This window comes from Puma concolor, chromosome E2, assembly GCF_028749965.1.
Source record: "Puma concolor isolate L17-30 chromosome E2, mPumCon1.1.hap2, whole genome shotgun sequence".
In the NCBI taxonomy this organism is placed as follows: Eukaryota; Metazoa; Chordata; class Mammalia; order Carnivora; family Felidae; genus Puma; species Puma concolor.
This window is the reverse complement of record NC_141681.1, coordinates 55,369,523-55,484,485: the sequence shown is the minus strand read 5'-3', so window position 1 is coordinate 55,484,485 and position 114,963 is coordinate 55,369,523. Positions and strand designations below refer to the sequence as shown.

General features: G+C 55.8%; 5 protein-coding genes and 1 long non-coding RNA gene across 10 annotated transcripts in view; 4 read left to right on the top strand and 2 right to left on the bottom strand.

Annotated features, from left to right (window-relative positions):
- Positions 1–11,101: 11,101 nt before the first annotated feature.
- On the top strand, positions 11,102–12,423 carry LOC147573764 (uncharacterized). Its single transcript, XR_015244585.1, has 2 exons — positions 11,102–11,411; positions 12,277–12,423. It is a non-coding gene; the product is annotated as an uncharacterized LOC147573764 (long non-coding RNA).
- Positions 12,424–16,448: 4,025 nt separating this feature from the next.
- CLEC11A (C-type lectin domain containing 11A) lies at positions 16,449–18,856 on the bottom strand. Its single transcript, XM_086690548.1, has 4 exons — positions 18,494–18,856; positions 18,075–18,264; positions 17,572–17,763; positions 16,449–17,134 (listed from the first exon to the last, which is right to left on the bottom strand). Exons 1-4 carry the CDS (start codon positions 18,638–18,640, stop codon positions 16,689–16,691), a joined length of 975 nt encoding a protein of 324 aa, XP_086546674.1. The 5' UTR covers positions 18,641–18,856; the 3' UTR covers positions 16,449–16,688.
- A 3,806-nt stretch (positions 18,857–22,662) lies between these two features.
- On the top strand, positions 22,663–67,342 carry SHANK1 (SH3 and multiple ankyrin repeat domains 1). The gene is given in 26 exon segments (XM_086690546.1): positions 22,663–22,750; positions 25,326–25,623; positions 25,827–26,030; positions 26,542–26,613; positions 27,707–27,815; positions 27,907–28,058; positions 29,924–30,091; positions 30,517–30,633; positions 34,596–34,673; positions 34,903–34,969; positions 35,206–35,536; positions 36,448–36,641; positions 39,911–40,024; positions 40,205–40,280; positions 40,718–40,747; positions 48,506–48,588; positions 48,799–48,923; positions 49,498–49,633; positions 49,909–49,989; positions 50,539–50,562; positions 50,770–50,838; positions 51,269–51,387; positions 58,526–58,622; positions 60,530–62,679; positions 62,681–63,669; positions 65,591–67,342. Coding segments are annotated over 25 exon segments (6,555 nt in total). The 5' UTR covers positions 22,663–22,750; positions 25,326–25,368; the 3' UTR covers positions 66,306–67,342.
- A 1,697-nt stretch (positions 67,343–69,039) lies between these two features.
- CE2H19orf81 (chromosome E2 C19orf81 homolog) lies at positions 69,040–77,476 on the bottom strand. The gene is made up of 5 exons (XM_086690545.1): positions 77,286–77,476; positions 72,136–72,208; positions 71,909–72,029; positions 70,250–70,389; positions 69,040–69,401 (listed from the first exon to the last, which is right to left on the bottom strand). Exons 1-5 carry the CDS (start codon positions 77,368–77,370, stop codon positions 69,206–69,208), a joined length of 615 nt encoding a protein of 204 aa, XP_086546671.1. The 5' UTR covers positions 77,371–77,476; the 3' UTR covers positions 69,040–69,205.
- A 6,788-nt stretch (positions 77,477–84,264) lies between these two features.
- Positions 84,265–100,727, top strand: SYT3 (synaptotagmin 3). Of its 5 annotated transcripts, none has more exons than XM_086690543.1 (11): positions 84,265–84,421; positions 85,197–85,327; positions 86,815–86,985; positions 90,301–90,826; positions 93,292–93,679; positions 93,915–94,133; positions 96,216–96,336; positions 96,866–97,037; positions 97,147–97,279; positions 99,929–99,997; positions 100,209–100,727. In XM_086690543.1, exons 3-10 carry the CDS (start codon positions 86,835–86,837, stop codon positions 99,992–99,994), a joined length of 1,776 nt encoding a protein of 591 aa, XP_086546669.1. In that variant the 5' UTR covers positions 84,265–84,421; positions 85,197–85,327; positions 86,815–86,834; the 3' UTR covers positions 99,995–99,997; positions 100,209–100,727. The 5 variants fall into 5 exon arrangements, with proteins under 5 accessions (XP_086546669.1, XP_086546670.1, XP_086546668.1 ...); XM_086690544.1 differs by lacking the exon at positions 84,265–84,421 and adding an exon at positions 84,530–84,554; XM_086690542.1 differs by lacking the exon at positions 84,265–84,421 and adding an exon at positions 84,623–85,023.
- A 7,476-nt stretch (positions 100,728–108,203) lies between these two features.
- The window catches only part of LOC147573759 (leucine-rich repeat-containing protein 4B), a 62,063-nt gene continuing 55,303 nt past the window's right edge, over positions 108,204–114,963 (top strand). Inside the window, exon 1 of the mRNA XM_086690539.1 lies at positions 108,204–108,640. The gene's annotated coding sequence lies outside the window, so the exon portion shown is untranslated. The remainder of the gene's footprint in view (positions 108,641–114,963) is intronic.

The following is a 114,963-nucleotide window of genomic DNA, read 5'->3' as shown; positions in this document are numbered from 1 at the left end:
CTCTCTCTCTCTCAAAAATAAATAAACTTAAAAAAAAAAAAAAAAAGAATAGAACCTATGACTTTGCAGTCACAGAAGGAGGGCTTCTGGCGCCGGGAAGGGAGAGGTGTCGTGTGGTGTCAGGGGGTGAGGAGTCTCATGACAGCTATTTCCCGACATTTGATGACAGTCTGTCTGTCTCCCACGGCTGAGAACATCTCAAACCAGGCCAGATTGAGGGTGCCGCCTCCCCTCTCTCCGTGCCGAGAGAAACAGAGGTAGTGATTAAGAGCGAGTAATTGCCTCCCTCCTGCCTGGGAGGTAAATATCCTTCTGCAGGATCTTTTCCTTCAGGACCGTCTTCCCCTAGGCTGCGGGCTCCGTGGGGGCAGAGGCCCTGTTCTGGTTCAGGCACAAGGATCCAGAGGGTGGCAGAGATTTGTACCGTGGGCTCAGTCAGCACTTGAAGGGACAGAGTAGGCTCTGAATAATGTGGGACGTTGGCCCCTCCCCCTGGGATCTCGGCCCCTCCCCTCTGGGATGTTAGCTCCTCCCCCTGGGATGTCAACCCCTCCTCCTGAGATGTCAGCCCCTCCTCCTGGGATGTCAGCCCCTCCCCCAGAATGTCAACCCCTCCCCTGGATGTTAGCCCCTCCCTCAGAATGCCGCCCCCTCCCCCGGAAAGTCAGCACCTCCCCCTGCGATGTCAATCCCTCCTCCTGGGATGTCAACCCCTCCCCCAGAATGTCAACCCCTCCCCTGGATGTTAGCTCCTCCCTCAGAATGCTGCCCCCCTCCCCCGGAAAGTCAACACCTCCCCCTAGGATGTCAGCCCCTCCCCCAGAATGTCAACCCCTCCCCCTGGGAATGTCAGCCTCTCCCCTGGGGTGTCAGTTCCCCCTTCTGGGACTTCAGTTCCTGCCTCCGGAAGGTTCACCCCTCCCTCTCAAATGTCAGCCCCTCTCCCTTGAATGTCGGTCTCTCCAAAATAGGGATCTTTGTCTCGGTCACCGCTCTATCTCCAGTGCCTAGAACCGTGCTGTTCAGCTCACAGGCATTCGATAATCACGACTGAATGGATTAGTGGGGTTAGTCTTTCCAAGTGCTGACTACCACTTACTCGCTGTGTGACCTTTGGTGACTGATTTTACCTCTCTGAGCCCCCAGCTTCCTCCTCTGTGCAATGGGCATAATCTTAAAACCACCCTGGTCGGGTCGAGATGCCGATTTCTGGAGTCCACGTGTTTATAAAGCTCCGGACAGGACCTGGGGCACAGGACACGATCAAAGCCTGTGAACTGCCCCTTTGATGAATGAAGGTGTGAATCGCCTTCTTGGGTTCTCATAGAAATCTTATCAAAGAGGGATTTTCAGTCCCCAACATCTGAGGCTCAGGCCACCCTCCACAACCTTCTCTTGAGAAGGTTGCCCAAGGAAATGCTGATTCCTTCCTTTGGCCTGGCCAAGAAACTGCACCCCCTGTGGGTCTCAAACCCACCTTACCAACCTTGCGGGCTTTCCCAAACCAACCAAAGACCACCATCCCCCAGGGGCCAGCCCTCAAGCGCTCTTAAAACCACAGAGACTCCTGAAAGGCTATTTAACCACATTCATTAGAAAATCAATACAAATTTAAAACTTCATTGGAATCCCACTGTTCTCCAGGAGGGGGTGCGTGGAAGGTAGTGGTTATGCTGGTGAGGCACCGTGTGGCACTCTCCAGCCCTGCCAGTCCCCTAAGAGGAATAAAGACAAGGAGAAAAACCTTTCTTTCTTTTTTTCCTTTTTTTTTTAAGAAATCTCTACACCCAGTGTGTGGCTCAAACTCACAACCCTGTGATCAAGAGTTGAACGCTCTACCGACTGAGCCAGCCAGGCGTCCCTTGAAGTGCGCAAAGGATGAAAATATCAACCAAGAATCTTTCATTTTTTTTAATTTTTTTTTTTTTTTTTTTTTTTGAGAGAGAGACGAGACAGAATGCAAGTAGGTTAGGGGCAGAGAGAGAGAGACAACAGAATGGAAGCAGGCTCCAGGCTCCGAGTGGTCAGCACAGAGCCGGACGTGGGACTCGAACCCACCGACCGCGAGATCATGACCAGAGCTGAAGTCAGACGCTCAACCGACTGAGCCCCCAGGCGCCCCACCACCAAGAATCTTCTACCTAGCAAAGTAATCTTTCATTTTTTATTTATTTATTTATTTATTTATTTATTTATTTATTTTTCAATTTTTATTTTTTTTGGGACAGAGAGAGACAGAGCTTGAACGGGGGAGGGGCAGAGAGAGAGGGAGACACAGAATCGGAAACAGGCTCTAGGCTCTGAGCCATCAGCCCAGAGCCTGACGCGGGGCTCGAACTCACGGACCGCGAGATCGTGACCTGGCTGAAGTCGGACGCTTAACCGACTGCACCACCCAGGCGCCCCCAAAGTAATCTTTCAAAAGTGAAGGCAGGGCCGCCTGGTGACTCAGTTGCTTGAACGTCTGACTTCAGCTCAGGTCCTGCTCTCACAATTTGTGAGTTCAAGCCCTGTGTCCATCGTGATGATATCAGCCTGGAGCCCACTTGGGATCCTCTGTTCCCCCTCTCTCTCTGCCCCTCCCCCGCTCACACTTTCTCTCTCAAAAATAAACGTTTTGGGCCCCTGGGTGGCTCAGTCGGTTGAGCGTCCAGCTTCGGCTCAGGTCATGATCTCACAGTTTGTGAGTTCCAGCCCCACGTCGGGCTCTGTGCTGACAGCTCAGAGCCTGGAGCCTGCTTCTGATTCTGCATCTCCCTCCCTCTCTACCCTTTCCCGCTTGCTCTCTCTCTCTCTCTCTCAAGAATAAATAAAAAATATTAATTAAAAAATAAAATAAAATAAACATTTTTAAAAAAGCGAAGACAACGTAAAGACATTCCTGGATAAACAAAAACTGAGAGAATTTGTTGCCGGCAGATCTGCCTTGGAGGAAATACTAAAGGAAATTCTTTGAGCTCAAAGCAAAGTAATTGCAGATGAGAATGCAAATCCACAGGAAAAACTAGTTATGGTAATTATGTCATTTTCTTTTATTTCATTTTCTGAAGATTTTATTTTTAAGTAATCTCTACACCCAAAGTGGGGCTTGAACTCACAACCCAGAGATTGTTAGTCACACGCTCCACCAACTGAGCCAGCCAGGAGCCCCGGTAATTATGTACTTTTAATTTTTTTTTTTAATTTTTAAAATTTTAAAATGTTTATTTTTGAGAGAGAGACACACAGACAGACAGACAGACAGACAGAATGCAAGCGGGAGAGGGGCAGAGGGAGAGGGAGACACAGAATCCGAAGCAGGCTCCAGGCTCTGAGCTGTCAGCACAGAGCCCCATGTGGGGCTCAAACTCACGGACCGCGAGATCATGACCTGAGCTGAAGTCGGATGCTTAACTGACTGAGCCACCCAGGCTCCCCTTAGAAGACAGTATTCAGGCATCATTTTTCTCCATTATTCTCTTAACTGATTTTAAAATCGATTGTAGAAAATGGTATGTATATATTATTGGCCTATAACACATAGAGATGTAATGTATTTGTGGGTTTTTTTTATTTTTTTTTTAACTTTTATTTATTTTTGAGACAGAGAGAGACAGAGCATGAACTGGGGAGGAGCAGAGAGAGAGGGAGACACAGAATCTGAAACAGGCTCCAGGCTCTGAGCTGTCAGCACAGAGCCCCATGTGGGGCTCAAACTCACGGACCGCGAGATCATGACCTGAGCTGAAGTCGGATGCTTAACTGACTGAGCCACCCAGGCTCCCCTTAGAAGACAGTATTCAGGCATCATTTTTCTCCATTATTCTCTTAACTGATTTTAAAATCGATTGTAGAAAATGGTATGTATATATTATTGGCCTATAACACATAGAGATGTAATGTATTTGTGGTTTTTTTTTATTTTTTTTTTAACTTTTATTTATTTTTGAGACAGAGAGAGACAGAGCATGAACTGGGGAGAAGCAGAGAGAGAGGGAGACACAGAATCTGAAACAGGCTCCAGGCTCTGAGCTGTCAGCACAGAGCCCGATGCGGGGCTCGAACTCACTGACCGTGAGATCATGACCTGAGCGGAAGTCGGACGCCTAACCGACCAAGCCACCCAGGGGCCCCCGAGATGTAATGTATTTGTAATATACTTGTCATTAACAGCACAAAGGAGGTGGGTGGGAGGAAAGTTCTGTTGAGCGAAGGAAATGACTATGGATGGTAACGTAATAATAATTATTGTCGGGTTTGTAATATTAATATGTATGACTATAATACGACAGAAAGAGAGAAAAGGGAATAGAGCTCTAGAGGAGTAGTGATTCTCTATCTTATTGGAATGAAGTTCGTATAAATTGGAACCTGATTCTGATCAATTAAAATGTATATGGTAAGCCCCAAAGCAACAACCAAAGAAATAATGGAATATGTAAAGAACTCTTACAACTCAATATCAAAAACACAAAGAACCCAATTTTTAAATGGGCAAGAGATCCGAATAGACATTGCCCAAAGGAGATATACAAAAGGCCAAAAAGCACATGAAAATATTGACATCATTGGTCATCAGAGACACGCAAATCAAAATCACATCCACTAGGATGGTTAAAGTTAAAAAGTCAGAGAACACCAAGTGCTGGTGAGGATGTGGAGAAATTGGAACCCTCACACACCGCTGGTGGGAATGTGAAATGGTGCAGCCGCTGTGGGAAACAGTCTGGTAGCTGCTCAGAAAGTTAGATAGACACAGGGTTGCCGTGTGATCCAGCAAATCCCCTTCCTGGGTATATGTATCCAAGAGGCATGAATACAAATGTCCACAGAAAGATGTGTCAACTTATTCACGGCAGCATTATGATAAACAAAATGTGACATATCCATGTAAACGAAATGTTATTCAGCCATAGAGGGAATGAGGTGCTAATCCACGGTACGACCTCCATGAAATTTGAGAACGTCACAGTAAGTCAAAGGAGCCAGTCACAAAAGATCACACATTTACATGCTTCCATTTGTCCAAAATATCCCTAACAGGAAAATCTACAAAGTCCAAAAATAGATTGTTGGTTTCTTGTTTTTTCTTTTTTTTTTTTTAATGTTTACTTATTTTTGAGAGAGAGAGAGAGAGCAGGGGAGGGGCAGAGAGAGAGCGAGACAGAGAATTCAAAGTGGGCTCTGTGCTGGGACACCTGGGTAGCTGAGGGGCACCTGGGTGGCTCAGTTGGTTGGGCGTCCGGCTTCGGCTTGGGTCATGATCTCACGGTTCCTGGGTTCAAGCCCCGTATCGGGCTCTGTGCTGACAGCTCAGAGCCTGGAGCCTGCTTCGGATTCTGTGTCTTCTTTTCTCTCTGCCCCTCTCCCTTCTGCTCACACTCTGTCTCTGTCCCTCTCACAAAAATAAATAAACATAAATTAAAAAAAAAAAAAGAAGTGGGCTCTGTGCTGACCGCAGAGAGCCTGATGCAGGGCTCAAATTCATGAACCATGAGATCATGACCCAAGCCAAAGTCAGACCCTCAACCGACTGAGCCACCCAAGGGCCCCATAGGTTTGTGGTTTCTTAAGGCTGGGAGTGGATGGAGAAATAGGGAGGTAATGGCTAAAATATACAGGGCTTTTTGTTTTTGTTTTGATTGTTTTTGATTGTTTTAAGATGGCCAAAATGCTTTAACATTGACCGTGGTGATGGTTGCACATGTCCGAATGTACCAAGAACCACTGAATTATACACTTAAGCTGTATGAATTGTATGGTATGTGAATCTCAATAAAACTGTTAAAATAACCCAAGTAGAAATTTGCTTACACCTGTCTTACATCCATCAATTCTTTGTGAAGCATTAACATCTGTATAATATTCAATCATTTAACCAAGAGCATAGAGTGTCTTTACTTTTATTCAATCATCTTTTGGGTCCCTTATTAGGGACCCTTATTATTCTCCACGGAACCTCAATTTTTTTTTTTTATTCGTTAGTTCCTAGATGATTTCTAAATAGTTTGGAGAGATGGTGAATAGTATTTTTAATTACATTTTACATTTGTTTATTTTTGGTGTAAGGAAATGGAATTGATTTTTGTAAGCTAAACTTGGGGTGTGTGTGTGTGTGTGTGTGTGTGTGTGTGTGTGTGTTTTAAGTAATCTCCACACCCATTGTGGGGCTCAAGCTCACAACTCTGAGGTCAGGAGTCACGTGCCCCACTGACTGAGCCAGCCAGGCGCCCTCTGTAGGTTAATCTTGTAACTCGGGACTTTGCTAATATTTCTTACTTGTTCTAATAGTTTTTTAAGTAAACCATTAATCAGGATTTATATACAGTGCTATGTTAAGCAATAGCCATGATGAAGATATTCTGATGTTATTCTTGTTCTTAAAAGGAAGGCATCCAAAATTTTTATGGTGTGTGCTGGAAGCTTTATAAAGTTAAGAACATATCCTTCTCCCCACCTCCTAGTTTACTAAGTTTAATTTTTAACCCTAAATAGATGTAAACCCTTATAAAATTATTTTTCCACGTTGACTGAAATCATTACATTCTCCTCCCTGGTCTGTTAGGGAATCACAGTGAAATGATTTTTTAAATTTTTTTAAGTTTATTTATTTTTGAGAGAGAGAGAATCTGAAGCAGGCTCCAGGCTCTGAGCTGTCAGCGCAGAGCCTGATGCAGGGCTTGAACCCACAAACCGTGAGATCATGACCTGAGCCAAAGTCAGACACTTAACCGACTGAGCTGCCCAGGCGCCCCTGAAATAATTGTTTTCTTTTTAATTTTGAACCACCCTTGCTAGTTAATGAGACACATCCCACCTGATCATGATGAATTATGATACAGTGTTGGATTTAGTAGACTATTAAGCGATGCCGAATTTTTGCACCCACATTCACAAGTGAAATGGACTTATAATTTTCTTTTCTTGTACAGTTTCCTTAACTGGTTTTGGAATCAGCATTGCATTAGCTTCCAAAAATGAACTAGTCAGATTCTACATGATTTCTATTTTCCAGAATTATGTGTATAGGATAAGGATTAAGCATTTCTTGAATGTTTGATATCAGCCGCCTAGAAGACCATCTGTGTCTGTGGGGATTTTTTTTTTGAGAGAGAGAGAGAGAGAGAGAATGGAAATCTTTGACTATAAGTTCATATATTTCATTACTTATTGGTTTACTGAGTTCTTGATATTTGGGTAACTTTTGGCACTTTACATTTTTTTACTAATTTAATGATTTAATCTAAGTTGTTTATTATTATTATTTAATGTTTATTTTTGAGAGAGACAGCAAGAACGTGCAAGTCGGGAGGAGCAGAAAGAGAGGGATCTGAAGTGGCCCCGAAGTGACAGCAGAGAGCCTGATGTGGGGCTCAGACTGGCAAAGTGGGAGATCATGACTTGACCTGAAGTCAGACAATTAACTGACTAAACCTCCCAGGTGCCCCTTTATTATTATTATTATTATTTTATTTTATTTTTTTTTTAATTTTTTTTTCAACGTTTTTATTTATTTTTGGGACAGAGAGAGACAGAGCATGAATGGGGGAGGGTCAGAGAGAGAGGGAGACACAGAATCGGAAACAGGCTCCAGGCTCTGAGCCATCAGCCCAGAGCCTGACGCGGGGCTCGAACTCACGGACCGCGAGATCGTGACCTGGCTGAAGTCGGACGCTTAACCGACTGCGCCACCCAGGCGCCCCTATTATTATTATTTTTTTGAGAGAAAGAGAGAAAGAGTGTGGAAGGGGCGGGGGGGGGGTGGTGAGAGAGGGAGAGACAGAGAGACAGAGAGAGATAGAGAATCTTAAGCAGGCTCCACACTCAGCTCAGAGACCGATGCAGGGCTCGGTACCATGATCCTGGGATCATGACCTGAAGTGAAATCGGGAGTCAGATGCTTAACCGACTGAGCCACCCAGGCGCCCCATTTTCACTTCTTTATTTATTTTAGTATTTATTTTTTTAAAATGTTAGCCCATAGTTAGTCATAGTACTATTAATTACTTTTTTTAAGCTTATTTATTTCTATGTAAACTCTATCCCCAAAGTGGGTTTCAAACTCATGACCCTGAGATCAAGAGTCACACACTCTTCTGACAGCCAAACAGGCACCCCTAATTACCTCTTGTATTTCAGTCCTGGATATAATTACTTGCACTCACAATTTGTATTTTATTTGTAGCCTATGTCTTTTTTTCTTTCCTTTTTCAGTTTTGCCAAACGTCAATCGATCTTAGTAACTTTTTCAAAAATTAAAATAACTTCTTGTCACTCATCATCAGGGAAATACAAATCAGAACCACAATGAGATACCACCTCATACCTGTCAGAATGGCTCACATGAACAACTCAGGCAACAACAGATCTTGGCGAGGATGCGGAGAAAGAGGACCTCTTTGGCACTGCTGGTAAGAATGCAAGCTGGTGCAGCCACTCTGGAAAACAGTATGGTGGTTCCTCGTAAAATTAAAAATAGAACTACCCTACGACCCAGCAATTGCACTACTAGGCATTTATCCAAGGGATACATACAGGTGTGCTGTTTCGAAGGGACGCATGCACCCCCATGTTTATAGCAGCTCTATCAACAACAGCCAAAGTATGGAAAGAGCCCAAATGTCCATCGATGGATGAATGGATAAAGAAGATGTGGTATATAAATACCATGAAATATTACTTGGCAATCAAAAAGAATGAAATCTTGCCATTTGCAACTACATGGATGGAACTGGAGAGTATTATGCTAAGCGAAATTAGTCAGTCAGAAGACAACTATCCTATGACTTCACTCATAGGAGGACTTTAAGAGACAAAACAGATGAACATAAGGGAAGGGAAGCAAAAATACTATAAAAACAGGGAGGGGGACAAAACATAAAAGACTCATAAATATGAAGAACAAACAGAGGGTTACTGGAGGGGTTGTGGGAGGGGGATGGGCTAAATGGGTAAGGGGCATTAAGGAACCTACTCCTGAAATCATTGTTGTACTATATGCTAACTAACTTGGATGTCAATTAAAAAAAATAAATTAAATAAAATAACTTCTTGTTTTGTTAGACTTTCCTTCCCCCTTTCATTCCATTGATTTCTGCCCCTCCCCCTTTAATTGTTTCTTTTGCTCTCGCTTCTGTGGATTTGCTTTATGGCATATTTTCCCACAGTTTGCATTAAATTGCTTGCTCATTGTAGAAAAAATTATTTCGCGGGTCAAGTTTTTTATCAAATGCTTTTTTCTCCATCTGTAGAAATCATCACCTGGTTTGCCTCCATTAATCGGTTAATGTGGAGAATTAATAAATGTTTCTAATGTTAAGTAACCCTGCATATCTGGCATAAATACATCAAGTGTCATTGTTTTTATATATTGATTATATCCTATGGTGATATTCTACATAGGATTTTTTGATTAATGAGAGAAATAAATGGCGATTTCCCTTCTTTATGCTGTTCTTGACTATTTTTTGTGTTCACATTCTTCAGTGTTACCTCATAAAATGAGGGAGCATGACTTCTTTTTCTAATTTCTGGGTGGGTTTATACAAAATTGTAATGATCCGTTCCTTGAACTGTTATAAATGTTATACAAAGCTATGGTTACTGAGACAGGATGGTCTTTTTTTTAAGTTTATTTGTTTTTTGTCGTAATCTCTACACCTGAGATGGGCCTCGAACTCTCAACCCCAAGATCAAGAGTCCCATGCTCCTCTGAGGGAACCAATCAAGTGCCCCAAGACAGGATGGGCTTGATGCAAGCTTAAACAAATTAATCAATGGGCAGAACAGAGAACCCTATAAAAGACCCCGAAATTCTAAAATATAATGGGGCAGGGACCACAGAGAATCGGGAAAGGGTAACTATTCAACAAATGCTGTTGAAATCATTGGTTATCCTTAGGGGGAAACACTGAAATTGGATCTCTACATCACACCTCACAAAACTCAACTTCAGATGAATTGGAGACTTTAATGTGGGAGAGAAAATGTTAAGAACGCAAGAGAATGTCCTTCACCTCTGGGGGCAGGGAAGGATTTCTTAAGTGACTCCCCAAAAGTACTGTATGATACCATGATGGTGAAGATATGTCCTTATACATTTGTCCAAACCCATAGAATGTACAATACCAAGAGTGAACCTTAAGGAAAACTTTGAGGGGTAATGATGTGTCAATGTAGGTTCATCAATTATAGCAAATATACTACTTAGTGGGGGTGGTGATGATGGAGGAGACTACGGTGGGGGCGGGGAGGGGCATATGGGAAATCTCTGTACCTTCCTCTCAACTTCCTGTCAACCTAAAATTGCTCTTAGAAAAAGAAAGACTTTTTTAAAAAATGTTTATTTATTTTGAGAGAAAGAAGCATAAGTGGGGGGGAGGGGCAGAGAAAGACAGAGAGACAGAGACAGACAGAATCCCAAGTAGGTTCCAGGCTGTCAGGCCAGGGCTCAAGGTGGGGCTTGAGCTCAAGAGCCATGAGATGGTGACCTGAACTGAAGTCGGCCACCTAACTGACTGAGTCACCCAGGAATCCCTAATTTATTTTATTTTAGAGAGAGAGGGAGAGAAAGTGGGGGAGACGGGCAAAGGGAGAGGGAGAGAGAGAATCCTAAGCAGGCTCCATGCTCAGCTCGGAGCCTGACTCCGGGCTCGATCCTACCAACATGAGATCATGACCTGAGCAGAAATCAAGAGTCAGATGCTCAACTGACTGAGCCATCCAGGCCACCCCCCCCCACCCCCACCAAAAGATTTTTTTTTTTTAACGTTTATTTATTTTTGAGACAGAGAGAGACAGAGCATGAACGGGGGAGTGTCAGAAAGAGAGGGAGACACAGAATCTCAAACAGGCTCCAGGCTCTGAGCAGTCAGCACAGAACCCGACGTGGGGCTCGAACTCATGGACCGCGAGATCGTGACCTGAGCCGAAGTCGGATGCCCAACCGACTGAGCCACCCAGGCGCCCCCAAAAGATTATTTTTAAGGCAGAGCTGGTGTTCCACTTCCTGCCTCCTCTATCTTCCAAAACCACCCCAGTTAAGGCTTCCTGCCCGGAAGGCTGCCAGGAGCTATCACTGCTCAGGGTCAGACCCCCAGGTCCAGTTGTGTTTGGAATCGGTGTTAACAGACAAGGAGAAGGCAAGGTTACTTGCCTCCTGCAGGAATTTCCAAAACCCGAGCTCACACAGCCAACTGGCCTGGCTCAGACAATCCCCTATGCTTTGAAAAGAAGCACTGCTGCATTTTAGGAAGAGGTGGTAGCTTGGGGCTGGAAGAGAGAAGAGGTTGTTCAAAGGAATGAAAGAAGACATGGGGCTACCACAGAAAAGCCTGTAGAAGCCAGGAGGCAGTCGTGTTCCAAGTGAACCACTGAGGCCAGAAACATGACTTAGAAGAAGTCATTCTAGGGCGTCTGGATGGCTCAGTCCGGTAAGCATCCGAATTCAGCTCAGGTCATGATCTCACGTTTTGTGAATTCGAGCCCTGCATGGGGCTCTGTGCTGATGGCTCAGAGCCTGGAGCTTGCTTGGATTCTGTGTCTCCCCTTCTCTCTCTGCCCCTCCCCCACTCACACTCTGTCTCCCTCTCTCTCTGCCCCTCCCCCGCTTGTGCTCTGTGTCTCTATCTCTCAAAAAAAAATAAACATTTAAAAACTGAAAAAAAAAATCTAGGGGCACCTTGTTGGTTCAGTCGGATAAGCGTCTAACTCTTGGTTTCAGCCCAGGTCATGGTCTCATGGTTTTCATGAGCTTGAGCCCTGCAATGGGCTTTCTGCTGACAGCTCAGAGCCTGGAGCATATTTTGGATTCTGGGTCTCCCTCTCTCTCTGCCCCTCCCTCCTCAAGCTCTGTCTCTCTCTCTCTCTCTCTCTCTCTCTCTCTCTCTCTCTCATTCTCTCAAAAATAAATAAACATTACAAAAAATAATAATAATAATAATAAAATAAGTTATTCTATGCTCTGCATGCTTTCTGCAATGGACCCTAAAATGGACACACCTCACCTCATATATTCTGGTGGAGAATGTATAACCTGCATATTTTTTTAAGATTTTTTCCTTTAATTTTAAGTAATCTCTACACCGAATGTGGGGCTCACACTCACAACCCCAAGATCAAGAGTTGCACAGTCCACTGACTGAGCCAGCCAGGCACCCCAGACCTGAATCTAATCATCATAAGGGAACATCAGGCAAACTCAAGCGAGGAACTTCTGTTTAAAAAAAAAAAAAAAAAAAAAAAAGGCGGGGGTTGTTTTTCCAAAATGTCAATATCATAAATATGGAAATGTTCCAGATTCAAGGATACGTGACAACAAAATGCAGTACCTGACCCCAGACTGGATCCTGAACCATAAGGGGAAAGTGCTATGAAAGTCAGCATTTGGACCAACTGATGAGATGGAAATATCACAAGGAGATTAGATTAAAAGTATTAAGCAAATGTTACATCTCTTGAGGTTGATTACTGTGGATAAGAGAGCATCTCTAAGGACATACACATCAAAGTAATCAGGGGTAAAGGGCAACGATGCATGTAACTAACACTTAAATGCTTCAGAACAAAAACTAGTGAGGACTGTAGAACTCTGTCCACCATCTATCTGTACACACAGATAAGGCCAGCTGCAAAGTTAACAGGAAGCATTTCTCCCAGAGATATGCTGCAGCTGTAAAGTGTCCTAACCACCCCCTTTGTGAGCGACTCTGCTGTCTTACTCCCTGAGAAAGTTTGTTCTTTAAAATCATAGGCTTTTAGTAACTTTGCTGTTTGAAAGTATATCCGGAAGGATTGGGGCGACTGGGTGACTCAGTCGGTTAATCATCTGATCTCAGGTCAGGTCATGATCTCATAGTTCGTGAGTTTGAGGCCCATGTCAGGCTTTGCTGACAGCTCAGAGCCTGGAGCCTGCTTCAGATGCTGTGTCTCCCTCTCTCTCTGCTCCTCCCCCTCCCCGCCCCCGTCTCTCAAAATTAAATAAACATTTAAAAAAATTAGAAAGTATATCCAGAAAGATGAAACTTATCTTATTCTTCCTGGAAGATCTAAGTCACTTTGACAGAGACAAGAAGCCCCAATTTCCAGCCCTGATGTAGAGCTTTATATAGAGTTTCTGGACATAGCATGCCACGTATATAACTTTGTAGTTTCCAAGGAAACAAGATCCTTAGTCCACTTTGCAGTCCATAACTGTTGACTCATTTATACACATCCCTGCTTTGCTCTGAAGCAAACACAGTTCCACTTAAATTTCACCCGAATTCTTCTCTTCCCCCGGATCCAATAAGTTGATCAGAGCTTCTCCTGTGGGATGTGGCCTTCCCTGCAATAGGTCAGTAAACCTGACTTTGATTTGTTCCTGGTAATTGGGTTAGGATGGGTGGGTGATGAATGCATGGATGGATACATAGATAAATACTGATAAAGCCAAAGCAATGGAGGAAACTGTTAACAGTAGAGAAATCTGGGTAAATACTATTTGTATTTGTGCAGGTTATCTGTAAGCTAGAGAGTATTTCCTAATAAAAAGGGTGGGTTTTTTTTTTTTTTCCTGTTTTCGGAGAAACTAAATTAGTATGGACCAGTATTTAGCAATTTTTTTCCAGGCCAAGGAAGCATTTTTATATTGTATTTTATATTGTAATTCAGTAGTACATAGTCAAGACACTCAAATTTTGAGAAATATTTCTTACCATTTTCTATGCATTCTGATACTTTCTATGCACTTATGTTTTAAAAAAATGCTTCTTATCAATTTCCAATTATCCGTGGAGATTCAGCGGTATTTTTAAAAACTCTTGGACCGATCTGAGCACTGGTTACGGTCTAAGCCTCAGTGAATGTCAGACTGTGGCTTCGGGTTTTTCTTCCTTTTGATGTGGGACTACATTTCCCAAAACACCTTGGGGCGAGGCCCGGAGGGTGGGGAGAAGTGGGTGTCGGCTCTGATCCAAGACTGCCAAGCTCTGACCTTCTTGCGAAGGGCGTGGTCGTCCTGCTTTCTGGGAAACAGAAGCGAGCCTCACGTGGGAGGAAGGGGCGGGGCTTTCGAGAGGACTGGCATGGGGTTGCCGGTGGCTGCTGGGAAACGTGGTTCTGAGGAGAAGGTAGAGGGCCTGCCGCTCGGCCTCCTGGGATTTGTAGTCTTAGCAAACCGGTGATCGACCCGCTTCTTCTTCCACCGGTTGGGTCATCCCAGGCCGTGAACCCTTCCTCCGCCACTTCCCCGGAATCTCTTCACGCATCGATCCCAGGCAGCTGCTGAGGCCTTCTCTGGTCCGCGGCTCTGAGCTCTCAAACCGCAGGTGCTCCGCAGAGAGCCAGGGACGGGGCACTGGCAAACTCTGGCCCCTTGGCAGGCCTGAGAGGGCTTCTCTGCCGAGGTGGGCGGGGGAGGGCAAGGTTCCCATAAACAGACCTGAGTCAGGAATCAGCCCAGAATGCAGCGTACAGGCGAGCTGATCTGATGCTTAAACAGTCCTTGCAAAATGCCCTCCACCTTTGACCTCTGTGTGGGCACCCAAGACTACGTCCCTGGGCTTAGTATGACAGCGACGAGACAGTGGCACAGAGAGTAATGCACGGTGTGATGAGGAAAGCCCCAGACTCTGTGGGAACCCAGGGGAGGCTCCTGACCTGGCCTGGGGAAGGCCGGGAAGAGAAGCGGAGATTGGATTCGTCTCAGGGTCCCCAACATGGCTCCACAGGGACATTTCCCTTCCTGCAAAGGGCTTCCCTGTGCCAGGGGATGCTGGGGGCACAGAGTTGGTCACACCCAGCTCTGACCAGCAAGACTCCCGGTCTGGCTGATCAGGGCTTGGGTCAGAAGAGAACTCAGCGGTTATGGAACATCACAAGGGGCACCTAACCCTGGGGGAAGGGGGAAGCAGGTTGTTCAGGGTGATACATTAGCCAGTTCTTCAAAGAACCTGTACATATGCAAAAACAGTGTCCAGAGAGAGGATGCAGAGGTGAAGGTGAGGTTCAAATTGCCATGTGAGTCAGATCTGATGTTGCAAGGACGCCTTCGTGTTCAGCACTATTTTAGGAGGTAGATATTATTACCCCCCAAGTACAGATGGGGACACCGAGGCACAGCGAGGTTGTGTCTCCCTTTAGTTGCCTGGTAGGTAAGTACCCAAATAGGATTAGAACCTGAGGTGTATGGTTCCAGAATCCAGACAGGTAACCATTGATCTGTCCACCCATCTGTTATGAGGTCTGTAATAGTGGCCCCCTTCCAGGCAACAGCAGATACCCATCAATGTCTGCCTAATGTGCCCTCTGGTTGCCTAGAAGACATCCTGCCACCCCTCCCCGACCCCAGTAAACAAGTTCACCAGGGTAAGAATCCTGAGCAACGTTTTTGGTCCTCTGATGGAAGCCTTCCTGACCAGGGCCTCCTTCCCCCAAGCTTGCTACCACCCTCCATTCTGTTACTCCTACAGGGGCTGTGGGGCTGAGAAATGACCGGGGTGGCTCATTCCTCCCACTGGTGGATCCAATGGTGACATTTTAGGCTGGTGGTACCACGGCTGAAGGAGAGGGAAGGGCAGAAGGACAAACAGTGTCACAGTTCAGTTCCTGGGCTCCATGATGATGTCGGGGTCAGGACCATGTTGCCAGTGTTGGGGGAAAGACACTGGGGGGCTCCAAAACAAGGGCTCTGCCTTCAAAGAGTGCTGTCCTCAATGCCAATGCCCAAGCTGGCCCACTCCCGAGTGTTCTGACTCCGGGAACAAAGGTATGAAAAGGGGGGGGGGGGGGGCAAAGGAAGCACGTGACGCACATTCAACCATTTTTCAAATGCTCACTTTCCTGGGCTCACCTGAACCTCCCAAGGGCGAATACAAGGTAGAGATGATTGTACCCATGTTCAGTGGGTGAGGAAACTGAGGCTCAGAGAGAAGAGACTGGCTTATGGCCACACAGGCAGGGAGTAGGCAAGGAAACATTGGGAGGGAGCCTCAGTTTCCAGGCTGCATAGGTTCCTAAGTTTGCCTCTAAACACTTGCCCCTGGGGCTGGGGGAAGGGGCAGGGAGTGGGGCAGGGCCTGACAGTACAGGATGCTAAGGAACCTTCCATCTGGTGGAACAAGTTTGAGATACTCTATTGAAACAAAATTAAATGGGCTCTTTCCTGCAGGACTCATCAGAACCTTTAGCTCCTTTGTATTTCCCAGCTCTCTTTGACCAAGGCCAAGGCCAAGGCCTGGGCAATGATTGACAGGCCCTGTTGTCCCAAAGGCTGTGAGTGGGACCCGATGGGGGTGGAGGCATCAGCTGCGTGTGCAGGAGCGGATGATGTGCGCACATATGTACATGTGTTCTCCATCATTCTGGTTCTGGGGATCAAACAATACCTGTAAAGGCAGAACGGGACGGGCATCCAAAGGCCAGGGTCGTGCCCTGCCCAGCTTGCCCCTTGACGAGCTAAAGACCAAAAGTGCCTCCACTGCCCGCTCAAGTCAGATTCCACACGTTTTTATTGGCGCCGGACTCAGCCTGGTGCCCGCCGCTCCCAAAAAAAGACACAGGAAAGTCAGGGCTCTCGGCCCCGCGGAAGGCCCCCCGGGATCGCCCAGCCAGGGGGAACACGCTTCCATCCACCGGCAGGGAGAGAGGGAGGGAAGGGCGTTTTATAAGGATGAACGGCCCAGCCAAAGGGCGAGTGGTGGGATGGACCGGAGAGGCGAGGACCGGCCCCGCTAGAAGGGGTACTCGCAGACGTAGTAGAGGCGGCGTTCGCAGTCGTGGTCCCACCAGGAGCCGTCATCCGAGGCCTGCGCCACGCAGTTCTCGAGCGTGCCGCCGTTGGGCTGGTTGGGGCTGAGCGGGTGCGGTGCGGTGCTGGGCCCGGCGCCGGGCTCCGGACTGGGCGCGCGGTGCCAGGCGAAGAAGGACACGCGCTGGCCGTTCTCGAAGAGGTAGAGTCCCTCGGCGCGCCGGTCGTGCACGCCCAGCCACACCGGCCAGTTGTAGGGAGCAAGCGTCGCGCGCAAGTAGCGGGTGAGCGCTTCCATCTGCTGGCGATCTGCCGGCTGTGCCAGGCTCCCGCCCCGCGCCGCGCAGCGCGCCTGCGCCGCCGCCTGCGCCTCGAAGTCGCGCGAGAGCAGGAAGCACTTGTGGCCGAGGCGCAGCCCCTTTAGGCAGCCTGAGGGGGGAACGGGGCGGGGTCAGGGGCTCCGGAGGCGGGGAGAAGGCGGGGTTAGAGCCTCGGGGGCCGGGCCGGGAGGAGGCGGGGTCAGAACCGCCGGGAGTAAGGAGGCGGAGAGTTAGGACGGCTGGGGGTGGGGCCAGACTTTTGGAATCTGTCTGTAGGGGGCGTGGCGCGGCCCGAGACGGGTACGCTTCACCGCGCGGTAAGGAGCGTACCTCCCCCTCTGCGCGCCAGCTCTCCGCATTCGCTCTCCCCGCTACTCTAAGGTCCGCAGAAGCCAACAAGTGACCTCCAAGTCTCTAGGAACCCGCTCGCCCCGGATACCTTAGGTCCTCACGTCTCCTCAGACGTTTCCGGGCCCCCTCCTCCCACCAGTCCTCCACTTGACCCGCATCGTCCCACTTTCCCCGCCCCGCACGGTGCGGACTCACCCTCTAAGCGGCCATGCTCGCGCTCCGCGCGGCTCTGCGCCTCCTGCAGGGCTTGCACGGCGTCGCGGGTGTCGCCCGCCGCCTCCCGCAGCTGCCGCAGCCCCCTAGTCAACTCGACCATGCGGGTGTCCAACGCGTGCAGACGGACGTGCAGCTGGTGCAGGCCTGCGTCCAGGCCGGCCAGGCGGCCCACTGCGGACAGACAGGGCACACGCTGGACGGGGCCCGAAGGGCGGAGCTGAGGGACCAAAGGACCAGGGGGAACTAGGGCTTCAGGGGACGGAGTTGGGGTAGGGGGTACTCGGGATTCCTGGAATGTAGGGGCCGGTGGGCCTGGGCTCTTGGGAGGCAAGGCTGGACACCCGGAGCTCCCAGGGACGTGGGGGGACGGGCACCGGCGGGGTGGTGGGCAATTGAAAGGTGCCGGGCCTTGAAAGGACCGTTCATTTTTGAGAAAATGACCACGGAGGCCTGGGGGCAGGATGGAGCTAATGATTACTCACGGATATATGTGACGGTGTCCTCAGGGGTGGGAGAGGGGCTAGGGCCTGTGGTGGGGTTTGTCGTTGTTTCCTCCTCCTCCTCCTCCCCCTGACCGTCCTCCTCGGTGCCCCAGGTCCCTTTGCCTTCTGGGGTTCCCTCAGGATTTTCGTCCCCCCTCCCAGCGGGCAGCCCCAGGGCCTCCTGCAAATGCTGAGGCAGGGGAGGGATGGTTAGGAGCCCAGCTCTATTCTCACTGCCCACACACTCCAGCCACCCCTTTGCAGCAGTAAGCTGGCTCTCTGCCCCTGAGTCCCTTGTCTGAACCCATCATCCCCATCCTTTGAGCCTGCCCCATCTCTCTCCCTGGCCCATTTCCCTAACCCTGGAATACACTCCCTCCCACACCCACAGTTCCCCGGCAGAGTCCTAAGCAACTCACCTTCAGCATCAGGGCCTCCCTCTCCCGCTCCTCCTCCTGGGCGCCTCCCCAGCCCCCCTCCCACTCCCTGTCTGCTCCCCGAGCCCCATGGCTGATGCCCAGGAGCTGAGGGACCACCAGGGCCCCGAGCAGCCAGGCTGCCTGCATCAGGCTGGGCTCCACAGCACCCAAGGCCGCAAAGGGTTGTCTCTGGGGAGGGGGGATGTCTCTTGGGACTGGAGTGTGTGCAGATCACTAGTCCCTGGTCCCTCTCCCAGCTCTTGTCTCTGTCAGCCCGCCCGTCTGTTCTTCTGTCCGTTGGTCTCTGCTCCTCTGTGTGTGTCTCTCCCCGCCTCTCTTGGCTCCCCCGAGGCCCTGCCTCTGTGGCCGGAAACCTCCAACGTTCCAAAGCCTGGATCCCGCCTTGGGTCTCTCCACATACCCCCCTCTTCCCACTTTCCAGAGCTCACTTCCGCCCTGCTCTTTCCTTCCACCATGGCCAAAAGCTCAGATGGCCAGAAGAGAATAGAGCCGGCTCTCCAAGGGATCCTGGGGACACAGCCTCTGCCGAGGGACCCCCTCAGGGGGTTGTTGGGGCTTGGCCCTGCTCCCCACTCCTCCCCCTGGCCACTCCTCGGGAGCAAGGAGACTGCAGGGTCTCCATAAGGTTTTTATTACTCTGTGGCCACCATTGCCCACACACTCTGCCAGAGGAGGCTTTCCCACAGTTCTCAGGCTCTAGGGCGCCTCCTGCCCTCAGATCTCCCATTCTGGCCAGGAGCCCTTGCCCCAACCTGAAAATGAGCGTGTGTGCCTGTCTGCGGGGACACAGGTGAAGAGCGTGCATGTATGTAGGCTGTGTATGCAACTCTAGTGGGTGGGGCTTTGGGATTCAGTTTGCTGTACTTTCCCGGAAGCGTCCTGCAGGCCAGGCCCCGGGGTGGGGCGATGCTGGGGACTCCAGCTGCTCCCAGACGTGCAGACCTTCCCACAAGGTGGGGGGTTGGGGCAGAAGGGAGGTGGAAGGGTGGGGGTGGGGGTGGTGAAGGAAGCTTTCTCCAGGAGGTGGAGTAGACAGACGCAGGCTGGGCGCTGGAGCTCTGAGCATTCGGCCCAGGGCCTCTTCTCCCGCCTGGACCACTGCAGTGGCCTCCTCCTGACTCTCCACCTCCCTTCTCCCGAGCCCCTCCAATCCACGCCGCTTGCCGCAGCCAGAGCCATGCTTCCAAACCGTAAATCAGATCACGTCACTCCCCACTCCCCTGCTCCCCCAGCTTCCCATCATATGCAGGAGGGAAGCCAAACCCGGCAAGAGCCTGGCCTGCCCAGCCTTGTGTGTGTGTGTGGGGGGGGGGGTTGCTGGGAAGGATGGGCCCTTTACACCTCTGTAAGCTCATCACCCCCACTCCCCCTGGGCCCCCTAGGGGATCCAGCCACACTGGCCTCTTCACTATCTCCTGAATGCCAAGCTCCTTCCTCCCTCAGAGCTTTTACACTGGCCTTTTCCTTCTAGACGCTCTCATGTTCTCTCCCAGCTCCTTCTCCCTGCTGAGGTCTCAGCTCATCTGAGGCCTTCCCCGACTATCCTATCTCAAGGAGCTGCACTTCCACAAATTAACGCCCCATTTTTTATCTTCTTGGTATAATCAAGACCGGCTCCTGTTGTTTGTTTTCTTGTCTGTTGACTGTCTCCTGCCAACAAAGGCAGTGTAGGTACGTATTCATTGCTGTATCCCTGGAGCTAGCACATAGTAGGTGCTCAATCAGTCTGCTTAGCAAGGACGGAAAAAGCCATTCCTGGCAGGGTAGCAGGTTAGCCAGAAGACTGAAGGCTTGACCACTGTGTTTTGGGGGCACCCCGGGTTCCCTGAGGCAGGTGCACGGGGGCACTGAGGGGTGATAGCCAGCCAGGGTGGTGATGAGGGCAGTGGGAGAGAAGCTGGAGAGGCACGGGAAACAGGAGGCCATGCCGTGCCCACTCTGTGCCAGACCTGTGAGTCATTCAGGGCTTTCCCAGCCTGGGCCTGGCTTGTTGTGCCAGCGAGAATGTGGGGCTCACCAGCCAGGGATGGCAGGGCCCGCTCTTCAAGGGAGGAGACTGAGGCTCCGAGAAGGGATGGGGCAACCTGCTGGAGGTCACCAGCATGGCAGCTGCTAGCCAAGGCTTCTGGCTCTACGCAAGGGCCGGGCATCTGCCCTCAGCTGCTGGGAGCCCCAGGAGGGGCCTGGGAAATCCAAGAAATCCAAGAAAGCAGAGGGCAGTGTGACATCGGGCAGGCTGCTCACCACCTCAGAGCCTGGGCCTCTCGGGTGCCCATTAGGGGCCTGGGGAGCCCTCACTAGCAGCTAAAGGCCTCGAGAGATAATGCACAAGCCAGGAAAGGCCTTGTAAACCGTAGAGGGGTACACAGCCTCTCTCGCTGCTGCTGCCAACATGGACAGCTGTTCTCTCCCTGGGCCCAGATGCTCACCACCTGGGCTGGTGGGTATGCATCCAGAGCGGGGCCTCCTGGGGCTGGGCTGGCTCCTACCCTGGTACCCTGGAGCCCACAGCTGGAGATGCATCCAGAGGCTTCTTAGAACCACCCTCTGCAGGTGTCTGAGCCCCAGCTGGCAGCCCTGGCGGAGCTGGAAGAAGGGTGGGAGCCTGGGCTTTGGGGACACTCTCACCCTAAGGGACCTGCCCTGTGTCTGTGGTATGTCCCAGGCACCAGAGACCTGAGCTGCAAGGAGACTTTGGGCATGTCTGTGTATAATGAAGACGAATACACAACCGTGGCGTGCCTAGTGGTGAACAACAGTGGCATAAAGACCGAACCAGCCTACCTGTCCCCCCTGATCCTTGCTGCCACCTCTTTGTAGCTGGGTGACCTTGGGCGCCAAGCGACTTTGCCTCTCTGTGCCCCAGTTTCCCCCTCTGAGAACGGGGATGGTCAAAGTGCATAGCCCATAGGATTGGTGTGAGAAGTTGATGAGTAAATCCAGAGCAGAGACTGGCACACAGGAAGTGCTCAAGAAACGTCAGCAATAACTATGGAGGGGAGGCAGGGCACGGTGTTGTGCATCCAAATGGGTGTGTGCACACCTGTGTGATGAATTCGGAGGTGGGTGAGTGTGGTGGAGCCGCAGGCACACGTGGTTGTGCGTCTCCGTTTCTGGGTTTCGTGTGAGCTGGAGATCTGAGCATGCACACCTGGGTGCGTGCCCTTGTTGGGGGAGGGGTGGGTAAATGCTGTGCGGCATGTATGCTCTGGCATGCGCGTGTGACATGTACGTGTTGTAGTGCGGTGTGTTTGTGGTGATGTACCCACAGGGAGGTTAGGTCATGCACGTCCTGGACAGTGTGTGCATGGGTAACGTCTGCACGTGCAGGGCCAGCTAGTGACTCTATGCACCTGTGCCTTGGGGGAAGATGTTTGTGCGTGTGTGTGTGTGTGTGTGTGTGTGTGTGTGTGTGTGTGTGTGTGTTTGGAGGGACAGGACGGGAATCTATAGCTCTCACCATCCAATTTGGAGGAGCAGAGTCTAGCAACAAATATTTATCGCGCCCTACTGTGTGTAGAGGGGGTGGGAGACGCTCTGGGAAGGGGCGGTCCTGGGGTGTGTGTGTGGAGCGAACCCTTAGGGGGGCGGGGCCGCAAGGTCCGGGTAGGGGGGCAAGCAGGGGTAGAGCCGGCTTGGGCTAGCTGGTGGCTACGGGGAGTGGTGGGGGAGGGCAGGGGGAGGGGGTGGAGCCGGCGAGGGGGGGGATGGGCGAGGTTTGGGGGCGCGGGGAGGGGCGATGTCTCCTCCACCGGCTCCGGAGGGAGGGGAGAGGGCGGAGGGAGGGGAGGGAAGGAGAGAGGGAGGGAGGGAGAGAGAGAGACAGGGTGAGGGAGAGACGGTGAGAGCGAGAGAGCGAGAAGGGAGGCAGAGGAGGCGCGGAGCGGGCGGCGGCGGCGGCGGCCTGAGGAAGAGGAGGAGGAAGAACAGGCGGAGACGCGGCGCCCGGAGCCGGCCGGACCGAGCCGGGGGCGGGCTAGCTCCGAGGGGCGCGGCGGCCGCGGCAGAAGGGGGGGCGCTCTGCGGATGGCCAGGCCCGGCCCGCGGGGGGGGTGAGGTCCTCGGCCCCCCCGCCCTCCCCCCCGGCCCCCGCCCGCCCCCTCCCCGGCCCGCTCGCCCTCCGGGGCGGTGGGGCATGGCCTGAGGGTCCCCCGTCTCCGGGGGGGTGGGGGGTGGGGGGGAGGGGGGAGGGGCCGCGGGCGCCGCCGACCGGGACTCAGCAGCCCCGCCAGGCAGGTAAGGGGGTCGAGAACCCGGGGTTTTGGGGGGAGCTGCGGGGCCGGGGCCGGGGCCGCGGGAGGGGGCGGGGGCGCCCCGGACGTCCTTGGCCGGGCGCCGGGCTCCGGGCCCGGGTGTGCGGTGAGGGGTGGGGGTAAGGTGGGGAGCGTTGCCCCGGGCGACGCCAAATTGGGTTACGCCCAGGTCCCCGGTGCCCCGTCCCAGATAGCAGACTTAGGAGGATGCGCCCCCCAGCCCCCGCCAGCAGACACCCCCCCCCCCACCCCAGCCCAAACCCGCTTCCCCGCGCTCCCAGGCCAAGGGCTCGGTCGCGGTACCCACCTCCTGGCCCTGCCCGGCCACTCCCCCGCCTCGCCCACCCCGGCCTACCGGGGCCCCTAGACCCCTTCCGTAGACCCACCGCGCGAGGCCCCTCCCCCAGGTCACCCTGGTCCCCCGCCCCTCCGTCGAGGGTCTGGGCCTTGGCCTCCTCCGCCCCCTTCGACCCCCTCTAGCTCGGGCTTCACCTTCTAGGCTCCTCCGATCCCTTCCCACCCCCTTCCAAGCTCCCCCCTCATCCCCACCCGTCTCCGCTCCCTTCTCCACCGGCCGGCGCGCCCCCTCGGCTCCCGCCTCCGAGTCCCGCTCCCGGGTGCCCCCGCCCCCTCTCCCCGGCCCAGGGCTCTCCCCCACCAGTTTCTCGGCCCCAGCCCCGGCTCCTCTCCCCGCCTTTCCCCGCCTCTCTCCGCCTCCATTCATTCTCCCGGGCCCCGCTCTCGGCCACGCCAGCCGCCCCCTGTCCCCCCGCACCCTCCAGGGCACCCCCTCTCTCCCCTTCTCCACCACCCCCCCCCCCCCCCCCGCCGATTCCTCAGCCCGTCTCAGTACCAGCTGCGTGCCAGCTATTCTTAGCCGCGGAGCGTTTGATTCATGCCGCCCCGGCGGAGTGTGCCCGCTCCCTCCCTCGGGCCTGAGGGGGAGGGGCCGGAGCCGGTCTGGGGGGTTGGGGGCAGCCGCACGGCGGGGGGAGCCGCCGGGGCCAGCTTTGCTTTCATCCCACTGGCCACCCCATTAGTGCCCGGTTGAAGCCGGGGTCAGCCAGGGTCAGCCGAGGGGGAGTGGCATTGGGCTCCAGGCCCGGAGGTGGGAGGTGGAGTCCGGCGGGTAGGAGGCCTGGCAGGGAGGGGGTGCTCCGCAAGGCCAAGGTGGGGCAGTTCCGCTGGGTACCTGGAGAGGGAGGGGGCTTCGCAGCCGGGCCACTCATGGGGGAGGGGTCGGCCGGCTGGTGGTTAGGCTGCTCGCTCACCCACAGCTCTTGGAACTGTCCTCCCCGAACACTCATTTTGTCTTCCCGCCCCCAACCCCCCCAGCCCATCCCCACTCCCCCAAAGTCAGCAGTACCCTCCACTGCTTCCCATCTCCATGGCAACGGTGCAGGAGCTGGGCCTGGTGTGGGGGGGAGGGACCAGACCAGACATTCTGGTTTCCGGTGCTGGGGTGGGAGACAGGGAGATGAGGGAGGCGGACCCCATTTGGGACCCAGGCTTCTAAGGCCACCTCGGGAGAGAACAGTGGGGATCTGGAGATGACCTCCCACCCCAGTCCCCCAGCCCGGCACCCCACTTCTTAGCCTCCCTCCCAGCCTCCCCCCCCCCCACCCCCAGTCTCCCTCAGAGTGGATCCACCTGTACCGGGCAATGTCCAGCCACCTGTCCTGTAGTGCCAGTCCTCAAATGTGCCCACAGGTTATCCGCAGCCACCCTAAGCTGACCCAGGCCACCGCACTACGGTCTCCAGACAGCCCTCCCAGGCCAGTCTCCCCACCCACCCACCCCCGTCTCGAGATGCCCCCAACAACCTGCCTAGGCCACCCCTCGTGGCTCCCTTGGGGGCACGCCACGAATGATACTCTGCCCCATGACACCCCCATCTTAGCACCCCTGCTCCCCTGGGACACCGATTCCCAGCAGTCCCCTGCACACGCTGTCAGCCACACTTCGGTGAAGTCACCGGTTCCACCCGCTGCCGGGCACCACTCCCGAGCAACACGCGGCTCCCACTTCGGCCGCCCCAGGCTCTCGGCACCTCCGTCCCCCCATTACTACATCTCAGCCTCTCCCCAGCCCCCTCCGCCAGCTGGCCAGGAGGAGGAGGAGGAGGACGGCGGGAGGGCCTCGGGTGAGGGGCCAGGCTGGGGCCAGGAGGGTAGGATGCCGGTGGGTCGTCCACCTGTCTGTCCTCAGCTAATTTTAGCTGCATTTTCCGTGGCCTGCCAAAGTGGGCCAGTAGCTCCCGCGGTGATTCTGCGGTTTCTGGGACACTGCCATGCTGGGTCAGCGGCAAAGTGGGGCGCAGGAGGGGTGGGGGGCTGCGAGCAGGGCCAAGGGCAGGGAAGGAGACGTGCTGGAAGCATGGCAGCGATGGGCTTGTGTGTGAGCAGAGGCAGCTGGAGTATCTGGGGGTGTGTCCAGCCTCCTTCCTGCCGACCTGGGGCATGTGGGGCGGCTGCCCTAGACCACTTGTCCGTGAGGGTGCCTGTGGCCTCCGAGGGGTCCCGGGTCCCTCATCTGACAGCCACCCTTGGCCCCGGCAGCCGCCTGTGATGCTGCTGTCCCCTGTCGCCCCGTGGCCCCACGATGACCCACAGCCCCGCGTCAAGCGAGGACGAGGAACGCCACAGTGCCAGCGAGTGTCCCGAGGGGGGCTCAGAGTCCGACAGCTCCCCAGACGGGCCCAGCAGAGGCCCCCGGGGGACCCGGGGCCAGGGCAGCGGGGCACCTGGTAGTCTGGCCTCCACCCGAGGCCTCCAGGGCCGCTCCATGTCTGTCCCGGACGACGCCCACTTCAGCATGATGGTCTTCAGGATTGGCATCCCGGACCTGCACCAGACAGTGAGTGACTGACTGCCTGCCGGCCAGCGGGGGACAGGGCCCCAAGCCCACACGACGAGGCTGCTGGTGCTGGGTGTCCTCCCACTTGGGCCCCATCTCCAGGTCCCCGACATGCTTCCCCCAGCTGCCCCTCCTGTCCCCAGAATCACCCCCAGGCCCTTTCCAAGCCACCTCAGGCTCTTCCCTGTCACCTCCTCAACCAGAAATGTCTCCGCTTCAACCCTGATGCCACCATCTGGACAGCCAAGCAACAGGTGCTCTGCGCCCTGAGCGAGAGCCTGCAGGATGTGCTCAACTACGGTCTGTTCCAGCCGGCCACCTCCGGCCGCGATGCCAACTTTCTGGAGGAGGAGCGGCTGCTTCGAGAGTACCCCCAGTCTTTTGAGAAGGGGGTGCCCTACCTGGAGGTGAGGCCCACAGCCTTCCCAGCCTGGCCGCAGGGGAGAGAAGGCATGCCCCATTTTTCTCCCGGTCAGGCCCTGGCAAGGGAAAACCCAGTGGGCTCTTCCAGATCCCTTTAAGCATTAGAGTCAGAGAGGCCTGAGTTCAAATGACGATCCGTTCTGCCTCTGACCAACAGAGTGGCCTTGGGCAAGTCACTTCCCTGCCCCAGACTCCTCCTCGCCTTTCAAAGTGGGAAAGGATTCACAGTTACAGTAGGTGTTCTAGAACATTCTGTGTGGGGTCCAGACTCCCTACTCCTTCACGTTAGGGGTTGCGGTCCACATACTCCACAGCAGCCCCGCACTCCTCTGCCTGCCCAGCCAAGGCTCCAGGGCCTTTTCCACCTTGACCCTGAGCTGACCACCTCCCCCTCCATCCCCCCCCTGCCCCCGGCTCAGAAGGAGCCCAGCCTCCTCCCCAGGCCCCTGATTCTGAGTCTCTGTGTCTCTCCCCGCCATACACCCCTGGCCACAGTTCCGATACAAGACCCGGGTTTACAAACAGACCAACCTGGATGAGAAGCAGCTGGCCAAATTGCACACGAAGGTGAGAGAACCCTACCCCGCAGCAGCCCCCCCACAGAGACCTGGAGCCTTTCCCACTGTCTCTCTCACCTCTGTCCAACGGCCCTCCAACACTCCCTGATCCCCTTCTGTTCCTCTGCCAGGGTCCCCCAGTAACTTGAGATGCTGTGTGGCGTTGGGGACGGCCCCAGATGCCAACCGTGTTCTCTCCACCCTGGGGGCTCAACTCCCCTCTCTGGCCTGCATTCCCCCGCCCAGGCCCCTGGCTCCCGCTTTCTTCATCCTTAGATGCTCCCTCCTCGTCTTCTGGGTCCCCCGTATCCACACAGGGCACCTGCCTGCCCCCCACCCTCTGGCCTGAACTCTGACACCCAGTGTCCCTCTGCCTCAGTGCTGTTTCATACGCAGCCCGTGGCCCCCCCAATTCCGTAGCCTAAACCTCTCCCAGATCCGGGGATGTCCCCCGCCCCCAGCCACATCTGGCTATCTTGCCCTCCAGGACTCTGACCATATGTCCCCGGTGCCTCCCCCCGGTCCCCTAAGAACTGGGAGGAAGCGGGGCGGGGGGAGCTGCTTTAGTCCGAGGTGAAGTGAAGGATTCTTGACGCTTGGGAAAAAAGCCTCCCTGTCCCCTCCTCCCCCCCACCCCTCCCCCACCATGCATTTGTCTCTGTCGCCCCCCCAAATATTCCATCCCTCCAGACCTGCGCCATCCACTCCCGGAGCCACCGGCCATACACGGCTCCCGAACACACACGGTGTCGCAGGCCCAAACTGAGCCTCGCTGCGAGTGTGAAATGCACACCGGATTTCGAAGACTCAGTTCCCCCCCAAAAACGTAAAACGTCTCGTTAAAACACTGCCTATGGATTACCTGTCGATACGGTACTATTGCGGATATGTTAGGTTAAAGAGATACGTCGTCAAAACGAATTTCCGTGCGACCAATGGTGCCCCTTGCTTCTTTTTTTTTTTTTTAAAGGCGGCTACTAGAGAGTTTTCAGTGCCACACGCGGCTCGCTGTGTATTTCCACTGGACAGCGCTGCTCAAGACCCCAGCTTTTCTCCCCTTGCTCCCTGACTGGCCTGTCTTCTCTCTCTTGTCCATGGCTCAGACGGGGTTGAAGAAGTTCCTGGAATACGTGCAGCTCGGGACGTCCGACAAGGTGGCAAGGCTGCTGGACAAGGGGCTGGACCCCAATTATCATGACTCGGATTCGGGAGGTAAGGAGGAGAACCAGGGGCTTTGGAAGAGGTGGGGAGCCGAGAAACGAGCCATAAGGGCTGCGCGTGACTGGCCTTTTCTGCCCCTCAGAGACCCCCCTGACGCTGGCAGCCCAGACCGAAGGCTCCGTAGAGGTGATTCGAACCCTGTGCCTGGGAGGGGCCCACATCGACTTCCGGGCCCGGGATGGCATGACCGCGCTGCACAAGGCCGCGTGTGCCCGTCACTGCCTGGCTCTCACGGTGAGGTGCCAGACCCCGGGGAGCCGCCCCCAGACTCGGTGTCTCCCCCAGTACGCTGAAGCCAGTGAGCTAATTGCCCCAGACCCGCCCCCTCCTCCCCTTCATCTGCCTTGACCCCACGAAGCCACCTGACCTCCCCTTTGCTTCTCATCCCGCCTCCTGGATGTCCCCTGCCGCGTCCCCGTCCCCGTGGGGATGCCACTTCTGCTCTTTCCTCAGACTCCTCTCCCTTTTCCGTTTGTTCTTTCTCGAACCTCAGGTCTTTAGGTTTGTTAAAAATAATCTCTCTTCGTGTCTCAAATACAAAGCCCCTTTCCATAGACTGACAAACACACAGTCCCCCCCCCCACCCCCGCCTGTTGTCACTCCTCCAGTGGAACCCGAGACCCTCTGGTGACCCCCGGGGATGCCCACCCTACAGCTGATTGTCACACGGACCTTTCCCCTGGAAGGGCCCCAGTAGATCATGATACCTTTACTCTCCCGACACCCAGACCTTCTTGTACCCTCTGATCCAGCTCACCACCAGCCCTGCCTCAGTCTCCCCGAAGTGTAGACCCTCCTGTGTTCCTTAAAATACAGAGTGAGCTCCAGACACAGACCCCTCAACACACACCCTGCAAACACAGCCTCTCGCCCTGTTCAGTAACTAAAATGCACTTTCCCAGACGCACCGTATACCTGCAAGATACATACATGGAGGGGACTTACATGGTCTTATTTTAAACTCCTCTCCCTCTCTCCTCCCCCACCCCACCGCCACCCGATGGCACGTGATTCCCTCTTCATACACAGGTCAGGATAGACCGCCCCCCGCAAAGACACATCGCTGTTGAGAAACACCCTAACTCACAGATGCTCCAGTTTAATGGACCCTCCCTTCCCTTTTCCAGCTCTTTCTGGAAGCCCCTAAATGCGGACACCAGCCACAAAGATCTGGCTTTATGCCCCTGGAACTGACAAACCCTCTATATGTACCCCCAGTGCACTCCCTTCCCCCCAAGACAGCTCCTGCTCTCACCCCGCACCCCCGGCCTCCAGACCCGTGCTGTCCAACCCAGTAGCCACTAGCCACGCGGGGGCCGTTCGGATTTCAATTAACTACAACGAGTTAGGGCGAACGTGTCTGTTCCCCGGGCGCCGTAGCACGCTCGAGCGCTCGGGAGCCCACAAGGGGCCGTAGATTGCTTCCGTCACCGCAGAGGTTCTGGTGGACAGCGAGGCTGTGGGCTGTCTTCACAGGGCTGCTGCCAACACCTCCCTCTAAAGATGCTCAGCTCCACCGGCCGCTGTGCCCGGAGCTGTTACTCGAGTGAGACACCCCCCCCCCCCACCCCGCCGCTGCCGCCCCAGCATGGCTGGCGCGGCTCACCTTGGTCCCAGCTAACCCTTTATCCCGGGTCTCCCTCTGCGTCCCACTCTCGGGGATCCTGATCCTAACAACACCTCCTGCTTAGCCAGGGGTCCTCCTGCATCCAGATTCTGTTCTCTCAGGTGGCCCTCCAACCATCCGGCTGCTGTGATGCACTGAGGCACCAGACTCCTTCAGTGGCTCATCCAAAGCCAGCCTCGGCAGGGGGGGGTGGGGGGCGGGGGGTGGAGGGGCGGGGGTGGGGGGGAAGGTTGGGCAGGACGTCAGAGTGGGAAGGTCCTCTGGAGGCATCTTCCCAGCCCCTTCATTGTTCCCTTCGTGGGAGAGGCCCTGAGAGGGGAAGGGCCAGGCTCAAGGTCAGACAAGGGCATTCATGCAGACTCCCAAACCACCTTGGCCAGTGTGGGTCACCCGCGACTCCCTGCCCGACTGGCCCTTCAGAACAAACCAGTACTGCCAGTGTGACCGTTTTCTGTCTGGTCTCTCTCTTCAGGCACTCCTGGACCTTGGGGGCTCCCCCAACTACAAGGACCGCCGAGGCCTGACCCCTCTGTTCCATACGGCTATGGTGGGGGGCGACCCCCGCTGCTGCGAGCTGCTCCTGTACAACAGGGCCCAGCTGGGCATAGCTGATGAGAACGGCTGGCAGGAGATTCACCAGGTGCTCCAGACTCGGCCAGGAGGGGTTCGCGGTGTGTGCATGGGGGGCACCTGGGCCCTGATCGGGTCTGGTGCAAAGGGGATCCAGATGCTGGGGATCTAGGTGCTGGGGTCCTCATAGAGTATGGGGGTGGGAGTATGGGCCCCAAAGAGAAAAAGGTGAGGGAGTCAGCACCAGGGCTCTAAGAGGGCATGGGCTCAGGATTGGACATCTCCATCTCTGGCATGGGTGGGCGGTGGTCTCTTGAACCTCTCAAGGAGCCTATCCAGACGCCTGGGTCTTGGAATGACTCGTGAAGCTGATGGCCCGGGTCCCTGGGCGGAAACAGAGGAGGAAAGGACAGGGGTTTCCTGGACTCAGGATCTAGACAGAGGCCATGGTTGGGAGAGTCTGATCCGGCCTCCTGGGTTTCCTGTCCTCCCCAGGCCTGCCAGCGAGGCCACTCTCAGCACCTGGAACACCTGCTCTTCTATGGGGCTGAGCCGGGAGCCCAGAATGCCTCGGGGAACACGGCCTTGCACATCTGCGCCCTCTACAATAAGGTCTGCTCTGGCAGAGCCCGCCCAGGCCCTCCTCCTGACTCTAGCCTCCCTGCCCTCTGTCCCTTCACTATTTCATTAATTCATCCATCCATCCACCCATCCATTCATCCATTCATTCACTCATCCATTCATTCACTCATCCATTCATTCATTCGCTCAGCAGATACTTGCTGAGCACCTTCCCCATGTCAGGCCCAGAGTGGGATGCTGAGGACCAAGCAGTGAGTGAGACAGACGTTCCTGTCACAATCCAGAGTGTTCAGAGGGAGGTCCCAGGGAATGCAGGTCCCCGGGGGAGGCCAGATCTGGGCTCGGCCTTGGGCCTGGGGTGGAGGTGGCTCTCTGGAAAATGTGCCACCTGTGCTAAGAGAAGTGGGAGTGAGCCAAGTAGGAAGGCGAGAAAGGGTATTCTCGGCGGTGGGCACAGGTGGAGAGGAGAGAGCATCAGGAGGCACCTACTGTGTGCAGTGCGTGCGGGGGCCACCGCAGGGGACAGAGGAAGGGCCAGACCACAGCCCTGAGGGGGACGAGAGCATGTTGCGGGTTGTAGCAATTCGGGGCCGGGTGGACAGTCCCCACCTCAGGAGCCACGAGTGGAGGTGAGCAGTAAAGGGCCGGGAGGGGCCTCGTGTACCTGCCCCCTTGCGGCTGTGACCCCCGCCCTCGGTGATCCTGGGTCAGCCCCCTCAGTCTTTCCACCTGTTGTAGGGGCTTCCTGCCCTCGGAGGGTTGCCTCGGGGACTTGGGAAGACGGGGCTTGGCGCACAGGTGCTGGTCTGTCAAGCCCTTCTTCCCCTCCTCCAGGAAGCCTTCCAAGACAGCGCCAGCCCCTTCTGCCGCATCAGAACTTGCAGTGCCGGGGACGTGGCAGGTAGCCACGTGCCGCCTTGTGGCAGCAAGCAGTCTGCGCTGCCGGGAGAGAACTCAGTGTTTGTCAAACCCGACCAATGCGGTGCTGTCACTGCCCCTCCCTGGTGGTTCCGTCTCTCCTGCTCCCTGACACCGGCCTTGAGCCCAGATTCCCTGACGGCACGGCTTATGTGCATGTCCCGTGGGCAGACCGGGGTCCCCCTGATAAGCGCCGTGCCCTCTCCAAGGCTCCGTCCTCTCCCTGAAATGGGGGTAGGGCGGCTGATTGAAGGCGATGAGACATCATGGACGTTAAGCGCTCGTCCCCAGAAGGCAACGTCATTGTCATTACCACTCTCAGTCAGGATCCAGTCAGGAGACACAAACCGTACCATTCATTTGAACGGGGAAGATGCAGTGTAAAGAATTATAGGGTGGGAACAATTACCCTCAGGGGGTCGGATGAGCCAGTTAATTTTCCCTCCTTGAGGTTTCCCTCCCTGTGAAATGGGTCGGTAACACCTACCGTACAAAGGATCACGTGGGTGAATGTTGTGCTCGCTCTCGGCAAGATGCCTAATGAATCGGTGCTTGACAGAGTTCTTCGTCTGCTTTTCTCCCTTGTCTTCCCTCTCAGACTTTAAGTTTCGCCAGGGCCAGAGCCGGGTCTGACAGATTTCCTCCCTCCCTCCTCCTCCGGCCTCCTGACATGCCCGTCCCTCCCCCTCCCCCCCCCCCCCCCCCCCCCCCCCCCCCCCCCCCGTCCCCTGGTGGTGAAGGTCAGGTCCATGTTTAGGCTGGAAGCTCCTCAAGGGTGGGGGCTAAGTCTGATCAGTCACTGTGTCCCAAGGCCCCGGGACATAGTAGGGACTTTGTTGGATGAGTGAGTGAGTGAATGAATGAATTGCGAACCGGCCACCTTGAGTCTGCCCCAAGACAGCACCCTGCCCCCCTCAGAATATTCAACAGGTGTCGGCTCTGAGATAGACTGAATGACTCAGTGAATGAACGAATGGCTTGAACAAAGGAATTTGGAATGACTCGGCTCCCTTCATCCTCATACGTCCCGTGCACGTCTCTTGAGTCCCTACTGTGCGTCCGGACGTGGGATGAATCAGACACGGCATGGCTCCCGGGCCGGGGCGGATCGGGGGATTTCGCGTGTGGCAAAGAGGCAGATGTGTAAAGGAGGAAGGGCAATACTGTAAGTATTGCAGGGGACAGAGGGACTGTAAGATAAGTGCCAGGACACCAGTAAATCGAGGTCGTCGAGGAGCAGGGTGGATTGCTGGTTGGGCTGCTGGACGTGCTGTGGCCCCGTGCTAGGCAAGGGGGCAGTGGAGGCGGACAGACACGCGAAAACACATGTCAGTGGCGGAAATTAACAGTCTAGTTGGGACCGGCATGTCCACACTTGGACACACACACACACACACACACACACACACACACAGAAAACTACCTGAGCTAACTTTGCTGGTTGAGTTGCATCTGGGGGAGCTGGAGAGAGGAGTCGAGCTGGGGGCCAGGTTGGGTTCGGTCAGGCCGAGACAGAGGGTGAAGGACTTTAGCCATCGTTGAGTGAACAGCTCCAGCGGGCCGGGCACTAATCCAGCTGGTGGGTGCCACGGACAAAATCATGCACCTATAGAACTTACCATATGGTGGGGGAGAGATGCTAAGGAGACAGGTAAAAGAGAAACGTAATTTCAAGGAGACCGTGTTAGGAAGAAAATGAGCTAATACTGGCGTATAGTGGGCATCGCATAAGTAAAAATGAATAAATCAAAATAAAACAGGGAATGTGATCGGCAGCTATTTTTTGACGCGGGAGCCGGAGAAGCCCTCTCGGAAGAGGTGGCATTTGAGCAAAAACCTGAATGAAGCGAGAAAGTGAGCCATGTGGAAATCTAAGGGCAGAGAATGCCAAGCAGTGAGAGCGGCAGGTGCCAAGGCCCTGGGGCAGGAGCATGCCTGTCAGAGGAAGAAGGAGGCCAGTGTGACTGCAGCATAGGGAGCGAAGAAAGGTGGCAGAAGACGAAGTTGGTGAGGCTGGGGGTGCCAGGGCAGGCAGATCGGGTGGAGGGGGAGCCTCGAGGCCATGGCCAGGGCACTGGGTCTGATCGAAGCGTGACAGGGTGTGATATGGTCGCATCAGTAGGGAATTGGTCTGTATGTGGATGGCATTCCTACCCCCCACTGCCCGGCCCCGGCCCCCGTTGTCCCCTTTCTTCTGAGTCCAGCAGAGTGTGTGAGAAGAGCAGAGACTCCAGAGTCAAACCTTCGTTCAGATCCAACCACTGATGGGCAACCGCCGTGTGACCTTTTGATGCCTTAGTTTCCTCGTCTGTAAAATGGGGAAGTGCTGAGCACCTGGCGCGCAGCACAGTAAGCCCTCCGTGAGGTTTAGACTGGTGGCTCTCAACTGGAACAGCCCGGTCCCCCAGGGGTCACTGAGCAGTGTGTGCAGCCTTCCGTGGTTTTCACAGCCGGAGAGGAGAGTGCTACTGTCATCTAGCGACAGAGCCCAGAGATGCCGCTAGACGTCCTACGATGCACAGGACAGCCGCCACTACGAAGATTCTTTTTTTGGCCCTAAATGTCAGTAGCGCTGAGGTCCAGAAACCCGGCTTTAGATTAGCGCCACCCGGGAGAAAACAACACGGGTCGTGTGTGCGTGTGTGTGTGTGTGTGTGTGTGTGTGATTTTAAGTATCCCAGGAGTTGCATTAAAAAAAGGAAGGAAGACAACAGGTAACGTGGATTTTTGTAGCCTATTTTACTCGGCCCATGGTGTCCAAAATATTGCCGTGTCAACTTGGAATCAATAGAAGAAGTATTAGAGACATTTGGATTTTTTTTCCCGTGCTATGTTCTTGCAGCGTGGGTTGTATTTTACAGACGCAGCTCATCTCAGTTTGGACGGGACACATTTAAAGGGCTCTTGAGCCACCGGTAGTAAGTGACTGCTGTCCCGGGCAAGGCAGGTTTAGATCAGGCTGTTCCTGAAGTTCTTAGCACAGTGCCTGCGTCTGCTCCTGGTGACTTTAATGGTTTTCTTTCTTTTTTTCCCCCCCCCTCCACCCCGTGCCACCGGCCGGCCGTCGCCCACAGGAGACCTGTGCTAGGATCCTCCTGTATCGAGGAGCTAACAAGGATGTGAAGAATAACAATGGACAGACCCCCTTCCAGGTCTGGAGCTGTCAGGGCTGGTGGGGGGCACAGAGGAGACAGGGGGTGAGGAAGGCAGGCAGGTAGGAGTGCTGGCTGAGAGGCTGGCGGTCTGGGAGAGGACGGAGGGCGCAGTTGCGGGGGTCCAGGTTTGAGAGGGGCAGGGGCGGGGGGCCGTGTGTGTGTGCAGCTGGCCGGGGACCTCACAGTGCTTCCCGCCCTCTGCCTGGGCCACCCCACCTCCCTCCAGGTGGCTGTGATCGCTGGCAATTTTGAACTGGGGGAGCTGATCCGAAACCATCGAGAACAGGATGTGGGTGAGCGAGAGGGAGGTGGGGCTGAGGGGAGAACCTAGCGTACTTGGGGGTGCATGGGGGGACTGGGGGGTCAGCGGACTGTGAGCGTCTGAGTAGTAGCGGGAGGGGCGATTCCAGACCTCCAGTCTTACATCTTTCTCCCTTCATGCCTCTCCCCCATCATCCCTTGCCTGCACACCCCCTCCGCCTGCCTGTCTCCCCTGCCCCTTCTGTCCCCTGCCACTGTGCCCTCTCAGTGCCCTTCCAGGAGTCCCCCAAGTACGCAGCCCGGCGACGGGGACCCCCAGGCGCAGGGCTGACGGTGCCCCCGGCACTGCTTCGGGCCAACAGTGATACCAGCATGGCCCTGCCTGACTGGATGGTGTTTGCCGCCCCGGGGACCTCGTCCTCTGGGGCCCCCGGCCCTACCTCAGGGCCCCAGGGCCAGTCGCAGCCCTCGGCCCCCAGCACCAAGCTCAGCAGTGGGACCCTCCGAAGTGCCAGCAGCCCCCGGGGCGCCCGGGCCCGCTCCCCATCCCGCGGGAGGCACCCTGAAGAGGCCAAGAGGCAGCCCCGTGGACGGCCCAGGTAGGGGAAGGCTCAGCCCTGGTCCCACTGACCCCAACCCAACCGGATCCCATCCTCGGAGCCACACTCCCCCCACCCAGGCTGGCCCCCCCAACCACCCAAGTCCCCGGTCCCGCCCTCAGGCCTCCAAATCCCTCTCCAGACCCCTGAGGAAGAGAGGGGGAGGAAGCCACAATCTTGCACCTGTCCCCAAATGGAACAGTTTAGCCAAGCACCTGCTCAATGCCAGGGGCTGAGGGGAGGGAACCCAATAGAATGTTGGTTCCAGCCCCTGAAGACAGACAGACAGACAGACAGACAGACAGGGCAAGGTGAGAAGAAGCCACACAGGGTGGGGGTGGGCAAGGGGCTTGGGGGAAGGTGTCTGAGCTTGGAGATGGGCCAGAGGAGGGGAGGGGGGGGGGCAGAGGAGCCACTCGGGGTAGAGGGGAGGACGGCAGGGGACTTTCCGGGGTAAAGAGGCCAGGCTGGCTGGAGGAGGGTGACAAGGGGGATGTGGCCGGCCAGTGTGTCCCAAGGACACAGGGAGAGCGAAAAATCATGGCGGGCTGCGCACGGCGGGCAGAGAGTTGGACCCGCACCAGGAGGAAGCTGGGAGTCGCTGAAGGCTCGTGAGCGAGCTGAGGGATGACACATTCAGAGCCCCGCTTCAGGAAGCTGAATCAGGCACGGCGTGCAGGACCGTGGGAGGGGCAGAGCCGGAAGCCAGGAGGAGGCAGAGGAGGGGCCCAGGGGGCAGCAGTGGGCAGGCAGAGGGAGCCCCCAAATGCCCTCTTCCCCCAAGGATGCCAGAGCTGGGAAACCCACGCCCCCACTCTATGCTCCATCCTCCACCCCCATGGACCCCTGTTCTCCCAGAGGCTCCCCCTCCCTCCACTCTCCCCTGCCTCTCACACCCTCTGTGTATGCAGCTCCAGCGGGACGCCCAGGGAAGGGCCGGCAGGGGGCTCAGGGGGCCCTGGGGGCCCTGGGGGCTCCCTGGGCAGCCGCGGGAGGCGCAGGAAGCTCTACTCGGCGGTACCCGGACGCTCCTTCATGGCCGTGAAGTCATACCAGGCCCAAGCGGAGGGGGAGATCTCCCTGAGCAAGGGCGAGAAGATCAAAGGTAACAGGGCAGGGCCGGGCCAGGCTGGGAGGCGGGGGGCGGCAGGTGAGCTAACCCCTCGAGGACGGGAAGGCCGAGCACGAACAGTTCTCCAGGGCCTAGAATTTCCAATGCTCTGGAGACCTCAGAGAGCCCCTAGACACCCTTTACACTCTGGAGGAGCCTGATGGGTAGCTGCGGCGATCCTGTCCCTCGGGAGGAGGTGTCGAGGCAAAAGAGTGGAAACTAGCATTTGGGGGACACTGACGCCACGCCAGGCCCTGTGGGAGTGCTCCCCTCGCAGGAGCAGCCTTTTGGAAGCGTGTCAGGAGCCCATCTTCTAGTTGAAGGGACAGAGCCTCACACAGGGGCAGCGACTTGCCCCGGGGTCTGAGCCCACGGTCTTCCCTGCCACCCGGTGTGAAGCGTGGAGGCCAAGCCACCTTGGCCGCACCTCCTGCCCCCATCAGGTGCTCTCATCCGAGAACCAGGGTGGGACCCGCTTCAAGGGGCTCTAATGAGACAGGTGTTCGAAGCCCGGCCCGTGCGGGGGGCCGGTGCTCCCTGAGCAGCGGCTGCTGTGACTGGGGTTTGCCTCTCTTTGGTTTTCCTGTCTTCTTCTGGAAAATGGTGCCAGCAGCCCTCACATGCAGACTTCGCAGGGCTGTTGACGTGTGTTCTTGGATAGAATGAAGCTTGGAAACAGGAAGCAAGCAGACGCGGCGGTTAATGCAAGGCGGGGGAGCGATCCTTTGCCGGCTCCAGGCTACAGGGGAACTGAGTAGTGTAGCGGGTGGAGGGCCAAGCTGCCTGAGTTCAAATCTTGGCTCCACCGCCACTTTCCAGCTGGGCGCCCTCAGACAAGTGCCTGCTCTGGGCCTCAGTTTCTTCATCCGTGCAAGGGGACCCTGGGGAGGATTTTAAAAAGTCAGTTCCCTTAAGGCACCCAGGACACTGATGCGCACATAGTCGGCACCAGTTGTCATTATGCTAAGTGGGTCCCCACTGCAGGAGCTTAGAGAGGAGAGAGAGAGACAGACAGACAGACAGACAGACCCCGGCTGCCCATGAAAGCTGGGGCGGGACGGGTCCTCCCATGGGAGACAGGGTTTGAGTGGGGACTCGAAAGGTGTGCAGGGATCGGAGCATCAGGTCGATTGTGTATCAGTATCTGTTTTGCAGCGTCTCTTGCCTTGCCTGAAGGCAAGGTCACATGTCACTGAGCTTTGGGTTGCCAGGGCCCAGTTGGATGACCCGGCACACAGGAGGCCTCAGTGCACATGCGCTGAGTGAGTGAGTGAGTGCATGAATGGATGGCCAGATGCAGGGGCTAACTGTGGGGGCAGTGCCTCCAGAAGCAGGTGCCTGGAAGTGTGTGTGTGTGTGTGTGTGTGTGTGTGTGTGTGCGCGCGCGCGCATACTCATGCGCAGAGGGTCAGGTCTGTGCTTTGAGACAGAGTTTGAAAGAAGAAAGGGAAGCTAAGGTCAGAGGGGAGACACCTTCCATGCCTTCTCTGCGCTGTATCTTCCGCGTTTCTTTCTGAAATTCGAGCCCAGTACTTCTGGTTTTGTATCCTTCCACTTCCTGAAGACACTGAATTGCTTCACAGCGGGCCAAACCCACAGTGCCCCAGTGCCCCTGAGCTCCTCCACAGCCCGATGAGGTAGCAGGCTCCCTTGGCCCTCAGTGCCTTAGCCCGGCCTGCAAGCCCCTCCCCCGCCCCCATCCGGTCTCTTTCCTCCACCCACAGGGCACCAGAGACTTCATTGTTCTCTCCATTCCTCGAATGCCCAAGCCCCTTTCCACACCAGGCTCTTTGCACACACCCGTTCCTTCTGCCGGAAAACCCCTCCTTCCTCTCTTCGCTTCTTCTCCTCCTAGGATCCTTCCGGTCTCAGTCTGCATCGCATGTCCCCTGGGACATCATCCTGGCACCTCTTTGCCCTTTGCACCTCGACTTTATGTACCCCCATGTGGCCTTTCTTCGGAAACCCTGGCCTTTTCCCCTAAGGTGCTGACCTTAATTTTCAATCACGCAGTCACTTACGGGGCTACGCCTCTAACAGCTGCCAGCAGGGAACATCCATGAAGGCAAGAATCACATTTGTTGTGTCCATGAGCCCTCTACCCGGCGTCTAGCCTGGGGCCTGACTCACGACCAGCACCAAATAAAATATTTGTTCAGTGACCGAACAATTGATTCCACAACCACCCAGCCGGTCACTGGAGAGCTAGCCAAGAACCCAGACCCCTCGTCACCCCATCTCCCGCTCGCTTCCATGACCTTGAGTGTCTCCTCGATTTGGTTTCCCCAGATCCCCCCCCCCCCCCCGCCCCGAGGGTGGCAGCGTTTAAGCCGGGGGAAAGCATCAGATGGCCCCAGCCCAAATCCTAGCGTGGCTTACGCCATCTCTGGGCAGGGGGCTCTTCTGCGTTCGTGTCTGTAAAATGGGAAGTCAGTTGTTGCCTCCCCAGGTCGGTGCAAGGAGTGAGTGAGGGAAGTGTGTGAAGGGACGGAGTGGAGACAGAGCAAGTGACCTGGGCCCCCCGAGCCTCAGATTCCCCATCGGTAAAATGGGGATAGTAAAAGTGTCCCTTCTTAGGGCTCTGGCCACGAGTGAGAATTCGATAACCATTAGCTGTCCCTGATGCCCAGCTTTGCATGTCAGCACCCGGCACGGCCACACCAGACGCCGAGCAGGTAGTCAGGACACGTGTTCTATGGCTAAGAGATGAGGCCGGCAGGAAAGGGCTGTCAGGTACAGGTGGCGGAGAGAAAGAGGGGATTCCGATCTCTCCTCCCTTCCGGAGCCAGGGGAAGGGAAGAGAGGCAGAGGGAAGGGTCTGGGAGCAAATGACAGAGGTTTGAGTGGCAAGGAGACTGCGGCCGGTGGCAGAGGGCACTGATAAGAATGTCAAAGGGTTTAGGGAGTCTAGGAGGGTTTAGGAAAATTACAGAACAATCAAGCTGTCCCTGGCTACCAGGGGAGATGAGGGCTCTTTGTGAATGTGTCCATAACCCGTGAGGACCGTGTCACCAGACCCAGCCCTTTTTCCAGTGCATCCTCATGTCCCCATTGGATTCAGAAGCTAGAAAGCAGGAGCGATATGGTTTGGTTCCCCCCCGCCAACTCCCTCATCCCTTCCTTGGACATTTTTTAAGGATGCTCTTGGGCCAGGCCCTGTGCTAGGTGCCGGGCACTGTGGAAAGACTGCGCATCGAGTACGTTGGGGGTGGGGGGCAACATGGAAACGTGGAAATGTTTCTGTGTCCCTGCTCCCCATCCAGTGCTTAGCATCGGGGAAGGAGGCTTCTGGGAAGGCCAGGTCAAAGGTCGCGTTGGCTGGTTCCCCTCTGACTGCCTGGAAGAGGTGGCAAACCGCTCCCAGGAGGGAAAGCAAGGTAATGAGGACTTGCCAGTTGTCCCCAATGCATCCTAGGGTTCTCATGTCCCTTCCTTTCCCCCTCCTGATGGGGGTGGGGCACTGGGAGGTAGATGGGACAGCTTGGGCCAGGACCCCCCGGGGGTGGGCTCATGGTTTCCAGAGCGAGGGTCCAAGGTCGTCCCTTGTCCCCCTGCAGAAAGCCGCAGTGACAAGGCAAAGAGACTCTTCCGGCATTATACCGTGGGCTCCTACGACAGCTTTGATGCCCCAAGGTAAATGTCCTACACCCTCGGGTGCCCCTCACCCCAAGCTCCCTTCATATTCCACCTTTAAATATTTCCACCACCTCTAAGCCTCCTTCCTGCTCCCTCTAAAGTTTGATCCAGAGGTGGGAGAAGGCAGAGGTAGCTTCAGACCACAAGCCCAGTCCCACACCATCCTGGGCAGCCACTGAGACTGCCCAGTTTTGGGGTAGCCTGAGACCAGTGGGGTGGACAGCTGAGGATGGGGAAGCTCGTGTGTGTGGCTGGCTGGAGGCCTTTGTCTCCTTCATGTGCCCCATCTTTATGTGCAGCACAGGTGTGTACATCCCATGCCTCGCACCGGCGTGGGGAGGGGGGCGGGCAGAGCTGGGCCAGGAGGGGTGGGGGTGGAGAGACGGGCACACTGACACCTTTCCCCTCCCTGGCTGCTGGCTGACTTGCTTCAGAAGCTTGATGGATGGGATTGGCCCAGGGAGGTGAGAGGGGAGGGGAAGGGGGGGGGCACGGGGTCAGGAATGGGAAGAAAGGGGTGCCTGGGGACGTATGGACTTGTGTGTGCACGACCAGAGCTGGTTTCCCTGTGCGTGAACATCTTACACAGGCGAGCGTCCTTGTACGGATTCTCCGAGTGTGTTCTTGCCCATGTGTCTCTGTAGGTGCGCATGACACGTGTCTGTGTGCATGGGTGGCTCGAGAGACCCCTAGACGTATAGCCCTGTGTATATACATGCCCATGACGGTGAGAGGATCTGTCCCAGTCTGTGTAGATGGGTGCTTTGTGGCTTTCATTTACGGGCACACGATTGAGGCTAATCGTGCGGCTGCCTCTGCACATCTGTGTTTCCCTGAATCTGTGTGTCTGAGAACGAGGGCAAGTGTTTCCGGGGATGTCGGTGTGTCTGCTTACCTTGTATGGACAGGTGGGTTTCTGCACACGTCTCTGTCTCCTTCTCTGCATGTCACTGTGCGTGCGTGTCAGCCCATAAAATCGTGTGCATGCATTTGCATCTGTCCGATTGATCTGGAATTGAGGACCTGGGGCATTGGGGGAGGGGAGGGCAGAAGAGGGGAGGATTCCAGGCCTTGGGCTTCCAGAAGGGCAAGACTGTGGGGGAGGGATGGTCATAATTGGGTGTCTGAAAGATGACACCCTCCCCCACCACTCCCCCCATCCAGGGAAGGGTCTCCTTGTTTGTAGCATCCTTCCATTAAATGTGTCCAAACCTATGTGTCTGTGTTCTGGCCAGTGGGGATGGGCAGGGGGGGAAGGGGGGGACAAGATGGGGAGAGAGGGTGGGGCTGGGGTGCCACCCTGCGCCCGGAGTGTCTGAGGCGCTTGACCATTGTGTGTGTTCACCTGGCACGTCTCTGGCTCTGGGCACCGGGTGAGTATCGAGGTCCCCCCACCCCAAATCTCCCTATCAGCCTCTGCCTCCTGTCTCTGACAGTGTCTCTCTGGGTCTCTCCTTGGCCTTGGTCTGGGAGTCGCTTGCTCTACCAGCTGGATGGGGGGGGGGTGGCCCCTCTTACCCTCAGCTTCTTCCTTCTCCTTTCCCTAGCTCTGTCCTGTCAACTTCATTCCCTCCTCTTCTCCTCTCCTCCTTGTGCCCACCGGCATGTGCTGCTCTGTGTGGTGTGTCTGAGGCTCTTCCCCTTCGGCCTCCCCGCTGCTCTCCCTGACCCTGTCTGAGGTGGCCCTGCCTGTGTTGTGTGCCCTGCATCCCTGCTGGAACTGTAAGGTCCTGGCCTGTGCCACCCTCTCTCCTCTCCTTGGGAGTCTGCGGTCTCTCCTCTCTTGAGTGAGCTCTGGTGTGTGTATGTCCCTCTCCTGAGCTTCTTTGGGGGAGGGGTGTCTCTCACTGCTCTGGGGCCCAGTCTCAGTGTTTCTAGCCTTCCCTTCCTGGCCCTTCCACACTGTGTTGGGTGCATTATGCGTCGGTCTGCGATGGGGGGCGGGGGGGGGGGCTGTGCGTCCCCTCCTGGGGCCTCTCTCACCGTGGTATCCCTGCCTGGGAAGTGGGGCTCTGTTCGCGCGTCCCCGCACGCGGTTGCGAGGCATCTTGTATGGTGTTGTGCGTCTCTCTCTCCGCTCTCCCTCGCTCTGCACCTGCGCGGGAGGGCCCTGGAGGGGGGAGGGGGTTAAGGGGGGGGCCCAGACCGGAAGTGCCTCCCCCTTCTCCTCCCCCCCCCGCGCCTCGCCCCTCCCCCTTCTCCCGCCAAGGGGGCCCCCGCGTTCCCCTCCCGGCCCCCTCCCCCCCTGCCCGGCCCCCTCCGCCGCCCGGCGCAGGACGCCAAGGGGTTAAAGCCTCGCGCCCGGCGCCCGCCTCCGGAGCTGTCCGCGGTGCTGAAGCCGGCGCCGTCCGCGGTCCTCGCGCTCCCGCCGCGGCCCGACCCCGCGCCCCGCGCCCCCGCGCCCCCCGGCATGTGAGCCCCCGGCCCTGCCCTCCCTCCCGCGGGAGGGTGCGCGCCCCCTCCCCCTCCCCCCTCCCGGCGCGGGTCAGCATGAGGCGGGGCCTGGGGGCCCGGACACGGGGGTTCGGCCGAGCGGGGACGGGGACGCGGCGGCGGCGGCGGGGGCGGCCGGCACCGGGACCGGGACCGGGGCCGGGGCCGGGGCCGCGGCGGCGATGGCTTTGTCTGCGGTCGGCGGCGGCGGGGGTCTCGGGGGCGGCCCCGGTGGGGGCTCCCTGCCGCAGCCGCCCCCCGCGCTCTCCTCCAGCTGGCCGGCCCTGGGGCCCCGGCGGCGCAGCGTCTGGTACATCTACAGGTAACGGAGCGCGCCGCCCCTTTTCTCCGCGGCAGGCTGGGAGGCCCCGGCCCGGCCCGCTGTGACGACCCTCCCCCCCGCCGCTAATCCCCCAGCCTTGGGACTCCTCCCCGCCCCCCCCCCCCCAAGCTGCCCCTCTTCCAGCCCCTCTCCCCTCACCTTCTCTCAGTGATAAACCGTTCTGGACCCCTCTTCTCAATCCTTCTCCCATCCCCGTCCCTGGGCCTCTCTCCCCGAGCCCCCCCCACCACACACACGCATACATTCCTCAGCCCCCTTCCAGGCCCTTCCAGGCCCCCTTGTCTCTTCCTCCACAGCCTTGCCCCCCGTCAGACCCTCCAAACGGACCCCACTCGGGGATTTCGAACCCACTACCTCTTCCTGCCCCCCTCACCGCCCCCATTCTGTGGAGCGCTCCCCCTCAGGCACCTACATTCCAGGCCCCTATTCCTCTGATCCCCATCTCCCCACACCCCTTTGCAGAGTTGGCAAGTCCCCCCATTCATACCCCTCTCTCCCATTCACAGCCATCCCCCCCATCACACACACATCCCACCCCCGGCCTCCCCTCCCCTCCCCTCCTCTTTTTCCGCTGCGTGTCACTGTGCGACTGTGCATGTGTCAGTGTGGCTGTGTCGATGTGCGTGCGTGTGTGACTGCCTGCAGCCGTGTGCGCACGCGTGTGTGTATGTGTGTGTGTGAGGGAGAAAGAGAGAGTGGGAGAGAGAGATGGAGAGATGGTGGGCTCCCAGCCCCCCACCACAGCTGTGTCCGTCTGTGTGTCCCTGTTTGACAGTGTCTGTCTCTGTGTGCAATTTGGAGCGATAGAGAGGCTGTCTGGGGACTGTGTGTGTGTGTGTGTGTGTGTGTGTGTGTGTGTGATGGAGTGGGCCTGTCCCAGGGACTGCGGCTGTGTTTCCCAATACCTCCCCTCTCATACCAGGCCTGTCCCCTCCCCCACAGGCCCCCCTTTTCTACACTCTCCATGTGTCTCTGTCCCCATGTGCCCCTCTCCCTGCCTCCAGGGGGTCTGTGCCTGTGTGGGGCAGGTGTGCTGAGTGAGCCCCGGCCGGGCTTCTGCACCGGGGAGCTGCATCTGCTTGTGTGTGCTACTTCTCAGCACGGGAAGGGGCTGCTTCCCCGCGCGGGGGGCCTCTGTGCAGGCCATGGAGAGACGCTTGGAGCCAAGGACATGGGGAGGGGCCCAGTACCCGAGGGGGTACCTTGTACGGCAGCAAGCTCTGGGCTGTGGGATCCTGGGTGTGTGAGAGGCACCTCTGGGGTGGGGGTGGGGGTGGGGGGAGTGGATGCCGCTGCGGTCTCTGTGTGTGGGATCCGGAGAACAAGAGCTGGCCGCTGGGCTCCAGAGGCCACTCTGGGGTGGCCGAGGGATGGCCTGGGGGGGGAGCATTGTGCGTGCTCCTGCAGGGCAGGTAGTCAGTCAGCAGTAGGAGCGCGGATGGGGCGTCGCGTGGGTAGCGAGTACCGGGGCAGGGGTGGGGGCAGGGGGTCTCCGTCGGAGGGTGGCCGAGGAGAATGGAACAGGGGAGAGTGGGGGACCCTGAAGTTGGGGGGAACAGGGGTGCTGGAGCAGAGAGGGTGCGTGGGGTGTGTGGGGAAACGGGGTGAAGAGGGAAAGGCAGGATCTGTGAGGAGGGCTTGGGGGTGGGGATCCAAGGCGGCACACGGAGAGCACGGAGAGGATGCAGGGAATATAAATGAAATGCAGCTGCAAGTACCACGAGGCGGAAGGGTGTGTGAGGAAGTGAGTTGAGGGTGCAGAAGTGGGAAGAGGCTTCCACGGATGAGAATGCGGGGGACTCGGGAGTATGGGAGGGACCTGGGGTGCTGTAGGGGACACGGTGGGGTTGCCTCCTGAGGCGTGAGAAGACCTGGGAAGGGCGAGGCCAAGGGAGGGGGAGGGAGGTCCCGGAGGTCTGCGGAGGACCCTTTGGGGAAGGGGCTGGTGGGTGTGCAGAGGCCAAGTCGGAGGTGGAGGGGTGGCCCCGTGGCGTGTGATGAGGGCTGACAGAAGCGAGAGCTAATGGGGAGGGGGGGGGGGGCTGGGACAACGTGGAGCTTTCAGATGGCGTGGAGGAGCAGGGGGCGAGGTGCAGAGGGGTGAAGGGGCACCCACAGGAGCCGAGGATGGGGGACATTGAGATGAGGGAAACTGTCGGGGCAACGGGACAGTTGGAAGGCTGGAGGAGGACGCGGTGGCATGGGGGAGACATCACGGTGGCCGGAGACTGGGTGAGAAAGTCACGGGAGTGGGGACAGAAAGGAGCACATACCGGATGGGGACGCTTGAGAGGCAGGGACAGAGGTGGCGTTGTGACGATCTGAGGGGGTTTGGACATCGCTGGGGTGTATGGGTTGCCTGTGAGGAATTCAGATCTTGGCTCTGACCCTTTTGCAGCTGGTGTGGTCTCGAGCATGTACTTCCCCGTGCCTCAGTTTCCTCGTTGATAAAATGGGAACAGTAACAGCCACCCCCGCCCAGGGGTGTTGTGAGGCAATGTGAATAAATAAATGTAAAATGCACCCAACGGCATCTGGCATTCAGCAATGGGTCACTGAATGTCACTCACTGCCGTGCTACTGGCATAGCCTGGGATACATTTCAGGCACTGAATGGGGGCGGGGTGGGGGGGAAGCTCATGGCCAATTTGGGGCCGATGTATGTGTGTGGAGGTATTTGAGTGCAGTCGAGCGGGGGATGTTATACCTGCATTTACCCAGGTGTTTCCTTCTGTGTTTTTGAAGATTACTCACCGCGTGACCTTAGGCAAGTTACTTGACCTTTCTGTGCCCCTCTTTCCTTGTCCATAAAGTGGAAATAGCACTTATGCCTGCCTCAGAGGCTGGCTGTGAGAGACACTTGAGTTATTTAGCTGTGAAGGGTTTCAGATACTGACTTGCACGTGGCCAGTGCTTCTTCCTGGGATATGATGGATATGGGAGTTTTATTGAATCACACTGGGGGCTGGGGGGTTGGAGGGAGGCTTATGTCTGGGGTGGGAGGATGACGTGGGGGTAAAAGAGGGATGCTGGGGGCCGGGGAGGGGAGAGGTGTGGGAGATGTAGGGGGTTGGTAGCGGGAACGGAAGGAGAAACGGCTGCCAGCGAGGGATGAAGGATGCACACTGGTGGCTGCTGGGGGCCTGGAGATCCGGAGCGGATATGGACGTAGCAAGGGCAGAAGGGCTCCGTGGAATTTGTCGGGCAGGGACGGCGGTGGGCGTCCCAGAGTGCACGGGCCGGAGCAAGGGAGCCCTGACCTCTGAACCAATTTCTGTGGGCCTTGGCCTCGACCCCTTCCTTCTGCCTCCCCTCTCTTCCCCTCTCCTCCCTCACTCCTCCGAAACCCCGTCCCTCCGCTCTTCCCGCACCCCTTCCACCCTGCTACAAGGGCGACCTATCCGTGGCTTGAAGAGAAGATCAAGAAGACCTGATAGGTAGGGTGTGGCGCGTTCGATGGACCGTGGTGAACTTGGAGCGAGAGCGGTTGCTAGGCGTGTCTGCGTGTGCACACGCCTGTGCAGAACGCGGTCTCTGTGGTCCAGATGTATGGACGTGACAGCGACCGTGGAGGTCGTGGGGTCATGAGAGCACACAGGGCTGCCGGTGTGGCGGGGGATGGTGCCGAAATACAGTAGGAGCACAGTGGGTATTATTGGCGTGTGCTGGGATGTGTTCAGGGGGCGGGTTATGGGAATATACTGAGATCCAAGTGAGGGGGAGTTATTATTGGAGCATACTGGGATGTGTGGGGGTGTTACCGAAACCTACTGGAGTATTCGTGGAGGGCTGTTTTGCCGAATCCGTGAGAGTCGCTGATTAAAGTGCGCGGGGAGCATGCTTATTGCTGGAGTGTGTTAGGGCTGATGGATTTTATTGGGATATACTGAGGGGTCTGCGTCTGTGCTGGACGGGTCTCAGACGTGACCACAGGCCGCCCGGGGTGCAGCGGGGCGTGCGTTCTGGCGGACCGAGGGTGTTCCTGGGGCTGCCGAGGGGAGTGGGGCTGGATCAGGGTGCTTGGGTATTTCCGCTGTATACTGGGGTTCCTGGAACGGAATGGATATGTCATCTTGAGGCACGCAGTGGTGATGCCAAGGCTTTGGGGCTGTTATCTGAGCGAGCCCAGGCAGGGGTTGAGATTCATGGAATATGTTTGGGTTTCATTGAGCTCTCCTGGGTATGTGACCATTACCTAAATGTGCTGACAGGCTTTGGTGGCGGTAGGGGACTGTCCGCGTATTCACGGGTCGTTTGCATTTGCATTTTACTGGAATCTATCCAGCGCGTGAAGGAGATGCACTTGAGGTATACCAGGGAACAGAGAAGTCACTGTTGTGCGCTAGAACTTTCTCCAGTGATAGAAATGTTCTGTATCTGCACTGTCCTGCATGGTAACCACTGGCCACATGTGGCTACTGGGCGCTTTGAAACGTGGCCAGTGAGACTGAGGAACTGAATTTCCCTATTTGATCTTTATCTATTTTTAAACTTGTTTAAGTGTTTTTTTTATTTATTTGGAGAGAGGGAGGGCGCGAGAGGGGGGTAGGGGCAGAGAGGGAGAGAGAATACCAGGCAGGCTCCACGGTCAGTGCGGAGCCTAACGCGGGGGCTCGATCTCACGGACCGTGAGATCGTGACCTGAGCCGAAATCAAGAGTCAGACGCTTAACCTCCTGAACCACCCAGGTCCCCTCTCAACTTAATTTTTAATGACTTTGCGTATAAATAGCCACATACATGTAGCAGCCACCATATTGCACCATGCTGAATAAGCGATGATACAACGTGCTTGGGTACCTGGGGAGGTGTTACTGTAGGATATATATAGTCAAGGAGTTGGGAGGGGTATCATGGACCTACGTGTCCTCTGGACCTAGTAACTCGACCAAAGGCATTGAAAGAATCCTACCCAGCGTGATTACTATGTGCCCGGCACTGTGCTTCTTAACTATTTTGGTACTGAACTCCCACAGCGACCTCGTCTGGTAGGGCCTTTTATTGCCTCACATCGTAGACAAGGAAACTGAGGCCCAAAAGGTTAAAGTCTTGGGCTCAAGGTCACCGACAGGAAGTGGCTAACAGGAGCTCAAAGCGGGCTGTCTGGTGATCTGGCGGCTTACCTCCCTGTCCCTCACGCTGTGCGGGCACACAGTGGGCTTGGTAGCTGCTTGCTGAATGGATGGGTGGATGGAGGCCTGGATGGATGAATGAGGAAAGGCTGAGTGGGAGAGCAAGCAGCCCGGGCTCTGAGGGGGAGGCCTGTCAGGGCTGCTGCAAGCAAACACTAGCGGAGTGGGTGAGGAAGATCCTCGGAGGGCGGGGGGGGTGGGGGATGAATGGTTCTGGAGCAGGGGCTCAGGTCACCGGGTTGCTGACGGAGCACAGACTCCGTGTCTCATAATCCCTTCTCCACCCCCACCCCCCCACCCCACCCCCCTTGCCAGCGATTACATCATTAAGGAGAAGACAGTCTTGCTGCAGAAGAAGGACAGTGAGGGGTTTGGGTTCGTGCTCCGGGGGGCCAAGGGTGAGTGCCGGCCGGGGAGGAGATGGGAGAAGGGCTCTCTGACCCAGGGGGATGGACAGGGGAAGGGACCCCAGCCCACCCACCACCCCACCCCAGGGTGCCGGTCCTTCAGCTACGATGAGGCCTCTGTGACTTGGGTCTGAGCCCCATCCCCTGCTCGGCCTCTCCACCCCCTCCCCTCCGACCCCGCCGGCTCCTCCCCATCTGCAGCGCAGACCCCCATCGAGGAGTTCACCCCCACCCCGGCCTTCCCGGCGCTGCAGTATCTGGAGTCCGTGGATGAGGGTGGCGTGGCATGGCGAGCTGGACTGCGGATGGGAGACTTCCTCATCGAGGTGAGTCCTGACCCCCGGCCCCAGGGGCCTTCCCAAGTGCCAGCCTCAGCACACCTTGCACAGATACTGCTTCCCCCTCCCCCCACGCCGGGAACCCTGGCGACGAATCCCCAGGCCCCTCCTGATTCACACCAGCATCTGGCTGCCCAAATGTAGACTCTTTTTGCACCAGGCCTCCCATCCCCCCAGCCTGCCCCCCAGCCAGCCTCCTCTTTCTCCAGGGGTTCCTTCTGAAGGCCTCCCTGAAGCATCTCAAAAGAAAACAGAGCTGTCCCCCGGTGCGCGCGCGTGCACACACACACACACACACACACACACACACACACACATTGCAAGGGGGGGACAAGGAGGGAGAGAGAGGTGAATCGGGTGAGCCCAGCCCCTTAACCCTGGGGCCAGGAAAATTAGGGCCTTGTAAGGGGAAGGGGTGGGGGGGGAGGGTCAAGGGGAGGGAGGAATGACCAACAGTGCTGTAAAGCGGGCAAAGCAGGAGGTCACTCAGCTGGGGACTCTGAAGCTGAAAGCATCCCTCGCCTCACCTACTCTGTGTGGTTTGGGGGCATCTGTGCCACAGGTGAACGGGCAGAATGTGGTGAAGGTCGGCCACCGACAGGTGGTGAACATGATCCGCCAAGGGGGCAACACGCTGATGGTCAAGGTGGTGATGGTCACCAGGCACCCGGACATGGATGAGGCTGTCCATAAGAAAGGTGCTTCTCCTCCTCATTTGCGTGGCCAGACCTGGGCACCCCACTGCCACCAGACTAAGGTCCTCAGAAGCCCTAATGGCTTAATGGTCCCCACCACTGGCCTTCCCTTCCCCAGGGCTGCTTGTTTGTGACCCTTCCGGGGAGAAACTGAGGTGGGGAGGGCTCAGCATGCCAGTGGCAGCTGTCTCTGGTAGCACTGTAGTGGTGGTGGTGGTAGGGGGTCACAGGCCTTCTGTCCATGGTACTGATGCCTCGCCCCCGCCATCACCTTCCAGCACCCCAGCAGGCAAAGCGGCTCCCGCCCCCAGCCATCTCTCTTCGTTCCAAGTCCATGACCTCAGAGCTGGAGGAGATGGGTGAGCCTGTGGGGCTGCTGGGGTCCAGGCGCTGGGGAGGGAGAGGGGCAGAAGGGGGGCTGAACCAGACCTTGAGTTTGTTAGTGTTGTTAGTGACCAGGGGTCCTCGTCCTCAACCTGTCCCCCAGTCCATGGGTCAGACTCTCTGTGGCCTGCGTGTGTGTCGCTGGGAAGGGGCGTCTGAGAGTCGACTTTCCTCTGTCCTCTTATATCTGTTTCTCTGTCGAGTCTCTCTCTGGGTCTGCACGTCCCTCCCTACGGGTCCCTATTTCCTTTCTGGCTTCTCTCCACCTGCCCCACCTCACGCCCACCCCCATTCTCTATCTCTTCCTCCACCAGCTTCCCCACCCTCCCCCGACAGAAAGGAAGGCCAGCCCCTCCCCAGACAGGGCCGAGTGGACCTGGGGGGTCCCGTTTCCCCTGACAGGGGGCAGATCGGGCAGCTGACCACCCCTACCCTGAGGGAGGAGGGTGTTCCAGAGAGGGGGCCCCTCGCCTCCCCCTGAAGTCCTAACTCTTGGCTCCTCTACTGCCTCTCCCCCGGGCTAGTCTCCCCCTGGAAGAAGAAGAGTGGTGAGTGGGCACAGGACTGGCGGGGGGGCCCCCCCCCGTCCCCATCCCGCCGGCGGACTCGCCCCTCCCCGACCCGGGCCCTTCACTGCCCCACTCGCGCTTGCGCACGCCCGCTGGTCGCACCCGCTGGCCACGCCCGCTGGCCGAGCCCGCTCCGCCCCGTCCCTCGGGGCGCCCCTGGACTTCATCCGCACCCTTTGCCCACAGAGTACGAGCAGCAGCCTCCGCCGGTGCCCAGCATGGAGAAAAAGCGGACCGTGTATCAGATGGCTCTCAGTAAGATGGCCCACCCCGGGCTCCTTGGGCTGCCCAGGACCCCTGACCCCACGCCCCCTGGGGTGCAGGAGCCATTCCGACCCTCTTTCCGCCTGCGCACCCTTTGGCCACCTCCGAGCTGAGCCGATCACCTCACACCCCAACCCTGCCCCAGCCGTCAAGTATGAGCTCCCACCTCTGTCCGCAGCCTCTCCCTCAACTTCCTCTTGCCCCACCCCCACCCCTCCACCTTCCCTCCTAGGACGACTGTCCTGTTTGCTGCCCTCACCTCTTCCCACCGCTGGGCCCTGCCTTCTGGGCTGGAGACTGTGTCCATGGGGATGGGTGCCCTTTTCTGGTCCACACAAAACGTTGTCTGGGCTCCCGGCAGCTCCGTCTCTGGTGAGGCCAAAGCAAGCTTCATTGCACTGCCTCTTCCGCCTCCCCTTAGACAAACTGGATGAAATTTTGGCGGCAGCTCAGCAGACCATCAGCGCAAGCGAGAGTCCTGGACCTGGTGGCCTTGCGTCGCTGGGCAAACACCGGCCCAAAGGCTTCTTTGCCACCGAGGTAAGCTGCCTGCACTGGGGGATGGGAGCGTAGTGGTGAAGAGGCTGGGGGTGCACACGCCAACCTGGCACCTCTGTCCTGCTCCTTGCAAACCATTCCTGGCCCCACTGTGTTTACCGTCGATCCAGGAGGGGCACTGCGCTTCCTGGGTCCCCTCCTTTCTCCCCATTCTGGGGGCTTCCTTTCCTCCCTGCCCATCCTCTTCCTGATTCTCCTCCTAAATCTTGCTTCCTGTTCCCTCACCCCCTGCTCCTCACGCTCTCTCCTCCATCTCTGTCCCACTCCAAGAGTCTCAGGGAAGGCAAAACGATGTCCTGGATGGCAGTCCCTGGCAGAGGCCCAGCACACGATAATAGGTGCTCAACAAGTGGGGGTTATTCAAATATTAATTATTAGCTCTGTCTCCGCTCTGCTTTTCCCTGTGACAGAGTGTCGTGGGCGTTGATCATATTTTGGACACTACATTTCACATGGGTTATCTCATTCATTTGTAGGATCGGTTATTAGCTCATTTCCAGAGGGGAAACTGAGGCTCAGAGAGGGAGGCAGTATTTCAACTGGATCCATGACCCTGACTCTTCTGGAGGGACTGCTGGTCCCTCAGCTGGTGGGCTTGTCATTGGGCCGGCCCCTTCATGGGGCCACCAGCCCTGCTGGTGCCTCTTCCAACCCTCCAGACTCTCCTCCAAAGGTCACACACCACCCTTCCTCTCTCTTAGCGCTTCCTACTTTTCTGTGCTCAGGCCCTGCCCTCTGACCCTGACCTCTGAACCCCTCTTCCCATAGGCCGCACCCACCACTCGGTGGCCAACGGGCTATTTACTCTAAAACCAGATTCTCTGGCTTTTGGGGGACCATGGATCCCCCTTGGAAGGCTGGGATAGTCCTCAGAATAATGCTTATAAACATAAAATACATAAGGAAACAAAAGAAGCCAATTACACTGATACTACAGTTACCAAAATATTTTTTTTAAGTTCGTTTATTTATTTTGAGAGGCAGGAGAGGGGCAGAAGGAGGGACAGAGAGAGAGGATCCCAAGCAGGCTCCGCACTGTCCGCGCAGAGCCCAGCGCGGGGCTTGAACTCACGAACCGTGAGATCATGACCTGAGCCAAAACCAAGAGTTGGACGCTTAACCGACTGAGCCACCCGGGCGCCCCTCAAAATATTTTGAAAAGCAAAATTCGTGGGGCGCCCGGCTGGCTCAGTCAGTCGAGCGTGCAATTCTTGATCTCAGGGTCATGAGTTCAAGCCCCACGTTGGGCCTAGAGCTTACTTAAACACACACACACACACACGCACACGCACACACGCACACAGTAAAAGCAAAACTTGTGATACAGTAATATTGGTGCCTTTTTGTCAACACATTAGCCACCAAGACCTCGTGATGGATCTTAACTCCTCTAACGTAAAAGTCATGAGGAGCATAAACACTATTTCAAGAAATCTGCAACCATGTGATGGGATATGGAAATATCCATGATTTCTATTGGGGATACAGTCACGGGTCTGGCCAAGACCAGCTCCGTTTGTTGCCTCCATCCCTCCCCCGAAGGTCAGCACAGAAGAGGCACACAAGCAGTCAAGCCAGGCAGACCTGCCTTCCAATCCTGACCTCCTCTGACTTCCTGTGTTGCTTGGACCACACTACTCCATTTCTCTGCATCTCAGTTTCCCGCTCCGCACAGTGGGGCTAAAGCCAATCTTGCGGGTCTTTGTGAGGATTGAATGAGATCAGCTCCTAGCACAGCAGGCTCTCAATAGACGCTGAGCCCTCTTAGGCCATAAAATAAACTGGAGACCCCACAACGACTTACCAGTGAGCCTTGCACGTGCCCCCCAGAGATCCTACAACGGCATCTCAGGTGCAGAGTCTCCAAAATACAGAGAGGGCGAGTCCCGTTTTCGTTTATACGACAAACGCGTGGCGTATCCACCAAGTGCCAGCCAGCCAGCATGCCAGCCCCTCCCCGTGTGAACCGTGGTTGCGGCCAGACAAGATCCCAGCCCTCACAGAATTCACCATCTGAGCTCCAGAGACATCCCCCAGATGGGCCCAGACGTGGGCCAATAAGGTGGGGAGGGGGCGGTACTGAGGGACCTGCCGATGCCCACAGTGGGGGTGCAGACCCCAGGCAGGTCCACCGTAGGTCGGTCGAGGTGCCTCTTGGGCTGTCTCCTCCTAGGGTTCTGCTGTCCATCCATCTGTCCTCCCCTCTGTGAGGCTTTGGCTATCTCAGCTGCTCTGTCTCTTGCCTGGTCACTGACTCCAAGGGGTCATCCCACTACTGTCCCCCCCTTCTGCCCAGTCTCTGTCTGGGTGCCAGTTTCAGCCTCTGGACTCAGTTTTCCCCCTGATTGTTGTGACCGTACCCTTTTGGTCCCATTCTCTGACTCTTTGCCTCCTGGGGCCTGCCTGGCCCTCCCGGTCTCAGGGCCTCTCAGGACTGCCTCTCTTCCTGCTTTGTTGGGGCGCTCTCTCTTGCCATCGCTGTCTCATTTCCCCTCCTGCCCTCCCCCAACCCCCGGCTCTGAATCCCCATCTCCGTCTCTTTCTCCCCATCTGTCTGCCTTTGCCTGTCTCTGTCTCTCCGTCTGTCTCTCCCTCCGCTCTCTCCCCCGTCACCCCTTTCAGGGGCTGTCTCCCTGGCACTCGTTTCTCAGCCCATCTTCAGCCTCCAGCCTGGGCACGCACTCTGCCCTTGAGGCCCCAGACCCACCACCGGCCCACGAGGTGGCACAGGAGGAGGGCTGGACCTCTGGCGGAGCCGCTGGGGAGGAGTCTGCCCGCAGCCGGTGACGTCACGCGCACCCGGGCACTCTGATTGGCTGCCCCCGCTGCGCGGGAGGGGACGCTCCGCGTTCGTCGTTGGAGGTCAGCCTGTCCCACCTTGAGTCAGTGTGCCCCTCAGGCAGTCAGTCCAACCGCCTCCTCAGACCCTATTATGATTTCTCCATCAGTCTGGCGTCTCCTCTGCCACGCTGACCCGTTTTGTGTCAAGCTAACCCGTTATTTGATCCCTCCTCTTCCACTTAGAGGTGTCTTCTGTTCGCGGGCCAATCTGGCGCCTCTCCCTTCACTCTGCACTCTCTTCAGACAAAGGCACCCCTCCCCTGTCATTGTGAACCCCCTTTTGTCACTCTGCCCCCCACCCCTCCCGACTCCCATGCTTCCTGCCAGATGCTTCCCTCACCTTCCTTCCCACCTCCCCATTATCCCTGGCTCGCCCTCCCCAGCCTGGACTCTGTATTCAGTGTCCTGTCCAGAACTGCTTCTGCCCCCCGTGGTCCCTGCATCCTTTCTGTCTGGGTGCTCCCCACCCCCCCCCCACCCCCCACCATTTTGCACACATTTACTGAGCACCCGGTATACGCTGGACCCACTGCTCAGCCCTGGGGATGCGGGAGTAAGCCAATCCAGGCCACTTCTATTAGAGAATTTACATTTGGGGGCAGGGGGTGGATTTGGCAGAATTGGGGTCCGCTACGTGTAAGAGAAACCCCGGAACAGCGGGGGCTGACAAGGCAAGTCCCGTCTCTGTGATATTGACGGAGGCTGGAGTAGGGAGTCCCAGGGGCAGGCGCCATGGTCACGAAGACCCAGGATCCTTCCCATTTTCTGCTGCACCATCCTGGCTTTCTTGCCAACCGTGAGGTCACCTCACGGTCCAAGATGGCTGGCGGGCCAGCTGTGGCACCAGGTGGTGGCACCAGCCTTCCAGGCGGCAGGAACAAGGAAGAACGGAAAGGCAGAAAGGCAAAAGAGGGCGCATTGTTGCTTCTGGGGTCACCTCTGAAGAGACCTCCCCAAAGAAACACGCAACACTTCCACTCGTGCATCTGTGCAGGCCTCAGTTCCATGGCCACGCTCAGCTGCAAGGGAGTCTGGGAAATATAGTCTCAATAGGTGCTAAGGGAGATTTAAAAAAATTTTTTTAATGTTTTACTTACTTTTGAGAGAGAAAGAGCGCAAGTCGGGGTGGGGGGGGCGGTCAGGCAGAGAGAGAAGGGGAGAATCTGAAGCAGGCTTCAGGCGCTGAGCTGTCAGCACAGAGCCCGACGTGGGGCTTGAACCCACGCACTGTGCCAAAGTTGGACGCTTAACTGACTGAGCCACCCAGGCGCCCCTGGGGTTTTCTTATCAAGGAAGAAGAGTAGAATGGGAATTGGGTAGGCTCCTTGCCCTGGGAGACAGACAATAAACAAAAAAGCAAATAATTATAATAACTCTACACCGGGATAAGTGGGTACAGAGTAGTAAAAGGAATCCTCTCCAGGGACACATCTGAAACTAATAGATCCCGTCCATTATCGCCCTTCCACAACCTGGCCGACCTCTTCTCCCACCCCTCAACACCCCCGCTCACCCGGTCCATACATGTCGGCCTCCTGACTGTTCCTTGAGCACACCACACTCACTCCTACCTCAGGACATTTGCACTTCCTGTTCCGTCTGCCTGCAATACTCTTCCCCTGGCTGTATGCATGGCTCCCTTCCTCTGGGGTTTACTCAAATTACATCTTCACAGAAAGTCCTTCCTTGACTGCAGTACTTTATCTTATTTTTTTAAGTTTGTTTATTTTGAGAGAGAGAAAGAGAGAGAGAGGGGAAGGGGCAGAGAGAGAGGGAGAGAAAGAATCCCAAGCAGGCTCCGTGCTGTCAGCGCAAGCCCTGGGTTCATGCAGGGCTTGAACCCACGAACCACGAGATCATGACCTGATCTAAAATCAAGAGTTGGACGCTTAACCGAGGCACCCCTGCCCTATTTTAAATTACAGTCCCCCTCTCCTCCATGGCACACCTCCACCTGACCCACGTTATGTTACTAATTTATTTTGCCTGCCCTCCACGAAGGCAGGGACTTTTGTCGATTTTGTGTATGGCTGCATCTACAGCGTCTAGAACAGCCCCTGGCGTGGATCAGGTGCTCAATAAATACCTCTGGAATGAATGAATGAATGAATGAATGAATGAAACACAGAGGTAGATAGTTTCAATCCGGAGTGGTGAGCACAGTGAGAGTGTAGCTTAGGCGCACCCTATTAAAGTGTAGAGCTTTCTGTGTTGAAGGAACTGTCCTACCTCTGTGCTGTCCCATATGGCAGCCATCAGCCATGTGTGACGATGGATCTTTTGAAATGACCAGCATGAATGGAAGAAAGGACTGTTTAATTATAAGTTATTTTAATTAATTAAAATTTACATCCAAAAGGGCGGTGGCTACTGTATTGGGCAATGTAGGTTTAGAGGAAGGGAGAGGCCAGACCAGGGTGGGGACGAGGATGACAAGTTTCCCCAAGCAGAGCAGGGGGAAAGGATGTTTCAGGCAGAGGGAACAGCATATGCGGAGGCTCTGGGGTGAGAAACAGCACAGGAAATTCTGAGGTAGGGGGGAGTACTTAGAGGAAGGGGGCTGGAGGGAGTGCGATGGGAGGTGAGGGTAGGGACTTCATCCAAAAAGGGTTTCCTTTCTCTGCACTTCTGGTCTCAAAGCCAGAGAAGAGAGACATATGGGGTCACCCGGTGGAAGGAAGGGAGTCAGCGCTTGATGCTGGCTCATTGTCATTTAGTTACTCTTCATGTGACACAGGCTTGTAGAACATCAGGTCCTGTTTGGGGACTGGGGACCCAAAAGTGAACAAGACCAACAAAGTTGCTACCCTAACAGGCTGTGTTGGGACTTCCATGGGTCTTTGGCATTTTGGCCTTCACGAGCTCCTCCCCCTCCAACAAAAAGCCTTAAAATCTGTATTGTCTGGTTGTCTTGCTGCAAAGATGAATATTATCATCCAGGCTGGATTCTATTCATCCCCCCTCCAACCTCTGGTTTTAAAGGAAATTGAACTATTTTCCCTGAAGGTATCCTGGGCCCTGGATTCTGTACCTGTGGTGCCTTCTGGGAGCTGACATTCTAGGCAGGGAGACGGAAAGTAAGCAAGTACACAAATCCTTTCAGACGAGGATAAGCTCCAGAAGGACAACAGGACAGGGAGACGCAGTGGACGGGGACTGGGAGGGACGTTTGAGTGGAGAACGTGAAGATGGAAAGGAACGTGTGGCGATGAGGAGGAAACCGTGGCAGAGACAAAAACCCAGGACTTGCAAGGGTTCTAAAGCGGGGATGGGCTTTGGGCCATTGGAGGGGCAGGCCGGGTGGCCACGGTGGGACCGGAGTAACGAGGCAGGAGATGCAGGTGGGGCCAGAGTGTCCTGGGTACCTGGGTCTCCCACAGTCGAAGCCTGACATAGGGATTTCTGCACCTCCAGCATCCTAAGGGGAAAATCGCGAGGGAGTGAGGGAGGCAGGATGGGCTGTGGAGGTCAGCAAACCCGGTCCCCACTGGAGTCCCCTTCAGCCCGATTTCTACCAGAGCTTTGGAGCGTGCATGGCACGGGGAGTCAGGCCGGCCTTGGACCTCCGTGTCAGCCAGTCCTTGGCTGCAGGCCGCTCCCAGAGCTAGGGGGACGTGACTGCTTGGGCTCACCAGCTCCTCTGGAGGAGGGCCATATTTCAGAGCGAGGGGCAGCAGCTGAGAGCCCAGGCAGGTGACACAGCAGCTGGGGATGGTCACGGCACCTCAGCCAGGGGGATCTGGGTGCACACCAACAGTGTCTACCACAGATGACCCTGTAGACCAGAGTGGGGGATTCTGATCCCCTCCTAACTGATGGTGGGGGGGGGGTGCTGCTGTAGGACTTTAAGCAGGGCAATGACATGACCTGGATTTCTTTTTGAAAGATCCCTCTGCCTCTTGCATGGAAAGCAGAACAGAAAGAGGTGATGGGGACACGGGTGGCCGCAGGATGACAAAAGAAGCTACTGCGGCCCATGTAGGCAAGGAACGGTGGGGACTTGGACTTGGGGAGGGGCTGACAGCAGGAATGGAGAAAAGACCCAGATTGGTGATCTGGGTGGACTGAGAATCTGCTTTCTTTTCCTTTCTTTCTCCCCGCTGCCCAAACTCAGAAACCCTTCCCTTCGCCAGAATTCCCTTTTGCCTCCTCGACGCCTCTCACCCTTCCTGCAGAGGCTTGGAGAAGGTATGGGGGCTAGTGTGCGGTGAAGCCGTGAGACTTCACACCCAGACTCATCCTTCTCTGTTGTCTTTCCTCCCCGACGGCGACCCCGAAGTCAAGCTTCGATCCGCACCACCGCTCCCAGCCAAGTTATGAACGTCCTTCTTACCTGCCTCCAGGACCCGGGCTTATGCTCCGGCAAAAATCTATCGGTATGTCACCCAGAAGGGGGGGTATAATGGATGCCAGCGGCGGAGGGGGAGGCTGGGGAGGGTGACAGTTTACGGGAGAAATGAATGGGGCTTTGAAATGTTCTTTCCTACTTCCGTACGTGACCACGGTTCCGTTGAGTTGGGCAAAGAGCTCAGGCTTTGCTGTTTGGGCAAGTCTGCGTTTGGATCCTGGCTTTTGTCCCTCCTAGCTGTGTGACCTGGGGCAGGGAGCTTCACCTCTGTGGGCCTTGGGTTCTGCCTCTAGAAAATGGGCACCTTACTGTTCCCGCCTGGATGCAGTGGGTTGAAGCCCCCACCACAGACCCTGGTGCCTTCTCATATCTGACTTCATCCATCCATCCATCCATCCATCCACCCGTTCTACAAATATTTATTGGCCCCCTACCATATGTCCTAGACTGCTGGTGATACATGGCAGTGAACAAAACAGACCAAAAGGTCCTGTCCTCGTGGAGTTCTTCCAGCAGAGGAAGATATTGGCTTATAAGGCTAAGAAACAAGACAATGATATAGTATGTTCACAGTGTTAAGTTCTCTGGGGTGGGGGGGAGGGGAGGAACAGCAGAATAAGAGAAGTCAGGAGTTCTGGGGGGCAGGTTTGAGCCAAAGCATGGAAATGAAGGGCGCCTGGGTGGCTCGGTCGGTTGAGCATCCGACTTCGGCTCACATCATGATTTCACGGTTCGTGAGTTGGAGCCCCGCATCAGGCTCTGTGCTGACAGTGCGGAGCCTTCTTCGGGCCCTCGTTCCTCCTCTCTCTACCCCCCTCACTCTCTCCCTCGAAATTAAATAAACATTTAAAAAAATCTTTAAGACATGGAAATGAAGGGGAGAGCCACGTGGGTATAAGGCAGTAAGGCATTCCAGGTAGCGGGAACGGCCGGGACAAAGGTCCTGAGGTAGGATTGAGCCACCATTTGCTCCGATGGGGGAGACTATGGGGGTCAGAAGAGATCAGGGGTACAGTCCGGGGCCTGCTAAGTCTTAGATGCCAGCGGGACATCCGAGTAGATGTGGCATTTGGATATAGGAGCCTGGAGCTCAGGGGAGAGGACTGAGCCCCAGGACAGACACAGGCGTCTTCAGCAGAGACGGAGTTAATGATCCAGGACGCGGCTTGAGATGACCCCAGGGGAGAGAGAGTAGTCAGAGGTGAGGACACGGTCAAAGCCTGAGCCCTGGCAGTGATGAGTAGGCAAAAGTCTTTGCTCTCCCCATCCACTCTGAGGCCTTTTGCTAACTGGGTCTAGCTTTTCTCCTCTTTCCAGCGTCCACAGTCCACCCGTGCGAGTCTTGCGTTTGTGTCCCATCATGTACCTGATCTCGACTCCCTCTAAATCCACCCAGCACTGCTTACCTCTAAGGCGGCTCTGCCTCCTAAACGTTAGCCTCACCCTAAGTCGTTCCGCCTGTGAAATCACAGGTTTGATGTGCTAATGGCATTTCCTTTCTGCGTCTCCGTGAAAAGAAACCTACGGCGACGCGCGCGAACATGGTACCTCTCTCCCCCTCGCCTCCAGCCACTTTTGCTCACCCCCAGCCACCCCGGGCGCTTAACGTGCCTCCGTGCGAGTTAGAAAAAGGCGCCCCCTCCTGGCACGGGGCGGAAGTTCAGCTGAATTGCGCCCCACCCCGACCCCCTCGCTCCCTCTGCCGGTTGCTGTCGTGCGATGCGCAACCTGTGTGGTCGAGCGCATTTGTCGCACCTGGGGAAGCTCTGGACTAATCCTTGCGTGAGGGTCTCAGCGTAGGCTTGCTAAGGGTCGTCGTATTTATCGTCATTCTTCTTCTCCTTCTTGATGGTTTCGTTAATACTGCGACTACAGTTTTAGCAGCCCTGTGACCCCCCTCCCCCCCGCTCTCCTGGATCCCTTGTGTCTTCCCAGGGGCTGCAGAAGATGATAGACCCTACCTAGCACCCCCAGCCATGAAGTTCAGCCGCAGCCTGTCTGTGCCTGGCTCGGAGGACATCCCTCCGCCGCCCACCACGTCCCCACCGGAGCCCCCCTACAGCACACCTCCGGCCCCCTCCTCCTCGGGCCGCCTCACCCCATCCCCCAGAGGAGGGCCCTTCAACCCCAGTTCGGGTGGCCCCCTCCCCTCCTCTTCCCCTGCGTCCTTCGATGGGCCCTCCCCTCCCGACACGCGCGTAGGGGGCCGTGAGAAGAGCCTGTACCACAGCGGGCCCCTGCCCCCCGCCCACCACCACCCGCCCCACCACCACCACCATCACGCCCCGCCCCCCCAGCCTCACCACCACCACGCCCACCCCCCTCATCCCCCGGAGATGGAGACGGGCGGCTCTCCCGACGACCCCCCACCCCGACTGGCCCTGGGGCCGCAGCCCAGCCTGCGCGGCTGGCGGGGTGGCGGGCCCGGCCCCACCCCGGGGGCCCCGTCCCCGTCGCACCACGGCGGCGGGGGCGGGGGCATCGGCTCCTCCCAGGCCCCGGCCCTGCGCTACTTCCAGCTGCCCCCCCGGGCGGCCAGCGCGGCCATGTACGTGCCAGCCCGCTCGGGCCGCGGGCGCAAGGGGCCCCTGGTCAAGCAGACCAAGGTCGAAGGCGAGCCCCAGAAGGGCGGCGGCCTCCCGCCCGCCCCCTCGCCCACGTCCCCGGCGTCCCCGCAGCCGCCGCCCGCCGCGGCCGCGCCCTCAGAGAAGAACTCCATCCCCATCCCCACCATCATCATCAAGGCTCCGTCCACCAGTAGCAGCGGCCGAAGCAGCCAGGGCAGCAGCACCGAGGCGGAGCCCCCGACCCAGCCCGAGGCCGCGGGCGGCGGCGGCGGCGGGGGCGGGGGCGGGGGCGGCGGGGCCGGCGGGGGCTCCTCGGCGCCCAGCCCCGCCCCGGCCATGTCGCCGGTGCCGCCGTCGCCCTCGCCGGTGCCCACCCCCAGCTCGCCCAGCGGCCCGGCCACCCTCGACTTCACCAGCCAGTTCGGAGCGGCCCTGGTGGGCGCGGCGCGGAGGGAAGGCGGCTGGCAGAACGAAGCCCGCCGGCGGTCCACGCTCTTCCTCTCCACCGACGCGGGGGACGAGGACGGCGGCGACGGCGGGCTGGGCCCCGGGGCGCCCCCGGGCCCCCGGCTGCGCCACTCCAAATCCATCGACGAGGGCATGTTCTCCGCCGAGCCCTACCTCCGGCTGGAGTCCGCCGGCGCGGGGAGCGGCGTCGGGTACGGGGGCTACGGGGCCGGCGGCCGAGCCTACGCGGGCAGCGGGGGCAGCAGCGCCTTCACCAGCTTCCTGCCGCCCCGACCCCTGGTCCACCCGCTGACCGGCAAGGCCCTGGACCCGGCCTCCCCGCTCGGGCTGGCCCTGGCCGCCCGAGAGCGGGCGCTGAAGGAGTCCTCGGAGGGCGGCGGGCCCCCCCAGCCCCCTCCAAGGCCCCCATCGCCCCGCTACGAGGCGCCGCCGCCCACCCCGCACCACCACTCGCCCCACGCCCACCACGAGCCGGTGCTGCGTCTCTGGGGGGCCTCACCGCCGGACCCCGCCCGCCGGGAGCTGGGGTACCGGGCAGGGCTGGGCAGCCAGGAGAAGTCCCTTCCGGCCAGCCCTCCAGCGGCCCGACGCTCCTTGCTGCACCGCTTGCCCCCCACGGCTCCCGGGGTCGGGCCCCTCCTCCTGCAGCTGGGGCCCGAGCCCCCGGCCCCGCACCCCGGGGCGAGCAAGGCGTGGAGGTCGGGGGCCCCCGAGGAGCCGGAACGGCTGCCCCTCCACGTGCGGTTCCTCGAGAACTGCCAGCCCAGAGCCGGCGGCGGCGCGGGCGGAAGGGGGCCCCCCTCGGAGGACGGGCCGGGGGTTCCGCCTCCCAGCCCGCGCCGGTCCGTACCGCCCTCGCCCACCTCCCCGCGGGGCGGCGAAGAGAACGGGCTCCCCCTGCTGGTCCTGCCGCCCCCCGCTCCCTCGGTGGACGTGGAAGACGGCGAGTTCCTCTTTGTGGAACCGCTGCCCCCGCCTCTGGAGTTCTCCAACAGCTTCGAGAAGCCAGAGTCGCCGCTCACGCCCGGGCCTCCCCACCCGCTGCCGGACCCCCCCCACCCCAACCACCCCGTTGCCCCCCGTGCCGCCCCCCGCCGTGGCCGCCGCGCCCCCCACCCTGGACTCCACGGCGTCCAGCCTGACTTCCTATGACAGCGAGGTGGCCACACTGACCCAGGGGGCCCCCGTGGCTCCCGGGGACCCCCCTCCGCCAGGCCCGCCGGCCCCGGCCGCCCCGGCTCCCCCGGCCCCACAGCCTGGCCCCGACCCGCCGCCTGGCACGGATTCTGGTATCGAGGAGGTGGACAGTCGGAGCAGCAGTGACCACCCGCTGGAGACCATCAGCAGCGCGTCCACACTGAGCAGCCTGTCTGCCGAAGGCGGTGGCAGCGCCGGAGGCGGCGGCGGCGGCGGCGGGGCCGGTGTGGCCAGTGGGCCGGAGCTCCTGGACACGTATGTGGCCTACCTGGACGGCCAGGCCTTCGGGGGGAGTGGCGCTCCCGGGCCACCGTACCCCCCGCAGCTCATGACTCCTTCCAAGCTCCGGGGCCGGGCTCTGGGGACCAGCGGAGGCCTGCGGCCCGGCCCTAGTGGGGGACTCCGGGACCCTGTCACTCCCACCAGCCCCACAGTCTCCGTGACGGGGGCTGGAACGGATGGGCTGCTGGCCCTGAGCGGTTGCACAGGACCCTCATCGGCGGGTATGGCCGGGGGTCCGGTGGCTATAGAGCCAGAAGGCCCACCCGTGCCCTTGCCATCAGCCTCCTCTCTGCCTCGGAAGCTGCTGCCCTGGGAGGAGGGCCCGGGCCCACCACCACCACCCCTGCCCGGGCCCTTGGCCCAGCCTCAGGCCTCAGCCTTGGCCACAGTAAAAGCCAGCATCATCAGTGAACTCAGCTCCAAGCTTCAGCAATTTGGGGGCTCCTCGGCAGCTGGTGGCGCTCTGCCCTGGGCCCGGGGAGGCAGCGGGGGAAGCGGGGACAGCCACCACGGGGGAGCCAGCTACGTCCCCGAGAGGACCTCTTCCCTGCAGCGGCAGAGGTGAGCAGGGGGGCGGGGGGGGGGGGCTGCTGGTTGGTGACGGAGGCCAGAGGGGCCGATGCTGTGGGCAGCAGGGTCTCCCTTCCCCCTAGCTGTGTCCTTTGAGGGTCCCAGGTGGCAGAGAGAACACAGAAACCAGGCTGGCTTGCCGAAGTCTGTCCCCAGAGAAGCATGCTTTCACAGATACTTTATCTCAGGAGCTTTTGTGGTCTCTTCCCATCACCGTGGCAACCCACATCCCATGAGGAACAAAAAAAGTTACTGACAAAAGAGACCAGAGCACGACTTGCCGATGTCTCGTTTTCATGGTGGGTTGTCAGTTCTGACAGTCCCTGAAGTCTTCGAGTCCCTTGAACCCGGTGCGGCTCAAGATGAGATGCTTTTAGGGGGCCGCGTGTTTGGAGTGTGGTCCTGGAGCCGGGCTTCTTGGGCTTGGGTCTCAGCCCCCGACTCCCAACTGCGTGACCTTAGGCAAAGGCGTCCACCCCTCCGTAGAAGGGGGACGGGAGAGTACCCACCTAAAAGGGTTTTTGAGACGATTGCTTGTGGGCTGTGGTTAGAACACGAGAGGGGGGAGGGGAGGGGCCTCTCACCAGAGCCCAGCGAATAAAACCGGACAACCGCGGGATCGTGCGCAAGTTTCCCAAGGCAGCTAGCTTAGCTAGGATCACCACCGAGTTCGAGCTCGTTCGAACTAAGGAGCTCAGTTCGTCCCTGGGAGCTCCTAGTCTTAGGGAAAGTGGAGTCACATTCCTGAATCGGGCCCACGGAGGGAGTGACGAGAGGTCTCTTAATCCAACCCTTGCCCTTGTCCATCTGCAGAGCTCACTTGAACTCTGAGGGTCCGATCCCCTTTTGTCGATAGTTGAATGTGGTTTTACCAGGCCTTTGAGATCCCAGGGCAACCTGTTGATTCTTTTTAAGTATTCCGGGTAGAGGAGAGGACGCTGTATTTAGTCGACAGGTGCCTCACTGACTATCACCTGCTGGGTGATAGTGCTGGGTGCCCTTCTGGGTGACGGGGACCCCACAGTGGACAGGACAGGTGGAGCCTGGCCCTCAGGGAGCTTGTCCCTTGCCCCCCCCCCCCCAGGAGGCAGGGATGGGGGATGGTTAGAGAAGGCCTCTCAAATAACCAGCTAGAAGAACAGAAACTAGAGGACGGGAGGGAGCAGATCACATGGCCACCTGGGGGGAAGTGAGTTAGGCCAGTTCAAAGGCCCTGAGGCAGGACTGTCCCCGAAGGGAGCGAAAGGGATGAGGGGAACCTTTTTCTCCCCTTGTTTCTTCTCTCTTTCATCTCCCTCTCCTCATCTCTCCCCCCCTTTCTCTGTCCCCTGTCCCCTTCCATCTCTCTCCCCTGAACGCTCACCTTCTTTTTGTTCCCCTCTCACCGTCTCCCTGTCTTCCACTCTGCTGTGACTGGCCATACCCCCAAAAGGCAGTATAGAGTAGCGGTTAAGAGCTCAGACTTCGGTGCCATATAACCGGGCTCTGCCACTTCCTGGCTGTGTGTCCTTAGGCAAGTTGCTTAACCTCTCTGTGCTGTTGATAATAATAGTAACCTGCATCAGGGTTGTCCTGGGGAATAAACTGAGATGCGATCTGTAAAGCACTTGGAACAATGCCTGGCACACGTGAGCATCAGTGAGTGGTGGCGATTATTATTATTAGCACTTAATGTCTCTTTTTCTTTCATCTCTCTTGACTGTCACCCTCTCCCTGACCTCTCGTTCTTCTCTCCCTTCACTTCTGTCCTGCCATCTGTCTTGCCCCCGTCGCCCCTTCTATCTCTTCCCATCTCTCCGCCCTGGCTCCGGTGTCTCTTCTCTCCCCTGTGTCTTGACCCCTGCCTCTTTCTCACCCCGCCACTGCCCTCCAAACCCCCTGCCTCCGCCCCTGCCCCCTTGTCACATTCCAGACTCTCCGAAGACTCCCAGCCCTCGCTCCTCTCCAAACCCGTCAGCAGCCTGTTTCAGAACTGGCCCAAACCACCTCTGCCGCCACTCCCCACGGGAACTGGGGTCTCCCCTTCCGCCGCTGCAGCTCCGGGGGCCACGTCACCCTCAGCCTCCTCCTCCACGTCCACCCGCCACCTCCAGGGCGTGGAGTTCGAGATGCGGCCGCCTCTGCTCCGCCGGGCCCCCAGCCCCTCACTGCTGCCCGCCTCGGAGCACAAGGTCAGCCCTGCGCCCAGGCCCTCGTCCCTGCCCATCCTGCCTTCTGGACCCTTGTACCCGGGCCTCTTTGACATCCGTGGCTCCCCAACCGGAGGGGCAGGAGGCTCCGCTGACCCTTTCGCCCCCGTCTTTGTGCCACCACACCCCGGGATGTCCGGGGGGCTTGGTGGAGCCTTGTCAGGGGCCTCCCGCTCCCTCTCACCAACCCGCCTGCTTTCGCTGCCCCCGGACAAGCCCTTCGGCGCTAAACCTCTGGGGTTCTGGACCAAGTTCGACGTGGCTGATTGGCTCGAGTGGCTGGGCTTGGCTGAGCACCGAGCACAGTTCCTGGACCACGAGATCGATGGCTCCCATCTGCCCGCCTTGACCAAGGAGGATTACGTCGATCTGGGCGTGACCAGGGTGGGCCACCGCATGAACATCGACCGGGCTCTCAAATTTTTCCTGGAGAGGTGATGGCTGGCCTGGACGGACCAGCCCGTCCACAGAACCCTTGAGCCTACTGGCCTCTTGACCTCTGACCCCTGACCGTCATTATCTCCCCCTGGGCCAGGGACTCTGCTAGAACTGCGCCCTGCCCTGCCCTCGTCTCCCAAGGCCGGAGGTCACCGGGTGGCCAGATCCCCGGCCAGACATTTGCACCTCACAGGAGGGGGCAGCTGACACAAGACTGTGTGTGAAGCAGGGAGCAGGGGGGGGGGGGTGGTGATGGAGGAAATTGCAGAGGGGGATGGAGAAGGAGGGAAGGGTCGGTTCTGGGGAGGGGGAACAGACAGAGCCATAGGGGGTCAGCCCTGAGCCTGATTGGATGGGGTTTGTCCCCGGCCGCAGGGGAAGGGGGTGCCCTCAGATTCCACCACCTGCCGCTCCTCTAACAACCCTTCCCCCCCTCTCCAGGCCCCTGGGCTCTCCCCACCCTCCCCCCTCCCCAGCACACACACACAGCAGCCCCCCCACCCCGGCCTCTTGCACGCCCCTTTGCACGCCTGCTTGCCTCTCTCTTCTCCCCGGGCTACAATTTTGCACAAATTTGCCCTCTCGCTGTCTTGCACACTCCGCCTTCGCTTCCGGCTCGCGAGGCCCTCTCAGCGCTCAAACACCCACCCCCCCCCTTTCCCTAGCCCACATTGCATTTCTTCTCTTCTGCCACATTCCATACCTTTACTCTCTCAGACTCTTGTCCTTGGTGCCCTCCCGTGCACACCTCACTTCTGAAAATCTCTAAACCCTTGCTGCAGACACACTTGGGACACCCCTTCCCCCACCCCCTCCCACACTCTGTGCACGCATACTTATTCTCCGGAGCACACCTGCCTCTGTTCAGCTTTTGCACACTTGCTATCCCGCGCACTTTTCCTGACACGCTTCCATCCATTCTCTTTAAGCATTAGCCCCTTCTTGAACCCCCACATTTCTACTCGACCTGCCTGTCCCTGTTGCAGGGACACTCCCCTGCACCTCCCTGCCCCCCCCTTCTCACACCGTCATTTCTTGTCATTTCTTGCACATCTCGTACACCTGCCCCCCCCCCCCAGGAACTGCTTGTCTTTCAAATGCTCATTCCCTTCCCCCTCGCCAGGCAGCCCCCGCCCCCCGCCCCGTTCCCTTGCACCCTTCTTTTCCAGATCTCTGCCCTGCTTCATTCTCTTTTGTGCACTTTCTCCCACCCTCACTCTTGCACACAGCCTCTGCAGCGCTCTCACTGCTCTCGCGAAGCCGGGTCCTTCCTCTGACAATGTTCCTGCACGCCGTGGCTTTGCTGCACACTCGTTCTCGAATGTCTGCTTGTCCTCGCCGGCTCCTGGGTGACTTTTTCCATCTCCCCGGGGGAACCCTCCCACCTCTCTCCTTCTGCACACGTGTCTCCGTCCGCACACTCTGGGGCTGGCCTATCCCCGCTTTTCCGAGCATCCTTACTTCTTGTTCCTGTGGAGGAACAGCTCGTGCAGACCTTCCGACCCTGCTTATTTTCTTCCCTCTCCACACTCCTTTCTCCTTCCGGCCAGAGAAGACCCTAGGCAAGCCCCCTTGTTGCTCACTGTGGCCTCCATTCTTCCTCTTCTCCCTGCTCCAGTCTGTGACTTCTTGCACACCCTCTCTCGTCTCGCTCTTCCTAGTTCTTCCTGGACCATCTCTCCATCCATTTTGCACGAAGACACCCCCCCCCCCAACCTTTCCTTCTCTCAGAGAAACTCCCTCTCCCTCCAGCATGGCTGTTCCTTCCTGCACGCTCCCCCACCCCCCCTCCCTTTATTCCTGGGGCTTGGGAACTTTAAGCCACCCCTTCCCCTGAGAAGCCCCCTCTCCTACTGTGGGTAAAGGGGGGAGGGCATCGCCCTCAGGTCCCCCCCATGTTCAGCTGCCAAAGAAGGGAGCTCCCCCTCCTTTCCCCAAGCCCATTCCCCCTCTGCTGCCCCCTACCCCCCGGGGGGGGGGCGCTCCGTCCATGGGGGGAGGGTGCTTGCAGCCCTCTCCCCTCACCACGTCAGGGATCTGCGGGGAACCATGTGGGAGGGTCGTGGGAGGGGGGAGGGATGGCAAGGAGGGGGGCAGAGGTCGCGCTGGGCCCCTACCCGCCCCCTCCCCCTTGTCGGATGCCCCCCGTCCGCAGGGGGCCTGCGCGGCGCCCGTCTATCAAGGGCTTGTTCATTCTGGATGGGTGCCGCGGGGTTGGGGAGGGTGTAGGGGGTGGGGAGGGGGGAGGAGAGGTCGGGGTGGGGGGTGGGGAAGGGACTGGATGGGGCAGCGCGGGGTGGAGAGGATAAAGCAAAAAGAGGAACAATAATGAAAATACAAAATACAAAAAAAAAAAAAAACCCTAGAACACACACACACAACAACAACAAAAAAAAAAAAAAATCCAGAAAAAAAACCTGAAATAAAAGCCCGAGAATTGTCTTCCAAGGGGGGTGGGAGAAGAAAAAAGGAGGGGGGAGGATGAGGACGTCAGGTTCTCGCTGAGACAGGGATTGGCATGGGTTGAAAGCCCCCGGCGCCCACCCGGGTCTTCCCTCTCGCGAGCCTCTCAGTCCATCCCTCAAGGGATCGGGACCCAGGCGTCCGTTTGCAGGGACTGGGGGAAGATGAGGGAGGCGGGATTATATTACGGGGGTTCATCCCTACCCCCCCTCCCCCCCGTCACCTCCCTCGCCCTGACTCCCCACCAAGATTTTGCAGAGAGAAATGGCTTTTGTACCAGGTCATTCTTTATAATTAAACTCACAGTATCCACCCCCCTCGAGCCGGCCCCGCCTCCTTCCTGGGGAGGCGACGCCCCCTACCCTCGGGGGTTCCGGGCGGGTAGCCCGAGCCAGCTGGGCGGCGTGCAAGCGCAGCCGGGGCCCGCCCCCCGAGCGTTAGACTTCCGCGGTCGGCTCCGCCCCCAGGGCCTCGAGCATGCGCCGCCGGACCAGGGAGCGGCGCAGGTGCAGGCGGTAATCCGCCAGCAGCAGCTCGTCGTGGCGCACCAGCGGGTGCTCGAGCCCGCGGAGGCGGAGGCCGCAGCGCAGCAGACGCGAGCGAGTCTGGAAGTCCGCGACCGTGATGAGCCACCTGCGAGGGGTGGGGCCAAGAGGACAGGGACGGGGCGGAGACCGAAGGGAATCGCTGGTGGTCCCTGCCTGGTCCCCGTTCGTTGACCCACTCGGGCTCCTCATCCCGTCACTCTGTCCCGAAACCCCTCGGCAGCCCTGACCTCTCGCCGAGGTCCACCCGGGCTTCGACCCTCGCATGGGTCGTTCTAGCTCCCGCTCTTCTCTCAATCTAATTCTGTCCCCTGGTCGTCGTCTGTCGAGGCTCCCCGTCTTTTCGAACCGCCGCTCCAGGGCCCGCCCCTTTCTTTGTCCAGTCCCGCCCCCTCAGTGAGTCTCAGGCGCGTCCCCAGATTTAGGTTTCTCCCGGTCCCGCCCCCAACCCGACCCTCCAGGTCCCTTGCCCACCCGATCACTCGTGGCCTCACTCTTTCAATGTGCTCGGCCCAGGCTCCGCCCCCTCATAGCCGCCTTCCCAGGCTCCGACCCCACGCCTCGGTTTTATCCGTCCAGGTCACCACGTGGGTCCCTCGAAGTCCATTTCCTCACTCCAGATCCCACCTGCTCTCTGATCTCACCTGGCCCTGCCCCCCCCCCCCCCCCGCGCTCACTCTCGGCTCCGCCCCTTCCCGGTTCTCACACTCTGCCCCGTCGTCCCGCACTTTCACCACCAGCCGCACCCAAATCCGGTGCTTCCGGACTCAGTCCAGCTCTCCTTCCCTTCCGGGCCCCGAGTGGGACTCGGCGCCTTGGCTCTGGCTCCGCCCCTCCCTCCACCTCCCTAGGCCACACCCCTCACCTCCTCCAACCTGCTCCCAGCCGCCAGGCCCTTCCCGGTCGCTCCCAGCCTGGGATCCGCCACAAACTCACCTGTCCCGGCACCCCGCCGTCCCACAGATGACGTTCGTATTTTCAAAACGGATACTGGTCACGCGCCCGCTCTCCATGGCCCCGGGTAACTCGGCCTCCAGAGCCTCCAGCACCTCCAGATGGGTAAAGTCCTCCTGGGGCTGGAGGAGTCAGGAGAGAGCGCCTCAGCATGTGACACTCGTGGGCAGCAAGGTTCCGGAAGTCCCCACCTTAGACCCACCTGTAGAACCTGCCAGAATCCCCGGTGACATTTGAGGGGCAAGCTTCACACTCTATCTCGGGAGCCTATCGCTCTAGTCAGAGAACAGGTATCTCTCAGGTAGAAAAGCATCAACTGTCATTCTAGGTCCTTCTCCAAAAATATCAGTTCTCACCAGGCGGATTTGCCAGTAGTCAATGAGCAGTTGGCTTAAATAATTCGCCAATGTGGTCAACTTTACCAATCTACCAAAAACTTTTCCAGCAACCTGCGCTGGAGAGCAGACTTTTAGCGGCTCTTAAAGATCCCGCAAGGATTTAAGTTGTACACATTTCCGTTTATGTTCCTATCAGCATTTTAAGGAATGTCCGGTTGCAAAAAATAATAATAATAACAATAAGGGTCATAGGGGGCTTGACTTGTCATTCAGAAACATATTGATCACTAACCACATTTTTAGCGTGCGATTACCATCCGGAAGGTGATATCCCATCATCAGAACATAAAAAATTGCTGAAAAAATAGGCTGACATCATGACATCGGTCACCGCCAGGAAGGCAAGCTGTGCCATGTATGGGAGGAGGAGGCGGGGTCCCCTGTCCAAAGCCACAAAGAAGAGGAGGGATGGGCTCGGAATGAGCTCCTAGAACAAGACAACAATCTCTGTGTTGGGGTAAAGTCACACAGATCACCAGAGGGAGTGTGTCTGAGACCAGTGCCTGAAACACGGGAAGCGTCCCATTAAGGTCAGCTCTTCTCAGGTAACTTTTGAGCGAGAACCTAACAGAGACCTCTGCTGACTGATGGCAGCGATTGCCAAAGGACTTGTACCAGGAATGACCGGTTCACCGAATCTGCCCAAGACATGGGTTTCATCTTGAGTCTCTGCTGTATTTGCAAACTTAACAGAATTGCATAGGATCAATTAGCAGGTCACTGGCCTTCCTTTGTTTGTTTGTTTTTTAATTTAAATTTTTAATGTTTATTTTTGAGAGAGTGAGAGAGAGGCAGAGCGTGAGCAGGGGAGAAGCAGAGAGAGAGGGAGACACAGAATCTGAACAGGCTCCAGGCTCTGAGCTGTCAGCATAGAGCCCAACGCGGGGCTGGAACTCACAAACCGTGAGATCATGACCTGAGCAGAAGTCGGACACTTAACCAGCCGAGTCACCCAGGTGCCCCTAGGACACCTGCCTTTCAGTCTCAGCCCTTGTCTGCCCCTCGTTCTCCCGCTCTCTCTGCCCCTCCCAGGTCATCAGTGACAAATGTGACGTCTGACCCTTTGACAAATTCATAATCAATTTTTAGCGACCTGTCCTGTGCCGAGCCCACAGCTGGCCAGCCGCAGAGCCTAGATTGAAGCCCTGCCCCCCTCATTTCTGAGTCTGTTCCCTTTCTATCGTCCCACCCAAGCTGTGCAGAGACTGGGGGTCTGGGGTCCCAGGGGCAGGGGGCCACTCACTGAGGTCTCCATGCACAGACAGAGAGGCTGGGCAGCGGGTGGTGTGGGAAACCTCCGGAGGCATGGTAGCTCTCGGTCCAGCGCCTCGTATTCTGCAATGACCTGACGCAGGTACTGCTTCCTGGGGAGAGAGCGAGCGGGCAGGGACCTCGGCGGTCAGGGAGGGGGCTGTCATCGCCCCCCAGGGGGGGCTGAGATCAGAAGTCATGAGACCAGGGGCCACTCACGAGGATCTGACAGGCCTGCCCAGGCTCCGAGTCTGCGTCTCCTCTAGGGTCTCAACGTCCACAAGGAGGGCTCCTGGGGATGGAGACCGGGTGTCAGCCGCCCTGCGCACCCCTCAGACGTTATTCGGCTTCAGCGGCCTTCCCCGAGTACTGTCCGTACCATTCCCGAATGGCTCTTATGCCAGTTACCGAGCTATTTATTGACTCTCAGCTCCCAACGCCCCACTGCATCCACTCGGTCCGTGATCCCCGGGCGGGGACTCTCCTAACCCCTGCTCTGCTCCGACTGCTGGGTTCCCGTTAGGCTCTGCCTACAGGGGGCGCTAGAGAGGGGCTGCAAGGCAGGAGGAAGAGCGAGGGAGGGACTCGCCCGGTTTTGCTTCCCATTCCGCAGCACCCCCAACACCATTTGAACCCGGTGTGGTTTTCTCACCGTCTCAGAACCGGCCTCCTGAGGCCAACCAGACCGACAACAGCCGCCGATCGGCCCTTCTAGGCGACCCCTCCCTCGACTAACTGGTCTCTCTTGTGGCCAACCGCTAGTTGTCCCCCATAATCCGTTTTCCCCTTCCTCTGCAGTCTTCGGGTTTTCCCCCCGGCACACAGCCTCCCAACTAGAGACATCAGTTCCCAGCATCCCTTGCAGCCGCGTGTGGCCATGCGAGCGAGTTCTCGCCGACGGTGTTGGGGGAGGGAGGGGTGCAACTTTGGGCTCATGTGTTGGACTCGCTGCTCCTTCCCTCGGGACGGAAGCGTGACCGTAGCGACAAGCCAGCTTCCGCGAGGCTAGAGCAACAATGCGGCGGGAACCCGGGTCCCCGCGTCATCTCATGCGGCTGGGATGTCCCAGCAAGCCGGACCGCCCGATCCCCTGTCGCTCTCTCGTCTTAACGCCATTGCGTTTGGGGGTGTCTCTTTGTTGGGGCAGCCGAACAGAGAGCAAGTCGTGACGCTGATCACGCTCCTGCCGGCCATAAACAATTTCACGGAGCACCAACGTCAGCCGAGGCCTCTCTGTGACCAGGGCAGGCCGAGATAAAAATAAGGCCGCTCCGGAGCCTCGTCTCAACACGACAGAACATGAACACCGCCCGAACCACAAAAATGACCAAAGAGCCTCCGCTTGGTTTAGAGCTGATGCTGCTTCGTTCCCGCCCACGTTGTTAGCGCCGTTCATTCCTCCTGCGTCACAGACTTGCCTCCACTTCCCGCCAGCATCCCAAGCCTGCTCCCCCGAGGGCTCCCAAAGTCACCTAACCGAACAGCCCCTCCTAGGGCATTCCGTGTGTTAGGGACTCCCTCGGTACAAGCCAATAAACTCAGTGGTGTGCTGGTAAATGTTTAATTAATCTCTTTCTCGCTCTCAAATGTTTCATTAATGTCACGCTCCCTGTCTCTCTGTCTTTCTCACACACGCACAGATTGTAGCATTTGCCAGTTTTCACGCTGTCAATATACCCACCATGACCAATTTCATGCTCCCCACGGTTTTAACAACCAGCTTGCAAACCTTAACAATCGGCCCTTGCGAGCAGGGACAGGCTGTCTCCAGCACACGGCTATGTCACAGCTATGCTCCTGGAGGTCTTTGACTTCCGGGGTGTTGACATAGCTCAGCTTGTACCATTGGAAATCCCTTCTCTGGTCCCCATCCTCCACCTTCCCATCTGTTTGCGCAGGGCAGCTGGGACGATCTTTCCATCTCAGCGCCCCTCGCTCGCAAACCACCAGAGGCTTTCTCTCGCCATCAGAATAAAGTCCTCCCCGAGGCGGGGACTTGCGCCTCAGTGCGTGATCTGGGGAGCCGCACCTTGTTTGAGACACAGCATTGTGGGGTCCACCCCAGACCTATGGGATCAGAATCTGCATTTTAGCAAGATCCCCTTTGGGAAGCGCGGGCCCTGCATGCGGTAACCCCTGTTGACTTCTCCAAGCTATAGTGGCCTCCCCTACACCCCTCCAACACAGCGATCCCTACAGATCCATCCGTGGAATAACAATAATAGCTCTATGTTTACAGGCCTTTTTATTTATTTATTTTTAATTTTATGTATTTATTTTGAGAGACAGAGAGAGAGAGAGAGAGAGAGAGAGAGCAGGGGAAGGGCAGAGTGAGAGGGAGAGAAAGAGAATCCCAAGCAGGCTCTGCGCTGTCAGCGCAGAGCCTGATGCGGGGCTTGAACTCGTGAACCGTGAGATCATGACCGGAGCCACAACCAAGAGTCGGGCGCCTAACCAACTGAGCCAGCCAGGCGCCCCACATATGTTTACAATCCCTTTTAAAAAGCCAAGCACTCGGGGCACCTGGCTGGCTCGGTCGGGAGAGCATGGCGATTCTTGATCTTGGGGTTTTGAGTGCAAGCCCCACATTGGGCGTAGAGCTTACTTTAAAATAAAAAGCCAACCACCTTCAAAAGTGTTTTCCACTGCATCCTCACGACTACTTTCTGATGAAACGGAGGCGTAGAAAGATTACGTGACTTGCCCAAGGTCACGCAGCCGTAAGTGATAGAATCAGGATAAAAATCTAGGCGTCTGGATCCAGACTCTGTGTTCTCAGTCTCCCCAGTCTGCTGTCTGTCCTCCACTCTCGTCTAGACAATGTACTCTACCCTCCACAAGGTCCCAGTCTGGTGGGGGAAGCAGTCAGTGCAAAGGGCAATATGAGCTACGGTGGCGGTGTCACAAGGTGAAAGGGAAGCCCAGTCTAGGGGCAATCAGGGGAGGCTTCTCGGAGGAGGTAATGTCCACAGTAAGACCTGGGGATAAGGAGGAGCTTGCCAAATAAAGAAATGGCAGGAAAAAGATGTCTATGCAGAGGACCACCAGGGGCTAAGGTCTTTAAGCACAAGAGAATATGGCCATCCGCAGGAACTTCTCAGACTTCTCTTCAGCCCCAAGCTAAGAAGCACTTATTCATTTGTAGGTTATTATTTGTGAGATGGTGTATTTCATGTCCGCCCTCTTTGCATGAGAACAGGCTGGGTCATTTCATTCATTAGGCACCATAGGCAAAGCGCTTGGGACCCACGGGCTGGCTTGCTTTCTTTCTCTCTTTCATGTATTTATTTTGAGAGAGACAGAGAGTGTGAGCGGGGGAGGGGCAGAGAGCCAGAGAGAGAGAGAGAGAGACAGAGAGAGAGAGAGAGAGAGGGAGAATCCCAAGCAGGCTCTACGTGTCAGCACAGAGCTCTACGTGGGACTCCATCTCACAAATGATCTCATGATCTCTCATGAGATCATGACCTGAGCTGAAATCAAGAGTCAGGCGCTTCACTGACTGAGCCACCCAGGCGTCCCACCACCGGCTTTCTGTCGGCCGATGCCAACCTGATAAGTTAAAGAGTGTCACTCGTCCCAAAGTACCACCAAGAAAGCCACAAAGCTGACATGAACAAATATTGATCTACAAAACTGGCCAACTCGTCAACTCAGTTCCACTCAACTTTTCTGGAGCCAAACATAAATTATACTTGTCAGGCGGGTGCCTCAGTCCAGATTAGAGATGACGTGGGGCAGGGATCTCCAAAGGAAAAGAGGCCTTCAAAGACACTAAAAGAGACCTGAGGACAGAAACGCACCTGCTTTGCCATGAGGATGTCTGCGCACGTGGCACAGAGTAGGCTCTTGTAGCTGACACCCGGAAAAGACACCCACTTGGCCATTCCCATCCTTCTTCCCCCCGTTTGAGAAGTGTCCATCCCTCGTCCATGCAGCTCAGGGGAGGCTCCCCACTCTCCTTTCTCCGAAGGCATCCCATCCAGTTTGAACCAATGCCTTGCAACTCTTACCGTTTGTTGTAATCACCTGGCAAGCATTCAAAAACTATGGGTGCAAGGACCCAAGTCCTAGAGATTCTGGTTAAGTTGGATCTGAAGCGGGTTTGGGTATAGATGTTTTGGTTTTAAATCCTCCCACCTTATGTAGGGCCAGAGTTGAGGACCGCTGACTAAAATAATCATGATAATCTTTTTGCCGGGGGTCGAGACAAGAGCGAGTGGGTGACTGAGTGCTGGCCAAAAAGACGTGAGGAGGGATCATGTGGGGGCTCTTAAGACGAACAACCCTCTGCAAGTGATGCCTGGAGCTGCGGCAGCCATTTTGTGGCCATGAGGCAAGCAGACTGGTGTGCAAGGGAGATACATCCCGGACTAAAACACAGGGAAATAAAAGCTGGGTTCTCAATGACATCATTGAGCTGCTGACTCCACCAAACCCAAACCCCACCCCACTTCCAGGCTTCCTCTTGAATGATGGTGGCTCTACTATTCTTTCTTCTACACTAAGTCCAATTTTTATTACATGCTAGCCAAATGCATCCTCGATACATATTGATTGAGTGAATGAATGAATGAGTGAATGACGTGTGTAGGGGGCAAGTAGGGAGCCCTGGAGCATGAGCCTGAAGTTGTCAGCTTGTGGCCCACCACCCAGGGTCTGAGGCTGAGGGGCTGGGACTCCATCCCAGAAGTGTTGGAGAAGGAAGGGGGGGGGGTGTGTGTGTGAGCAGAGGAGGGACAGGGTCAGTGCTGGCAGTCAGATGACCCCCCAGGAGCCAAATGGGGGATGGGCTTGAGGAGAGAAACCGGAGACCGGGAGTTAGGTAGGGAAAGAGGAAGAGGACAAGACCTGAGCTGGGGCTGTGGGGATGGAAAGGCAGGGAGACAGGGCAACGGGGACCAAAGGCTGTGGGCGGAAGTGGGGGGTGGGCAGTATCTGGGGTCTAGCCCACTGGCCATGTTGGCAGTGGGACCACTGAAGGTGGGCAGGACGGAGGAGGAGTGGCTTTGGGGTTAGCTGCTGAGCTCAGTGAGGGAGAAAAGGGGAACGTGAGGGACCAGGGCAGAGCACCTAGGGAGGCCACAGCCTCAGAAGAGTTGTTAAGGCCCCAGAGGCTCATGGGAAATGTAGTTCTGGGTCCAGACCATCGGCCAGGGAACCGCAAAGGTTCATGAGACATGTGATCTAAGGGTCAAAGGGTGCCACCCAGGAATCTGGTCAACATCAGAGTCTGGGATGGCTCGCTGGTAGGCCAGTGACTCGCTTAAGGGCACACTGCAGGCCAATGTTACCACACGGTGCATGGACGAAGGAAATCCCCCCTGCCCCCTCCCCCCCCCCCCCACGCACTCACAAGGCTCAGTACCTGCCTCCCTGTGCATGCTGGGGTTGCCGGCGGTGGAGGAGCACAGGGTCTCCACCTGTTGCTGCATCCTGGGAAGGCGGGTGAGGCATGTCTCAGGAGGATGGGGAGAAGAACCCTGACTCGCCCACCCACTCCAGCTCCTTCTCTCCACGGCCGCCTCCTCCTCCTTCTCTTTGAAGCCCCGGGGGAAAACCACGGAAGAACTGGAGGGCTGAGGCCACATAGGAATGTGGATTCCCCTAACCTCTGGGAACCCAACGAGTTCCAGATGCTGTGTGCCCCGGTTCCTTCTCTGCCACTTTCCCGTGTCTTCCTCTGTCTCTTCAGATCTCCTTGGGACTCTGCCTCTCCCCGCCTCTCTCCCTCCCCGGTCCTCTTTCTCTCCCCATGTCTCCACCACCCTCCGGCTTTTACTCTCTCCCCGTCTCTTCCCCCTGATCTCTCCCCATCTCTCCTCCACTCTTTCCCTTGATTTCTCTGCCCTCTTCCCGCCCACTTCTCTCCCCCTCTCTCCCTGCATCCCCCTGGACTCCTCGGCTAGTTTCCCCACCATCTCCCCAGCCCTCCGGCCCTCTTCAGAGTCTGCCTCTCTCCAAGCCTACCTCTCTGTTTCCCCACCTCTCTCCCCACCTCTCCCCAGCCTCCTTTATCCATCTCTCTTCTCTCATAACTGGCTCCCCTGCCCCCTGTCATCCCTTTTCTGGTCCCACTTGCCCTCCGCTCATCCCTGTCTCACGCAGGAACTGGTTAGACACAGGCCAGATTCAAACAGAAATGGGATTCTATATGGGGTGGGGGGAAAGCTGGGCGGGGGACCTGGTTGCCATGGTACCTCCAGAGGGAGGGGGAGGGGCTGGAGGTTCCATCTCCTGGCTGGGAGGGAGGAAGGAGCAAGGGGTCGTGGCGGGGGGGGGGGGGGGGGGGGGGGGCTGGACCTCTGGGTCTAAGGGAGGAAGGAAAGAGAGCCTGGATTCCTGGATCCAGAGGAGAACGGTCTGGGGGGCGCCTGCGCCTGAGTGCAAGAGTAAAAGGGCGGTGCCAAGCAGGTGTCCCTAAGGCAACTCTTTCTTCTCGTCCTCAGAGGTCTCAGCAGGAACTGTGAGAGAAGAGACTGGGCTTGCTTAGTTATGCCGTCTGTCCTTCCCTCTCTGTCTCTGTTACCTGTATCTCTAGTCCTCTGATCTCCACTCCCAGATGGTCTCTGCCCTGAATGCCCATTATTCCTCCCTGATACGCACAGATTCTCTGCTTTCTAGCCTAGTGACACCTTGATTTTCTCAGTGATTTCTTCAGGGGCGAGCTTAAACATCAATCTAGAATGCAGAGTCAACCCCTGGACTTTTGCTGGATACAAGAGGATCTTTCTTTCTCCAGCAAGGTTGCCAGGCTGGTCAGAGTCGAGGTTGGAGCTGCCGGGGGCTATCACATCACCTTACGGGGAGAGAACGTGCCTGGCGAGGAAAGCAGAAACGAAAGATGCAGACAGATTCCTGATGATGGTGATTGGGAAACCTGGATCCAGCCATGCCTGAAGCCGTCATCCACTCAATTTATTCCCTGTTATGCTGAAGTCCTTTGAGTCTCTGTCATTGCCAGTTAAAACATTCCTCGCTTAGGGGCGCCTGGGTGGCTCTGTCGGTGAAGCATTCAACTTTGGGTCAGATCATCATCTCACACTTCATGGGTTCGAGCCCCGCGTCAGGCTCTGTGCTGACAGCTCAGAGCCTGGAGCCTGCTTCAGATTCTGTGTCTCCCTCTCTCTCTTCCCCTCCCCCGCGCATGCTCTCTCTCTCTCTCTCTCTCTCTCTCTCAAAAAATGAATAAACATTTTAAAAAATTAAAAAAGAAAACAATCCTCGCTTAAAGAGACTCAGTTCCCGTTCCTCTGTGGCCCTGACTCCCTTTAGTCACCCTGATGTCTTTCTCTCCCATCAGGCTGTCTTTCTCCATTTCCGGCGGCCAGCCCCATCCCTATAGGACAGGAGACATCTTTCATTCCCATGACAACAGGCACAAAAGCCCCCACAGCCCCTCGAGCTCTAGCTCTCCTGCCCGCGGACTCTCTCTCCTGCTTCCTCTCCTCTCCATTCCCACGGTCCTGACCCGCAGGCTTCGTCTTCTCCTGCCTGGACCCTTGCCCTCCCCCTCCTCATTCCTTCCCAAAGGGTTCCACACGGGTCTTTCTGCTCCCTGAGCTGACCTGCCCCTCCCCAGCTTGCAGCCCTCCCATGGCTCCCCAGTGCCCCCAGACAATGAGCATGTGAGATCTGCACCCTCTGGTCCCACCCTCCTCCCTCACCTCACCCCTCCAAACACTCTCCAATCCTTCCCGCCTTGGTCCTGTTTTCACTCTCCACCTCCCGTGCCTTCTGCCTGGAGTGCTCTTTCCCATCACTCCAGAGCGGGGTCTACCTACCCTGGTAGACCAGAAGCTCCTAATTTATCTCTGACTCTCCAGTGTCACCCCAGCCGGGATGCGTTGAGTGGGTAAATGAATGACTGTTCCTATTGCTGTGACCCATGCTCAGCAGTCTCAACCCCACTTGCCTGTGTGCCTTTTGGTCCTCATGAGGCAACATAGGGTGAAGAAGAGAACATGGAACGGACTCGAGTCAAACAGACCCAGCATCAAATGCTACGTCCAGACTGTGCAACCTTGGGCGAATGCCTTCCCCTCTCTGAGCCTAGTTTTAGCTGCCTCTTCTGAAGCTCTCTTTCCGCCCTCTTTGGGTGTCATTCCATGTCTGTCTCTCTGTTTCTGTCTCTCTCCCCTCGAGCATCTGGGTCTGTATGTTTCCGTCTCTCTGTGTCTCCATTTCTCTGTCTCTCTCTGTCTCTCTCTCTCTCCCTCTTTTGTCTCTGGAACCCTGCCTCATCTCGCCCTGTGTCTGAATTTGAATTTCTACGTCGTGTGTCTCTTTCTGCGTTCATCTCTTATTCTCTGTGTCTCTGCAGCTTTCTGAGTGTCTCTGTCTCTGTCTCCATTGCCCTATCTCTGCTTCTCTGTTATCTCTCTATCTCTCTGTCCCCTTTGTCTGTCTTAGCCGCACATGCCTCCTTCTATCACTCACCTCATCCTTCTTGGGCCACTCCTGTCCCACTCCCTGGCCTGGCTCCCAGCCTGGGACAAAAATCCCTGAATCGGCATTTTCTTCCTATTCCAGAAATTATGTCAGTGCCGCAGTGGGGGTGGGGCCCGGCTGTAGCCCTGGTCAGAGGGTTTGCCTCCCTGCGTCCTCATCCACACAGGCCCTGGCCAGCGTGGCCAGCTTCTCCGTGTTTGTCCTCTCCGGGGTCAGCACCAGGAGAAGAGGTGAACCTTTGTTTACGCACACGTGTGCGTGTCTCTGGGAACATTTGTGTGTGAATCCGTAGGGATTGATACAAATTCATCCATTGACTCATCCATCCACCCATCCATCCATCCGTTGAATCATTCATTCACCCATCCAACTATCATTTCATCCACCCACCCACATAGATGCATCCTCCAGCCCACCACTCATCCGTCCGTCCGTCCGTCCATACATACATTCCTCTACTTCCTCTTGAACTTGTTCACTCCTCCATTCAAACAATCAATATTTATTGGCTGCTTACGGTGTGTCAGACAATGTGTCAAGCAGGAGGGATGCGACAATAAACAAAAGAAAGTGCTACCCGCCCTCTAGAGCTTAGGTGTTTGGCAGTCCTCCATGAGCCAAACTCTCTCCTGCCTGGGACCCTGCATGGGACGGTCCTGCCCACTGGAGTATTTCCCCATCTCTTCCCCATCTTCACCCGGTGTATACCTACTCACCCTTCAGAGCTCATTTCAAACGTCACTTGGTCACTTCCTCGGGGGAGCCTTCCATGACCTCCTTCTTGGACACGCATTGACTCTAATACATACAGATAGTTATCTGATGATTATCTGTCTCCTCCACTAGACCCTGGGCCTTCCCAAGGCTGGGGGTTTTGTCTGCTTTGCTCCTAGCTGGATCCCTGGTGCCTAGAGCAGGGTCTGGCACACAGCAGACGCTCAGTAAGTGTTTCACAAATGGCTGCATGGATGGGATTAAATGAACACGGAGGACTCTGTCTCCCGGTTCCCCGTCCAGCACTCTGTGCAATTCCACACTCCCAGGGGCTACAACAGGCAAGGTCCTCACACTTCCTGGATGCAAACATCGTAGTGGCATAGTGGCGGAGGGCGAGGGTCTAGATTCAGACCCACGTGGGTTTTGAATCTCAACGCTGACACTTCCCAGCTGTGTGACCTCAAGCAGGACATTTCCCTTCTCTGAGCCTCAATTTCCTCGCTTGTCAAATGCAGTTATAAAGAATGTAAGGGGCGCCTGGGTGGCTCAGTTGGGAGAGCATGTGACTCTTGATACTCACATGAGTATCAAGCCCCGTGCTGGGTGTAGAGTTTACTTTAAAAAAATAAAGAGGAGCACCTGGGTGGCTCAGTCGGGTAAGCATCCAACTTAAGCTCAGGGTCATGATCTCACGGTCCGTGAGGTCAAGCCCCGTGTCGGGCTCTGTGCTGACAGCTCGGATTCTGGAGCCTGCTCCGGATTCTGTGTCTCCCTCTCTCTCTGCCCCTCCTCCACTCACTCTCTGCCTCTCAAAAATAAACGTTAAAAAGGTAAAAAAAAGGGGCGCCTGGGTGGCGCAGTCGGTTAAGCGTCTGACTTCAGCCAGGTCACGATCGTGCGGTCCGTGAGTTCGAGCCCCGCGTCGGGCTCTGGGCTGATGGCTCAGAGCCTGGAGCCTGTTTCCGATTCTGTGTCTCCCTCTCTCTCTGCCCCTCGCCCGTTCATGCTCTGTCTCTCTCTGTCCCAAAAATAAATAAACGTTGAAAAAAAAAAAAAAGGTAAAAAAAAAAGTTGGGATGAGCCCTGGGTGTTGTATGGAAACCAATTTGACAGTAAGTTTCATATTTACAAAAATAATTAAAAAAATAAATAAATAAAACAAATAGGTAAAAAATAAAGAAATAAAAAGTATATGAGCAAATGCATATAAGTATTAATTATGACAGTACTAAACAGGAACCTTTTTTTTATTTGTTTTTTTTTTAATTTTTTTTTTTAACATTTATTTATTTTTGAGACAGAGAGAGACAGAGCATGAACAGGGGAGGGGCAGAGAGAGAGGGAGACACAGAATCCGAAACAGGCTCCAGTCTCTGAGCTGTCAGCACAGAGCCCGGCGCAGGGCTTGAACTCATGGACCGTGAGATCGTGACCTGAGCCGAAGTCGGACACTTAACCAACTGAGCCACCCAGGCGCCCCCGTTTTGTTTTGTTTTGTTTTTAGCATCTCATGTGAATTTAATTTAATCCTCAAAATAACTTAATGACGTGGAATCTGGGTTTTTTAAAAACTACCCTCGTTTACAGATGGGGAAACTGAGGCACTGAGAATATAAGCAATTCACAGGCAATATTCAGAGCAGACCTTGGATTTGAACCCTGGCCCTGCCATGTCCCAAACCACAGGCACAACTGGGACACCACAGCCGCCAGTCCATGAGTCGATGTCTCTCTGGAAATGTGTCCCAGAAGTCTGGCAAGCCCACGTGTGTAGACATCTCTGGGTGTATGCATTGCTGCACACTTCCTTCTGTGTATCTCTTCCAGAACAGGGCTGCCTGTGGACTCTGGGCAGGCCAGCTGGGTGCGAAGGTCTAGTTGTGAGTGGGCTCATGGACTGCCATGTGGGGTCTGTGTGCATACATCTGGGCATGCGCCCCCCATGCCAGCTTCCCTGCGTGCAAATGCAGGTCTATCGGGGAGAACGAAGAAGCACTGAGGATAGGATTCAAGGTGCACCAGGGAGGCACTCCTGGGGGATTCTACAGGGTGACAGTAACTGCAAATGTACACATAGGTAGCAATAGGTGGGGAGGGGGTGGGATCTAGTTAAAGGGAGACTCTAGGGAACTTGTCTTAGAGTTGCCTTGGCAGAAGAAGAAAAATGCTTTTTAAACAAAGCTGAGCGGAACTGGAAAATTTGCCCCTCTTTTTTTTTAAGTGTATTCATTTATTTTTGAACGAGAGAGAGACAGAGACAGAAACAGAGAGAGAGCTCGCAGGAGGGGCAGAGAGAGGGAGAGACAGGATCAGAAGCAGGCTCCGCCCTGTCAGCACAGCCCACAATGTGAAAGCTCGAACCACAAACTCTGAGAACATAACCTGAGCCCAAGTCAGACGCTCAACGACTGAGCCACCCGGAAGCCCCCAAAATAATTTTTTACCCAAGAGATTCTATTTCTATAAGTGTCACTGGGAGTAGGGGAGGCAGCACTAAGGAAGCCTGTGGCTCATGCCAGCCACCCCTGCCGGCTGCTGCCTGTGACTATGTGGCTCTGGACCTTCTCCAAGGGACCTCAGTTTCCTCCTCTGTGAAATGGGGATAGCATAATTGCACCCCCCTAACAGGGCCAGTGAAGATTAAACAAGGAAGCGCTTTCAAAGCACTTAGCTCAGTCGCAGTGGCAATTATCATTAACCGCTATTAATATGGCAGTAACAATTACTTGGTGCTTTTGAGCAAGATTCATTAAGCACCTATTCGGTGCCAAGGCTTTATCTACGTTGCCTGGTTTTTTTCAAACGCCTGGATCCCTTAGGAGACCGTTTTATTGTCTCTGTATTTTTTTGTGATGAGGAAACGACCTCAGAGAAAAGAGCGCGAGGGCACAAAGGCAGGAGCCGGCCCAGGCAGGGATCCAAACCCAGGTCCCTGCTAGGACCTCACACCGGGCTGAGATTCTCCACACCCGCTAACTCTGAGGCTCCGCCTCCCCTCCCACCGCCAGCCTCCAGAACTCCCCACATGGGAGGACTCCAAGTCCCGGGTCCTGTGAAGGAAGGGCCAGGGGAGGAGTGGATTCCTGGATCTGAGAATGGAGGGGGGGGTGGGAAGTCATTACCCTGGGTTCTGGGAGAAGTGACTGGGGTCCCAGATTTTTCCAGCTGAGAGAAGAGGGGCTGGGGGGCCTGGACCCCTAGATCCTGGGGCGCAGAGGGTCACGATCCCAGACAGCTGGATCTTCCGCTGTGTAAGAGGGCTGGGTCTCGGACGCCTCGGTCCTGGGAAACCTCCCTCCTTCCTCGCTGCGGCCGCGCGATTTCTGCTCTCAAGCCGCAGGTTCGGAGGGGAGGAAGGAGGGGGTGCAAGGGGAGGAGCCGCGGACCTGCGCCAGGGGCGGGGGGAGGAGTCGAGCGGGCACCGCGGCGGGCGCGCGGGGCTGCGGCGGCGGCGGCGGCGGCGGCGGCTCCGGGTGAGTCCGCTCCTCCCCCCTCCCCCCTGCCCCAGCCCCCGCCCCAGGCCGATCCTGGGGGGAGGCCCCAGCGCGTAGGGGCGGGGGTAGGTGCAGAGGCGCGCGGATCTCCTCCCCGCGAGTGCGGGTGCCGCAGCGCTTGCTGGCCGCCCCGGGGGAGGGGCACGTGGCCCTAGAAAGGGGGGTCCCGAAACACCTAGGTGTACCCCAACCTCACCCACCGATCCCCCGGAGGTGGGGATCGCTTACCCACTCCATGGCCCTTGAGGACTTAGGACTCCGCGGCCTCTCGGGGTCCAGGACATCATTCCTCCCCCCTGCAGCGCCTTGGGACCCCGGCATCTCATAACCCCCCCCCCCACCCCACCTCCGAAAAAAATTCCCATCCTCTCTGCAGCCGGGAGAAGCATGAAGGACTTCAATTCCCAGCAGCCCATACAGCACCGGGTCTGTGAAGTCTTTAGCCGCGGTAGCGCGAGGCCTGTCGGGAATTGTAGTCTCTAAGCTCAACGGGAGCTGGGGCCCCGGAGGTGGGAGGGGGTGGCTGGACCTCCCGGGGGTCGCCTGGGGTCGAGCAGCCGGTCCGAGGAGGACGAGACGTGAGGCTCGAACTGAGCTTTTTCTCCTGGCCACGGCCCCCAGATCCGGCTCCTCCTCCCACCACCTGGCGCGTGGGGACGGGTCCGCAGCCCCTTGTCCGCCCTACAACCCCCATGGGCTGCCGCCAGCCGCCGCCTCGGCTGCCACCCAGAACACGGCAGGGATAAGCGCAGGTGAGTCTGACCGTGTCTGTCTCGGAGTCCTGGCCTTCTGCAACACCCCCACGACACCTGTCCATCCGTGAGCTCTGGTCTGCCCGTCCCTAATTTCCCCCTGCATTCTCCTTCCAGCCCATCTCTGATGTCTGCCTCCAAACCATGTGTGGCGAATTCCCCTTCGCCCCACATGCACCTCTTTCTCCCGGTCCCCTGTCTCGTATGCCCCCACCCCCATCCAACCTTCCTTCTGCACCCATGTCTGTCTGCCCAGCCCTCCTTTGTATCCTCGCCCATCTGTGATCTCTGGCCATCGCCTGTCAGTCTGTCCTTTATTCCTGCACCCCATCCGTTCTGCCAACCACTGTTTCTCTTTCAAAGATATTTCTGTCCTGGCGCTTCTAACTGTCCCTCCGTCCGCCCATCTCTTGCACTCCCATAAATTACACACTAGTCCACTCTTTATGGCTTGTGCATCCCAAATCGCAGTCCTTGACTTTCCCTGTGTCTGTTCATCTGTCCCTCCGTTCTGGGCCCCAGTTTGCCCTTCCCATTATCTCTGTCTCCCTTCCCCTTGTCTCTCCCTCCCTCAACTTGGTCCCTATCTCCGCATCCTGCACCTCCCATCCCACCCCAGCCACCACCGCACACAACCATCTCTTCTCTCTCTAACCCCATCCCTCCCTTTCTCTCGGTCCTGTCCCCTTCTACCTGGACCTGGCCTGTTTCTCGTTCCTTGAACCCGCCAGGCCCCTGCTCATGCTGTTCCTGCTGCTCTGGATGCTTTCCCCCACGCCAGCCCCACCACCCACTGCCGGTGGCCGCAGAGAGCCCCCCAGCTGCCCACTTCCTAGTCCCTTTGTGATATTTCCTCTGTTGCTTTTAGAGCACCTCTCACAGTGTGAGCACGTCTTGTTTGTTTATGTGGTGTTTGTTGACTTGCTTACTCCGTGTCTCCTCTCACTGGATTGTAACACCAGGAAGTCGGGGACTGTGTGGGGCGCGTTCTCTGCTGGCTCTGCAGCATCTGGCACAGTGCCTGGCATGTAGTTGGTGCTCAATGAATATTCGTCGAATGCATGAACGAAGAATGGCTGTCCCCTCGTCCGCCCACGCCTAAATTCTGTCCCTTTGTCTGGGCACCCCTAATCTCTGTCTCTTTATCTGTCCTTAATCTCTGCCCCTTGACTGGCCTCCCTAGTCTCTTCCTCCTTGTCCATTTGTCCCTGTTCTCTTTCCTCCTGTCCATTCACGCTGATCTCTGTCCCCTTGGTTGTCCAATCTGTTACTGTCTTCTTGCCTGCACCCCGAATTTCAGTCCTGTCTATCGGCCCCGGATTTCTTTCTCATCGTCTATCCCTCCCCAGTCTACCTCCCCTGATCCACCTGGCCCCAATCTCTGTCCCCTCGCCTGTCCTTCCCTTTCTCTCTTTCCCTTCTTATCCTTTATCCATCCCTCTCTCAATCTCATCTCTCATCTGCACCCTCGTCCGGCCCCTTCCAAGCACAGAACCCACCGGCCGCCATGTCAGGAGACTACGAGGATGACCTCTGCCGGCGGGCACTCATCCTGGTCTCGGACCTCTGTGCGCGGGTCCGAGATGCCGACACCAGTGACAGGTGCCAGGAGTTCAACGACCTGCGAATTCGAGGCTATCCCCGGGGCCCAGATGCAGGTCAGCACCCCCAGCTGTCTCGGCCAGCCCCCTGTCTCTGCTACAGTCAATATTTTCAGAGATTCAGAGCAGACTCGTTCAGCTTTCTGTTCTCTATGCGGCCCTGGCCAGTCCCTCTTAGGGTCTTGCCTCCATCCTGCTTGCTGCTGGTCCCCACACCTTTGATCTAAGGAGAAGGAACTAGGTGGGCCATTTGATTCCTGACCTTTTTGTGTTTGGCCCTGTGAGCCTCCTGCCCACTGCCCCCCACCCCAGCCACATACATGTCCCTTTCACATATCTGTTGTGTATCTTGCATAGTACTTAAAAGCTCAGGCTTTTGAGTCGGGCTGTCTGACTTGCCTGCATTCAAATCCCACTCCCCACCCCCCCCATGCCCCACCCCCGGCTACTTACTAATGGATGGCTTTAGGCAAGTAGCTCTTTTTCTGTGCCTCCGTTTCCTCCTGAAAATGGGGATAATAAAAGTGACTACCTCATGGGGCGGCTGAGTGACTCAAGTGATGTGACACATGTGAAGTGCTTAGAACAAGCTGGGCACACAGTGGTCATGCAATAAATGCTGGGATGTACTTACTGAGCACCGACCGTGTCCCAGGCAGTACGCAAGGTCCTTTGCATTGTTCATCAAGCACCCACAATGCCCCTTTGCGGTACACAGAATCCTCATTTTCGATGGCGGAGGGGAGACTCAGAAGGGTTAAGTGACTTGCCCAAGGTCACCCAGCTAGGAAGCGGCAGGGTTCTGAACACCAGGAAATGTCATGAGTGGCCCTGAGGGACCCTGAGGAAGCATGCGTGTAGAAGTTACACCTAGAGCCACACTTGCTGAGTGCAGGGCGGAGCTCGACACCTCGCGCGCCAGATGTCCAGGGACAGTGATGAGGAATGAGGTCCAGAGAGCTGCCAGTTTGTTTTTTATTTTTATTTATTTATTTTTTCAACGTTTATTTATTTTTTGGGGGGACAGAGAGAGACAGAGCATGAACGGGGGAGGGGCAGAGAGAGAGGGAGACACAGAATCGGAAACAGGCTCCAGGCTCCGAGCCATCAGCCCAGAGCCCGACGCGGGGCTCGAACTCACGGACCGCGAGATCGTGACCTGGCTGAAGTCGGACGCTTAACCGACTGCGCCACCCAGGCGCCCTGAGAGCTGCCAGTTTGTGCTCAGAGTCTCACAGCCTGTAAGCAGAGGAGCCAGATTTGACCCCAGGAAGTCTAGTATACTATGGCAATTTGGGGGTCCCCAAGCCCACCCTCCGTTTCTATGATTCCCTAGAAGGACTCACAGAAATGCTGTTCTACTCCTGGGTACGCTTTATCCGGCAAAAGGATAGGGATGAAATTCTGCGAAGGGAAAGACACAGAGAGGAGGGTCCAGGAGAGACCAGGCGTGAGCTTCCAGTCTCGGTCACGTAGACGTGGCTGACCGCCCGTGTGGCTGACCTTCACCTCCGGCCCCTCCAGGGGCCGAGCTGATACGGCACGTCCTAGTCCCCCCGCGTCAGTCACACTGCGGACCATCTGGCAGGGCCCATGGTTCCACAGGTAAACAAAAACACTTTCAGGGAGGAAGTTCAAGGACTTAGCGGTTCCTTCCCAGGAGCCGATCCAGGGCCAAACATTTCCTTGGGCAAGGTTGATCTTTTACTGCACAGCTACATCACCTTGCCAAGCCCAAATGGCGCCCCAGACCAGGCGGACAGAAAGGAGAAATCTGTCAGAGTTTAGAGGATCGATGTTTTGACTTGGAGAGGGTCTGGGTCAGGCTGTGGTAGAGGCAGGCAGCTCTTCGTTTTTTCTCTCCTCGTCTCCACCTTGTCCTCCCAAACGGCCCCCCTTTCTCCACTCTTCCCAGGCTCAGGAGGCTGGCAAGCCCTTGCTTTGGTTTTTAGCAGGTCCCTAGAACTCTAAGCAGATGTTGGTCACTTGGAAAGGAACACCCTAAGGGGCGGAGGGGAGTAGGAATTTCAGAGTTTGGCCATCGCCAGTTGTATGGCCCCACAGGGTCACTTCCTGTCTCTCAGAGCCTCCTCGTCCTCGTCTGTAAAATAGGATCGATCGCAGTGCCGTGCGGATTCACACCACAGACTGCTGACTTAGATGCCCTGGTCAGTTCGGGACGGGAGGGCATCCCCTCACCACCCGGCGTCCCCTGCAGGGACAGGACACAGCCAGTCCACTCAGCTGTCCTCGCTGCCAATAGCTTAGCCAATAGCTTCTCCCCACCCGCCATAATCTAGGGTCCGCACGGTGCACAAAATACCCCTGTGTTCTCCCTCGCTGAGACCCAGGAGTCAATCCCAAAACAGATTCACGTTTCCTGGAGGAGTCCTACTCCTGGCACCACTTCCTGAATGACCCAGGAACCTCTGGCTCGAGAACTAGGCTGTTCCCTGGGTTTCTCTGAAAGGCACATCAGCACACAGGAAGCATCTGCAAGGCGTTAGCCGTGGCGGCTGCTGATGCTGGGTTACACATGGCGGCAGCGGTATCACCAAACGTAACAATATTTGTCAGTCGAATAATAACCCGAGTCCCAAATACCATTTCTTGGGCAATAGTGAAACGTGACAGCTCTGGAGCCAGGCGCTCCGGGGTCAAGGTCTGACTCCAGCGCTGACCTGTGGGGACTCCGCCCAGGAGACTTTGGGTCCATTGACCTCAGTTTCCTTTTGGGGAAAGCAGGTGTTAATAAGGTTGCCAAGCTCCCAGGGCGCCTGTCAGGCACGAGTAAACCAATGCCAATATAGCACTTAGGTGTCTGGGACATAGTAACCACTCAGTAGACATCTCAGCGATGGGTCCACTTTACCTCCACCGTAAGAGGCAGGACTTCCTATTTTGCAAACGGGGAACGTGGGGCTCAGAGTGCTTAAGATATGCTCCCGGGGCCACGCGGCAAACACAGATTTGAACTCTTGTCGTGGGAGGAGTCACACCGGCTCCTCTCTCCTTGGTCATCTCCGAGCATTTGGGGGGACGTTGGGTGTGTCCTCTTCTAGAGAGGCAGCACGGGCTAGTGATTAAGAATCAGCTCCGAAGACAGACCGCGCTTTCAAATCCCAGATCTGTCCTTGACTGCTTGCGCAGCGTTATTCAAGTCGCTCCACCTCTCTGTGCCTCGGTTTCCTCATCTTTAAAACGGTTATATAGAGATACCCAGCCTGTGGGGCCGGGGAGTTGAAGTAAACGGACGTCAGGTGCCTAGGACAATGCATGGCGAATGCTAAAGGTTAGCTCTTTGGGGACAGCAGTGGGAGGATAAGCTCTGACCCCACCCTGACCCCTGACCTTTGTCCTCACTCTCTCCAGACATCTCCGTGAGCCTGCTGTCGGTCATCGTGACATTCTGTGGCATTGTCCTTCTGGGCGTCTCCCTCTTCGTGTCCTGGAAATTGTGCTGGGTGCCCTGGCGGGACAAGGGAGGCTCAGCGGTGGGCGGGGGCCCCCTGCGCAAAGACCTAGGCCCTGGGGTCGGGCTGGCAGGCCTGGTGGGCGGTGGCGGGCCCCACCTGGGGGCCGGCCTGGGTGGCCATCCTCTGCTGGGGGGTCCACACCACCACGCCCACACCGCCCACCATCCGCCCTTCGCTGAGCTGCTGGAGCCAGGCAGCCTAGGGGGCTCTGACCCCCCTGAGCCCTCGTACTTGGACATGGACTCGTATCCAGAGGCTGCGGCAGCTGCAGTGGCCGCTGGGGTCAAACCGAGCCAGACATCTCCTGAACTGCCCTCTGAGGGAGGTGCGGGCTCTGGGCTGCTCCTGCTGCCCCCCAGTGGTGGGGGCCTGCCCAGTGCCCAGTCGCATCAGCAGGTCACAAGCCTGGCACCCACCACCAGGTGAGACAGGCTACTGGGCTGGGGGTCCACTCTGAACTTCTGTTCCTCCTCTGTGTCTCTTTCCCAGATATGGTTCTCCTGAGCCCTGCAAGAGGTCCAGAGGCCTAGAGGTCCAGAGTCCTGAGTCCCGGGGCAGGAAGGGGCTGGGGGTGTGGACTCCTGGGTCCTGGGGAGAGAAGAGGCTAGGGCCCCAGACTCCAGGGTCTGAGGGAGGAGGAGCCTAGAGACCTGGACTCTCAGATTCAGAGAGCACAGGACTGCAGAATGAAGATTAGACCCCCGAGGCCCTGAGACACAAAGCGATTCGTGTCTTTCACCCTAAGCCAGGATTGGTGGTGGGACCTGGGATCCGTCTGATCGCTATCCGTCTGAGCGTGTCATTGAGCACCTAATATGAACTAGACCCGAGCTGGGTGTTGGAAAAACAAGTGAGCGTGGCAGCCAGACCCTGCCGTCATGCCTCGTACAGTCCAGGGCAAGTGGGTCCCCAGAGAGGCCAGCCCAGCCCAGCCGGGCCAGTGCTGCAGGAAAGTGGCTTAGGGGGCCACTTTAGCTGTGGGAGTCCAAGGAATCGCTGATTCGGTCTGGAAGGGGGCTGGGGCCTTCCAGAGATGGCTGAGACCTACAGAGTGAGGAAGAGTTAGCCGGGCACGGAGGTAGGGGTGTGAGCCGGGCATTCCAGGAGGAGGGAGCGGCCAGTGCAAAGGCTAGAGAGGAAGGAGGTCACAGTGCATTGTGGGAACTGCCAGCAGTCACTATGGCCCGCGAGTACGTGTGCGAAAAGGAGATGTGGCTGCAGCTGTGGGTGGGGCCAGACCACACAGGGTATTGGGGCCTCGAATGCCTGGCTGAGGGGCGGGGACTCTGTCCTGTGAGCAGGAGGGGCAGGGCCAGTTTTGGGTGTAGAAAGACCTCTCTGGGGCCACATAGGGGTGGACTAGAGGGACAGACTGGAGGCCAGTAGTCCAGGCAGGAGAGGAGGAGGTTGAGCTGAGATTGTGGGCACGGGGAGGAAAGGGCAAGGTCAGGGGGCAGGAGAGATGAGACTCGGGGCGGATGGCTGTGGGGTAGGAGGGGTGGGGACAGGTGCTAACAGCACCCATCCTGGCCTGGTGATTGGGTGGGTGTCAGATCAGAGGATCTAGGAAGAGGAGTGGGTGTGAGGGAGACCTTGAGCTCATCTGGATCTTGTTGAGTGTAAGGCCTCTGGGGCAGTGTCCAGGGAAACTGCCTTCAGAAGGATCATCTTGGGCCCCAGACAGTGATGGGAGAAGGTCCCAGGACCCTGGTAATCCCAGGACCTGGCCAGGGGCCCAGGGGCTCATGGGAGATGGAATTTGGGGTCTCTGGGGAAGCCCCGCCCCCATTACATACATGGAGACACTGAGGCTCAGAGGGTGTCGGTGACCTGCTCAAAGTCACCCCGGGAGCAAGGAGTGGCGGGGGATCTGTAGCTGGAGCCCCCACCCCCACCCCCACATCCCTTTCCACGGCTGGAGCCTCCCGCTCCCCCCACCCTGGGCCTGCCTCTCAGCACATCTGGGGCTGCCCGTCGCTAGGGGCCCCGTCACGCGGACTTCACCCTGGGGGTGACTGTCCACGCGGGACAGGGCAGATGAGCCGGGGCCACGGGGACGGGGGAGTTTGGGAGAGGGGAGGGGCGGGCTTTGAGGAGGGGGGAGATGAGGATGGCTCCAGTGTCTGGCCTACAGATCTCGGTGGAGCACGGGGACCCTGGAGGAGGAGCGGGTCTGGGAGAAGGCGCTGAGCCCAGCGGGGAAGGGCGTGCAGGGTCTGGTGGGAAGCCGAGGCCGGGAGCGGGTCTGGGCTGGAGCCCAGGAGACACATTTAGCAGACAAAAGGCTGTTGATGGGTGTGGAAACCTGGGACGCAGATGAGCCTGTCCAGGGAAAGCGTGTGGTTGGGGGGGGGGGGAAGGGGAGAAGAGGCCCAGAGGGGCCCGAGAGGGGAGCTCTGGGCTTCCAGAATGTCCCATCGACACTAGGAACGGTGGAGAAGGAAGTTGAGAGAGAAAGGACAGGCCAGGTGGAGCGGTGGTCAGGTGGGAAATGTGATACTGGGGCTAAGGCAGGTTGGGGAGATTTGAAGAAGGTTCAGGAGGTCTGGGCTGTGTGGGGCCTCTGGAGTCCAGAGAGGTTATTCTGGGTCATGCACTTGAGGTCAGGGGGAGGCTTCTGGAAGCCGGTGCATAAGCAGATGCTAGCTGGAGCTAGTTTAGAGACCGGGATACCCCGCACCCCCCTCCCCCAACACAGGTGGAGAAACTGAGGCTCAAAGAGCGCAAGTGGCTGGCTCGAGGTCATAGTGAACCAGGGTGGGATCTGTGGCCACCCAGATGCAGTGTTGGGGGAAGAGGCAGGGAGGAGTCTCCCGGGTCTTTAGATGCTGTCAAAGATCCCCACCTTTGTCAGTGGCCCCACCTTGGTCTTCCCCACCCCCCACAGGTACCCGGCCCTACCCCGGCCCCTCACCCAGCAGACCCTGACCCCTCAGCCGGACCCTGGCAGTGAGGAGCGGCCGCCTGCCCTACCCTTACCCTTGCCAGGCGGTGAGGAAAAAGCCAAACTCATCGGGCAGATCAAGCCCGAGCTGTACCAGGGGACTGGACCCGGTGGCCGGCGCGGTGGCGGGGCCGCGGGCTCGGGAGAGGCCGGAGGGGGGGCGCCCTGCGGCCGCATCAGTTTTGCCCTGCGGTACCTCTATGGCTCCGACCAGCTGGTGGTGCGGATCCTGCAGGCCTTGGACCTCCCGGCCAAGGACTCCAATGGCTTCTCAGACCCCTACGTCAAGATCTACCTGCTGCCGGACCGCAAGAAAAAGTTCCAGACCAAGGTCCGGAGCGAGGGTCCTGGACATCCGGGTCCCACGGAGGAGGGGGAGGGGGTCTGACTCCTGAGGCTGAGGGAAGAGGGGCTGGGGGTCTGGACTCCCGGGTCCGAGGGAGGAGGGGTTTGGGGGTCTGGACTCCTGGGTCTGAGAGGAGGGGTTTGGGGGTCTGGACTCCTGGGTCCTTTGGAAGCGGCTGATGGGTGTGGTGTCCGTCTGCCCCCTCCCCCACCCCCTGCAGGTGCACAGGAAGACTCTGAACCCTGTATTCAACGAGACATTCCAGTTCTCGGTGCCCCTGGCCGAGCTGGCCCAGCGCAAACTGCACTTTAGCGTCTATGACTTCGACCGCTTCTCACGGCACGACCTGATCGGCCAAGTGGTGCTGGACAACCTCCTGGAACTGGCTGAGCAGCCCCCCGACCGCCCACTGTGGAGGGACATCGTGGAGGGCGGCTCGGTCAGTGGCCCCTGCATCCCTCTTCCTGGGGACCCAGGACCCCTCAGTTTCCGACCTCTCTGCCCTTGGACTTCATAACCCTCTAACTTCTTGACCCAGGCTTTTCTTTTGAAATTTATTTTATTGCAAAATATTGCAAGCATACAAGCAAAGTGTAGAGGTTGATATCATGGACCCCCATCCTCCCCCCCCCACCCTGTCAAATGCTGACGTCATGCCTGGACCCCAGACCTCCCAACTTCTGACTCCCCCTTTGACATCTGATGGTAACAACTGGGAAAATTGTAACAGACACCCACCAACCACCTCCTCATAACTTCATGGTGTGATCTTACGACGTTTGCCCTCTGACCCGAAATTCCTGACCTTCCACCGTCCTGACCCCGGAATTCCCAGCTTGTAGTTTTCTGACTTCCTTCACCCTCCAACCTCCTGGCTTTCCAGTTCCCAAGCTTCCTGAAACCCCAGCCCCTCTGATCTCTGAACACTTTACATTTCAAACCCATGACCTCCAGATCTAATCTCATCCTCTGGTCTCCGCCTGAATCCTGATAGCCTCATCCCCCCGGGCCTCAGACATACCTGGGTCCCCAGTATCCCCACACCCCCAGTTCCTCCAGCAACCAGATTGTAGGGTCCACAACGCCCAGCACCAACCCCCTGCTACTGGCCAACTTCCTCTGTCCATCCAGTCGCTCCAACATGCTCGTTGGGTGTCCTGACCCCTTCTGCACCCCCAAGCCTCAAACCCCCAATTCCTAGGCCCTCTCGGGTCTGATCTGTGCATGTCACAACGTTCCAGCTGTCTGCCGGTGTGGGGCAGCTGTGTGTGCACTGGGTGTGAGCCCTGTCCTAGCTTTGTCCAAATGATGGCCACACTCAAGGTCCTGCCCTCCTCTGAGCCTCAGTTTCACCATCTGCATGATGACACAATTCCTACAGTCCCCTTCCTCCTGCCTCCACCTTGTCTCCTTGTGTCTGTCACTTCTTCTTTCCTCCCCCCTCATTATCACCAGAGGTCTTCACTCATTTATTTGTGCCTTCATTCCTTAAACAGTTGACTTTTTTCGTTTCAGGATCAGGCCCCGGGGACCCCACACAGTCCTCGGGGGCTCCAGGTCTAGGTGGTCACAGTTAGCTGTCAAGGGCAGGGAGTGGGGGGGGTCCAGGGACCTGGGCCTCATCAGTGTGGTAGGGAGGCCAGGGGCCCAGATGACGCCGAAGGACAGGGCAGGGCGGGTCGTGGGCCCGGGGCCAACTCAGCCCCCGTTCCAGGTCTGTGTGGGGTGTGCGAGTCTCTGTCTCCTCTGTGGCCTCACTTAGGGCTGGTGTGTCCCCTGCCCTCCCTAAGACTGACTTCTCAGTGTCTGTCACACTGTTTGGATCTCTGTCCCTCATTCTGGGTAGGTTTCTGTCTCTCTCTCTCTCTCTCTCTCTCTGGGCCTTTGCCCTTCTCCCCACCTCATTCTGGGTCTCTTTCACTCTGTCCAGGTCTCCATACCCTCCACCAAGTGTCTATACCCATTTCTTGGGATCTCCTGCCCCTTGGGGGCTCTGGCACCGCCGCCCCCCCCCCAACCCGGACTCTGTCTCTCTCCTCTGGGTCTCTGTCTCCCTCTCCTCCCGGCCTCTGTATTCTCGCTTATTGTCTGTCTGTCTGTGTCTCTCTCTCTCTTTCTCTCTCTGAGTCTCTATGCCCCCTCTCTGGGTTTTCTTGCTTTAGGACTCTGTGGGTCTGCCTTTCAAGCTATAGCTCTCAGTACCTTGGTCCTTGTCACAGCCTACATTTCACTGTGCGTGCGTGCGTGCTCTGTCTCTCTCTCTCTCTCCCTCTCTCTCCTGCTCCCTCCCTGCACTCGTGCCTCTTTGCATCCTCCCTGCAGCGCAAACCAGCTTTGCTCGTGGCAGGCAGCTGCGACCAAGGAGTTACCAGGTTTGGCAGAGTCAGACTGTGAAGTGGGTGGGCAACCTGAGTCCTGGATGTCAGGGAGGAGAGCTGGACGTTCCAGATGGGAGAGAACGGGAGGCAGAGACAGGGGAGACTGAGGCAGGGCACGGCGGAACGCCTTTCCCCAACTGCAGGAAAAGGCAGATCTCGGGGAGCTCAACTTCTCACTCTGCTACCTCCCCACCGCCGGGCGCCTCACCGTGACCATCATCAAAGCCTCTAACCTCAAAGCGATGGACCTCACTGGCTTCTCAGGTGGGTTCGTGAGGCGCTGGGACCTCATGGAGGAGCATCTGGGGGCCCGGGCTCCTGGGTCTGAGGGAGGAGGGGCTGGGGGTGAGGCTTCCTGGGTCTGAGGGAGGAGGAGCCGGGGTTCTGGATTCCCGGGTCTGAGGGAGGAGGGGCTGGGGGCCTGGACTCCCGGGTCTGAGGGAGGAGGGGCTGGGGGCCTAGATTTCTGGGTCTGAAGGAGGAGGGGTCTGGGGACCCAGACTTCTGGGTTTGAGGGAGGAGGGGCTGGGGGCAGGACTCCTGGGTCTGAGGGAGGAGGGGTTGGGGGCTAGGATTCCTGAGTCTGAGGGAAGAGGGGTCTGGGGGCCCAGACTTCTGGGTCTGAGGGAGGAAGGGCTGGGGGTGAGGACTCCTGGGTCGGAGGGAGGTGGGGCTGGGGGCCTAGACTTCTGTGTCTGAGGGAGGACGGCAATGGGGACCCAGACCCGTGGGTTGGACGGGGGTCTGAGGGAGGAGGTCGAGTCGGTTCAGGGCTCTCCATGCCCACCCCCAGACCCCTACGTGAAGGCCTCTCTGATCAGCGAGGGGCGGCGTCTGAAGAAGCGGAAAACCTCTATCAAGAAGAACACGCTGAACCCCACGTACAACGAGGCGCTCGTGTTCGATGTGGCCCCGGAGAGCGTGGAGAGCGTGGGGCTCAGCATCGCGGTGGTAGACTATGATTGGTGAGGATCATGGCCCGGGCCGGGGGGCGGGAGGCCAGGGGATGGGACCGAGCCCGCCCCCTCCCTCCCGAAGTGCTCAACGCCCCCCCCCACGCCCCCCTCACCCCAGCATCGGGCACAACGAGGTGATCGGCGTGTGCCGCGTGGGCCCGGACGCCGCCGACCCCCACGGCCGCGAGCACTGGGCGGAGATGCTGGCCAACCCCCGCAAGCCCGTGGAACACTGGCATCAGCTGGTGGAGGTGAGCTGGGCGGCCTCCCAGTGACACTCGGGACGCCATTCATGCACTCATCTAGTCATTCCGGCCTAGGTTGGACTCTAGACCACCTAGGTTGGAATCCCTGTCTACCAACTTTAGCTGTGTGATTTAGGGCAAGTCACTTGACCTCTCTGTGTCTCAGGTAATTCTACTGAGAAATGAGGTTGTTGTTATTGTTTATAAATTTTTTTAAGTTTATTTATTTCTTTTTGAGAAAGAGTGAACATGAGCAGGGGAGGGGCAGAGAGAGAGAGAGAGAGAATTCCAAGCAGGCTCTGAGCTCTGAGCACAGAGCTGGATGAGGGGCTCGAACTCAACTAACCAGGAGATCATGACCTCAGCCAAAAATGAGAGTCGAATGCTTAACCGACTGAGCCACCCAGGCACCCCTGGGGTTGTTAATAGCATCTAAAGTTAGGACAGATAGGGGGATTCAATGAGTTAATGCAGGATTCAGTGTCTGCCTCTCCTTAAGGGCTCAGCAAATGGTCAGCTACTGTTACTATTATTTCCCATGATACTAAGTCCAAAATAAAGGGGGAAAACTGAGTGAGGGAGCTGGGTTAGGTTTTGGGGGTGTTCGGTTTTGGTTCAGTTTGTTTTTTTTGTTTTTTTTTGTTTTTTTTCAACGTTTATTTATTTTTGGGACAGAGAGAGACAGAGCATGAACGGGGGAGGGGCAGAGAGAGAGGGAGACACAGAATCGGAAACAGGCTCCAGGCTCCGAGCCATCAGCCCAGAGCCCGACGCGGGGCTCGAACTCCCGGACCGCGAGATCGTGACCTGGCTGAAGTCGGACGCTTAACCGACTGCACCACCCAGGCGCCCCTGGTTCAGTTTGTTTTAAACAGGCTGTAGTTGAAAGTCAGTGGATTGTGGTGTACTGGGTGGGGATCAACAACTTTTTCTTTCTTTTTTTTTCTTTAATTAATTTTATTTATTTTTGAGAGAGATGAGGCGGAGGAGGAAGAGAACCTTAGGCAGGCTTCATGTGCAGCGTGGAGCCAGCTACAGGGCTCGATCTCAGGACCCTGAGCTAGTGACCTGAGCTGAAATCAAGAGTCAGACGTAACCGACTGAGCTACCCAGATGCTCCCCAAATTTTTTCTTAAGAAGAAAATAAAGTCTTGGGGTGCCTGGGTGGCTCAGTCAGTTAAGCGTCCGACTTCAGCTCAGGTCTTGATCTCACGGTTCATGGGTTCAAGCCCTGTGCCTGGAGCCTGCTTGGGATTCTCTCTCTTTCCCTCTTTCTCTTCCCCTTCCCCACTCACGCTTTCTCTCTCTCCAAAATAAATAAACTAAAAAATAATAATAATAAAGCGATGTGCATTGCAGCATACTTCTTCATTGTTTTCGACATTTTATTTTTTTTTAATTTTTTTTTTAACGTTTATTTATTTTTGAGACAGAGAGAGACAGAGCATGAACGGGGAAGGGTCAAAGAGAGGGAGACACAGAATCTGAAACAGGCTCCAGGCTCTGAGCTGTCAGCACAGAGCCCGACGCGGGGCTCGAACTCACGGACCGCGAGATCGTGACCTGAGCCGAAGTCGGACGCTTAACCGACTGAGCCACCCAAGCGCCCCCATTGTTTTCGACATTTTAAAAACTTTTTAACTTTCTGGGGAAAAAAATTAACCATAAAAAAGATGTAAAAAGAAGGCTGCTTATTTTTCCTTTCGTCTCAGTCTCTAATATGACACAGGACCGGCCTCTGTTTAAAATTTGATATTTTGGGGGCATCTGGGTGGCTCAGTCGGTTAAGTGTCCGACTTCGGCTCAGGTCGTGATCTCACAGTTTGTGGGTTCGAGCCCTGAGTCGGGCTCTGTGCTGACAACCCAGAGCCTGGAGCCTGCTTCAGATTCTGTCTCCTTCTCTCCCTGCCCTTCCCCCGCTCACACTCTGTCTCTCTCTCTCTCTCTCTCTCAAAAATAAATAAACATTAAAAAAATTTTTTTAATTTGATATTTTGCACATCGTGGATTTTTTTTTTCTTGGGTTAATCTTGATTTTTCAAAATATCGCATTGCAAGGGTAGTTCCCTCGATTGCTGAGTTTGGGCACAGCTGAAAGTTTGCACCCAGGGTGGACGGACTCCTCCTGGGCCTGACTGTAGCCTAGCTTTGGACTTTTCTTTGAGGGGTGAGGAGGGATTTTAAGCAGCAGAGCCCAGGGCTCAAGCCTGAGGTTTGAAAAGACCATGGCTCTATTTAGAGGGACAGATGATAGCTCCTTTCTCCTTCCATCGCTCACTCTTCCCCTAGTTTACTTGCTCATTTCACCAACTTCTCCAGAAGCTTCTGTGTGCTGTGCTCGTGCTGGGCAATGCTGGGAGCACAGAGAGGGGTGGAATCCGGGCTCAGTGAGGTCCTGACCCCGACTTTCAGCTAGTGGCGCACCATAGTGCATGGCCCCAGAGGGTCTTTCTACCCACCCCCACCCCCCACACTGACTCTGCCCCTTCTCGGCCCACAGCCCTCCCTGGCTCCCCAGAGGCTCCAAGACAGGGTCTCAGCTCCTCTGAGGCGAGTTGAGTGAAAAGGGAGGTTCGACGTCTTATTGTGTTGCTTATTAGCGATTGTCTTGCCTCTGTCCCCCATATCTGAACCTTCTGGATTTCCTCATTTCAGGAAAAGACTTTGTCCAGCTTCACAAAAGGCAGCAAAGGATTGTCAGAGAAAGAAAACTCAGAGTGAGGGGTAAGGAACCCAGACCAGGGGAGGACGGAGGTTGGAGTCCCGGACTCCTGGGTCCGAGGGAGGAGGGGCTGGGAACCTGGAATCCTGGGCCAGATGACGGAGGGACAATGGGCCAGGATTCCTGAGTCCCTGGGAGTGTTGATGGAGCTACAGCAGGTCACGGGCCTGCTCTCTGCCGTCGCTGACATCTCCTCCCTGTCCGGTCCTGCAGGTCTGGCCTAGGCCCAGGATCGGACCAGGCCCCCTCAGGACCCCATCCCTTCCTGCCCGGACTGTGAATTCATCTCCTCGAAGCCATAACGTCCGAGCTGCGTGGTGCGGGGCTGCCTGGGCCCACCCATTCTTGTACCCCGGGAGGCGCGAGGGTGGGAGGCAGGCGGGCCCAGCTCCCTGTTTCAGGGTTGGGGGGGGGGCATTCAGTCTCCACTGTGTCTGTCTTCCCTTCCCCAGGGCTCCTCTTCCAGGCAAGGGGCCATGCATGTCTGGGGGACCCCAGCCCCCCAAACCCTTCGTCTTTCTGTCTGTCTCTTTGCTGTTTGTCCAAGACTTGGTGTCCTGACCCTTGTTCTTGCTGTGAATGTCAACAGACCGATCCTCCGTATTCCCCCAGACACACACACACACACACCTGTGTCTACCCTTTCTGTTCAACACACCCTGCGTCTGGCCGATCCCCCCACTGCTGCTGCTACCAACACCGGAATAAACACACACCGTGGGTCTCACTCCACCTGGGGCTCCTGTCCTCTCTGGGACCGGGAAGCTGGGTTGGAACATCCTGGCTCTGGGTTCAGACCAAAGTTTTATTCACTGGCTGAGTGACCTCTGGCAACTAAATTGGTCTCTTTGGAGCCTTAGTTTGTAAATGTTATGTATGCCATGACCCTTATGATTGTAAGACACAAAATGCAACCCAAACTACCATAAGCCACAGGCAGAACTGAAAGCTCTTTGTACATGGTGAGTCTGAGCATACAGAAGGACTTCAGGCATGGTCAGATCAAGGTGTTCAGGTGACTCTGCATTGCTCCTTATGAACTCATTCTCAGGCAAGCCTTTGCAATAGTAATAAGTTTGGAGCCATTTGGAGCTCCAAGCTTATAATGCTGTATCTGTTGTGATGGCTTCAGCTGCATAAAACAGAATTCCACCAGAAAGAGCTGAAAAGATAGAGATTTCTTTTGCTCACATAACAAACCTTTCAAAGACACGCAGGCCCGGTGTTAGTTCAGCTGCTCGGCAACGTCAGGCACAGGGTTGACATCTCTGAGATTCTTTTTGCCTTCCCTTCATGAATACAGACCACGGCAGTACCGTGCATTACGTTCTCACACGGTGGCATCCAAAGCAGGAAATGTGGGGGGCGCCTGGGTGGCTCAGTCGGTTAAGCATCCGACTCCTGGTTTTGGCTCAGGTCGTGATCTCATGGTTCGTGAGTTCAAGCCCCACCCTGGGCTCTGCGCTGGCAGCACGGAGCCTGCTTGGGATTCTTGCTCTCTCCCTCCCTCTGCCCCATCCCCCACTTGTGCTGTCTCTGTCTCTCTCAAAATAAATAAACTTTAAAAAATAAAAATAAAAAATAAATAAAGCGGGAAGTGTGGCAGGGCCCTCCCCTTGTGTGTTGGTCCCTAGACAGGTTGTCCTTATTTTTCATTTGCCAGAACCAGGAGCAGTGGCCACCCTGGGTTGCAAAGCAGCCTGGGAAACCCATCTGTGTGGGTTTTGCCAGCAAGGCAGCACGGAGAGGGGAGTGATCGTTGGGCAGGAAATTAACGGGACCTACCGCAATCGCCCTCAGAAGATCATTTCAGAGGAGACAAAATTGGTTCCCCCCCCCTCTCTCTCTCTCTCCGCTTCCGTACCATTGAGGAACAGTATTCTGACTGGTCCTGTTAGCGCCTTGGATGACCACTTCAGACCAGTCACGAATCCAGCTGGCAAGCTTCCTGTTGGCACCCTCTCCCATGACTGAGGCCCCCTCCCCTCCCCACCTTGCTGGGATTGGCTCAGGACCCCCTCAGGACCTCATCCCTTCCTGTCCAGCTGGGAATTCATCCCCTGAAGTCATAAGGTTCTTTTTTTTTTTTTTTTCTCCCAGTTTAATCACTTATTTTGAGAGAGAGCGAGAGCACTTGAGCATGAGCAGGGGAGGGGCAGAGAGAGATCAGTGCAGAGCCTGACACGGGGGCTTGAACTCATGAACTGTGAGATCATGATCCAAGCTGAGATCCACAGTCAGACGCTTAACCGACAGAGCCACCCAGGTGCCCCCCTCTCTCCGCTTTTTAGAGAACATACAGCACTGTTTTTTTTTTTCATTGAACTCCAGCTAGGGGTACATTTTACTCTCTTTTCTCAAGGAGAGAGCAGCACTTCTCAAACCCTAATAAATGTCAGGGTTATAAAGATATAATCGCACTTGTAAAGTTCATCCTGAAGGTAAATAGGGCAGCCTATTAGCATCTACAAGAATTGCAAGCTAATTTTAACTTAATAAATATCCTGAAAATTCCCCTAAGGAGACAGTCCATCATGCCAAAGAGACTTATGCTTTAAAAAAAGTTTTTTTTAACGTTTATTCATTTTTAAGAGACAGAGCGTGAGTGGGGGAGGCACAGAGAGAGAGAGGGAGACACGGAATTGAAGCAGGCTCTAAGCTGTCAGCACAGAGCCGGACGCAGGGCTCGAACCCATGAACTGCAAGATCATGACCTGAGTCGAGGTCGGACACTTAACTGACTGAACCACCCGGCGCCCCCAAAGAAACTTATGTTTTAAATTAATGTCATCCTCTACTGGTTTCTTGGGCGTGCTGCTAGTTTACTTTTCTTGCAATCTGTGATGATGCCAGTATCTTCCACAAGAGTTTGTCTGGTACCCAAGTGAGCTCGGAAGTCAGACGACCTCGATTCAAATCCCTCCTCCACACCTATTAGCTCTGTGACTTTGGGCAAAGTGTCTAACCTCTCAATGTCTCAATTTCTTTAACTGTAAGATGGAGAAAGTGATAATGCCTACTTCCCAAGAATGTTACACGGATTGCGCGCCTGGGTGCCTCAGTTGGTTGGGCCTCTGACTTCATCACAGGTCATTATCTCACCTGTTAGTGAGTTCGAGCCCCGCATCAGGCTCTCTGCTCTCAGCACAGAGCCCGCTTCGGATCCTCTGTCTGCCTCTCTCTCTGCCCCCTCCCGCTTGTGCTCTCTCAAAAATAAATAAACGTTAAAAAAAAAAAAAAAGAATGTTACACAGATTAAATGAAAGGCTGTACAGCATTTAGCACACATTGGAGGTGACCTGAATGTTAGCTAATAACATTGATAATGATGATTAATTATTAGAATATATCTGTGCATTAGGAAGCTTCATTTTATTTTATTATTTTTATAATATTTAATTTTTTTATTTGAGAGAGAGCAGGGGAGAGGAACAGAGGGAGGGGAGAGAATTTTAAGCAGGCTCCATACTGAGCGTGGGGCCCAACTCGGGGCTCGATTCCACAACCCTGGGATCACGACCTGAGCCAAAATCGAGGGTTGGGTGCTCGACCAACTAAGCCACCCAGGCGTCCCCAAAATCATTTTAACACTGACTGACTTCATATATGAGTGTCAGCTGTCCCAGAAGGCAGCAAGGTGTTTCAGTGCGGGAAAATGTAAACAGGACAGTTTTTTTCACCAGTTTGCTTTGAAAAGGTATAACTTGGTTTTAATTGTTCCTGTTTCTTTTTTTCCCTGCCCTTCTCTCTCTCTCTCTCTCTTTTTTAATGTATGAAATTTATTGTCAAATTGGTTTCCATACAACACCCAGTGCTCATCCCAAAAGATGCCCTCTTCGATGCCCATCACCTACTCTCCCCTCCCTCCCTCTCTCTCTCTCTTTTAATGTTTATTTATTTTTGAGAGAGAGAGCACAGGGAAGGAGGGAAGGAGCAGAGAGAAAGAGAGAGAGAGACAGAGGATCCGAAGTGGTCTCTGTGCCAACAGCAGAGAGCCCCATGCAGGGGCCCAAACTCACAAACCATGAGATCATGACCCGAGCCACGCCAACGTTGGAGGCTTAACTGACTGAGCTGCCCAGGTACCCTTCTGCCCTTCTCTTATAAGGACACCAATCATTGGACTCAGGGATCACTTTTTTTTTTTTTAATTTTTAAATTTTTATTCATTTTTGAGAGAGAGACAGAGCACAAGCAGGGGAGGGACAGAGAGAGAGGGAGACACAGAATCCGAAGCAGGCTCCAGGCTCTGAGCTGTCAGCACAGCATCTGACATGGGGCTCAAACTCACGGACCATGAGATCATGACCTGAGCTGAAGTCGGACGCTCAACCGACTGAGCCACCCAGGCGCCCCTATCAGTTTCTTATAAAGTTAACACAGGGGCGCCAGGGTGGCTCAGTCGGTTGAGCGTCCAGCTTCGGCTCAGGTCATGATCTCACAGTTTGTGAGTTCCAGCCCCATGTCGGGCTCTGTGCTGACAGCTCAGAGCCTGGAGCCTGCTTCGGATTCTGTGTCTCCCTCTCTCTCTGCCCCTCCCCTACTTGTGCTCTGTATCTCTGTCAAAAATAAATAAACATTAAAAAAAAATGTTTTTAAGTTAACACAAACTTACCATGTGACTCAGCAATCTCACTCCTGAGTATTTACCCGTGAGAAGTAAAAGCCTATGTCCCCACAAATATTCACAGCCACCTTATTCATAATAGCCCCAGTCTGGAACACTGGGAACAATAGAAATGTCTATCTACAGGAGTGGATCAACAAATTGTATGTCCACAGGATGGAAGGCTACTCAGCAGTGGAAAGAACTACCTACTGATACGTGTAGTGGATAAATCTCAAAACCAGTATGTCTTGTGAAAAAAAAAAAAAAACAGACACAAAAGAGTACAAACAGCATGACTCCATTTATGTGAAATTGCAGACAAGGGAGCACTAATCTATAGGGACAGAAATCGATCAGGATTGCCTGGGGCTGAGGGAGTGGGGGTGGGACACTGATTACACACTGACACAAAGGAACATTTGGGGATCACAGAACTGTTCTGTTTCTTTTTTATTGTCATCATTTTAGTGAGGGAACACGAGTCGGGGAGAGGGACAGAGGGGGAGAGAAAGAGAGAGAGAGAGAATCCCAAGCAGGCTCCACACTCAGCACAGAGCCTGACACGGGGCTCGATCCCATGACCCTGGGACCATGAGCTGAAATCAAGAGTTGGATGCCCCACCCGCTGAGTCACCCAGGTGCCCCAGAACTGTCCTGTAAGTGAGCAGCTTATTAGTGTCACGTACATTCACATTGTCGTGCAACCAATCTCCATTTTTTTTAATTTAAGAGACAAAGAGCACAGTGAGGGAGAGGGACAGAGGGGGAGAGGGGCAGTGCTCTGCCGCAGGGCTCGATCCCATGACCCTGGGATCATGACCTGAGCCGAAATCAAGAGTCAGTGGCTCAACCAACTGAGCCACCCAGGAACCCCTTTCCATAACTCTTTTTATCTTGCAGAATGGAAGCTTTATACCCATGAAACGATAACTTCCCAATCCTCCTCCTCCCAGCCCCTGGCACCATTTGCCATCCTACTTTCTGTCTCTCTAAATGTGACTACTCTAGATATCTCATATAAGTGGCCTCATACACTACTGTCCTTCGATTGTAACAAATGTACCACACTAATGAATGACGTTAAGAACAGGGGGAATTAGGGGTAGGCCTACGAGGGTGGAGGGAATTAGGACCATAGGGTATATGGTCCCCTCTAATGGTAAATGAGAGCTCTGTACTTTTCGTTCCATTTTTTTTTCTGTAAACCTAAAACTGCTTTTTAAAAAGGCAATTAATTTTTTAAATCGTGGGTATCAGCTGAGAAAAACAACAGGTGTCCGCTTTACGGGTCCATAGCGGCAGTAGGTGTCGACGCTAATAACAGCTTGCACGTCTGGGTGTGATTATTAGAGACTAGAAGACAAAATAAAGGTGAATTCCCTTTGTATACTTAAGTATTTGAGGCCAAGGTCATTCATTATTCCTGGGCACACAGTTGCTCTCTTTCCCCTCTGATAGAGTTCTCCAGGCCTGCCTTTTCGACTCGGCTGGTGGAGAGAGGTAGCCAATCAAGAGTGGCTCACTTGTGACGTCGCCAGTCACCAAGGCCTCCAAGGACCCGGGCGCACCGTGGCGCCCTCTGGCGGGGAAAGGGAGGCTGTGTCTGAGAGAGCCAATCTGGTCCGCTGACTCCGGCCGGGTGCCACACACCTCACGCCCCCTGGTGCCTCAAGTCACCTTCCGTCTCCACGTTGCCAGTGCCTGGTGGGAGAAACCCCGGCCGAGAGAGAGAAATGCTGAGGGGAAGGGAAGATAAAAATTCCCCGGCAGCCAACGAGATGCAGGTATCCAATCAGAGGTGCGGATCCAACGAAATAGTGCAGGTATCCAATTAGATGGGGCAGAGTTGCCATGACGACACGAGTCTCCACAGGGTTTGCAGAGTTGGTGAGCTCAGGCACTGAGCGCCACCTGGCGCTTGGCAACGCTTGGCCACTTGCTCCAGCAAGCGCGTGCTGGTTGAAGGCAGCCCACAGAGCGGGACAGCGCCCCCCGTGACGTCACCAGTTGCCGAGCAGGCCCCTGGAGCGCGTGAGCGCCGGCTAGAGTTCGCGCGAGCTCCCGCGAGCCCGCCTGCAGGTCGCGCGCTCTCCCCCCACCCCCGCCCCGCCCAGTGCGTCGGTGGGTGCGGGTGCGCATGCGCTCGCGTTTGTTTCTTTTTTCTTTTTCTTTTTTTCTTCCTAGCGCGCGGAGGCTTAAAGGGCGGGAAAGGGCTGGAGGCGCGGCATGAGGCGAGAGGCGCGAGGGTGACAGCCAGGGTGAGGCCAGGCAGGTGGACCGAGGTGGGCTCCTTTGTGCCAGAAAAGACCTGGGAGGGGATGTGGCCCCATAAAATTCCTTGATGAGGGTCAGCGCCCCGAAGAGAGAGACGGCCAGACACGGGCCGGAAGGAACGGAGCCCTAAAGGGACAGAGACCTGCCACACACGCAAACCCACGTGAGCAGAAGACGAGGCAAAGGTGTTAGAAAGTGAGGGGGAAGCCGGAAGTGACGGCAAGACGGCGAGGCGGCGAGGGGAGCCCCCGACCGCGATCAGGACGCGTGGAGGGGGTTGTTACAGAGACGAGGTAGAGCCCGTGGTCTCACGGGCAGGGTCCGAGGACGGCCGCAGAGAAGGACAGAGTTAGGGAAGACAACAGAGGGGACCGCCTCGGAAGTGGCATCACACCAAGGGGTCGTCAGGGGCAAAGGGGCAAGTCACACAGACAGCGGAGAAACCAGACAGCGGAGAAGGCTGTAGAGGTGTTGGAGACGGAGCCAGATCAGAGGCCGAGAGGGGAACGGGGACAAGACCCCCGGGGGGGGGGGGGTTCTGCACAGAGACCAGGGAGCCTAAGAAGGAAGAGAGAGACCAAGAGGGCAGTAATAGAGACAGAGAACGGTGTCAGGGAGAGAGAGAGAGGACAGTGACAGAAGGGACAAAGACCACAGGGACAGTGATGGAGAGGGAAGAGATAAGGGGGACAGTGGCAGATATGGAGAAGGTGACAATCATAGAGACAGGGGAGACACATTCAGGCGACAGAGACAGAGGACAGCGACCGAGAGAGAGAGAGAAAAGACAGAGACAACAGACAGAAGTAATATAGGGAGAAGTGACAAAAATAGAGAAGGCGCCAGAGCCAAAGTTGGAGGCCACAGTGACAGAGGCAAAGAGAGAACAGCTGCAGGCAGAGGGGGCAGAGATACAGACAACAATGCTGGAGATACAGGAAGCAATCTTAGATAAGGGGCACACCAGTACACGGAGGGGACAGAGACAGAGCTGGAGGCTTCGGAGGCAGGGAGGGGCCCATGACGGAAATCGAGGAAATGGAAGCAGAGTGGGGGGCAGCGTTGGAGGATTCAGAATGGGAGGGGACAGGGCCGGAGGAGTCGGAGACGGAACCGCAACGGTGCACAAACGCAGAGAGCATAGCGATAGCGGTGACAATACCACGGTGCGAGTAACAAAGCACACTCCATGACACTGTGACAGATGAAGAAACAGAGGCAGAAAGGATGGTGACAGAGGGACCGTGACAAAGGGGGTGGAGACAGGAACAGAGCGTAGAAACATGAAAGGTATAGAGACCAGGAAGGGGAGCGGGGCAGAGCAAGGGATGGGTGACCCAGACGAAGGGTGGCCTGGCAGGCATCCTGGAGATGAAGCTAGGGAGTCGGGCTGCGGGCAGAGTCCGGAAAGAAACTGGCATCGCATCTTACAGAGGAGGACAGAGGGAGAAGGAGAACATGACCGAGGCACAACAGGGGACGACGGGGACAGCAAGACAGAGAGCAAGTCACAGAGGTGAACAGAGAGACCAGAGCAAAGAGGAAGAAAACAAGGGCTCAGTCACCTGAGACTCAGCGGGAGGGAAGGGCGACAGGCCGAAGCAAAGAGGGGTGGCGAAGCGAACCAAACAGCGGAGAGGGTGAAAGGGACACCGCAGCCTGTGGCTACCAACTGAGCGAGACTCACTCCCCGGCCCAGCACGTCATCCTGGCAAGCACCGGAAACCATGGAGCCTTGAGCTGTCTTCTTTGTGCCACTTTGGTAAGTTGTGACCTTGATTTGGGATTGTGTTTTGAAACGTCTCCACACGGATTCTGGAGTTGGGACCATGTTTCTGAATCCCCCTAGCCATTTTGCTTTGGCCCACTGTAGCCACAGCACAAGTGGCAAAATCGCTTTTTTCATTCATTCGTTCGTTCAACATACATTGAACACGCACTATATGCCAGAGGCTATTCTGGATGCTGGGGACACAGCCGTGAACAAGACAAAGTACACGTGCCCATGGAGCTTTCAACGTGGTCGGCAGACAAAGACATATATTTATTTATTTATATAACGTCAAGTAGTATTAAAAGCCCAGAAGAAAATACTAACAAAAATTTTTTTAATATCAATTTTTGAGAGAGAGAGAGAGACAGAGCGTGAGCGGGGGAGGGGCAGAGGGAGAGGGAGACACATAATCCGAAGCAGGCTCCGGGCTCGAGCTGTCGGCACAGAGCCCGACGCGGGGCCTGAACTCACGAACCGCGAGATCATGACCTGAGCCCGAGTCGGGCACCCAACTGACTGAGCCACCCAGGTGCCCCAAGAGCCAAGAAGAAAATTTAAGCAAAGCTGAGAGGACAGAATAATTGAAGTTGTTGATAATAGCAGGCTAGGTTGGGGCGCCTGGGTGGCCCAGTTGGTTGGTCATCCGACTTCGGCTCAGATCAAGATCTTGCGGTTTGTGAGTTCGAGCCCCGCACTGGGCTCTGTGCTGATGGCTTAGAGCCTGTTTCAGATTCTGTGTCTCTCTTTCTCTCTGCCGCTTCGCTGCCTGCGCTGTCTCCCTCTCCCTCAAAAACAAATAAACATTAAAAATTGAAAAAAAAAAATAGCAGGCTAGGTTATTCAGACTAAGCCTCCCACTGGAACAACTAAACGTGTTGGCTAAAAAAAAAAAATTTTTTTTTAAGTCTTAAAAGCAAGCATTGAAGGTGTCACAAGATTTATCAGGCCACAACTGAAGGGAAATCAAGAACCCAGAGAAGTAATCAGAATACTTCTGCCCTGAGGGGATTTTACAATCCTGGCAAATTTGAACTTTTATTTGGATGGCTTCTTAGGTGAGGGCAATAAAAAAAAGCTCAGGCCCAACCAAGGTGGGGAGTCCACACCACACTGGGAAAGCCATGGCTATGCCCTCAGGGAGGGGAGGGAAACAAGAAGTAAATTGGACCCCCCGTTTGTGAAGTTGCGGTCATGACCTCAGTTTGTGAATTTAACTTAGTCTCCGACTAGCAGTGGTTTTAAAGTCTTGACAATAGCACACACAGAAAGTTTTCTGTGTTGAAAAGAACTTTCATGAAAGGCCTCAAATCATTCTGGTAAACGTATTTTTTTTTTTAAATTTTTTTTTCAACGTTTATTTATTTTTGGGACAGAGAGAGACAGAGCATGAACGGGGGAGGGGCAGAGAGAGAGGGAGACACAGAATCGGAAACAGGCTCCAGGCTCTGAGCCATCAGCCCAGAGCCTGACGCGGGGCTCGAACTCACGGACCGCGAGATCGTGACCTGGTTGAAGTCGGACGCTTAACCGACTGCGCCACCCAGGCGCCCCTGGTAAACGTATTTTTAAGGAAAGCAGGTGGCACAAGTCTGACATCAACAAGTCGAAAAAGTGCCAGGAACAACACCCAGTGGAAGTAAGAGGCACTAGAAACCCACTAAACACTTGGGATACTGGAATTATCAGACAATGTGGTTTGTTTGTAGAAAAATCTAAGACCGCCGTTTTTTACAGGGGTGAAGAAACTATAAATATTACCTAGATGTTTTGCAAATGAAAAACTAGTAGCAACTTAAAACTTAGTGAATAAGCTTAAAATCAAAAGCAACAGCTGGATAGAGAAATGGTGAACTGGAACAGAGGTCACACAAAATTACCCATAACACACCAGGAAGAGACAGGGCAGAGACCATGTAAAAGAAGTTGAGAGGGGCGCCCGGGTGGCTCAGTCGGTTGAGCGTCCGACTTCAGCTCAGGTCATGATCTTGCGGTCCGTGAGTTCGAGCCCCACATCGGGCTCTGTGCTGACAGCTCAGAACCTGGAGCCTGTTTCGGATTCTGTGTCTCCCTCTCTCTCTGACCCTCCCCCATTCATGCTCTCTCTCTGTCTCAAAAATAAATAAACGTTAAAAAAAAATTAAGTGGGGCGCCTGGGTGGCGCAGTCGGTTAAGCGTCCGACTTCAGCCAGGTCATGATCTCGCGGTCCGTGAGTTTGAGCCCCGCGTCAGGCTCTGGGCTGATGGCTTAGAGCCTGGAGCCTGTTTCCGATTCTGTGTCTCCCTCTCTCTCTGCCCCTCCCCCATTCATGCTCTGTCTCTCTTTGTCCCAAAAATAAATAAACGTTGAAAAAAAAAAAATTAAAAAAAAAAATTAAGTAAAAAAAAATTAAATAAAAGAAAAAACTGAAGTCTAAAAAAAAAAAAAAAAAAGAAGTTGAGACACGGAGCATGAACCAGAAGGTCTTATCTTTGCATTTATTCTGAGTCCCCCAAAGAGAGTGAGAATGTGACAAAAGGAACAGTTAAAGAAATAATGGTGGATTTTTCAAGTTTCCAAAATTGGTGAGAAACTCTAACTGAAAGATTCAAGAAGCCCAGTGAGTAATAAGCAAGATAAATAGAAAGAAATCCACACCTAGAAACATTATTACATGTTTGAGGCATACTAGAGGAAAAGGGACCTCAATAACAGAGAAAACAGATGCCTTTCAAAAGATCAATTCCTAACAACTGACTTCTTAAAAATAACAATGGAAACCAGAGTAGGCTCGATGCACTGATAGAAAATAGCTGCCAATTTTATACCCAGTGAAAAATAAATTTCAATGAGATCAAAATACATTTTGGGATTTAAAAAAGTGAAGAGAGTTTACCACTAGCAGCAGATCCTTAGTAAAAAAATATTTTGAGGACTCCAATTTAGGCAGGAAAAAAAAAAGTGATCCCAGATGGAATATCCGAGATGCAAGGAGAAATAAAAAGCAAAGAAAGTGATAAATATGTGAATAAATCTGAACAGATTTTGAGTGTGTCAAACAATAACAGCAATAATAATAGCTTGTACATTAAAGAAAGAGAATATAAATGCATAATAAAACACATGTTAGGAGGGGCTATATGGTGTTACTATATTCTAAAGTCCTCGTATTGTCAAAGAGGTGAGTAAAGGTGTTGATTAATATTTTTGGGGTGTTGGTTAACTTTTGTTATTGAAATACATTTGATATGCAATATCCTATTAGTTTCAGGTGTACATCATAGTGATTCAGGATTTTTATACACTATGAAATGATCCCCACCATAACTCTAGTTACTGTCACCATCCGTGTTTTATAATATGATTCACTATTTCCTACTCATGTCGATTAATTGAAGCTTTTTAAGTTAGTTTGTAAGTTTCCCTTTCTAGGATAAGCACTAAAAGAAATAGATAAAATATGGGACACCTGGGTGGCTTAGGCAGTTGAGCGTTGGATTTTGGATCAGGTCATGATCTCTCAGGGTCATGATTCTCATGGTTCATGAGTTCAAGCCCTCCATTGGGCTCACTGCTGTCAGTGCAGAGACTGCTTCAGATCCTCTGTCCCCTTCTCTCTCTGAACCTCCCTGGTTCATGCGGTCTCTCTCTCTCTCTCAAAAATAAATAAAAACATTTTTTAGAAATAAAGAAAATAGAGGGGTGTCTGGGTGGCTCAGTCGGTTAAGCGTCCGACTTCAGCTCAGGTCACGATCTCACGGTCCGTGAGTTCAAGCCCCGCGTCGGGCTCTGGGCTGATGGCTCAGAGCCTGGAGCCTGCTTCTGATTCTGTGTCTCCCTCTCTCTGCCCCTCCCCCGTTCATGCTCTGTCTCTCTCTGTCTCAAAAATAAATAAACGTTAAAAAAAATAATAAAAAGAAATAAAGAAAATAGAGAAAAAGTACAAATAGCCAATATCAGGAATTAAAAAGGGGACATTGCTACAGGTGCTACAGATATTAACAAGGTAAAAATTAGGTATTAAGAATAACTTAATATCAATACATTTTCCCTAGAACCATAACCTACCAGAAATTACTCAAGAAGAAACATAGCATTTGATTAGTTCTAAAACCATTTAAACAAATGAGATAGTAACTGAAAAAAAATTAACCACAAAGAAAATTCCGGGTCCGGACATTGTCACTGGCAATTTCCACTAAACATTTAAGGATGAAATAATTTGAATATCACACATACTCTTCCAGAGACTAGAAGAGAGATCGCTCTCCAGCTTGTTTTGTGAGGCTGGCCTAACTTTGAGACCAATACCTGACAAGGAGAGTATGAGAAAGGAAAATTATAGGCCAATATTCATTTTTAAAAACACTAAATATTAAGATCAATGTAAGGGATCCATATTCTGGTTTTTCCCGTAATGGCTTCATTGCAATATTTAATTCTTTCCCAAAAAGCCTTCGGAAAGCCCTTACTTTGCTGGTCCTTGAACATGTATCTCGTCTGACTCGTGGATTATCCAGTATGATTCCAGGCAGAAGGAAGAAACAGGGACACATTTGTCATGTTTGAGATACAGAAAGAAAGGCAGAATCAGCGGAGGGAGCATAATGAATGAGAGGGAGAAGGGTTCAAAATAAGGGCATGGAGGCAGGGGCCAAAATGTATAGGACCTCATGACCATAGGGACATGTTTCTTTTCTATTATAAAAAGAAAAGGAAGACTTGGAAGGGCTCTTTCTATATAAAAGAGCTAACTAGGCCAAAATTCAAAACCTTTACACATTTGCCGTGTATCTTGGGCAATTCACTCTACCTCTCTGATCTTCAGTTGTCCCAAGTGTGGGAAGACAGAAGAAGGACGTCCAAGAGGTGCTGAATTTCCCCCCATTTTACACCCTTCCTCCAGTAAATCCTAAAAGAGGCAGAGATTTCCTCAAGGAAGCTGAGCAAAGTGCTCCCAAAGAACCTTTTTGCATCTTCCACAGAGAGCTCCCATCTTTTATTCCTCGATCCAATCGTTTGTCTATGACCCATATCAAAGCTCCTCTACAGAAATAGAAGGAGGGATCCTGGACTCCCTGAAGACTTTCTCTCTTCTCTCCTTCTCTTTGATGCCTGCTGGCAGCGATATGTTTAGAACAGAGCAGGACTTCATAACCTGGGGCCTGACTTCAGGGGGTCAAAAGTTTCCTGGGAATTGTATACAAAGGTTTGTCTGCTTGTGGTTTTCTCTAGGGAATGAGTTTCTAGCTCATCAGAGTCTCAAAACGACCATTTCACTTGCAAAGAGGAAAATTCCAACTCAAATTGGCTGAAAAAAGGGGACTGGTTATTGTCTCATATACAGTTGACTCTTGAACAATGCGTCTGAAGTGCGGGCCCACTTATAAGCAGTTTTTTAAAATAAATACAGTACAGTATTGCAAATACGTTTTATAATTTTCTTAATAGCATTTTCTTTCTCTAGCTTTATTGTAAGAACACAGTGTATGATACATATACAAAATATGTGTTCACTGACTGTTTATATGTTATCGGTAAAGCTTCTGATCAACAGTAGACTGTTAGTGGTTCAGGTTTCTGGAGGCAAAAGGTATATGGAGATTTTCACCCGTGCAGGGGATGGGGTCAGCGCCCTACCTCCCTCACAGTTCAAGGGTCAACTGTAAATGAAAAGTCATGGCTAGCTCCAAACTTCACACATGGATCCAGGCGCTCACAGGATGTTCCCAGGAATGTGTCTCTTTGAATTTCTGAGCCCTCTGATTTCCTCTAATTGGCTTCATCTTCGTGCAGGCTCTGCCCTCCTGGTGGAAATATGACCTCATGATTGCACGGGACCCACCTAGATAATCCAGGCCACCTTCCTTATCTTAAAGTCAGCGAAGAGCCACCTTAATTCCCTTTTACCATCGAACCTGACATAGTCACAGATTCTGGGGATTAGGACATTTTGGGGGAGCCATTATTCTACCTACCACAGAGGGGATAAATTCTGAGGTACCCACAAAGCCATCATCTCAGTCTGACTCCTGGGTTAGAAGCAAGGTTAGAATTAGATGGGGCTGGGAAGTGGAAAAGCATTAACTTCTAATTGAACATACACTACCTGTCAGACACTATTCTTGGGACTTTACATACAATATTATTTACTTTTCGTGACAACCCTATTAAATATAAATTCACATCCCGGTTTTACATGTGGGAAAACAAAAGTTCAGAATGATGGAGTGACTTGTGTAAGCTGGTGGCAGAGACAGGACTTGAATTCAGGTTTGTGTGCCTCTAAAGGACATTTAAAATAAAAGCTTAGGGGGGCGCCTGGGTGGCTCAG

What these genes read in the sequence shown, in the direction of transcription:
- CLEC11A (XM_086690548.1), bottom strand. Translation starts at nt 18,640, where the DNA reads ATGCAGGCAGCCTGGCTGCTCGGGGCCCTGGTGGTCCCTCAGCTCCTG. An exon ending in GGGAGGCCCTGATGCTGAAG is followed by an intron (nt 18,265 to 18,493) that starts GTGAGTTGCTTA and finishes CCCCTGCCTCAG; the next exon opens with CATTTGCAGGAGGCCCTGGG. An exon ending in CGAGCATGGCCGCTTAGAGG is followed by an intron (nt 17,135 to 17,571) that starts GTGAGTCCGCAC and finishes TTCCCCCCTCAG; the next exon opens with GCTGCCTAAAGGGGCTGCGC.
- CE2H19orf81 (XM_086690545.1), bottom strand. Translation starts at nt 77,370, where the DNA reads ATGCCTCACCCGCCTTCCCAGGATGCAGCAACAGGTGGAGACCCTGTG. An exon ending in ACCCCAGCATGCACAGGGAG is followed by an intron (nt 72,209 to 77,285) that starts GCAGGTACTGAG and finishes CTCCATCCCCAG; the next exon opens with GAGCCCTCCTTGTGGACGTT. An exon ending in GTCTGTGCATGGAGACCTCA is followed by an intron (nt 70,390 to 71,908) that starts GTGAGTGGCCCC and finishes TGACTCCTCCAG; the next exon opens with CCCCAGGAGGACTTTACCCA.
- SYT3 (XM_086690543.1), top strand. Translation starts at nt 86,835, where the DNA reads ATGTCAGGAGACTACGAGGATGACCTCTGCCGGCGGGCACTCATCCTG. An exon ending in AGAAAAAGTTCCAGACCAAG is followed by an intron (nt 93,680 to 93,914) that starts GTCCGGAGCGAG and finishes CACCCCCTGCAG; the next exon opens with GTGCACAGGAAGACTCTGAA. An exon ending in ACTGGCATCAGCTGGTGGAG is followed by an intron (nt 97,280 to 99,928) that starts GTGAGCTGGGCG and finishes TCCTCATTTCAG; the next exon opens with GAAAAGACTTTGTCCAGCTT.